This window comes from Cricetulus griseus, chromosome 2 (genome assembly GCF_003668045.3).
Source record: "Cricetulus griseus strain 17A/GY chromosome 2, alternate assembly CriGri-PICRH-1.0, whole genome shotgun sequence".
Lineage (NCBI taxonomy): Eukaryota > Metazoa > Chordata > Mammalia > Rodentia > Cricetidae > Cricetulus > Cricetulus griseus.
Window position 1 is genome coordinate 191,277,148 of NC_048595.1, and position 144,179 is coordinate 191,421,326.

General features: G+C 40.1%; 3 protein-coding genes across 6 annotated transcripts; 2 read left to right on the forward strand and 1 right to left on the reverse strand.

Annotated features, from left to right (window-relative positions):
* Positions 1–383: 383 nt before the first annotated feature.
* Positions 384–46,558, reverse strand: Ap3s1 (adaptor related protein complex 3 subunit sigma 1). 2 transcript variants are annotated; one of them, XM_027400865.2, is made up of 6 exons: positions 46,373–46,555; positions 34,090–34,181; positions 30,562–30,673; positions 12,262–12,333; positions 10,074–10,181; positions 480–1,091 (listed from the first exon to the last, which is right to left on the reverse strand). In XM_027400865.2, exons 1-6 carry the CDS (start codon positions 46,439–46,441, stop codon positions 963–965), a joined length of 582 nt encoding a protein of 193 aa, XP_027256666.1. In that variant the 5' UTR covers positions 46,442–46,555; the 3' UTR covers positions 480–962. The 2 variants fall into 2 exon arrangements, with proteins under 2 accessions (XP_035296042.1, XP_027256666.1); XM_035440151.1 differs by lacking the exon at positions 12,262–12,333 and having other exon boundaries at positions 384–1,091; positions 46,373–46,558.
* Positions 46,559–46,881: 323 nt separating this feature from the next.
* On the forward strand, positions 46,882–57,410 carry Atg12 (autophagy related 12). Of its 3 annotated transcripts, XR_004768345.1 has the most exons (5): positions 46,888–47,083; positions 50,788–50,924; positions 52,890–52,952; positions 53,546–53,728; positions 56,867–57,410. XR_004768345.1 is itself a non-coding variant. In XM_027400868.2 (4 exons), the coding sequence occupies exons 1-4, from the start codon at positions 46,918–46,920 to the stop codon at positions 53,603–53,605; spliced, it is 426 nt and encodes a 141-aa protein (XP_027256669.1). In that variant the 5' UTR covers positions 46,882–46,917; the 3' UTR covers positions 53,606–53,811. The 3 variants fall into 3 exon arrangements, 2 of the variants coding, with proteins under 2 accessions (XP_027256669.1, XP_027256668.1); XM_027400868.2 differs by lacking the exon at positions 56,867–57,410 and having other exon boundaries at positions 46,882–47,083; positions 53,546–53,811; XM_027400867.2 differs by lacking the exons at positions 50,788–50,924; positions 56,867–57,410 and having other exon boundaries at positions 53,546–53,811.
* Positions 57,411–60,072: 2,662 nt separating this feature from the next.
* Cdo1 (cysteine dioxygenase type 1) lies at positions 60,073–75,090 on the forward strand. The gene is made up of 5 exons (XM_027400864.2): positions 60,073–61,825; positions 65,661–65,738; positions 67,730–67,884; positions 72,551–72,720; positions 74,394–75,090. The coding sequence occupies exons 1-5, from the start codon at positions 61,656–61,658 to the stop codon at positions 74,421–74,423; spliced, it is 603 nt and encodes a 200-aa protein (XP_027256665.1). The 5' UTR covers positions 60,073–61,655; the 3' UTR covers positions 74,424–75,090.
* The last annotated feature ends 69,089 nt before the right edge of the window (positions 75,091–144,179 follow it).

Genomic DNA, 144,179 nt, shown 5'->3' on the forward strand with positions numbered 1-144,179 from the left:
TAAGACCACCGAAGAAAATATGAACCAATGACAAGAAATTAGAACACATGCCAGAACTTAAAAGGCAAATCCAACCAATCAAGATTAGCTGTGATTTTTATAATAGTAACTGGAATCCTCACAAACAGCCATCAGCTGACCTCACTGTTCATCATCTGGGCAAGAGTGTGAGGCAATGAGCTTAAGGCAAGGCTATTCGTAGACAAACAAAATAGTTCCTTAACATTTTTGAAAAAAGGTACGCCACCTGGCACTGCAAGTTTCATCATATAGAATAAACACGATGAGATACACCAGTCTGTGACACAGCAGCTTCCGAATGACTCAGTGAGCTTCTGAGGAATAAAAACGTATGAATTGAAAAAGTCAACACTGACAGTTGCTTAACAGTGATAAAATATACTTTTATTTACTTTGTTGAGTCAGAAGGTTGTAAAAAAAAATTATTGCTAAAGTAGATATCAAGCAAAACAGAAAGGTACTTTAGAAGTCCAGTTACCTTGGAGTTTATTTAAACTAAGGAAAAGGTCATGTTTTCATGCAATACATACTTGGTTCTTTAAATAACAATTGTGACAAACAGCAGAAAGAACTAGAGAATGCTGCACTTGTGATCCATACAAAACATCAACATTTTGGGTTGTACATAATTAAAGAAACATCTCACTTTTAGAAATACTGTAATAGCCAATATATAGAGGCATGCCTTTATGTGGGCATAGGAATGCAATTTAGAAAAGGGGGGAAAAAAACCACTGAAACCACTCAATTTCTTTAAAATCACTGAGCAAGAAAAGCAACATTGAACTTCCATACTGATTTTATGCAGCTTCTATACAGTACCTTGACTTAAATCCAAGAGCAAAGTTAAGACTCTCCTCCTCTATTTTTGGTAAACAACTGCATGGTAAACTTAGATGACTTTCCCTCTGGATTTACCTGGGAGTGGCCTTTTTACTATTTTATTTAAAAGAGGGCAGGTTTGGCACTTTTATACTGATGTCACCAATGTTAATATTTCTTGGGATCTCAGGAAGATTCATATTCTTTACAGCTGATACAGCACGGGCTGGAGCTCCTGCTAAGCCAGCCTGTATACAGAAGCAAATAAAAGAAAAAGAAAATGTACAACTCAGGTGTAGCTCATTACAAACAAACTTAGCAATGGAAGACAATGATAAAAGGTTTTCACATAACAAGCTTAGAGACCAGATGGTAATTTGAATCAGTATGAGATGGTTACTTTGAAATACTAATCTATAAAGAGAAAACAGTTGACACATTAGAAAATACAGTGAATACATGCAGTAACAATGTAAAGAAAGATTTAAGTACGAGTTATATGTGCTACCCAGATACCACACACAAGGTTCAAATAAAAGCTAAAAATTAGCTACAATTTAACAGACATAAGTTTTGAGGAGTGATTTATATTAGTTTCCTTATTAAACATATTTTGAAACAATCATGAGAGGTTTGCTTTTATTTTAAAATGGAGTTATCATCAATATATGTTTGTGAAATAAAAGTAATTATTTAGCATCTTCATTCAGGGCTAAACCCTTACATTTCAAACAATGAAATTGGTCTTAATACTGTTGGGGCTCTTCCATACTTTCTAAGAAAGGTCTAAAATATTAAAAGAAAAAATCACACCTTTAGGGAAAATTACAAAAAGAGTAATTATGCCCAAAAACTGAAACTTCATGGAGACTCTCCTGAGCAAGCCATTAGTGGAAATCTAATAATTAAACATGCGTTGTCATCTGAATTAGACTCAACAACAATTGCTGAGTTTCAACCACACAAAATTGGAGAAAGAATAGTATATATAAAGAAAATGAATTTTAAATTTCCAGTTATCACCATTAGTGCATATACTTGGCTTCCTCTAGTAGGAACATTTATAATTTGTCAAATAATTTGTTAGAAACTACACTTTAAAATGAAAGAAAAATGCATACATATATGTAATTTTTGAGTTATATTAATAGGCTTCAATATCAAGATTTAACATACACCAATACGATTCCATCATCTTTAAAAATTCAGACTATATAAAAAGCAAAGCCAACCAATACATCTAAATTCAGTGGCATTGTTTTATGCCAAACATACAAAAAACTTCCCCTTTGCTCAATTACATATATGAAAAGGCAATATCCATGAAATTAGAAGCAATAGTTTTAAAGTCCCTTTTCATAATTTATTTTTTCTTCTGTAATCCTACCTCTTTTAATTAAAATAATAATAATAATAAAGCTGTTGTTACCTGAGAAAAATCTTGACTGATACAAAATAGGCCAGTGTAAACTATTTGCTGAATAAAGGATACAAACATTGTTAAGCAATAAAATAAAAGCCATGGATTATCAATTTAGGATTGGAAATAGAAAAATTAGTAAAACTGTATTAATAATAGATATGGTCTACACAGGCAATGATATGGTGATAATGGATGAAAGCTCCATACCCAAGTCCAAACAGGGTGGGAGAATTCAATTTCCATAATTTAATGGAGGTTGTTTTTGATGCAAAACTAAAAATTTGACTGACTTCTTCATTTGTACCTACCTGAAGCAATGAAGTTTATAGTGTACCCTATTTCTTTCCCACCCGCCAAAGGTGTTAAAGATGCAACTGAATATCTTATCTTCAGAATAATATAGCTGAATATATATCATATTCAAAAGTATCTTTAATTTGGTAATTTCAAGTAAAAGTCCTAACTATCAAATTTTAGAATGACTCAGGATCAAAGAAGAATCCAGTTCAAAGAGATTTGCCACCCTGTAAATTGTCTTTTCCCAAAATTATGTTGGCTGCAAGGGAACAGAAATTATTTTGAAGCTGTAGATATCTGAACTATCATAATTTCTCCAGGTAAAAGACTTGGTAAATTTTCAAATTCCAAGATCAATTTGCTACTATTACAGCTGTGGAATTTCCACAAAGTATTACATATGAAAAGTTAACTACAGAAAAGTATTTTAATGTAAATATTTTAAAGGCTATAAGTTATTAAAAGATTTTATTACTGTGAAAAAATATGTGTCTTATTTTACTGGTTTTATATTTTACCTTTATAAACAGGAAAACTATTTTTTCAGTATTAACTACCATGAAGCCTTGTTTTCTATAATAATATGTGTATAGCTAACTAAGCTCAGACAAAGAAAAACACCCTGTTGTATTTCATTAAACCGTTTCTGTGACCAAAGACGGTGTCAACTCTTAGCTGCTAATGAAAATATATAAAGTCACCACAGAAACTGATTTCAATGGCATTTATGTGCCACATCCTTACTGTGCAGAACCAGCAGTTTCTAAGAACAACCATCTACATCTCTTCTAAACATACGCAGCAAGCTGTAGACATGCAGAGGATGGGGTTATTTAGAATACGCAGATGAATTAGAGAATCAAATTATTTCTCAAGCATGTTCAATGCTTCTGTGTAGTATGTATAGCAGGAAAGTAAGTGATAGTAAACAATGAAATATGTATTTTAATTTTAATTAATCCAATATTTAAAGAGAGCAGATTCTGCAGATATATGAAGAAAAATAAGACCTACTGATCACTACACAAAGCTGACATGAGCTATAGATGTCTGAATATAAACTATGACTTAAAAAAAACTGTGTTGCTCACATAACATCAAAACATAAAATAAATTTCATTTTCAGATGTCCATGACTGTAAAGTCTGAAACATTTTTACTAAATCATAACATGTGGAAAAGGTAATTTCCCATTAGGAAATTAGTTTTCTGACAAAAGTCAAAGTAATTTTTATCTTGGTTAAGATTTTTTTTTTCTTTTGGAAGATGTACTCAAAGCATATGGATAACTTTTACTAACAACTTTTTCAACAGCAACATTTACAGAAATTAAGTTTATCTCACATTTTAGAGATGTCTATGTGTGTGTGTGTGTGTATATATAGGTGTATACATGTATTTTTATAATTTTAAAATATAAACATAAGCTATTCTTGACAGTACAGTATAGCTCATAAAGATTTAAGATTGCATAGTGGACACAAAGCAAAAATAAGAAGAATGAAGTTCTACTGGAGAAATAACTTGTTTCCATCTGTTACACTAGCACACTACCATGGCAGCTAGGCAGTGCCACTCCACTAACAAAAACAAATATATGAATCCAAAGCAGCTAAGAGTATGAACTGGATGACAGAATGAAGTACCATAGAGAAAAGAATGGTCATGTTTTCTCTCCCATGAGATTAAATAAATTAACAGAATTAAGAGAAAGAAAACAAAATGAAGTCTGCAGTTATACCAAAATGAGGCCAAACAGATAGAAGACTTGTACAGACATACTCTTGGAAATTTCAAGCACCTGAATCACAAAGATAGTAATGGATGAATATGATTTGTTTTTGGTTTTGTTTTTAAATTGCCAGACCCAAAAATAAACAAAATATGTGCAAGCAAAACTGAAAAAGCAGCATTGCTAAAATATATTTGAAAGAACCTGAAAACTTCCTCTTCCTCATGCAGTTATCAATATTCTTGGGAAACAGAAATCAGTATTTTATGTACTTATTATATTATAAGATATAAATTACCATACTGCCATCTTAAAATATTTTCTTCAAACTTGAAATATAGAATTATAAGATGGTAGCTGGAATATTCTATACAAACTAAAGTCTTTCTTCACCCTTCCTTCTGGAAACTGCTATATGAAAATTTATAATTTTGACCTAGCAGCCAAATCAAATAAGACCAAAATTAATAAACATGGTACTAAATGGTTTCAGATTCAAAATCATTAACAAAATAATGACATGTTTTAAGTTAATGTTTTTTCGGTGAAACAGAAAATCCCAAATCTTTTAATTTCTTAATGGAGACAGATTAACTTTTAATTTTGGAATTTATATAGCCTTGTCCTTGCAGGGCACAGTGGCACACACCTGTAATCCCAGGACTCCATTAAAAGCCAGCCTGAGCTACATAGCCAAACTGTGTCTCAAAAAAAAGAAAAAAAAAAAAACAAAACAAAAAACAAACAAGCAAGACAAAACAGGCTTGTTTCTTGCTTTGAAGGCAGTGCTTAACATCACAATTACAAACACATTAGAAATGTTGATGACAATCTAGTTAGCCAGGCATATAATATTTTACAAGTAATTTTAGCAAAATTTTAATTTCAAAAATTTTTAAACCCTAAAAAAATGAACTTACATATTATCTTCGGTTTCAGTTTTAATTTCTCTCTTTCTTTATGTTTCTTTCTTATTCTCTTAGTGACACAAGATCTCACTAAGAAGCCCTGGCTGGCCGGTGACTCTCTATGAAGAGCAGGCTTGCCCTGAACTACACTTGCCTCTGCCCCCCAAGTGCTGGGAATAAAGATGTGTGCCACCATATCTAGCCCCATAGTTTTAATACCTGACACAGAATTTGCCTGGGTGAAATAAATACAGCAGACTAGTAACATTCATGAGTTGATTATACGTAGTTTTGACCATAGCAAATGGTCCTCATAGTAATTTTGTAAAAATACAAAATAAATGTCCCTATCAAGTTAAGGAGAAAGTATCAACTCATGTGCTGACCTTCCTACATCTGTATTTTAGGGTCACTTTTTTCTATTCTCTACTCTTTTGAAACAGGTATCTAATTTTCGTTAAACTCAATCACTAGTTTTAGGGACAGAAGTTAAAAGACCTAAGAGGTTACTTACTGGCACTTTTACTAGAAAATAGTTTAACACAAGTAATTACTGGAACATAGAAATTGCTGGTGATCTCAATCAATGAAGTGAATGAGGTCATATATTTTCCATACCAGAAAATAATACTTAGATACAAGAACCAAAAGTTGTATCTGAGCTTCATAATAGCACATAATTACAGAATAAGACATAAATTATAATTATTATAAATCTATTACTATGCATCACTACTTCTCAAACCCATCCAGTGTAATAATGTTATGGCTAAAAGTCAATGCCTGACTCTCAGGAAGGCATTTCTAGTTATTCAGGGCAGATAATGACTCTTAGCTTGGAGAGCATTTTACCTAACATAGGACTCGGGAAATTATTTTGATTTGGAAATTTTCAATAGGAAGTTACAATCATCTCTGTTTTTTTCTGACATGATTTTGTTCAAAAAACCATTATCATCATAAAGCTTTTAAAACTAATCCACTGTTAATTTATGGTATGAAATAAGAACAATAGGAGGTAGGTGTGTGTGTGTGTGTGTGTGTGTGTGTGTGTGTGTGTGTGTGTGTGTGTGTGTGTGTGCGCGTGCTTTCAGGTAGGTGGGTTAGTGTGGGAGGTTGTAGATGTGTGGTTTTGTTTGGAATAAACAAGAAAGTTAGTTCTGTAAACCTAGAAATTTTTTAAAAAGAACTTTTCCAATAAGCTTTATAACACAATGTATTTCAATGTCTGGAATTTTGGTATATATACTTTTTAAGCACTTTGTTCATCTTTTAAAAGTTTGGTCTCTTTGTTAGCCACCTGTAGGTCAAAACTGTAAAAGGAATTCTGTTAAGATTTTGGAACTGAAAACCATTTGAGGAGGAAAGGATACTATTTAACAGTCATTACTCTAAAACTTCACTGCTTCTCACTTCATATGGAAAACTCAAAAAGGTTTGGCTTTTGATTTTCAAATTCATAGCTTCCAAAACCCAGCAGGTAATTTTATATTAGAACCTTAATGTAGAGATATTTTTAAAATAATACAGGAATATTTATATATACTGTCAGAGATAAACTGAGATTAGTTCTGCTAATGAGATGCTAAAAATTAACTTTATATATAAATTGTCATTTCTATAAATGCAATTTTCAATTAAATAACCATGTTTTTATTAAAAAAAGAATTTAAAATTTCCTTTTACAATGCAGGCAGACAAAACAGAACAAACATGACGCCAATGATATACTAGTAAAATACACTACGTCCAATAAAAGATGGAGAAACTACAAGGATAAACTAGAATGGAAAATAGGCTACAGGGACTATATGGGTTCATTAACACAAAGAATTTTTGAGTCTGGCCTAAAAAATAATTGCCTTCGACATCATTTTGCTTTCCCTTTGTTAAGTACGTTTTCTCAAAGTCAGCAATACCTTGTCTACCTGTCCTGTCTGGGAGACTGAAAGATAAAGGTCTGTAAGAGAGAAGAATGGAAAGAGCTAGAAAGATCAGGATGTTCAGGGAAAAAAGGAGGACTGACTTAAAAAGTAGTAACTAAATTCAGACCCATTTATCCACCTTAAGAATAACATGAATACATAATTCCAACAAGCCTCCCACACCCTCTACCACCCCCAGAATTCCTTTTATTCCCAGGCAGACTGCTGGGTGCCTTTCAAGCTTCCCAAGCCCCACCCCAACAACATCCCAGCTTAAACTCCTCTCTCCCCATATCCCAAAGAGACAATAACCATTGTTTCCTCTCAAAGCACAATAGATGAAATGCATTGTCATGCATTTGTCTCTCTCCTCCTTCAGGGTCCGGCAGACCTGTCCTACTTGTCTAGGTGGTGGGAATTAAATGGTCACTTTCTTCTATCACTGGAAATGCACTACCTTAAAGTCCCTGTGTTTGATTTTTGACAGGTAACCTAAATAAATTTACATTTTAAAGGCCATATCTTAATTATATTCAATATGCTTTCCAAAAGCTAGATTATAATCCTAAAATATTCACATGGATTTTTAAAATATCACCAGTTCCTTTTACCAATCTGAATTTTAGTTAAGTCTTCCTTGTTATTTCTGCTTTATAACAATTTAACTGAAATGTACTAAGAAATTAATACTTTCCTGTCTAAATAATTTTGGATTCATCTGTACAGCCACCTGTCTGGTTAGGCCTAAATACCTAATGTTAAATAAAAAAAAATTAAAGCATATGAAGACTTGAATTTTAGTGTGTGGTCTTCCAAACATTGAAAAATACAGTTAATGACAACTTGCATCAAGTCAATATAATTTCAACACAATTTCAAGAAATAGGATGTCAAGTGTAAAGAAACACATGATAATGTAATATGGTAGTTTAATCTTTATCTGATTAAAATATACCTTCTTGCAAAGAATACACACACAGAAAAAAATTAATTTGGCAGAAGAGCTAAATATACATATTAAAGAATAGCTAGTGGATGACCATTAGAAACAGTCACCAATATCCTAAACTGTTTAAACAGGATTATATCTGTGAAAAAATCTAACCCTGCATACTAATTTTATAAAACCATAGCATTCTCATCAAAACTGTAAATTCTGCATCTTGATACTTTCCATAGTGAAGAAAAACTGTCTTATTGATATAGTCTACGGGAAAATCAAAAACCAAATACCCAAAATGTACTTCTTATTCATGATTTTTGCAAATACTATATAAAAACACTATGTAGAACAGAAGAAGTAAGCAGAAAACATAAAAAGATGAGGGAAGAAAAGGAGGGACCACCACTAACAGGAGATGAGTCCCTAAAAATGTGAGGGGGAAAAGTCACGTGACCAGTGTGTGTTTACAGATTATTGCAGAGTTTACAAATTAAGCCTCCATTTTAGATCCACTACTGATGCATTATGTTACTGTGGCCTTGGCATTTAAACCCTAGTTAAAAACTACTTGTACAATTTTGTGAGGCAATTTTGAACAATTTGTATACATTTCAAGTCAACATTTTAAAACTTTAAATAACCCATTCAAGTTAATAGTTTTTCTTTTACTATATTAAATAATGTTACAAATAAATATACTGAATAACAGTTTTATTCCTTCACCTAAAAATAGCCTGTCTCCAATATCTACTGCATGTTTTCTGCTTTCAGAACTCAGTGATGTAAAAACATGTTGTAGAACATACACGATCCAGTTACTTTACGAGTCCTGACTTATGCTCTGCATCACCACCACAAGACTCTCTCGGGATGGCAAATTGAGATAAGGAGAAATGGAAGACTACCATTACTTTAAAACACAGGAAAGTATCTTTATAAGGAGCTTCATCTGTTTCTCATTCACATCCTTTGTTTCCTTCAATTAATATGAGTATTGTATCAAACTAAACTTCAAATATCAATAAGATATTTTCAGAACTCACCTGGTATAAACTTATTAATAGTAACCCTACTCCTTTTATGGCCATATTGACTTGAATCTGACCAAGTGTCTGAACTTCCACTAATAATTCTTTTTGTTTTGTTTTCTCCAATCTGAATCATAAAATTTAAGAGCATCCTTAGAGGCTGGACACAGTAAACATGCCTTGAAATCCCAATCCCAAGAGACAGAGATGGGTGAATCTCTGTGAGGACCAAGCCATCCAGGGAACCACAGTGAGACTCTGTCTCAAAAAATAAAAGGTGTCTTTAAATAAGTAAAATGCTGAATAAGTTATCAAGACTACTCATCTTTCTAAATCTGTGTGGTAAGCATCAGCCATCAAGAAAATATGAACTTGAATGGTTCAGCCACAGCACCTGTGGCTGATCTGAAGCACAGTTCTTAAGAAGAGTGACTAATTCTAATGTAGGGTTTCATAGAGCATTGAAGTGTAAATGTCCTTACTCAACCTATTCTAACAGTACAGAGTTAGCCACAAATAACATGTTTCCCTTACAGAATACAGTAAAATGTATTTGTTAATGAATAAAATATGTAACTAACTTGTAATTTAGCTTTGGGAAGGATCTAGAAAAGAGTAAGGTACTGAATCTCTTTTTCTCAGTGTGCAAATTGGCTAAATACCTATTATAAAACACAACTTCCTCAGAAGAATTCTACTTTCTCTCCTTTTCCCTCTCCAGAAATAGTTTAAAACTGTATTTGAAGGCAACCTACCACTGTGATTAAAAGAATACATAAAGCTATTTGGAGACTGGCAGTGTTGGGATATTTTGGCATAAAATGTGCATACTCATTTATTGAAACTGAATGGGCACTCCAACCGTGCCTAAATGTTGATGCTGAAGGACAAACAGTGAAGGCTACAAAGTCTTGTGTAAATAGCTCATGGTCATGCTCAGAACCTTCACTAACCAAAGCATTGTCCAGCCTTACCTCGGATTTCTCCAGTTTATTTTGTGCATCAATTTGTGTAACAATCTCATTCATGTTTGTCTCCAATACCATTCCCCCCATCACCATTTCTGCAAGAATATTATGAACCTAAAAGAAAAAAAATAATATACAGACAAGTCACTAGAAAAAGTTTCACTATTCAGTAATTTTTGTTTTGAAATCTGCTGTAATAATTTGTAATCATACTCCATTTTCATCAGTACTATGAAACTTCAGGTAAACTATGTAGCTATTAAGTTTAATTTGTTGAAAATGGAGATAATATTAGTTCTCCAGAAGATTACTGAAAGGATTGAATTGGACAATCTATATAGAAGTAACTGAACGAAGTAAGTGATAAATATTAACTACAGAATTCTCTCTCATCTGCATTTTTACTTTTTGGAGGTTTCATTTACCTGTAGTCAATTTTGATCCAAAAAGTATTAGACGGAGAACTCACAGAAATAATCAATTCATAAGCCTTAAATGCATGCTTTACTCCATTCTATTCAGAATGTGAATCACTGTGAGCTCCTCATCCCAGACTCCTCTAACAGGGCATAACTAACATAACCACTCCTGGAGGGAGAATGGCCAGGCCCTGTCCTACAGAAAAAAGTATCCCAAAATCAGGCCACAAAATCTTACCAATCCCAGGCCACCCTGAAAAGCTCCACCACCAAAGAAACCCTATATAAAACCTGCCTCCTGCTCAGTTCTTTGTTGCTTCTCACTACAGCAGAGGCAGCCACCCTTTATTGTATTTCCCAATAAATCTTCTGTGTAAGGTTTGTCATGCAGTGTGACTTTGTGGTATCACTTGGCTCACAGATGCCAGGATACCTTCCTCTTCAGAGCTGCAACACTTCCACTAGTGAACCCTTCCCTTCAGAGCTGTAACACTTACAATCATCCCTTTCTCAAAAACATCAACAGGGTTTATAGAGAGATGGCTCAGAGAGTAAGAGTGCCAGCTGTTCTTTTGGAGGACCCAGGTTCAACTCACAGCTCCCACATCTTAGCTCACAACTGTCAATAACTCCAGCTCCAGGAGATCTAATCAGACACCTGCTTCTGACTTCTGTAGGTACCACACATGCACACAGTGATAGACATACATGCAGACAAAACATCCATACACATAAAATAATAAATTGAAAAACTGAAAAAGTAACCAAACCCCACAAACATACAAACCAGAAGAAAAAAAACACAGCAAAAACAATTAGGCCTCTCAATTGATATAGAAAAAGCATTTGCATTCGCTGCTTCCTCTTATGTACCATTATCTCCAAACATGCAGCAACCTTAGCTAGAAATCAAAATTTCCTCCTCACCTTCAGCTTTTAATAGCCATCAACTCTAACCAAGCCTTTCTTTAGTCTCCCTTGGTGGAAATTTCCTTCTGGCCATTCCAACAAGCTCTTAATTCACTTGTTTTAAATCTCAATGTGCACAAAACTAATTTCCATGCTGCAGGAAAAAAAAAGTCTTCCTCCAAACACACAATACCACAACAATGCCAAGAGAAACTTACTTAAAACATCAACCTGCTTCTGAATAAAGTACAAAATCCAAGGCAGTAATAGCTCTTCAAAAATCAGTCCTAGTGATTACTGCCAATCCCTCTTTACAAAATAGCTTGTGTTTTATTTTTGCCATTATGGTTCTCTCCTTTTCTAACCTCCTTTTCTGTCCATAAAACATCTATTCATTCTTATAACCCAGTTGAAATGTAATTTCCTCCGATCACAAACTCCCATGCAGAAGCAACCATGTTTTCACCAATACCCTGCCTATACCATTTCCTCTTCTAGGTAGGAACTCTTCTAGCACATAGTCTCACTATTTCCTTCCAAGCACAGTGGCCCAATTCATGGTAAAAATAATTTACCTGAATAAAAATCAACTGGGTAGTGGTGGCACATGCCTTTAATCCCAGCACTCAGGAGGCAAAGGTAGGCGGATCTCTCTGAGTTTGAGAACAGCCTGGTCTACAAGGGCTAGTTCCAGGACAGGCTCCAAAACTATACAGAGAAACCTGTCTCAACAAACCAAAACCAAAACAAACAAAAAATCAGAAGAAAAATCATTGTACATTAAATGGTATTTTACTCTGACAAGTGCAAATTAATAATTTTCCTAAATAAAAGGCTTAAAATATTTGACAATATACAAATAATACCTTGTCTACATGGAATATTAAATCCAGTTCACAGACATTTTCAAAACATTTATCTAATGTTTCCACAAATACCTATTGAAAAAGAAAAGAAAAAAGATAATTTAGAAAAGGGTGTACATTCATTCAAACTTCTTATCTATAAGGCAGACAATCCTTAATGTATAAAACCTTTTCTATTATCAAAACCTCCTTTTGAAAATTCAAAACTATAATAAAAAGCAAATGGTACTGTCAGACATACTAAAACTACATTTTAGTGTGTAAAACAAACTTCTGAAAATTACTAAACTTAAAATAGATCAACACCATTACTTGTAATTTAAAAAACCAAATATTCAAATAAGGTTTCTTTAGGAAAGTGTCTGCATAAAAGCTCATCAGAGTTATAATGAACAGAGTCTAAGCTTCTTTCACATCTAATGTGGCCAGTCATTTTTAATCACAAAATTACTATAACTAACCCTAGACATTACTTAGAGAAAGAACAAGATCTCATTATCAGATTGAACTGAGTCTCAATAATTTGTATGACTTTTGAAGAGTTACCTTAGTAGTCATAGGTTCAAACCCTAAACACACATACCCATTGACCTGTTTCAGGACCTGCCTTTGCTCAGTTCTTAAGAACTAAGCTCTGACTTTCTAGAATATTCTGTCGTATAGTAAGTGCTTTTGAACACATATGGTAATTGGACCTTACCTTATTGACCTGATCCATCTGAACAGATTATCAGTCTATGTTAGTAATATGCTTTATGGTCAACACCTGCTTTCTTTTTGGGGGTCTTTAACTTACACAACCAAGGTCAGTCACACAGGCACTATATATTCATATGACTGACCCCTAATAAAAGTCAATACCCAAGCTAGGATAAACTTCCCTGAATTAAAATATGCCATCACATATTTCTAGGGAATTGAATGTCCTGTGACTTCCATGGGAAAAGACCTGACAGCTTTCTATTTGTTCTTCCATATAAAATTTCTCACCATGTGTCATTGCTTATTTTTCTCCATATCATTTCACTAAATAAATCCTAACCATGAGTATATGAGAGATGTGAGTCCTGTTAAAATGAGTAAGTCATCTTAAATTTCATCTTTCAGTTTCACAAATACTGAACTATCATTTATACCCCTTCTCAGAAGTAGCCTTCACACAACAGCAACCATACCACTTATCCTGCATACTAAAACAATGTAGAGAATAAAAGGCAACAGTTATAAATACTACCACTAAAATAGTATGCAATATTATAATACAGTAGCACCCTGGAACTGCAAACACGTATGAGAAACCCTCAGGAAAACTGAAGCATATTGTAGCACTATTCACTAGTGATTCTGTGGAGCAAAGAGCTCTCGATGGCAGTCCCCTTGCTGTAACCATTGCAAACTCAGAACAACTCATACAGATCCACAGTGTGATGCATTTTACAGAGCAGCCTGTATGTCATTTCTGCCAGTAAGTTTACCTTTTCCTTTTCTATTTTCCTTTCTATGCATAGAACATTTGTTCATTCTTTAAAACCCAATTTAAATACAATGTTCTCCAATCACATGAGGAAGTGTACTTGTGTGATGACTTGCCATTCACCCTCCTAAATAGTATCCTCAAAAGTTTTAAAGTTCAATTTTTCTGCTTTTTTCTTTTACAGTTTGCTGCTGCGGGCAGGTCTCAATTTAAGAAATCATCACCTACAACATGATCAGGAAAACTATTGTCCCAGAAGAAAACAAAATCTTTTTTCTTTTACTTTCCATGTTTTTAATCAACTCTATCTGGATCTGGTTTCTGTGTGTCTCCTCTAATCCTAAATCATTAGTAGAACTATGAATCAGAACAATGTTTTCAGTGGTCTGGGATGTTTATGCCTACCTTAGCTAGTTCTATGGCTTTAACTTACCTGCTGTAGTTATACTGTTTTTAGTACCAAAAAGAGTAACCAGTCTGGTGAGAGTGCTATGCAAATAGCTTTCCTTCACTTGCATGTTCTTACCAAAGACTGGAAGAACCTACTTATTGTGCACATTATGTTGGGTAAAAAACACAAAGTAGCTGAGATAGATCACCATGTGTGCCTCTTGAAAACTTCACTACATAGACATAAAAACAGCCTGCCTGCACAGGCAGTATGATGTAGTGAAGACTAAGCTTTGAAATCATTAAGATCTGGCTTCAAATTTTTACTCTGCTGCTACCCAGACTTATGGCCTTCTGCATCATTTAACCTCTTTCTAGTCTCAGAACTATAAAATGATAATGGGATGACTCACTTTCTGGATTACTGCCAAGTTTTAGTTAAACCACTTGACTGGAATATTCAGAGCACAGTTCCCACACCCAGATAACAAATAATAGTGAATATTGTGCACCTGGGATTGATGTACAAACACAGGATCATGATAAAATTAAAAGAGTAACAGAAAAGTCTAATTCTACTGTTAAATACTGATAAAGGAACAAGACAAAATAACTATATGCTCCAGTTGCCAAATTGTCAGAATTTTCTTGTTAGATTAACCATATGCTAACTGGTCTGGCAGAAATGAAATGTTCTAGAGACCTATTTCTTCAGTCTATCAGACTATTGAAACAATGGACCCCAAAGAAATGGGATTTTCCCTTGCAATCTCACGTTCAGAGAAGGAAAGGGCACCAGCCAGAGTGGGAACTTGTCTCCCAAAAAGAGATTTCACCCAGTCTAACAGTGTATGAAACCATCTTACAGGATGAGATTGAAGTCCAGACAAGAATGGGTCAACAGTGGGCAGGACCACATCTTGACTAGAACTGCTTAGATGTGTATATCCTTTGCCTTCTATTTAAACCCTGTTCTATTTCAGGACTCTGAATTGGAGAGGCTCACGTATTTCTGTCCTTCTTCCCAATGTAGCCATACATTCTTCTCTACTTTGCACCTTTAATTGACTTTCTGAGGACAGGTGGCCAGAACTGATTTGGGGCACAGATTGTGACTCTCATGTTCGATAAAAGTATTAGTTCCGAAAATCTCAGAAAGTAGATAAACAACAACAACAAAGTCATTTTAACTATATAGTCTTAGTTTATAAAATTAAGATTTACATATAAGCCATTCAAACATTAACTGTGGCTGAAAAAATTCAAACCCTCTTCAAAAAAACAATTCACCAATTTTCTTTTCATTCAGCAAAAATTTTTTAATTAGAAAATCCAGAGCACACAAGTTATATTCTTAGCATAAATCTATCTACAAAAGCATACAAATTTGTTTTTATTAATTTAAAAGACCTTGGAGGTTCTGGATCACAAATAATAATAAAAGTACCATCCTATTATAATTTTCTCTTATGATTTTTAAAAGTCAAGACCTAAAAGTGATTAGGTAAATAGCACCCCCTTGTGTCTCAGTTAAAAAAAAAAAAGATACAAAGTTTAGAGTAAGTATCATACATGGCAAGAATATAAAAAACAAAGACTTAACCTCACCCTTAAGGAATTCAAAGGCTAGTAGGAGATAAATTGCTTTTACTTTACTGAGGGATAGTTTAACTTCTTTCACTTCAAAAAAAATACCAAATTAGTATTATGGGGATAGACATAATCAGGATAGTGGCACATCCATATATAAATAGGGTCCCATTTCCCTTGTTACAAGAACAGCTTAAATAAAAAATCTGAAAGTCCATCATGCACAGGCTAACAAGAATCTATTACAAGACAGCTTAACCTTCAGAGACTTAGAGTCTCCCAACATCTACCTACCAACAAAGTGTTATATCCTAAGAAATAATAATGATTTGTCATTATGCAAACATCACAAAATGTACTTAAACAAATATGGCTTAGCCCACGACACTTAGGCCACATTATACACAGAGATAATATAGAATACTATTCCTAGCTTTCTGATGAGTAAACAATTTAAGATTAGGGGCTGAGAATATAGCTCAGTTGGTAGAGTGCTTGCTTCTCATGCACAAAGCCCTGGGTTCTACTTACAGCACTGGATACACTGGTTGTGGTGGTAAACCTCCACAATTCCAGCACTCAGGAGAGAGAAGCAGAAAATCCTAAATCCAGGGTCATCCTTGGCTATACAATGAGTGCAAGGATAGCCTGGGATATATGAGACCCAGTTAAAACATAAAACCCAGTCAGAACAAACCACCTAAGATTAAATTAAGCAGAAAAGAAAATGAGGCAATTATGAGACATAGTAAGTACTAAGCATATAATGCCGGTGCTGATAGGACACAGTATACCCTTTTGGGGTAAACTCATGAAAGAAGTAGATAAGGGTGCACTGTAAAATAATAAAGTATCATATGATATGCTCAATCTAATAAGTGAATAAACCAGTCATACAGTTGTTAATTAGTGTCCTAGTTGACACAGTCTAGAGTAATCTGAGAATCGACTCTCAATTGAGGATTTGCTTAGATCAGATTGGCCTGTGGATGATTTTCGATTGTTAATTGACGTAGGAAGGCCCAGTCTAATGTGATCATTAGATCATTCCCAGGGAAGGTGGAAAAAGAAACTATGCATGAATATGTGAGCCAGATAGCAAGCCCTTGTCCTCCATGGTTTCTGATTTAAGGTCCTGCTTGAGTTCCCTCTATGATGGACTGTGACTCCTAAGCTAATACAAACCATAAACTCCCCTAGTCGTTTTTGTTTTTTGTCAGAGTGCTTCAGCAACAGAGAGAAAAACAGTAACACTTACTATCTGTACACACACACACACACACACACACACACACACACACACGAGAGAGAGAGAGAGAGAGAGAGAGAGAGAGAGAGAGAGAGAGAAAGAGAGAGAGAAAGAGAAAGAGAGAGAAAAAGAGAGAGTTAGTTTTCCTGTGTGGCCTTGGCTGTCCTAAAACTCCACACTGTAGACCAGCTGGTCTCAAACTCAGAGATCCACCTTGCCTCTGCTTCCTGAGTGCTAGAATTAAAGGTGTTCACCATCACTGCCGGCACTATCAAATATATTTATAGCTGTGTTCTATACACAGGTAACACAGGTAGCCCAATTACAGCAGCACCATCACAAACATGTTAAGGCTTATAATTTCATTAGGTGATAGGGACTTTTTAAAATCCATTATGTGACAATTGCAATGCATTCAGTTGAAAAGATGTTGTGTGACTCATGACCACACTTAGAAACACAAGCATTAGCCTGTCTATACTCACAACCCAGCCTTCCCTCTAACTCAGAAATTTGAAGCAGTCTACTTGCCATCAAGCCTTGGCTTCTTCATCTAGGCACAATAATGATTCCTATATTATAAGGTTGTCATAAATAAAATGAGTAGCTATCAAGTGCTTAGAACAAATGTCTCATGAAAAAGAGCACTGCACACCTTGGCTACTGTTAAAATATATGCACAAATAGGTGAATAAAAAATGTGTTCAAGGAAATACAACAAAAAAAAAAAGTTTTGAAAACATCCCCAAGCAACAGCACTTATGTGGTAGACCTCTTAGGGTTTCTAGGTTAAGAAAGGATTTTCTGTCTGCATTTAGGAACATTTCTTCTGCTAAAATTCATGAGAAATGGATCCAATCAGTTTAGATCTATAAATAACGAGGCAAAGAAAGTTAAATTGACATGTTATACAGTGAAAAGGGCTAGGTGGTAGCACATGCCTGTAGCCATAGCACTCAGGAGGCAGAGGGAGAAATGTGAAAAGAGTTCAAGTCCAGCATGAAATAGACAGTGAATTCTGGGCTAGTTGGGGATACTGTGTGAGACCCTGTTTTAAAACAACACAAAAGAAAAGATCACGCCTAGAGGCATACAGCTATAATCACAGCATTTTTGAGAGCCAAGGGAGAAGAACAATAAATTTAAGGTCAGCCTGGGCTATCCGGCTACATGGAGAGCTTCACAGAAAGTCCTGTCCCAAACCCAAATATTCTGTCTCTGTTAATCTGTCTCTATTAATCTCTCTCAATCTCTCTCTCTCTCTCTCTCTCTCTCTCTCTCTCTCTCTCTCTCTCTCTCTCTCTCTCTCTCTCTCTCTCTCTCTCTCTCCCCCCCCTCAGCGGAAGAACAGAAGATAAAAAAAATCTAAGAATTCTGATAATATTCCAAGAGACATAAATATTCTGGCAGTTTTTTTGTTTTGTTTTTGTTTTTCAAGACAGGGTTTCTCTGTGTAGTTCTGGCTGTCCTGGAACTCACTCTGTAAACCAAGCTAGCTTTGAGTGCACGGAGATCCACCTGCCTCTGCCTCCCAAATGCTCGGATTAAAGGCCTTGACCACTACTTCCCAGCTCAGATGTCCTTAAGAAATATATTTTGGTTTAGGTTTAGCCTAAGTCAAGAATTACCCCTAAATACTCAATGTATAAGAAAGCCCAAGGAAGACAGACTGAAATAAAAACCAGATCAAGAAGAAGAGCTATGAATAAAGCATCTATATACTCTCCAACAGAGAATTACTATTGCATATACTATTCACAATCTTCTAAACATGAGGTTTAAGGTATACAGGGAGCACTTAACTCAGTGGATGGTGGATTCTGCACTGGATAGCCAATGAACCTGACCCAGGCATCCACATGCTAATGACGATAATGTCAGAAACACTGGAGATGTTGAATGGGCACTTAACACAACTCAATGAAAAAGGAAAGCTTGACTATACTCATAAATATTTTATTAGAATATTTAATATAAATTAAGTCAATTTATTAGCTTTTAATTTTATTAAGATAAAATTAATAATTTGAAAAAGTCTATTTAAGTGCTTAAATATAAATATATTAAACATCACCCCTTTTTCTCCATAGTACTGTGTTAATGGATCTCAGTTACTACCCACCTGTGCAATGTGCTGCCCCAGCTCCCATTAACCTGAGTTTCTGTAATGCTGTGTCTGTATACAACAATGGCTGGTTGTACTACAGGAGCTCAGTTATGTTACAGCCTTTGCACTTACATGACTTTATATGATTTTATACACTGACTCCAGAAGTTTAAGGAAGAGCTAGTTTTAATTTATAAGTAATAAATCAAATATTAATTTAAAAATTAATGAGGCCTCTGAATAGTTGAGTATAAAAGTTACTCATGAGAACATTTATTTCAAAGTTTGTATTGCCCAGCACCACAAAAATAAAACTTATATTGACACAAACTATTAAAACTATTTTTTAACCTTCTAAATAGCTAATTTTTAAAATGAAACTTGGCCTTGAAAGATACTCTTCCACCTGTAACTAAATACAGTACAACTGATGTCTTGAGTAGTGATTTAAACAAAAGAAAAAAGAAAACAAGTATTTACAATCTTTTCCTTACAACAGGATTCAAGGTAAAAAAAAAATACAGAAAGAATGATGGAAAAAAAAATCACCAAAAATAAACGCTTTAAGTAAAAATTGTCAATAGACACTAAAACTAATGAACAAATACAATACAGAGAAAAAGCTTATATAACTGTATAAACTTAAATATTTTCTGTAAGGTATTTATGAGCAGAAAGCAAAACAATTTATGGCAAGCAAACCTGGTAGGTCCATTTCAACCAAGGGACTGGAGTAAATAAATCCCCTAAATAAAATGAATCAGTTAGCAGACTTTTCCTCCTGAGAGGAAGCACTGAAAAGTATATAACATCAAGCAGATCAGATTTGGTAGTCATCTACAACCTAAATGGTCAGCACTCTTCAAAAGACTAGGTATGAAAAGCAGGAAGTGAAGAACAAAGACAGGAACCTTTAAAGACGACTAAAGGCACACTTGAGTCCATCTCTGAGGGGGAAAAAACAAACAAACAAATACTGCATTAAAAATACAGCTGGCAATTTTTAGGCAAGGAGTACAAACTTCACAAATAATGTATCTATGTTCATTTCCTTATTCTGTGGTAGTGTCTTTTTACTTTTTGAGACACTATCTGCTCTACAGCCAAGCTGCTGTCCTAGAACTCAGATATTCCTGCTTGGTCTCCAGAGAATCAGGATTTCAGGAACAGGCTACGGCTCCCGAATCTTAACAATTATAGTGTATTTAAGGACAATGTTAAATGGGGGGAGGTGGATTTGTTACTGAGTGAACATATATGGTATGTAAGAATTCTTTGTACTATGTAGTCTACCTTTTTGCAAGTATAAAATAATTTCAACTTAAAAAAAAATCTTTAAAAGGTCAACATGATGGCTCAGGTGTACAGATGCTTATCATAAACCAAGTCTGATGGCCTGAGCTCAACCCTGGGAACCACATGATAGGAGAGAACCCTGCAAGTTGTCCTCTGACCTTCACACACATACCATAGCATGCACACATCAGATACTATATCCACGTACATGCGGTCCATTAATGTAAAAATATTTTTTGGAATTTTTACAAACCTTTTTCTTTTTTAAATTAAGCTTAAAGGGCATTTTCTATGTCCAATTCTTACCTTAAAACCAACCATTCTATACCAGGAAGCCATAAGTTTACTTTAAGTCCCAAATCAACAACAAAAAGTAACAAAAGCTCGGATTTGTCTGAAATTTTTATTGAGTAAGAGAAAATAAACTTTTATGGTTTCCAGCCCAAATGTCTTGCCTGACTGCTTCACTTACTGGAAATGGCATTGATGAATGTTTCATAGTCTACACTACATGCAGGTTGCTTATATTTGTAAAATACATCCAGGAAGATATGTGCTTAGGCAGTTACAGAAAAGAAATCTGTTAAAAAAAAAAAATTTGAAGCTAAGTAATTTACCCAAAGTTATACAACTGTTACATTAGCTATGCCCTAAGCTCATACTACTGTGTCTCCGACTAATTATCAACCTTGCATGATGATGTCTTTCAAGGAACTGAGGCAGCAGCACAGTATGTAAATTAGGGAAGTAGGCAGCACCAAATTTGAACAGGTAAAATGTAAAATCTAAGTGATCATTACATTTCTAATTATTGAAAAGTAGACATTTCAACCTTGAAAACAAGGTAGGAAAGAGAGTTAAGAAATCTGAGCAAGCTGGGCGGTGGTGGTGCACGCCTTTAATCCCAGCACTCAGGAGGCAGAGGCAGATGGATCTCTTTGAGTTCAAGACCAGCCTGGTCTACAAGTGCTAGTTCAAGGACAGCCTCCAAAGCCACAGGAAAAGAAATCTGAGCAATTCTAATTTAAAGTGTTTATAAAAACATTTTCTGGTTTAGACACATACATATTCACTCATATTCCTACAAACATATGCATGCATGCATACAGAATGTACATAGTACATATATACATATTTTTTCACCAAAAATGGAAAGCTTAAAATATTTTGACTAACAATGAAGCAAAATTTTCCTGAAATGATTCCTGAAACATGCCCTCTAGGCTGCTCAGAATGGCTTGCATGCCAGCGTTCCCTTTCTTCACAAGGAAATGTAGGAGAATCTCAACCGAGAACTCCAACTATCCACAGTCCTTTGATACTGGGTAGCTGGTTCTCCCAAACAATCTTTCAAAAACAAGAGGATTCTAAATCTAGATAGCCCCAGCTTTAAACACCATATCTGTCACCCACTAACAAGAATGCTGTCAAGGCACCCTCACTATAAAAGAGGGAAATGACAGGCAGGGGTGGCTCCATTAGCACATGGCACCAGGCAATTCCAAAGGTTAGTAACATCCACTTCAGCATAATTTACTATAGGATAAAGGGAAGACTGGGAGATCTGCTTATCAATTGTCCCAATTAAGTATACTATTTTTTAAAAGACTTTCATTTTTAATTGTGTGAGTGTGCATATGAGTACAGTGCCTGCAGAGGCTAGAAGAGCGTGTCCAATCCCCTGGAGCTGAAGTCTCAGGCCGTTTTAAGCCACCTGGTGTGTGTTATGGAATATCAGTTTAAGATGTGTTACATTCGTTTATACTGTGGAATATTTGTTTAAATATGCAAAGATGTGTTGCATTCTTTTATGTTGCATTTGTTTAATTCTGTAAAGCTGTGTTACTTTGTCTAAAACACCTGATTGGTCTAATAAAGAGCTGAATGGCCAATAGCTAGGCAGGATAGAGAAACAGGTGGGGCCGGAGGAGAAATCGAGGAGATCAAGGAGTGAAAAAAGGAGAAAGAGAAGGGGACACCAGGGGCCAGCCACCTAATCACACAGTCAGTCACAGTGTAAGAAGGAAAGAAAGATATATATAATAAAAAAAGGTAAAAAGCCCAGAGGTAAAACATAATTAAAGATAAACGGGATAATTTAAGTTAGAATAGCTGGCTATAAACAAGCCAAGCTAAGGCCGGGCATTCATAAGTAACTCTCTGTGCATTTATTTGGAAGCTGGGTGGCAGGCTCCCAAAGAGAAAAACAAAAAACAAAAAACTACAGATGGGTGCACTGAGAACTGAGCTTGGGTCCTCTGTAAGACTAGTACGTGTTTTTAATGGTTGACCTATTTCTTCAGCTACCTTCTCAGGACATAAATGTGTCACCTTGTAAAACTCATCCCAAAACATTATACAGCATAAAGGAGAAAATCCATAAATATTTCTAAAAATAAGACAGAAAAAAAATTATCAATTCAGTTTGTGTACTAATTAAGTCAGCCTTTATATTCCCTTCTTATAAATATATGATTTGATGAAAAGTGTTAACTGAAACATCACAGGCATTATACAGAATGTCTTTTCAATGTTCACACCTATTTGGTATTATTATTTACCCTATTAGAAGAAAATTAGGGTCAAAGTTATACACCTAGTAGGCAGAGCCTGAACACTTTTAATACAAGATCACACACTGCTTGAATTCACTGACCTTTCTAGCCACCCTATCAGCTCTATGAGCAGCATCTTCAGAACAAGTACATTTTATAGACGAAGAAATGAATACTATACTAATTTAGCACAGCACCCTCAAGTGAAACAATAGCACAAAACTTAGTCTAGCAGTGCTGTAATTGCTGTCAACATTACACATGGAGCTTTAAATCAAACACATATCCCAATACCACGGTTCTTCCTAACTAAACTCAATTTTCTTTTCACTACAAATAACCCAGGTCAACAGTGTGGTGACTGCTAAATGTAATACAGAAAACCACATCAGAAATTTGGAATTATCCACTATTGTGTTTCCATTATCTGTGTGGCATAAGACACAAATTGAGGATAATATGACTGCTTATAAATAACCCAAAGGAACCAACATTAATATTTAATGAACTTCTGTTCTTACTATGTAAATATTTTAACATTTCCAATGTACACATGCAGCAACAGAAAAGACTCTTAGGCAAGCTATAACATATGCTCAGTCATCACAATAAAATAGTACATATCAAGAATAGAAAAGACTCCTAGTGTGGGGGGTACATTGCTTCAATCCTAGCACCCAGAAGGCAGAGGAAGGAGGGTCTCTGTGAGTTTGACACTTATGAGCAATTAAAATAAACAGACAGAAGCTATTGTTCAAGTGAGTGACATAATGGCATAAATTCTATACAGAGTGTATTAAATGCTTCTTCCAGACTTTATACAACACAAAAAGTCAAACCAGGGAACTCAAGCATACTTCAAGAACCCCAAGCTGGGTGTTGGTGGTACATGCCTTTAATCCCAGCACTAGGGAGGCAGAGGCAGGCGGAGCTCTGTGAGTTCAAGGCCAGCCTAGTCTCCAAAGAGAGAGTATCAGGATAGGTTCCAAAGCTACATAGAGAAACCCTGTCTCAAAAAACCAAAAAAAAAAAAAAAAGAACACCAAATTTTTACACAAAATACGTATTTTTCAATGATTATTTGAATAGTACTTTTTTTAAACATTGAAAACATCAAAATTACAAGTATATGTTTAGTAAGAGAATGCTGATGTTTTCTTTATTCTCTATGGAATAAGCAAGAACAAATGGGTCTCTCTCAGCTCTTCTAGGTTTCTCATTTTCCAGGTTTAATTTTTTTTACATTAGAGTTGTAGCCTCACAGCCAGAGGGTGAAAATAATCAAGAAAATCAGTTCTGGATAAGCTCTGAATAGCTGTTTGATGAAACAAAACAAAAAATGATGAGCTTCTCAATTCATCTTTGTTCATGCAACCATGTTATCATGACAACTGGCTCACATATGTTCAGTGCTCCCACTTAAGCAATAAAACAACTGGTAAGCAAGAGAAAGACACCAACATGGTCAAGGTAATGACAGACTCACTACCTGTTAAATAAATTAAAGAATTTTTCTTTCTTTAGTAACACAGTAAGTTGATGTGTAATAAGCCAAACGTCTTACAAAAATAGCTCTAGCTTTTTTTTTAAAGAATTTTATTTTCATCCTTGTGTATTCATGGGTATCTCTCTCTCTCTCTGTGTCTCCTGTGTGGGTGCCTAAGAAAGCAAGAAGAGGGTGTTGGACCCCTTTGAGGTAGAGCTACAAGTAGGTGTGTGGCACTGAAGGACTGAAGGTGCATGTTAGGAACTGAATGGAGTCCTCTGCAAGAGCACCTTTTTACCCACTTTTTACTCCAGCTCCTCTAAGTCTGCTTTTAAAATAAGCAAAATGATATAACTCTCCTGAAATACTCTTTTCTGCATTTTATGTAATATCAAAACAAGTCATCAGGGTGGAACATGATAGCACAAGTAAGGTGGTTCTGTGTTTAATAACACACACACACACACACACACACACACACACACACACACACACACACACACACATCAAATTCCATCACCACTAAAGTTACTAATGTTTGAGAAATAAAGCCAAAAACATTAGCAACAGGCAACATTTTCCTATTCCAAAACTACATTACAGAATTACTTCAGTTCTGATGTACAATTCTTGTCCTTTGACAGTTCCTTCTCTAAAACTCCCTTCCGAGATGCAACAGCTGTCCTATAGATGGACCACAACATCAAAACCAAACGTGTACAAGCACAGAGTACTTCTGCATTACCTCTAAGCAAATTCATATCCATTTTGGTCTTTCTCAATAAAGCAAACTGGTTTTTAAAGGAGTTCCTTCTCTTGTTTTAACTCTAGAGAATTTAATGAATGGCTAGCTTAGGTAAATAAAAACCAGTACTTTAAATGTAGCATGTGTCATCTACCATTCTCTTCAGTCGTAAACAGCCAACAGAGAAACAGAAAGAATAGAAAATTATTTTCTACAGAAATACAAAGTTTTATAATAAAACTATAATTATATACCAAATAAATTAGTAGTGTAATATGAACTCAGAAGGCAATGCAATGTATAGTTCTGATCATTCCTTGTTTGTTACCAAGTCATATAAAACCAAAACTGTCTTCTCTTTCCTCACTAGGAAGATATACAGGGAAACAAAATGGTGATTCTTAAATGGCCATCAGAGCTAAAAGGACAATGGACAAGCATGTTAAGTCATAGTTACTGCAGACTCAAACTTAATTTGAAGTCTCTGCTTAGAGCTTTAAATATTATTTTAAAATTATATTTAACTTTATCCTATATGTTTATCTTAAATTATCATTTTTTTTACCACCACCACCAAATAAGGAAGAAAGGAATGAGGGAAGAAGGGGGAACAGACACACAGCAAATGCTTACCATGATTACTTTGGTTTCATGTGACTGACACCTGCCATGATACTCAAAAACCACTGTAAGAAATAGATTTGGGAGCTGGAGAGACCGATCAGTGGTTAAGAACACTAAGGGTTTTTCAGAAGACCTCAGTCAGTCTAAAAATCCACACTGGGCAGCTCACAGCTGCCCGACTCCAGTTCCAGGTGAGCCAATACTCTTTTGGCTTCCTTGGGTACTCATATGCACATGCATAGAGATATACATAAAAATAATATACATCTTAAAAGAACAAAAAAGAATTACAGATTTGTCAATTATGGTAGCAGCACACGCCTTTAATTTCAACACTCAAGAGGCAGAGACAGGTGGATTTCTGTGAGTTTGAGGGCAGCCTGACCTACCTAGTAAGTATGATGCCAGCCAGGTCTACATAATGAAATCCTGTCTTAAAAATCAAAACCAGAATTATAGGATTAAGAATAAAGTTGTACACTTTACTTACTAATAATTACAATACCCAAAGCTTTTAGTCTTGCCACTTCTATGTCTAAGCTTGGTTACTCAGAATTTATTAAGTTTTCTGTTTAGTAATTTCTCATTAAGATCAAGATGCTTCCTTCCTATAGATTTACAAACCATAACTCAATTGACAAATAAATGTTTTTACATGTAGCTTTTCTCAGCTTACAACTTATTGATACCACATCTCTGTGTACTATTCAGATAGAAAGCAAACAAAAAATTGTGTATATTTCCTCTCTTGATAATCTTGATCAAATACAATTACTTTTAACAATAACATTTAAAAATTTAAAAATTATTTACTAGTGTGTCCACATGGGTATGTGTGATTAGAAGACAACTTAATGGAGGTGGTTCTTTCTACTGTGTGGGTTCTATCCAGCAGGCTTGCTCAGCAAGTGCTTTTACCTGGTCTCTCGCCCACAACTACATTTTTAAAGGTAGTTTGCCTTTCTTCTTCTTTCTTTAGCTTTTGGATATAAACTGAAAATATAAAAGTCCTCAGAATATATTTAGGGCTTAATCATCCTCACAAATTAGCACATCAAACAGAACTCAGATAAGAAAATGTCAATAGCATGTAGTGATAGCTATATTTTATTTTCTGTATAACTATTCTAATTAACCTTTAGGCTTTACTGTCAGTTATTTTATACTGAGTACTGTATATGGGCATTAAATTCATTTATTTATTTACTCATCAAACAATTATTTCTTGAAGACCTACTACTGCTTGTATGAGATAAATCAATAATAATGCAATATATAGTTCTGGTAAATAAGTCAGTAAATAACATAACCTCTAGGCCATCATAGAGCTTTTTTTATTCTATTAGCAGTAAATGATAATAAAACATGTCAACCATATGGCATATAAAATGATAACAGGTGCTAAGGAAAAGAAAACTACAGCAGATAAATGTTAGAAATGTAGAAGGGATTTTTAGAAAGCGTGGCCAGAGATTTCCATATTGAAAAGATAGTATCTGGGTCAAAATCTGGAAGAATGATAGGGAACCAGCCAAGTAGGTACCATTCCAGGTACAGAAGCCAGCAAGTACAGAGATTGAAGTAGCAGTATGCCTGTTACATCAGCAAGAGGCTAAGCACATGAGAAGGAGACAGAAGGAAGATAAGCAATGGGGGTGGGGGATGTGTTAGAACACATAGGCTCCTGGGTAGCCTATTGCCCATGTGCAAATATGGCTTTTACCCCAGGAAAAGCAGAGGTTATGAAGAGTCTAGAATAAAGGTGTGTGACACTGCATACTGCAATGGCTTCTGACTGAAGCACCAAGTAAAGACCCACAACAGTAGAAACAGGGGACCAGCCAGGAAACTGCCAGAATACAGTTAAATGGGTGGCTTGGACCAAGGCGTGAAGAAGATAGTACATGGTCAGACAAGGATTTGCTTAAGATGGAGGCAGAGTGCTGAGAAGCTACTTAAGTTCCAAATACTGTGCTGTTCCTAACGATAAGGTAAATACTACAGGAGATACAGAGTTCAGATCTACCTCAGAGTGGGGCACAGGAAACTTGAGATCTTTATAACAACCAAGTAGGGACATCCAGGAGAAAATTGGGCTTCAAAGTCAATTATTCAAAGGAAAGGTCTGGGCTAAAGATTAAATTCGGTACCATCAACAAATTGCTAGTATTTGGGAAAAAAAAAAAAAAACCTTAGCAAAGAAATAACAAAAAGAGAAGATACTCAAGACAGAACACCCTAGGACTTCATCAACAACTAGAGGTAGGTGAGATGAGGAGATCACAATAAAGTAACTAAAGATATAGGACAAAAACCAGGGAAGAAAACTATCCAAAATCAAGTAGAGAAAGTACTCATCAAGCAGAGGAAGACTGCTAAGTACCCTGCAATTCAGCAGCAAGAGAGCAAAAGGAGTTTCAGATATACTTTCTGTGATAAAAGTATTTTGCTGTCAAAGGAGAGAAAGGAATTAAGTCAGTGACAGAAGGGAGTGAAGATGGGAGAGCATAGTGGTGGCTGAGGTAATGAATTATACCAGAGGACAAAATGATACAGGGGAGTAAGGATGCTGGAGCAAGAGGAAGTGGAAACTACTATAAAAACCCTGGTTCCCCAGCTAGGAGCACAGTGAATGCAGGACTTACAGAACACACAACAGACAGGTAGGTAGATAGCAAGAGCTTGCCAATATTTTCTTCTAACTGCTTCAGTTTTGTTAGTGCTCTAGGAAGTGAGGTCTACCTAGAGTTTTGAGGAAGTGATGTTAGGGTGGAAAAAAAAAAAAAAAAAAAAAAGAACCAGACCACAGAGATAAACTATGTTCAGTGGCCAGCACTAAGGACTTCCTGAGATCAGTGATCTAAAGGGAGCAGCAAATATGACTGTTTTCTACACACTTTCAAACGTATGAGCACAGGCCAGGAATTAGGTGCATAGAAGGCTATGCACTCTTGGACTACACATAGAATCTAAACTGAATAAAGACAAGTGAGACCCAGGTAGGATCAGGGAGAATGAAAACCATGCCAGATGTTAAAACCTGAGGGACCCAGAGTAAGAGAAACAAACATGGAAAAATGTGAAGGTGGCTGAAAGAAGAAACTGAGACTGAACTGACAGGCTGATTTGAGCTTGTATGAAAACACAGTCTACACATGAACAGATAGCTGGAGCAGAAGGCAAACTCTGAAGGATTGTAGTTCCAGTTTTGAAGACATAAGGCTACTGAATGTTGTACATGGGAACACCGAAGTCCCCAAGAACTTTCACACATTCACTCTTGTTCTGAATGCCAGTGAGTAGAAAACAACTCTGAAAAATCTACAGATTTTAGGTTTCTACAATCTTGTGAATAGAGATAATTGCTATCTGTCTTGGACTATCTTTTCAAATCTGTCACACTGACAAACAGCCTGGGAAAAAATAGTGTTTTCCTCCAAAGAAAATGACAAGTTCACCTTTTCCCTTAAAGATAATCTCATCCTTCCCAGAGCAGTCATGATTTACCCATTATATAGAATTTCAGCTCCTTAAGCTTGGGATCCCCCACCTGTGTGATGAGCTACTAGGGTGCAGGCATCACCTGGCTCCTTCACAGCACCCTTCTGAGACTGAGAACTAGTGCAGACAAATGTTAGCATGGTTTGGTGTGTTTTGTGGATAATGCTTTTGTTGTTAGTAATGCAAGAAGTCTTCTGCCCCATCTTCTACAGCCATCCTTTATACTGTAGGTCAGCTTGCAAATGGAGGAAAATCTCAAACCCTTGACAGATGCTGACAAAATCCTGATGACTACAACTAAATATGTAGGAGGAAGACAAGTCTGATAACATGAAATCTAGAGATGTTTTAAAAGAAAATATTCTGGAAGAAACAAATACATCTCTAGATTCAATAATATGAAAAAGCAAACACACATACACACACACACACACACACAATCTGTTACTTGTGAAGGTTGAAGTCAATGACAAAGCAAGACTTAAAGAACTGAAGTAGTATTAACATGTGAGGTTCAAAATATCCATTTTTTGGCCAGGCCGTGGTGTTGCACACCTTTTATCCAAGTACTCAGGAGGCAGAGACAGGCAGATCTTTGTGAGTTTGAGCCCAGCCTGGTCTACAAAGTTAGTTCCAGGACAGTTAGGGCTGCTACACAGAGAAACCATGCCTTGAAAAGCCAAAAAATAAAAACAAAATGTCCATTTTCTTATAACTAACCTTGAGTTCTATGGACATTACAAAAGCTTTTCAGGAGACTAGGAGAGTTAAGTCTTTAGGGTCAGATGAAATTAGTTCTAATTAGTTCTAGTCAGACTAGTTTCTACATCCTTGATATGGATCATGAAGGTACTGTCTTTCTAGGTGAATTAATCCACTTACAAGTTCATAGCTAAACAAGTTATCAGGAGGTGGAACCTAGTTGGAGGAAGGGGGCCACTGGAGGTGATTCTGAAATATTTATCTTGTCCCTGGCCCTTCTGCTTCCCAGGACAGCAGTATTCCTCTGCCATGCTTTTCTACTAGGGTACTGCTTTGCTGTGGACTTAGATGCAATGGGATCAACTGGCAGGATGAAACTTCCAGAACTGTGAACCAAAATAAACCTTTCTTCTAACATGACTTATGTCAGGCAATAGGTCACAGCATACCCACCTCCTATCAACTATGGAACACTTCTTATCAAACAAAACACGTTTTTTTTATAAAGTTTTAAACTTAAGTTTATAAAAATATAATAAAAAAAAAAACTAAAGGTAGCTTAGATGCAACTGTTAACTTACCTGAATTAGATCTAAAATGCCAAGTTCACTTTCTGAGGAATCCACACAGAAGACAAAATATAGTGTTGCATAATGTCTATAAATCAGTTTGTTGTCAGATCCTCCAATTAATCTAAATGACAAAACAATTAAAATGGTGTAGGGACCAAATGCAGACCATTTCATTAGCTCAAGCAAAATTACATTTGTTAAAACCTTTTAGAAAACAAAATGTAACAATGGCATAGCATTCAAGTAAATTTTAGAAGCTAAGTAAATTAAAACAGCAATTTTCTTCAGAAATTACAAGTAAAAAAGCCAGTACTAAATTTTAGTTAGTTATTCACTAAAGTATTTACTGAGTAAGTATGGTGTGTCACTGATAGCAAGTAAAGAGACAAGAAAGTTAACAGGTAGGGGAAGGTGTCACACAGAGAACCAAGACAGGTCTGGCATATCCATGGATTTTGCACTTCAGAATGAACACTGAGAGAGAGAGAAAGAGAGAGAGGGAGAGAGAGAAACATTTAGATTGACATCTAATCATTACGGGTGGGCCACAGAAAAATGAAGAGAGGAGTATCGTGGGGTAAAGTAGCAATGGCTGAAAAGGGCCATTATCAAAACAATATGCACTTTCAAGGAGACAAGAGGCCAGTAGACAAGTATAGATTAGTAAACAATAATGCTGAAGGAACAGGCAAAAAAAACAGATCACAGAGCATGTGCAAGTGCTTACAAGATGTAACTTCATAGGTCACAGTAAAATACACAGCTAGACTGATTATCAGCTAGAAAAAAAAATAAGAGTATTTCTTAAGTTTCAGACAGACTTAGCATTAAGATGCTCTCCAAAAACATTGTTCTTAAATCTAAATGTAAGAACACTGGGCCAATGAATACTCAATTCTTTCATCAAATACTTTTATTCATATTGATTAGAATTCAGCATTTTTAAAAGAATAATTTAGGAATCATCTGAGGCATCTTATATTTCTCCAAATACACTTTAGCTGTATAATAGTCGTTTATAATACCAAATTCACCTTCTCAAGACCACTTCAACATTAACATAATTTAAAACCAGCCTAAATACAATCAAACTAAGGGAGCATTCACAACAATATAGGGTGTGGCATTTTTCTTATTCCATAAATATAACAATAAAATTACAAGCTCTATAGAAACTGCTTCTCTTAAGTACATACTACTTCCTTGTCCCATAAGAGCAAAAACAAATGATCTTGGTGGGGAAAAATGAAGGACTCTTACTATGCTAGGTTACTTGTCTGGAGAGGATTTAATTTAAAAGTCTGTATGTACACTTTAAACATTCTGAGACTGGTTATAACAAAAGTTAAAACTGTTCCCTGAAGGGGCGAAATAAGCAGCAGTTTCACTGTAGGTTGTCTTTTGTTTTGCTTTAAAATATCATGCTTCTGAAAAATGGGTTACAAAGTAGATTAACGCTCAAAGACCTCTGAAAGGCAAGGACATAGTTGGCCTTGAAAACATAAATTCACTTTAAACTAGTCTAATTCTGATACAAATTCTTGTAGGAAATTGTCTTAAGTTAGAGTTTCTATTGCTATGATGAAAAACCAAGCCAGGGAGGAAAGGGTTAACTTGGCTTACATTTCCACATAGAAGTCCTTCACTAAAGGGAGTCATGACAGGAACTCAGGACAGGGCAGGATCCTGGAGGCAGGAACTGATACAGAGGCCATGGAGGAATGCTGCTTACTGGCTTACTTGCTACCCATGACTTGCTCAGCCTGCTTTCTTATAGAAATCAGGACCACAGCCCAGGAACAGCACCACCCAGAGTGTGCTGGGCCTCCCACACTGATCACTAAGAAAAAGCCTTACAGCTAGATCTTATGGAGGCATTTTCTCAATTAAGGCTCTCTCCTCTTTGATGACTCTAGTTTGTGTCAAGTTCACAAAAAAAAAAAACACTAGACAGTATAGAAGTGAAAAACAGCATGTAAAATTTTATAAACAGAAATTTATAATTTTTGATATGTTCTTAGACCTAATATTTCAAGGAGAAATGAACTTCCAAGAGTTTGAACAATCTGGCCAAGGGAACTGGCTAGCCAGGTTCAAAACTACAATGAAGATAGATGGGTAGCATCATCTCTGGCACAGCAGTTGTTTCTCATTTTTTATATGGTTAGGAAAAAATCTCAATTTCAAAGCATAATTTCCATCCAAACAGGGCCCTCTTTATATCACTCTGGTCCTCACCATTCTACCACATGCAACACACTATACGAGGTGAGAAGCTGTGGCAAAGATGACCAGATTCCTACAGAGGTTTAACAGAAGCAGAACAAGTGGCTGCCTTTGTCATTTAGAGTCTGGAGGGGGTTAACACCAAAATCTACAAATCATAAATATGCATTACATATTTTAAGTGCAGCATGATATAACATGTTGAAAATGCAAATAAAGACAAATTCTCTGCTAAAATGCAAATAAACTTTCCACATGATTAAAAAAAAAAAACCATTTGGTCAGACAAAAATGGGTTCTGTTGCCCTGACATTTTTTTTTTTTATAATATGCACCTTACCATTCATGAGGCTTTACTGGTATTTAGTTTTAATTCTCAATGAGACAATATTAAGTATATTAATTATGTAACTGGGGAGGAAGCATTTATGGAAATATTTGGAGGTAAACTGCTTTCAATAGAACCCATTCATTTAAAGTATTTATTTAGAGTTTGGGATGCACCTCAGTAGGAAAGCACCTGCCTCCTATGCACAAAGCCTTGGGTTTAATTCCCAACACAGCAAACAATGAAAAGGAAAAAAGAAAGATTTACAGTATTTGTTTAGTTTGCAAACTAATTTTTTCATTTTAAAAATAGAAACATCCACTGGCTGAATCTATACTAGGGATATATTAGGTAAATAGATAAATTTGAAAAATGGACTATTGACTTTGTTTATAACAAAATAAAGGATACAATCTGAATTTTTACCTTAGGGTGCATTCACCCTAAGAATTTCATCATTAGAAAGAATGATGTTTCAAGTTTTTAAAAAATGTGTTACATTTATTTATTTGTGTATGTGAATATACATATGTCACATGACAATTTTCGGGAATAAGTTCTCTCCTTATACTGTGTAGGTCCTAGAGATCACATTCAGGTCATCAGGGTTAGCAGCCAGCACCTTTACTAGTTAAGTTCCATTTCTCCAGATGTACTTACAGGCAAAATTTTACAAAATATTAAGCAAAAAAGCAACATGAAAAAGAACATTGTGATCTAATAGTAAAATATTTTAAGGTTACATTTTTATATGTCAGGAAATACAAAGTGCAGTTTCTAGAAGAATACACAAGAAATTGGGGAAAAGGACTAAGACTGGGAGAGGGAAATTTTTACAAAGACTATTCAGTTATACCTAACAATGACAGCAATTAATTTACCTAATTTAGTTATAATGAGAGATTTCCATCATAAATTGGTTAGTAGTATATACTTTCATCACACATTGGAAATTAGAAATACCCATGAAATGCTTTACTTACAATCCTCCTTCTAGGAAATTACAAACATTCTCATCTCGCTTAGACACCAAATGGAAAGTCTCCCTGATGATTTGCTGTTGTGTATCTTCACTCTGAAAAAAGATAGTTCATATGTATTAGGATTAAGTTTACAGGTTTAACAGCATTTTAAGACATTCTGAAAATAAGTCATTTTAATGTGAAAAAAAGGGGGGGGGAAGTGTCCTTGGAAATCAGATTCAAATTACAGAAGTGAAACCCAACATTTTTTGATGAAAAGGGGGAACAATTCACTATAGTTTACTACTGCAATGAAAGTAACTTATTTCTACCTTCAAAACCAAATGAGAAACAGAACATTCAAACACACTGGTGAAAAGGGAAAGTAGACAGTGACTAGTTGGTGATCTCTGCTTTATAGATAGCTAAAGTATGCAGGGAAGTAATGTTAGATTAACTCATGGAGTTAGAGTAAATATATTTGAGTGCAGGGCAATAGAGAAGTTTACAGGTAAACTGAACCTTGATAAAATACAGATTGAGGTTATGTGTCCATCTTATTCATCTTTATTGTAAACAAGACCCCAAACTGTAGTGACATCTTGCTTTGTCAGTGAGCTTGTGGTGGTGGCCACACCCTCTGGGCATGGCTTCAGGTGTTCAGAGGTGACCCCTTAAAAGGTAGAGGACAGGCTGCCTCTTGCTCTTGGGTTGTGGTGAGAGAGCATAGGAAAGGCAGAGACTGCATCTTCTGGAGCAGGAAGACCGTGGCGGTTATTTACTATTAGTTGTATAAGTCGTTCACTAATAAATACCTACTTATCATGTATTTTGGGCCTGGTGAACTCATTTAAACCCCACCTTCACCAAACCAAGAACTGATTCAGTAGATATTTTCAAAACTCAATCAATTCCTATCCCAGTTTAAAAAAAAAAAAAGAACTAGATTCCCAAGTTATTAAAAAAAATGTGAGCAAAATCATGAACAGAAACTTCACAAGGAAGGAAATATGCTGTCCCATAAGCAAATATAAAGATGCTAAACCTCAAAGTAACTCAGTGACATTCGGTTAAAGTAACAATGGCAACACTCTGAGGAGCCACACTAGCACAAGTATATCAACAAAAATCTGAAGCAGAGAAACTCTCAGCCCATCAGTGCAAGAGTAAATGACACTAACATTTCACACGTTTCATTCAACAACATTTTTACTTCTCATACTCTTCTAACCCCTATGAAACCAGTTTTTTGAGGTCAAAAACAAGTTTCAGCAATGTCATTTATATAACAAACTCTTAATATGTCCAATAGGAAAGCACTTCAAAAATGACCTTTTAAAAAGCTGAAATAATCCAAATATCCTCCATTCATAGAACAGATAAATTGTGGGATTTTTTATATCCTTAAACATTTAAATTTCCAAATCATAGTATAAAAAATAAAAGTGCTTTGACTCAATCTGTCACAACAGCAAGGGGCAGACTGGATGGCCTACATAGCATTGTTTATTTTGTGGCAGGTCTGGGGGCTGCAAGTCCAAAATCAAGATACCAGAAGTCATTTCTGGTGCATGGATCTCCTCGTAGCTTGTGGATGAGCTCATTTTCACTGGGTCCTCATGTGGCAAAGAAAGCAGGCAGAAACAAGCTTCCAGCACCTCTTAGGAAGGCACTAATCCCACAGGGGGGCCCCACTCTCATTCCCTCATCTAAATTCAATACTTTCCCAATCTCTTGATTCAATTCCATTTGGGTTTACAACTCCAACATGGGAATCTGGGAGAGACACACTTCAGTCCACAATTGAAAGAGAAAGGGCAAGTAGCACAATGATACATAATGATTCCATTATCATAAAATTCAAAACTAAGCAAAACTAAACATTGCTTAATTACACATATATTACAGAAACAAAACTATTGCCAGCAATAGTGGCACATGCCTGTAATCCAAGTATGTAGGAAGCTGAAGGAAGAGGGTTCAAATTTCAAGGTAACCCTGGACTACATGGAAAATCAGATGATAGCCTGGCTACACAATAGGACTTTGTGTCAAAGAAAAACATAATTAAACTATAAAAAAATCAAAAGGATGAGTAACAAATACTAAAGGATTAGTTTTACAAAAATTGTATTCTCTAATATTACAACTAGGTATGAAAAAATCAACAATTAAATGCAAGTTATTTTAGTTTCCAATCAATCTTTTAATAAAAAGATCTTAAACCAGCTTCTCATCTCTGTCCATAAAGACCGCAAGCTTCTGAATGGAGAGGTCAGTCCTAGGTAAATGATTTCTCTATGACGCTGGAAGGCTACACAGCTGCAGCTCCAGCCTGAATGTATTCAAACTAATAAAGCAAGTTCAATGTGCCTGCATCCCTCCCCTGCTCTGGGAAGAGTAGAAAAGTAGGACATGAACCTCTTCCAACTCCAATTAAATGAAATAGATATGCTCCTTGAGGTACTTGCAGATGAAAGGAAACCCAACCTGGGGCCCCTGTAGAAAGAGTGACAGGTAGAGTGGAGGGAGGCTCCCCTCAGCACCTGGCCCCATGGGGCTGCAGAAAATGGAGGTGGGGGAGCTCTAGGATCTCTCTTTGACCTAAAAGAATTTTATGCAACATTTTATCAATAAATTACAGCAATAAATAGCAAGGTGGGTAAAGGGATTTCCTGGTAGAATTTTTAAGTGGGATGACATCTCTACTTCCTAGAGAGCATCCTAGGAAGGGGGTTTGAGGCATCCTTAGTTTCCACAGCTCCCAAACACCTTCAGTTTATGATGTCAGACTGAGACTTTGGTCAAATCCTTCTCCATCCCTCATTCCTGACATCCATTTCACAGGTTCAGTAACACTAACCCCATCACGGCTGGGTAAGTCCTTGGAGCACAAAAGGGCTTGAGAGTCCATGTGATATAAAAATAAGTTCTTTTTAAAAAATTAAAAACCACCTATATGAATCCAAACTGGAGAGAAAGACCTAAAACAACTATCTCTTTTCAGCAATGGTTCATGTGTGTGTGTGTGTGTGTGTGTGTGTGTGTGTGTGTGCGTGTGTGTGTGTGTGTGCGCGTGCGTGCGTGCGTTTGTGTGTGTGTGTGTGTGTGTGTATGTATGTCAGAGAGAGAGAGAGAGAGAGAGAGAGAAAAGGAGCGAGAGAGAGAACACATGTGTACACACACACACACCAAATTTAGCAAAGTGGAAAAATATACAAGTAACACAAAAATCCCTTCCACACCATAAACATCTTCCAAATTTACTTTAGACCCTTCTGTGGAGTTTTCCACCTGCTGCTTCTCCCGCCCACACAGATGAGCCACATGATTCTCCCTGCTTGCTTCAGCTCCCTGCTTCTGTCTTCAAACTCTTTGTCCATCCCATTTGCTAGCAGTACCTCTCTCTCTCAGTCTCAGCTGAACACTATCACTCAGTGGATCTTCTTTTGACTCCCTGGGAAAAAGCTTTCCTTTCTGCCTCCATGTTTCCTTGGTACCATGTCTACTCCTGTTACACACTGAAAATAAAATACTTGAACTTCTTTTGTAGACTCCAACTTCTAACAACAGGATCTGAGTATCTCACTCAGGAGAGATGTATACTATGAAACAAGTAAAATTCAGAAATTAAGAAGGTTATCGTGGAAACTGTAAACGTGAGATATTTTCAAATTCAGGATATAAACTAGGAAAAAAAAACTTCAGGAAAATGCCTACAAAAGAGATTCAAGGCACAGAAGAAAAGAGAACAGTTTAATAATTTACAACAGCCAAAGGAATGAAGATTTACAGACTCAGAATAGAGAGAAGGACTGGAGATACAGATAACTCAGTGATAACCTTGCCTAGCACACTCAAGGGCCCTGGCTTTAATCTTTGCAACAAAACAGCATACAAAGAAACCAAGAAGTCAGACTGTGGTGGTGCATGCCTTTAATCCCATCACTCCGAAGGCAGAGGCAGGAGGAATTCTGTGAATTCCAGGCTAGCGTGGTCTACAGAGAAAGTTCCAGGATAGCCTTCAAAGCTACAGAAAATCCCTGTCTCAGGGAAAGAGAGAGAGAGAGAGAGAGAGAGAGAGAGAGAGAGAGAGAGAGAGAGAGAGAGAGAGAGAGAGAGAGAGACAGAGAGAGAGACAGAGACACAGAGACACAGAGAGAGACAGAGAGAGAGACCAAGAAGTGACTCCAGTAGACAACGACTTTCAAAAAATGAAAGGTCTGATGGAGTATCCCACACTATGGATGTGATCAGTCTCACAGCAAGGAGCTCTAAGACTTTTCAGAAACAGGAGTCTATACATTCCTAGTAAGTTGGTAAAACACCATACACACAAAGGGAGTACTCAGAATTGCTACAGACTGTTTGAAAGCCAACTGAAAACAGAAAGGGGGCACAGAATGCAATAACAGAAGAAATGCTTCTGACCTGGAATTCTGAAACTCCATCAATGTACTTATTAATAAGACTTTCAGAACAGCAAGGTCTCATAAAATTTACTTCTTGTTACTATTTACTCAAGAAGTCACTGGCTCTACCATGATAAAACAACAGACAAAGAACCAAGCAATTGAAGATCTAACACAGAAAACAGGCCAGAGGAAACTCTCAGATAGTAAAATCCACACGACTGTCAGGCAATTGGAGCAGACTAGTCCTAGTCAAAAAGGTTCCAAAAAAGATTTCTTGATGAACACGAAACTGACAGACACAAGCTGGCAGAGACATAAATTAGAGATAAGTAAATAAAAAAAAAAAAACTAGCTTCAAGGAAGATAAAATGTCAGAAGGAAAAAACTAAACAAAATTTACAACAGCTCAGCTGAAGATGGTTTACAAAGAAACTAATGTGGGCACTGAGGAGTGATGTAATCCGAAGTAGGAAATAGCTTTAAGGGACTGAGACTTGATTGTTGTTAAGTCAGAACTTAAATAATTATTTCCAATAACAAAACCAAATAGATCATTTCTACAAATGAAAACTTAGCCAAAAGCATATCATTTACACAATGCTTTGATAACCAGATAAAAGTAGTCACCTTGGGAAAGGGGACATAAGGAAAGGCTTTTTATTTTCATTTTTGAGATTATAATTTGATTACATTTTTCCTTCCTTTCTTTCCTCCAAACCTTCCCATACACCTCTTCCAGCTCTCCTCCAAATTTTCTCTTTTTTTACTGTGTTATTGCATGCATATAGGTATATGTATATACACATATATTTCTAAATATAGCCTTTCAGTTGGTATAATGCTACCTATATGTATATTTTCAGGGCTGATCATTTGTTACTGGACAACAAATTTCTGTTCTCTTCCTTGTGGACGGCCACCTTTCCTGTTATCAGTTTTCCTCCATTGCTTATACTTCTGTCTATATGGTTGAGACCTCATGGGCTTTTATATGTGCAATTTGGCAATTCATTGTGTCAGCCTTCTTCAGCTCACATCTGCACAATCATGCTGGGGAGACTTTATGGGTGTAAGCTTCTGATATTATTAGAAAACAAATCTCACAGCAAACTCCCTGATCTCCTGGCTCTTACAATCTTTCTGAAATGTTCCCTGAACCTTAAGAGTGGGAATGTTTTGTAGATGTATCTATTGGAACTGGGCTCCACAACTCTGCAGTTGTGGTTTTGGTCTGCTACAAAGAGAACTTTCCTTGATGAAGACTACACTACAAAAGGCTAAAGATTGTTGCCAGGGATTATGCTGGTTTAGTAAATTAGTGGTTACAGGTTCTCTTCCAATAACCATGACTTCAGCAGAAATAAGCAGTTGGTTAGAGTTCCAGTATCAGGCATGGTCTCCCTCCTGTTGAGTAGGACTTAAGTTTAATTAGAGAGCTGTTGGTTACCACTAAGGTATGTGTACCACTATTGTACCCTTTGACACAAGGTTTTTCACTGAACATCAACTAGATCCTAGAGATCTTCTTATTCTTACTTCCCTGGAGCTGGGATTAGAAGCACATGCTACTGAATTGGTTTTTTACATATTTAGCATCTGAATCTAGGTCCGAATGTTGCGTGACAATCACTATAACTACTGAGCTATCTCCTCAGCCTTAATGTGTTCTTAATGCCTAGACATTAACATATGTGGTGGTTATTTTTAAACTTTTAACGATTTATTTAGCTTTATGTGTATTATTGTTTTGCCTATACACATCACATTTAAGGAGAGTCTGGGGAGGCCAGGAGAAGGTGCTGGATCCCCTGGAAACGGAGTTACTGAAGGTTTTGAGTCACCAAGTAATGCTGGGAACCAAACTCAGGTCCTCTGGACGAGTAGTACAAGCTCTTAGATGCTGAACCAGATCTTCAGCCCCAACAATCAGATTCCTTTTAAACAGACAATAATAGACCCTTAGTTTGCTAATCAACACATACTCCTGTTTTCCAACTTTCTGACAATACCACTTTATCTGTTTCCAAGCTTGGATCCTCATGAAAGAAAGCTATTATTGGTTTTGTTTGGCTATGTCTAGCCAGATTGTTGGTGTTTTTTTCTGTTCGCTTTTGTTTTGTTTTGTTTTTTGAGGGGACAGGGCAGGGGGCAAATTACAGGAACTAAACACTTGGACTGAACTGTAAGGGAAAAAAAAAAACAGCCTTTGGATAACTAATTTTTGTGCCACAAAAAGCAAATGAAGAATCACTCTGTAAGAAAGTGACTGACTTGGCTGAATCTATGTTGCAATCCATCTACTACTCTATACTAATTCCCTGTAGGAATTGTTCAGAAGCATTTGCATCAATCACATAAGACCCAGTTTAGGTACCCCAAAGTATTCTAACCAATACTGAAGTAAAACAAATCAGATGAAGGGGTGGGAGAGATGAGATGACTCAGTGGTTAAAAGCACTTGTTGCTCTTGTAGAGGTCCAGGCTCAGTTCCCAGAATCCACATGGTGGTTTATAACCATCTCTAACACCAATCTCAAGGGATTTGATGCTATCTTCTGACCTCCTTAGGTACTAGCGTGCACATGGTGCACATACACAGATGTAGACAAAACAGACCTACACATAAAATGAATCTTTTTTTTTTTTTTTTTTTGGTTTTTCGAGACAGGGTTTCTCTGTGTAGCTTTGGAGCCTATCCTGGCATTTGCTCTGGAGACCACACTGGCCTCGAACTCACAGAGATCTGCCTGCCTCTGCCTCCCGAGTGCTGGGATTAAAGGCATGCGCCACCAACGCCCGGCTCTATAAAATGAATCTTTAAAAAATAACTTTTAAAAAGAAATCATATGGAATTTTTTCTTTAAAAAGCTGAAATATGTAATAACATGTACTGATATCTCATGACTCAGAACTGTTGATAATTATACCTTTTTAAATCTCACTTTGTTTCAAATTTTGAAAAAGGGTCTCACTATGTTGTCTAGGCTAGTCTCCAATCCATGGGCTCAAGAGATCTACCTGCCTCACCTCCCCTAGTAGTTGTGAGTACTGGGAATACAACTGACTGGAGGTTTAACTAAGTGGTACAGCATACCCTAGCATACATAAAAATCTGGGTTTCATCCCCAGGACTGGGAAAAGTAAAAGAGATGAAAACCAAGATACATTTAACTATCCTGCCTGCCATATTGTCTTAAGTCACTAAAAAGGAAACCAATAAGCATAGATACAATTTCTTAAAGATGTTTTAAAGAAAAACTACACATTCAAAACTTCATATTTTAAGGATTTAAAGAACAGAGTACCTTCTAGTGCCTGAAGTTATTAAATGGCCTAATACTTAAACACAACTTAAAACTATATTGAGGTAACTCAAGCATTAGAAATGTTTCTGCTTTACAGTATGGTAAGGAGAGAGACATGATGAAATAGGAAGTACCACTAATATATTTTATTCATGTCATCACTATCAAATGTTATGTGTATTTTGTCTTATCCATCAAAAGTTGTAAATAAGTTCTCAGCAGGAAAAAAGAAAAAGCACAGTAAACAGAATCACAGAGGTAGTTTTTTGTATTTTGTTTTCGGGTTTTGTTCATTTGTTTGTTTGCAATACTTTCCTTTATGAACCAGTGCTTTGGTTCTCTGTTGTAAAACAACTTTATACTGATCCTCATTCTGTTTGTACTTTGTAAAATGTATTCACTGAGGAAAAAAACCCAAAATATATAAGTGGTTTGTAAGTGAATGTTTTATTTCTTTTTGTATTAAACTTCTACTTTTTGCTTAAAAAAAAAAAAAAGAAATGTTTCTGCTTGTACTTTAAATGTGTGGTAATCTTTAGTATCTGTGGAAACAAGCACAACCCATATTTCTTTCTGCATGACTCACTAAATATTATAGTTTACCAATAACATAGAAATGATACAACCCAAAGAGATTTTGTTGTTGCTTTCATGTTTAAAAGCTATGTAAAAATGCATCTGGTTTAAATGTTAGTAATATACAAATAATTTCTAGGTAACTGTTAAGACTAAAAGTTATGATTGCCAGATTGCTGTGGCTAAGCATTACTTGAAAGAGAATATGTGCACACACACAAATTCTGAACTTCTGCATCGACAATCTCAAGGATATAGCAAGCAAAAAAAGGGGGAAGTACTCAGCCCACCCATTGTTAGTATCTGGCTCTAGTAGAATGAGCCAAAACCTTAATTCAGTAAAGACTAGCAAAAACACATGTGTTACTTCATGTCTCACAAATGACACCAAACGAGAGGCATGACCAAGGCTACTGTAGCACAAAATCTACAGTACAAAGGGGTAGAAATGACCACATACATATATGTTATGTTTTGAGGAAGCCTAAATGAAGAGTGAAACCCCATTGTAGTAGGGAAACATGTCAAAGTAAAGCAATTTTCAAACTGTTAATATTACCCATAAATGTTGAACTTAAACCTCAGCATCCTGTCAGGGCACAGAACTGTTGGCCTAGAAATATCCCTAAATATTGCTTAATTTATTTAGTTCAAAACTGGTCTTACTTACTGGATACGTACATCCTTTAAAATGAAGTACATTTTTATTAATTTATTTGTGTGAGGGAGACACCAAAGGGCCAGAGGACAACATGAAAGAGGATTCTTTCCTTCTACTACAAGGGTTCTGGGGATGGAACTCAGGTCATCAGGCTTGAAGTACAGCCTTCTTCCCAGCTGAGCCACCTGGACAGACCTGATGAATACTTAAGAGACTCCTTTCAACTTTACACCAGAATGGATGAAGTAACAGCTATTCTACCATTACTTTTGTGCTAAAGACAGATTCTGAAAATCTCTACTTATTGAAGAACTAAATAGGACTAAATTTCAACAGTTGGAAGAAAATTTAACAACCAACTTTAATCCAAATTTTATCCCAAAGCTAGATTCCAAAGCAATGTATTTAACACCAATTCATTAGGAGTTTACTACAGGAGCTAGAGAGAGAGTTTGGTTGAGTGCTTACTGCTCTTGCAAAGGGGTAAAGTTTGTTCCCAGCACCTACTTCAGGCAGCTCACAACCAACTGAAATTCCAGTTCCAGGGGATCCCACTCCTGGCCTCTGCAGGCACCTGTATACATGTGGTACACATAGACAGACAGGCACACATACACACAATAAAAACTAATTTTTTAAAAAGTTTAGGCCATTTTAAAGACTCAATGCTGAATGCCGGAGGTGACACAAATATGCTTTAATCATAACTCCCAACAAAAATTGTATAGGATGTCCCAAAAATTTATGGGCTATGAAACAGAATACCATAACATAGAATAAAATAAAATAGACAAGAGCAGCAACAGGGTAAATTCCTTCAGAAAATATGTACATGGTGTCTGGGCTAAGCAAACAACAAGAATTTGATTTGGGACATGTCTCAAAGAAAGGAATTTCAAGCAATGCAAAATGGTTACAGTTGAATGACTTACACAACACAGTTATTTCTAACAATGTTTCCCTGATAGTCTCCACTTGCAATGCTTGTATTCTTGATGTTGATTCTCCAAACATTCAACTTTTGCATCTGTGTACTTGTTTATCTCTGCCTGGAATGGCCTTTCTCTCTAGGTATCTCTCTGCAAGGCTGCTTTTCTTACCATATTGAATACTTTCTTAAACATTACTTCTTGGTGACAATGTAACTGGCTGCAGTATTTTAAATTATCAACCTCACACTCCCTACTTTGCCTGGCTTTATTTTTTCCACATACCGGCAATATCATATAGACTATTTATTAGCCATGTCTACACCCCCTGCAAGACAGAAAGTAGATGTGTTTGTTCATTTACAGTGCCTACATGCGGCAGACATGAAGTAAACATTTGATGATAAACTGACAGTGGAATAAACCAACAAAACATAGTATCTGCCCTCTTAAGAGTTATAGTCTAGTGCAAGAAGCAATGAAACACATTACTTTCAATTCTTTCTGAAAGACAATTTAGCACAAGGTTGGGAAAATCCAATTTCTAACTACTGACACGGAAAAACATCTTCTGGTGTACCACCTCTAGTAAGCCAGCGTCCTTTTAAATACCTTCCAGCTTGAGGTCTCCAGCAGCACTGTCACTCAGACAATGACCAAAACATGGCACCACAAATGCTTCAATGCACAACTTTTCCCAAATTAGCCTTCACTGCTACCTAATAATTAAAAGACAGTTCTACTCCCACTATTGGACAAGAAGAAGTTGTATTTCTAGATTTCCAAGTTAAATTCACATTTCATATGCCCAAGTCTACCTATAATAGTGATTACCATGAAAGTATGGATCAGCCAAGGAACCTATAAAGTTTAATAATTAATTTTATAGTACTAGGGACTGAAGCCAGGACCTTGTGGGCATGAGACACACTATCACTAGTCTACCTTTTACTTTTTATGTTGAGACAGGGTCTCACTAAAGCCTTGACCTTCCAATGCTTCTGTCCTGTCTCAACTTCCTGAGTAGCTGGAATTACAGGCCTTCGTTATTAGGCCAGACCAATTATTAAATTTAATTGTAGAAAAAAAAACCCTCTTCAATGTGATTTCACTATTGGAACATACCTTTTCTACACAGCAAATGGACTCAACAAGGGCTAGTTAATGCTTTAGGCAATCAGGTAATGCCAAGTTAATGGCATTGTTTTCCTCAGAAGGAACAACTAGAATTTTATTTTGGATTCAAGAATAATCTACTTTTTAAACAGACTATTAGCGTTTAAGTTACACTACACTAAAAACCACACGAAAAGTAGAGCAAAGTGTTCTTTATCATCAGGAAAAGCAAAGCTACTTAAGGAAATGAAGCAGCTCCATTTCTCACTTCAACCAACACCTCCACAGACTGCATTATCACTTCAGGCAAACTGACATTTTCACGTTTCATTTTTAATGGCAGGAATAATTTCCATCTGGGGCCATCCGCATAAAGGGTTGGTGTTGGCACATTTTCAAAACTAAATTCAAAGTCCATGTCTGGCTATAAGCAAAACGCCCCAAGACAGCACAACAGCTACAGAGCTCACATTCACCCTACAAATGACAGCTCGGCACATGACCTAGTATGAGTTTTGCCCTCAGGTAAGGCATAGGAACCTATTACCTCTCCTCGATCATTTATCAATTATCTTCGCGACTTTAAAGTCATCTGCTCCTAGCAATATTAAACAATGTTCACAGTTCTAGAAGAGAACTTTCACACATGCTATTTCGTTTAAACTAAAACTCAGAGCAAATGCCCTTATGTTTTGGTTTAAACAGGAAAAGCCTCACCAAAATGAAATAGTTGACTCTGATGGGTCAACGGCTCACGCTGCCAGTTATTTCAAGAGTAAATTCAGAGTAGGTTAAAAGCCCACAGCAACGTCAGGTCCCCACTTAATCTCTTCCACACGGGGCTTCAGATGCTTCCATATGGAAACACCCTGAACACACTAGCCAGGGCGTGCGGCGAGCCAAAGTTGCTGAGCTCGCAGGGGATTAGGGCGGACACTGTGGCCCATCTGTCCCCGACCGACAGAAAGCAATCCACCTGGCCAGGCTGGGCGACGGGGAGTGGGACCAGGAGCCGGGGCTGGGGCGCCCGACAGGAAACAGTGGCTCGGCCGCCGTGTGGGGATGAGGTGCCGGGCAGGTGGGCAGCGCCCCTCGCGGCGGACAAACCGCCTCGCCCACAGACGGCGAGCTGCCGGCGGGGAGTGGCAAGCGGCTCCCACCGCCCGAGCTGACAGGCGGCGGGGCGAAGAGTCGGACGCGGGGAGGGCCGCGGCGTCGCGAGGGTCGTTCTGTGGAAGCCGCTGGGCGCTGTCCTGCGCCGGCGCTCGCCCTCTCCCGGGTCCGCGGCAGGGCCATACTCACATAGGGCTGGTAGAACTTGGAGAGCCGTGGCTTCCCGTGGTTGTTGAAGATGAGGATGGCCTTGATCATGGCTGGGCCGGGCCGACCGGGTGGGCGCTGGGGCCAGGGCGGGGGCGGGCGCGCGAGCCTCGCCTCCGGGAGCTTGCTGCCACGGCTTCCCCACCCGCCCCCTCCCGCACGCGCGCGCGCGCTCCCGCGCTGTGGGGCGGGGCCTGGAGGCGGGACCTGGGCGGGGCAGGCCAGAAGGAAACGGAAGCGTCTCCGGGTCCGAGCCAACTTGTGGAAGGCGGGGGTACTTGCTCATCTGGTGGTGCACGGAGGCTCGTCACGGAAGCACTCCGAAGCTCCCCGCGACTAGGTGACACTCGGTACTATATGAAATGCTGTGTTTCCAACAGATCATGTATGTGTACTGCTCTCCAGACGTCCTCAGTTCACTGTTGACCAGAGCTCCCTCCCGGTGCCTGCTTTGAGACCCTCCGTGGAGCCGGGCCCACCCTCTGCTCCGGGTACGTCACTTCCGCCATCGACTCCCTGCGAGCAAGATGGCGGAAGATCCTGAGGCCGTGCTGCAGCTCCCTTCTTCAGCGGCCGCGGCCGGCGGCGAGAGCCTTTCGGAGCTCTCCCCGGAAACAGCCACCCCAGAGCCCCCGTCTTCGGCCGCAGTCTCGCCGGGGACGGAGGAACCTCCCGGTGACACCAAGAAAAAAAGTAATGTCAACATCCGTTTGTGGGCGGAGGCAGGAGACTTAAAAGCGTTTCTGACAGTGGCGGCCCATAAATAAGGAAGCGAAAGCTAGAGAGAGGCGCATCCCCGGGGTGTGCGCCTCTTAAAATGGAGCAGAAGTGCTTACCGGTGTTGACGCCTTTTGGGTGCTTAGGTGATCCGGGTGGTACCCGGGTTCGCCATCCTTCGCACATTTTACGGCGTCTGGTCTTTGACGTAGTCAGTCTTGCACTTTGAAGGTGGGAGCCAAGTGAGATCTCGGTAGCTCCGGGTACTTAACACAAGACTAGCTGCTAAAATAAAAATTTAAGGTGACAGGAGCAACAAGTGGGTTACAATCCACGAATTCTGACGAGTTCGCTCTTGGCTTCCTCCTCCAACTGAATATAAATTCATTCCTTAAAACAAAAAAAAACTGTAATTTTAGATGCTGTGAAGAATGCTAAGGGAAAACTAAAGGCTTAGGTGTTGCCTTTTTGGTAACTTTTTATTTGGGATGGGGGCCATGCCTTTGTGCATCAATGAATTTCCTTAACTAGCTGTCCTCAGCTTCTGTATTGTGTTAGGAATGCGTTTGCCACGGGAAAGTAACGAAATTTGGTTTAACTTTCCCTGAACACTGTAAAGTTAGAGTTGGCTATAAGAAAAATCAGCAAACATATATCAGTGGGAAAGGTAGGCCCTGTCCTTAATTGTTCTCCTTTCAGAGACATTAAATGTAGATCCGGTTGTGTTTTCTGCTCCTTATCTCAGCTTGTTTATGCTGCATAGGAGGAGAATTTTCTCCCTTCGCTGCTCCCAGGGGATGTAGATCAGTAGTAGAATTCTATAAAAGGTCCAGGGGTTCAATTCCCAGCTCATCAAGAAAGAAAGAACAGACTGACTCTGTGTTTGGAGGGAATCTGCCATGTATATGTGCTGTACTGAGTTATTTGGACAGATAACCACTATCAGCTTGGGGGGGGGGGGGCGGGGGTCCTTTTTTTTTTTTCCCAGTTACCTGTATTAGAGCTGACTTTCAAAGGTTTCCTTTAAGATGGAAGCATCAGGCTGAAAGTGGTGACATACACTTTGGTTTTTCAAGACAGGGTTTCTGTGTGTAGCTTTGGAGCCTATCCTGGCACTCGCTCTGGAGAGGGGGCTAGCCTCGAACTCACAGAGATCCACCTGCCTCTACCTCCCGAGTGCTGGGATTAAAGGCGCGCTCCACCAACGCTATTTATTTATTGTGTATACAATGTTCTGTCTGCATGAATGCCTGCAGGATGGAAGAGGGCACCAGATCTCATTATAGATGGTTGTGAGCCACCGTGTAGTGGCTGGGAATTGAACTCAGGACCTCTGGAAGAGCAGCCAGGCCTCTTAACCACTGAACCATCTCTCCAGCCCGTGAACATACACTTTTAATCCAGCACTCAGAAGCCTGAGGCAAGCAGATCTCTGAGTTCAAGGCCAGCCCAGGCCAAAATCAACTGACTAAATCAAAGTTTTAGTCCTTCACACTGATGATTGCTGTATTTAAAAAAAACAAAAACAAAAACTAGAAAATGTATTTATTGCCTGAGTTGAGTGTGTTTTTTGAGGTCTCCATATTTTCTTTCTTTTTCTTCTCTTTCTCGATAAATTGAAGTCTTATTTTTATCCATTTGTAGACAATTTGATGATCAGATATTTCACATTTCCACTGTGATTTGCAGAAGAAGGATTGCTGAAGCAAACAGGTTCTTGACCCTTGTTGCACAGTATTACAGGCTTCCCTGGCCAAGCTTTTGAATACCGGTGCTAAGGTCCTACTTTGCAAAAGATTTCAATTTAATTGCTGTGTAAATTAACTGTTCTCCGGTTGATTCTAATGTGTAGTCAGGGTTCTGAGCTACAAGCAAGTCATTTTGGGAACTAAGACTATAGCTGTAATTACTATATAATTACTATAAATTACTGTGTCTCTAGCTTCTTGCCCTCTGGCTCCTCTTTCTTCAATAGTACAACTCAGTGCCTAATTGCTGCCCAGTTATTGATTGCTCCCGGGGGTTGAGGGCACTGGGAAGGAAGATATGAAAGATAGGCTAACCAAAATCGCCTTTCTGCCTTCCTAACTCATCCTTATTTCCCAAATGACTGAAAGGACACTTACATAGCTCTTTTCCAGGATATGAGCCACATCATATGTTCGAGGCACCTGTATTTCATTTCAAGAGGAAACTTGAGCTCTTGGAACTCGCTCTATAGACCAGGCTGGCTTCAGACTCCCAGAGATCCACCTGCCTCCTAAGTGCTAGGATGAAAGGCCTGTATCACCACACCTGGCTTCAGGAGGAAACTTGAATAAATTGATCCCAACTTTAAACACCAAACAAATGGGGCAAGAGAATGATAGCAGTTTTACATTCTGCTTTCAGGGGGCCTTTGGTCACAGGTGTCTCTTAAAGGGAAATGACCTTCATTAAGATCGGTCTTGGTTCGCAGATCTGTGTTTTGAATCACTGAAACATTACTGCTGCTGTCTTTGCAACTTCTTTTGGGGCCCTGATTGTATTTTTTAATAGTAATAGTTTTCTTCTTTTCATTAAAAAGTTAAGTATAGAAAATTTAGTATTTACAAAAACCCATGTCACTACTATGAAGTAACGTTTTGATATATACTCTATATTAATGTGAATAAGTGTTCGATACTTAATGAAGTTATGGAGTTATACATAGTTTTTCTATTTTGCACATTTTGTCAACTTCTTAAACTTTAAACTGCTTTTATAATGAGATTTTGAACAGTTATTTAATAACATATTAACTGACTCAACCCTCGTATCAACTCTGTGAGGTAGGTGCCATTATAGGGACCTGAGATTGAAAGATAACAATGCTTGCAGCTCTACAAGAGAGAGCCACTGTTTGGACCCAATTTGGAATATGTGTCCTTTATAAATTCTACCATAAAATATCTCATATTTTAATGGTATCTACATATATGTGTTGAATATGTAAATTTACTGCTTTTTTTCCTGTAAAAATAAATGCTTTGATGAAGGTGACATCCTTCAAAGTGAATCTTTATACATTTCAAGCTTTTTAAGATTTTAGTAGCATATTATTGAGTCAGGTGTATCTTCAAGTGTGGGATATGTGTTACCGTATTGCTTTCCAGAAAGGTATGCCATGTTACTGAGGCAACAGCAGCACCGCCTGCACTTCCACCCTGTTTTTACCACCAGTTTGGTAGGGGAAAAAAATGCATGAGTATCTTGGCAGTTTGGGTATTGTTTTATATCATGGGCCAAATCAATTTCTTACCTTTAGAATTCTGTTGTGCCAAAATGTGTCTTAAAGATTAATCCCATAGGAAGAACTTCCATAGGCTCAAAGGAGATAGTGGAGAATAGTCTAATATTTTTATATCTATGACATAACTCCAAAATAATAATTACATAAAATATGTCGATTAAAAAGTTTGTTTTCAGCCAGGCATTGGTGGCGCACACCTTTAATCCCAGCACTCGGGAGGCAGAGGCAGGCAGATCTCTATGAGTTCGAGGCCAGCCTGGTCTCCAGAGCAAGTTCCAGGATAGGCTCCAAAGCTACACAGAGAAACCTTGTCTTGAAAAACAAAAAAACAAACAAAAAAAAATTGTTTTCTGAACTGTTTCACATCACATTCTCATCAGATGTTTCAATACAATTTTTTTTTTTTAAGTTGACATCCTGCTAAAGGCTGTAGGAGATACCCCTATAATGAAAACAAAGAAATGGGCTGTAGAGCGAACCCGAACCATCCAAGGACTCATTGACTTCATCAAGAAGTTCCTTAAACTTGTGGCCTCGGAACAGTTGGTATGAAAACAATGATTGTTTGCCTATAAAAATTCACAATAGTTCCTAGGCAAACATGAGTTACACATGTACATACAAAGCTACATGTTGCTTTTGTTTTATGTACTTTATCTTTAGGAGCTCTGAAATAAAATGAATTTAGATTCAGTTTGCTCTCTAATACAGTTGTGTTTTTATTATGTTTATCTCTAGTGGGGCTTGGAACGTGCATGTAGAGGTCAGAGAACAATGCTTGGGAATGGATTCTTGGTCCGCCATGTTTCTGGAAATTATCTCAGGTCATTAGTTTGGCAGGAAGTGTGTTTAACCCCAAGCCTTTAACATCGTTTTTATTATTACTGTTACTGCTTTCCAGTTTGTTTGTTTTTGTATTTTTTTAAGGCTGGCATTTTAGTTATTTTCCTCAAATGTCACTGAATATCCATGCAGTGAATATTTTTCATAGAAATATAGCTCACCAAGTAGGCTAGACTGGCTAGCCAGTAGGTCCCAGGTTCCCCTGTCTCCCCATTGCTGTTCTACCATTGCCTAGCTTTTTGTGGAGTATATGAGGGATAGAACTCGGGTCTTCACGCTTGCATATCAAGCATATTACCAACTGTCCACATTTAACAATGGAGACATCCTGAGAAATGCATTATTAGACATTTTATTCTTATGTGAACATCTTAAGAGTATGGTTACATGAATTAAAATAGCACATCACAGGAAGACAGAATGTTACAGCACCATGATCGTGTATGCAGTCCCTCCCTAACTAAATAATCACTAAAGCACATAGCTGTGCTTGGCATTATATGTTATTTGGTGTGTTTTATCTTTTAAGTAGCCACATGAGATACAGATACTATTTTCAGTATCATTCATATACATAGGATAGGCCATAAGATGTTATTTACATTTAGGGCCAGGACTCTTAACTACCTCACTCAGTACTGAAAGGAAAAAAACTTAACCAATATTTGTTATTATATAAATAATACCTGTTGCCTGACTGACTGTTCTCACACTGTTTCTTTGTGGGGTGGAGCAGGGAGGAGAGGGAAGATTGTTAAGCCTAAAGTATTTTACCTTAGATTTTGAGATGGATGTTGGATGTTACCTGCCAATTTTCTTCTATTTTCTAAAAAGAAGTTGATCAAAGGCCTCTGGCACTATGACCTTTTGCTTTAATATCTTTAGGAATTTTTTTAAGCACTAGAAATATTTTAATTTAAAACAGATTAAACTGAAGTCTGGAACAATGAATTCTTTTGTTTCTGTAAGTAACTTAACTAATAGTGTCCAGTTTGAAGATCAGTACCCCTGAAATTTTTCAAAAGTAGTAAAGGTCAAAAGAAAGGAGAAAACTGTGTAACATAACCAAGAAAAATGCCCAGTATTAAATGTATTGGTTTTTACCTGCATATGTGAAAGTATTAGAGGAAATTTTATCTTGTAGCTCAGTGGGATGCTTTTCTTCTTTTAGAGTAGTCTTTACTGTGTAGCCCAGGCTTGCTTTGAACTCATGGGCAATCTTAAACTCACTTGCTACACTCACCTGCTGGAATTACAGTTAGGAGCTACCATGCCAAGTAGGCATTTTGTTAATGTAGTGTTTGAATATCCTTCCAAAATCTATTTGTGAAAAACTGCTTAAGTGCATTTATCTAGGAACTGGCTCAGTCTGGGCGTTCCACCTATAAAGATGAAGACCCAGGCACCTCCATAACCTCGGCCTTGTGCTGGTCTATGTAACCCCAGTGCCTGGTTGGGGAGATGGGCAGACTCTGTATCTCACTGACCAGCCGGACTAGCCTTTAGATGAGCTCCAGACTCAGACTCAGGCAAATAAGGCAAGAGAGCCATCAAGGACACCAAGTGTCGACCTCTGGCACAGACACACATGGACATACCACAGTATTTAAAAGTGCCTTAGTTACAGAAAGGATACCATTCTGAATCCATTTTTTTTCTTCCCTATAGTTTATTTATGTGAATCAATCCTTTGCCCCTTCCCCAGACCAAGAAGTTGGAACTCTATATGAGGTAAGTAGCCTTCCCCCATGGGTATCACATCTATTGTGTAGTGTGGATTATTTATTGATTCACACTTTAAGAGGTAGCATGCTATCTTAATTATCAATGGGAAAAGAAAACCTTGTTCTTTTATGTCATGAACTCCTTTAACATGGTAGGATCTTAATAAGTTAAGCTTAAACAGTCAAGGGATAAGTTTTATTTAGAAGTCATCTTTTGCTTTCCCTAGAAATTTTGTCTAATCTGTATCGCTTCTGCATTGTTCATTACTGTCCTGTCTATAACTGAGATCTGACTCCAAAAAAAATTGATAAAACTGCATTAGAGTGGCCTTATTCAACAGTGCTGCTTCATGACAATAATCATTAATAAAACACTAGCACTGCTGAGAAAGAGTTGAAAATACCTTTTGATCAGAGATGTCCTGAGGGCAGTGAAAGTATTTAAGGCCATTCCCAGGGTACCCTGGTTTTGTTGAAAATGTATAATTACTGATACATGTGATAGAAAGAGTAATCTTTTTAAAAAGGTAGTATGTTATAGAACTCTTTCATAATCTAAAAAAAAATTAGTGTTTAATATGTTGTCTTTTCTTTTTGTAGTGTTTTGGCAGTGATGGTAAACTGGTCCTACATTACTGCAAATCACAGGCGTGGGGATGAGCCACAGATGAACAACTTGATATTTTAACAGAAGAAAAGACTCAGAGAAGTTTTGATACTGTGGGGAGAGACTGAATGGCTACCAAATACTCAGCATGAATCTGCTATGAGCTGTGCTTATGTGTAAGAAAGCATCATAGAGTAAATGGACTAAAAAATGAGATTTGTATCACCATAAAATCATCATACATGATTAGTTTGCCCAAGCCAGGTGGTGGTGGCGCACTCCTTTAATCCCAGCACTCGGGAGGCTGAGGCAGGCCATGGATCTCTTAATTCAAGACCAGGCTGGTCTACAAGAGTTAGTTCCGGGACAGCCTCCAAAGCCACAGAGAAACCCTGTCTCTAAAAACAACAACAAAAGATTTTTTCCCCCACATATTCCTGTTTCAGATCTGCCTCCAAGGTTAGAAAGGAAACTAGAGCTCTCTCTATTGTGGGTTCTCAGGATGACTGAAGTTATTTACTTATGGAGATGGCACTGTGCCGTTTCCATGGTAGACATTAATTTGCAGCAGGGTTAGTATTTTGAGGTAGTTTTCTTTTTTTAACTTCTTCAGGGAACCTCTGTTTGGATATGAACTGTCTACATGTATCTGTGCTGCTCTGTGAAACCAAGTGCACTGACTTGTCTCGGTGTCTTAAGTTATCCAGTAGAGGGCAGCCCAGTTGGCAAAAAGGTTTGACAGTTTTGACATCTTTGCTAGGTGATTGGAGGAAGGACTGTTGAAGCTAATCTCTAGTTAATGTGTAATCAGAAGAGCAACTATGTTGACAGACTGGAAGAGTTGGAGGATGTGCATAATTTAAAATTAATCATGCCGGGAAACAGTTTCACAGATCGTGAACCAGTGAGTCCTCCACGCTTTTCAGTCCTGTCATCTATGATTCTTGAGCCTCAGCCTGGGCATCGTGACCCACACTTGTAATTCCAGAGCTCAGGAAGCCTGGGCAGGAGGAGGATCAGGAGTTCAAAACCAGACTGGGCTGCAGAAGAACTAACCCCACACAGATTCTTGACCCCCACCCAGTGTATTTCCCCTGTCAGTTATGGGTCAAAGCAATTGACATAGTAAACCTAGCAACATCATCAGCTTTTCATTCATCCCAACCCTCATTTATAATCTCTGTATTTTTAGGTTTTTTTTTTTTTTTTTTTTTTTTTTTTTTTTTTTTTTTTTTTTTTTTTGCTGCCCTGGAGGTCAGTGCCTTGTACACTCTAGGCTCTGCGTAGCTGCATCTCCAGCACTCATTGAGTGTTTTCACAAGGTAGCTTTGCCTAGCCTGGAACTCACAGAGATCTGTATGCCTATCTCTGCCTCCTGAATGCTGAATGTAAAGGTATGGACCGCCTCGCCTAGCTCCATACATGTATTAAAGTATTCCATCCAGAACCAGACATGGTAGTACACACTTATCTAGCATTTAGGAGGCTGAGGCAAGAATATTGATAGTTTAAGACCAGTGTGGGCTACAGGGTGAGATTGTCTAAACAAAACATGAAATTAACCCTTCTTCCTCTCCCCTGAATAAAGCATTCCAATACATTAAATATCTAAACACATTACAGGATTTGAAGTATGTGAGAATTCCGAGGATTTATTTTCAAAAGTGATGATAGAAATGTACTTTTTTTATTATTATTAAAACAGATCTTGGTTTTGGGGCTGGAGAGATGGCTCAGAGGTTAAGAGCACTGGCTGCTCTTTCGGAGGTCCTGAGTTCAATTCCCAGCAACCACATGGTGGCTCACAACCATCTGTAAAGAGATCTGGTGCCCACTTCTGGCCTGCAGGGATACATGCAGGTAGAACACTGTATACATAATAAATAAATCTTTGAAAAAAAAAATCTTGAAGACTTGAACTACACTTTTTTTTGTTCTGTTTTTGAGACAGGCTGACCTGCTTCAGGCTTCTGGGTGCCAGGCTTACCTTTGTGCACCACTGCACCTGGCTCATTCAGAGTGTGCTTCACAGTAGTGCTCAGCCATGTGAGCCATGGAAGTTGCTGTGAACAACACAGCACAGTGCTGTTCACTTCTTGTTTCTGCCTAAGAGTGTGAGTTCTGGCTGTGCACTTTCTTAGCATCACCTTGGAGTGAGTTAACACAGGTAATACTTCACAGAAGAGTGATATGAACAGCCACATAGATACAGTGTAGGCTCAGGAAAACACGTGACATTTTGGAAGCCTGGAAGCACTGATTTATGTGCAACGTCAGTCAGATAGGGAAAGATCTGTTCAACCTTTACTCACTATGAGGTTATTAAAAAACACAACAGATATTTAATAGGAAAAATATGTAGAACTTATTGTTGGCCGATGTTCTAGGTGACAGGGTGTTTATTACCTCTATGAAATAAAAAATACTAAATTTGAATATGTATTTATCAAAATAACTTGTTACCATATTAAATCAAAAGGTAACAAAATATATCTTACTTAATTTCTTCTCCCAGTAGTTTTAAGGATTATGTAGGGAATTATACTTAATCAAACTGTTTTACATTGTCTGTTGGTCTTTACCCTAATTAATTTTGGCACTGACTTCATAACACTTGTAAGCTGGGAGCCTGTGACTGATGGGGTGACTAGACAGCTTAAAGTATCTCAAGTGCAATTGAAATTTAGGAACAGGGACATACATATTTTCAGTTTTCCATGTGTATGATGAGTGTAGTGATATCACACTAAATCTCCCTGTGCAGAGAGGTACAACAGCACATGAAATATATATGACATAGTGGACATAATTCCACTCCTGTCCTTAAATTATTTATGCCAAGGATTTCATAATGACTTTTTAAGTACTTAGAACATAAAGTAAGTTCAAGAGTGATTTGTTGCTAATCAAAATAAGATTGGATCTTCCTGAAGGTTGATTTCTAGAAGTTTTAACCTCAAAGGTTTTCTAACTGTCGTATTCTCTAATCATATAAAAAACCTGAAAATTGTAAGCTCTGCCTATATAACTGTAGTCAACCAGTTTGCTTATGTGTAACTTACAGTGGGGGTAGCATTACATATTATAGGAGTATGGAAATGAAAATGGCTTGTTATGAAGCTCCCACTTCATTTTCCAAGTATTGTAATACACTGGCTAAGCTTTGGGCTGAAGAAAGCCAGCTGCAGGCCACTGAATAACATAGAAAGCCGTGAGAAAACTTGGTGGGGGGGGGGGGTCTTACTAATACTCCCCTACAGCATTTTGCAGCCTGGATTAGTTACTACCTGGTTTGCCTGTTCTTTGTTTCCTAGGGCTCCTCCAGGGATTCACTAATACTTTCACTCTTCAAGCCCGCCTCCTTCAGGGTCTAATTGGAATTTTCAACTCTTCCTTCAAGTCTGTGTGAGTGACTCAGGAGGTCCTCTCCTTCTCATAAGAAAGCCACAAGTATGACAGCACATGGCATACATGCGCCTGTCACTCCATGATTATGGGACTTGGAAATGGAATGGGGAGGGGGTGTTGTTTCTGTGTCTTTTCAGTGACCGAATTAAAAGTGATTTAACCTCAAAAGCAGCAAAGAAGGAAATCTGTAGTTTTCATACCACAAAAAGTAACAGAAAATACTTGCAACGAATGGAGAGGTTAATGCTCTTAATACATGGATTCCTTCTGGGTAAGGTAAACTCAAATCGGCAAAAAGAAAATGCAGGGCCTGGGGTACAGATCTCTGATAGAGTCCTGGATTAATCTCTAGCACCCCAAATAATTAAAAAGTGAAAATTTGCTAATAAGTATGGAAAGACCTTGATGATTAAAAAAATATCTAAATAAAATTTCAGATGCTAATCATTACCTTTCATGGTAGTTAGAAGTAAGTCTTACTGTTTTTTGGTGGGTGGAATATGGGTTCATGCTTCCATTTTTTAGGGAATTATGGTGGCAGTGTCCAAGAAAACCTGAAATAAAGTGTTAACTTTGATCCATGACACCTGCAATGAACTAAACAGGTTTTCCTATTTTAAGTCTTAAGGATTTAGGGGTGTTGGAGTTTTTTTGTTTTTGTTTTTGGGGTTTTTTGTTTTGTTTTGTTTTTTAAGAAATGATGGAAAGTAAGAAAACAAAAACATTGGGTATCACTGGTTTTAACTTGGGTTTTTTAGCTTTAGAATATGGAAGATCAAACATGAAAGGCCTTAAGAAGAATCTTAGAATTTAACTCCCATAGTTCCTCTTACGTCATAGGAAATGAGTATGAACCCTCATATTGGTTACTTGGAGCCGACAGTTTGAAATGGGTCTTTTTACAGAACTATCCTGTAACAAGCCAGTCTGCATTCCTGGCTTTCCCACATAGTTCCCGGTGCTGCATCTACATTCACAGAGCATGTCATCCCTCCTTTCTCCAAGACCAGCCTTTTAGTCTCTTCCCATCTTACTAATCTTCTAAACCAGATCATCTGTATGCAGATCCTGACTGCTTTCCCTTGAGAACGAGTTAGAGCCCAACCACTGCCTCTTCTAGCTCCTCTACCCGGCCAAGCCCATTGGATCTGCAGCCCTCCTCCCCTCTCTGCAGTCTGCCAATCACATCCAGTCTATGCTATAAATTCAGACATTAAGATTGTAAATATCCCAAGGATTTTTGCATTTAGTGTTTCCTCCACTTGGAAGTGTCTCCAAGACAAGTGCACTTGACCTCTCTGGACCTGTTTAAACATCACTGTTAAGGACATCTACCCCTGAACACCCTCTAAACTGGCAACAACTCGCTATGAGCTTCCCCTGCTTTGTATTTCTCTGTTGTGTAAGTATACTGCCAGTCTCTGTCCATCTCTTCATGTGCATGCTGTTTCTCAACCCTCCCCTTAGAGTAAACCATATGAGGACAGTGACTTAAAACATGGGGAATTTGGACTGTGTGAACAAGCTTGGCTCAGATTACATGCTTTTTTAAATGTTTGGCATTCATGGGTAGACAAATTATTTCCAGAACTCTAATACTTCTAGTTCCTTTTTCTCAAGTGCTGTCCCAGTGGCAGTATCTTACAAAGCTACAATTATTGCCCTTAGCAAATCAGTGTAGTAGAACTACCTGGATCTTGACATTTTGCTTATGTAAATAAAAATTATGCCAGTAACTATCACAAGGTGAGTTATAGTGTATATAACTCTTTGGAAGAATTATATTGAGCTTTACTAAATTTGAGCTCGGAAGTCCAGGTTCCCAAAGAAAAACCAATAATTGAATTGTTCTAACCACTTACCCAGGTTTCTTAGCACCTTTGTGTAGGCTTCCTGAAAATGCACAAAGCACAGGGTGCTAGGTATGGACAAAGATGGGGATGTTGTCTTTCATGGTGGCTAGTGTCTGTCCAGTCACATCTAGTGAGAAGCTGATGATTTAAACCTACTGAGGTCCTAGCCAGCCTGGGCAGGGTAGACTTAATCTCAAAAGTGATATCCTAGTTCCTACTCTCTGTTTGATTCTCATAAGTAGTTGCTGAGAAGTGCCAAATCTATGAGGAAGGTGATACTTACTGTTCCAGTTCAGAGTCAAGAGAGTTCTCTTAGAGAAAAACAAAAGGGAAGATAAGTGTTGAAATGGTCTACAACCTTCCTAATGCTGCAGCCCCTTAATACAGTTGCTTATATTGTGGTGCCCCCAACCATAAAATAATCTTGTTGCTACTTCATAACTGAAATCTTGCTAGTTTTGAGTCATGTAAATATCTGGTATGTGTCATGACCCACAGGTTGAGAACTGCTGGTCTAGAGTTTAGACAGAAGGAATAGTTAATGGAGACATGGTAAGAATAAGAAAATGACTAAAATTTTATTTAGTATGTGATTGCCAAAGCATATATGTGAAAGTCAGAAAACTGAGGAGACAATTCTCTTAATTCCATCTCTCTGGGTTCCAAGGATCAAACTCAGGTCTCCAGGCTTGCCAGATAAGCACCTGTATTAGCTAAGGCATCTCACCTGCCATGCAAGATACTTGTAACAAAAAATATTAAGTGAAAGATTTTCCCCCTAATCCTTATTCCTACTGGGATTGGTTTGTAAGGGGCTCTGAATCCTGATGTGGAGACACACACCTTTAATTCCAGCACTTGGAAGGCGGAAATGGATTCTAGGAGTTCAAGGCTGGACTTCACTACATAGTGAGACCCACTCTCAGAAGAAAGGGTTCTGAAGAATGACTCAAGGAAGTAGGCACTGCTGAGTTGGGTGTTTGAGCCTACCTGTCTCCATGCAGAAACAACCTCTAGGCGTTGAACGGATGATCAAGAGGATCTTGAGAAACACTGCATTTGAGGTGCCAGCGGGTTTTAAGAGGGTGTGCTGGTCATATATCAGGGAGATGCAATAAAATAATGAATGGACTTAAAGGAGAATGTGTGACCATTTGGAAAGACCTTTGAAAATGAGAGGAAACTAAGAAAATGGAGAATAAAATGCAGAGATCAATTTAGACTTATATTCCAAATATTAAGTAAAACAGAAGGCCTAAAGACCTACTGGCAAGAATAAGTAGGTTTTGAGGTGAGCTATAACTTGATTCCAGATGCCTTAGTAACCACCTTCCAGAAAACCCCACAAAGCTGTTTGGTGTATGTTTTGTTTGCTTTTTTTTTTTTTTCTCCTGCTTTTTGTTTCTTATTTGTTTGATTGTTTGGGCTGTGGGACACATGTCCACAAATAGAAGCTGGCCTCAGCCAGCCAAGTGCTAGGATTACAGATGGGAGCCATAATATCTAGTCTGTCTCCCAAAGCCATGGTTTTCCATAATGGCTATGTGTGGTGTGATAACATTAAACAGGGGTGTTCCAAAATAAAACAATGCAGCCCAAGTAAATGTGTGTACAGTAGTAGGGGTGGGGATACAGAAGTCTATATCTTTAATAATTCAAATCATTCATAATGGAAAGAAGGAATGTATACTTTGTGGTGTGTCTGTTCCTTTTTCAACCCCTGCTGTGTGTGACCCCTGCTGTTCCCAGAGCATGCTAGGTGCCAGAAGGTAGAACTCTTCAGTGTTTGTGCCTAGAATTGAAGGATTCTAGTTAACCCATTACAATCTTTTAAATGACTGCACGGTGACAAACACCACCACACACACACACACACACACACACACACACACACACACATAGACACACATACACAGTCCAGCCCCAACAAAAGACTTATTGTTCTCACCATCTCTTAGCATTTTAGGCTCTTTGCACTGGATATCTTTTACCAGACCATATTTAAGATCCAAGCACCTGGTCTTAATAAAGACTCAAGAATTCTTTGTCATGATTTACCCACAGTACTGTGCATTTAGATTTTAAAAGAAGAAGAAAAATCCCAGCACTCTGGAAGCAGAAGCAGGCAGTTCAAGGCCAGCCTGGTCTACAATCAGCCTGTGCTATGGTGTGACTCTAAAGAAAGGATTATCACCTAGCCAGGGACAAGTATGCGGACCGTTAAGATTCACAGAACAGTCGTTCTGGCCTGGGCATGGATCGCATCGTTTATCTTTCAAGCACCTGCATTTGGAAGATGGGTTCCCTTTCCTTAGTATCCGCCCCTCCCCACCCCCAATCTAAAACGCACCAGCAAGCATGCATTGTAAACCAAGCCCGGGAGGTGGGTCGGAAAAGGGATGGGATGGGTGTCTAAAACCCGGGGAGAAATTGCCCAAAGCTCCCTGCAACTATAGAGCGAGGACAACAGTGGATTTCTGAGATGACTGGCGCACACAGGCGGCTGGAGTCCTGTGCCAGGGCCTTCCCTCTGGCGCTCTCCATCTCTGGCCCCTTTCTCGGTCTCTCCGCCTCACTCCACCCCCTGACTGTGGTTGGTACATTCTGAATGACTCCAAGAGCTTAAAAAGGGCCCGGGAGGGCGGATTCCGCAGCTTTGGTATTGACCGGTGCGGTGTACTAGGCTGGTCTCTGGTGACTTCCAGACTTGAGACTCGATACCCTTGCGAAAGTTTTTACTGCTGTGGGTCCGGGCGTCCCGGGCTCTGGGTGTGTCGGGTGTCCAGCCTGCAGCCGGGGTCCTTGCAGCCGGCCTGGAGGGGCGCACCGCAGCCCTGCCGGGATGGAACGGACCGAACTGCTGAAGCCGCGGACCCTGGCCGACCTCATCCGCATCTTGCATGAGCTCTTCGCGGGCGACGAGGTCAACGTAGAGGAGGTGCAGGCTGTACTGGAAGCCTACGAGAGCAATCCAGCCGAGTGGGCTTTGTACGCCAAATTCGACCAGTACAGGTGAGCGTGCCTGGGCTTCTGCAAAGCTAGGTCCCTGCAGTCAGAAGGGAGGCCGCCCGCACTACTCTCACGTTTTCTGCTATCTCCCGCAAAACCCCGCCACCCCCACCCTTAGCCTCCAACACAGCGACACCACACCCCACCTCCGTAACCGTCTCTGGCACAGCACTTCGGGACCCCTCCGCCACCTGGCACGCTCAAGTTTCCGCCGGGCAGCTGCCTGGGACTGACCACAGATGGTCGGAGGGCGCTCCAGATTTACCCTCCCAACCATCAATAAAAGGGTGGTGGTGGGAGACACAATCCCAAATCAGCCCTCAACCCTCAGCCCCCAGCCCTGGAACACTTTCATGTAAAACAGCACGCGGATTTTTTCGAACTGTTACTATACAGTTCTTCCAAATCTCTCACCCCAACTGAGGGTGGGATCACCCACTGACAGCTTTTGTAAATTGGGTACACCGCGGCTTTTGCAGCCCCCAAGTCCTTGGCCTTCTCTGGGCCTTGTTTCCCAGAATCTGGAAAGGAAAACTAAATAAAGACCGCTACTTTCGGGACCTGCTTGAGTGAGTTGTCTGGTAGGCTGAGACCTTTGGAAGCCTTGATTTAGGGATTAAGTCTGAGCGATCATTGTTGGCCCTCAGGGGCCAGAGTAAACCTTTGAGGTTTCTGTGCAGAAGAAAGCAAGCTTCTTCGGTGCCTGATAGACTGGCTAGTGAGAGGAAAGGATGGCAGAGAAAGGGACTTTTCCTCGGAAGTCGTCTCCCCTTAAAGTGTAACATGTACAATAAAGTTCTGTCAGCAAGGACCGTTTCAACTGTACTTTGGAACTTAAAGTAGTAAAAGCAAGGACAAGTAGGGTGGCATTTTGCGTTTGTTTGTGTTTGTGTTAAGCAGTCTCCTTTGACTCTGATCACTCAGTTCTGAACTGGGTCCTGCACGGGAACACCTGATATGTCTACTTAAATGTTAGCAGATAATTGCCAATTTGTGGGCCAAGTGTACCTCCAGTCACTTCACACAGTGAGAGACAAAGCTGTTCTTATCTCAATTTGACAAACAAAGACCAGCAGGAAAGGAGTTGGATATCCTATACAAGGTCTGTTTCCCCAATATTGTTTAGGAGCCTACAATGAAGAAGGCCGGCCACCTGCAGCCCCTTTGGCCTGAAAACCTTTTACATAGCTCCATATATGTAAGTGTATAAAATAAAAATCAAATATTTACCGAAAATCAACCATATTTTTTAAATTGGCATAATATAATTTTATCATTTATTAAAGATGAAAGCAAATATGCATACTAATGGGGTAGATTGCCTGTTTATTTTTACAACCAAGAAATCTTGGTTGAATATTTGTTATTCTGATTTTACATTTGAATGCAAGATTATTAAACATGAAAACCAACTGAGGTAGGACATGATGCTTGCCTGTGGGAGATGGAGGTAAGCAAACCTCAGCTGCACTGTGAGTTCACAGCCTAGTATACATGAAATCTCCAGAAAGATGCCTCCTCACATTTACACTGGCACCATGGCACACGCATGCCCACACACACACATGATACAATAATAATAAATTTTTAAAAGCTAATTGCTATACAGTCATGTGATGACTCAGGCAAATGCTGCTAGGTACCAGTTTATTACACATTACAATTTATTTGGAGTTAATTTTTGGCTGTACATTCAGAAATCATGTGCTGTTCCAATTTTCTATGGCCCCACGTTCCACTGTGCAATGCACAATTTAAAAAGCTGGGCTGTAAACCACCATGCAACTTTCTCAAAGACTTGTGACAAATTCTTCTGTTACAGTAGCATATCTGGAGATATAGCAATGTCCAAGTCAAATTAACCAGGTGTATTGCAACAGGTCTGCTCTCTAGACAATGGCATTGCCAGGGATTTCTCCCTCAATCCAAGGCACAGCGAATTAAGATAAAGGTAAAGTCCTGGGTGGGATAAGGGTGGTCTATAGGGAGAATAAGAAGAGAGGATGATAGACATGAATTCTGTAGTATTGTCCTTGGTGCCCAGAAAGGTTCCAATCTGTGATCTGGGGTTGGGAACAAGGCTATGTGTTCCAGTATATGCAGACAGTGAGTTCTCTGAAGAAGTGTGGTGTTAGTACAGGAACCCTGTTTACTGTGATTCAAAGACGGTGTGTACAACCCCTTCCTAGGTCACAAGGAACCCAAGTATAAGGGAGTCTAACAGCTAAAAAGAAAATAATAGCACTTGATAACTCCCCAGAGACCCAAGTCCTGCAAGTTCTGGCCCTGAGCCTGGAACATGGTAGGAAGTACAGGACAAGAGTAAAGCTGCAAGGAGAGCATGAGTTGACAGATGACTGAGTGGACAAACAGTACCAAAACCAATGCACACAAGTCTTCCTTACCCGTAGAGACAGCCGTCTAAAAATGAATGCCACAACCCTCAGCCATTGCTGGCTAGATGCTGGCAACAGGTCCGTTTGGACCAAATTACAACTTAGGAGTTCAAGTGTCCTTAGGAGAGTTGTTTTGGTTTGGATTTTTTTTTCTTGCCAATTATAATAGTAAAAAGGTTTAGTAGTATTCTGACCTAATGTAGCCTTTGTTCTGGTATTTACTTCAACCCTCGGTTTTTTGTGCAGAACTTTTCCTTATGAGTGCTTTTGAATGTGTTTGTATCAGGACTTTAGTAGTAAAACTGGGCAGAATTCTAGAATAGTCCTCTAATGAAACTTCAGTCCTCAAAGCCTACTAGAAGGGGGAAAGGCCCAAAACAATAGCAACATTCTTTTCTGGAGTAGTAATGAACTTTCTGAATACCTTCCGTGAGAATGCTACTTTTTATTAGTTTGAGACTGATAAGCATGGAGAAACATGAAATTTGGATCATTTTCCCCCTGTTATCTTTTCATGCCGGTAGTCAAGACTGAACAACTACCGAAGGAAAGTTGGCAAATCAAAATACAGAAAGATCTTGTCATTCTTCCTGGACAAAAAAATAAAAATATAGGTTCACAATGCAGAAAAGTCAAAGGTCATCTGTGAAAAACAGTTTTCATTTGTTCTGGGTTCTGTTTTATTGAGGTAGAACTTGGGGGCTGGGATTCATGCTTCTATGCACAGTAGGTTAAGTGGTCCACTTTGAAAGCCTGTGACCACCTATACCTTTGAGTGGCACCTGCCATTTCTGAGAAATGTGCCTGGAGGCTAAGTACTGCTTTCTTTAAATAATGCCTTCCTTGTTTTAAGAAACAAAAACAAAAAATGCACATTGAAGTGTCTTACACTTTGTTTGGGCTAAAGGAAGCTGTGCCCATTGTTTTTAGATGGCTGTATGAACAAAACTGAACTATAGATTTAATTACATTAAATGGGTGTGAACAATTGGTACTGAGAGAGAGGGGCTTTCCTAAAATGAGCTTGTATAGCTCCATGCTCTATCCTTTCCTTAACAGTTTTTGAAAAGCTGAAAATTTGGTTTGGTTTGGTTTTGGGTTTTCTTGCTGCTGTTTTTGTTTTTATAGTTCCTTCATTCTTGTTTTGTTTTTAAAAGAACAAACCCCAAGCCCTACAAATGGCTCCTACTGAACTTTTACATTTGAATGAAAGATTATTAAACGACAACAACAACAAAAAAGGCTGGGCATCAGTGATGCTTGGATTCCCAGCACTTGGAAGGTAGAGATGGGGGACCAGGAGTTCACAGCTTGGATTAAGTGAGACCCTTGTTTAAAATGATAATAATAGCAAATAAAAGTAAACGGCCTTTCGTTATACTTCCTTTTTCTTGTACTCTCTGAGCAGTCAGATTCAGACTGGCATTTATCTGTCTTTTTAGGTATACTCGAAATCTTGTGGATCAAGGAAATGGGAAGTTTAATCTGATGATTCTGTGCTGGGGTGAAGGACATGGCAGGTAATACAGCACCTCCCTCACTGCACATGTCTCCTTTGGGTACTCCTGCCTTGGGCCTCCTCCCACCCTCAGTGGTTCTTGCTTACCTTCCTTTGATAAATCCGTGGTTTGCCTGGGCATGGTGGCACACACCTTTAATCTCACCATAAGAGCCAGAGGCAGGAACTCTGTGAGTTCCAGGTAGTTACAAAAAGCCATATATCAGTACTCTGAAGTAACATTTTGGGGTGTGCTCTACACTAATGTGAATATGTGTTTGTAATACTTCATTGATGAAGTTGAGGTTAGATGCACATTGTTTTCTATTTTGCACATTTTGTCAACTTCTTGGGTTGTTAACTGCTTTTATAATGTGTTTTTAAAGAGGCATTCAATAATTTCAAGGTCAAGGTTCAGTTGGTATTAAGCTATGGTGTACACAGTGAGTTTTAGGACAGCCACGGCTACATAGTGAGACTCTGTCTCAAAATAAATATTTAAAAATATTCTGTTTTGCAATGCTAGAAATCAAATACAAGTCTCATGTATACTATAAGCACTCTACCCTCTAACAATGAACTACATCCCAGCCCCATTCAACATATGTCTTGCAGTGTCTGGCCCAGCATGTGAACAGTAAGTAGTGCCAGGCTAGTCACCAACTTCACAAAGACTAGCAATTCACATTTTAGAATTATTTATTTACATTACCCACTAATCTCCACATGGAGTTAGCATAGGGGGTAGGAGTCTCAGACAATCACTATGTACATTAAGATCAATCACCCCCAATCTCTCCCGGACCCAGGCAGCAAGATGGTTAAGTGGGTAAATGTGCTTGCCACCAAGCTAGATGATTCTCTCCAATTACTGGAATCCACAGAGAAAACCAACTCATACAAGTTGTGGACAGACGGACACACACACACACACATAAGAAAATGTAAAATAATGAAATTAAAAACAAGGGCTCCACCCCAAATGAGTAGTAATTTAGAGGAGGCAAATAATCACCTTAATTCAAAGTCTCTGTCTCCTATGGAGTTAAACTAGTTTTGGAACTGTGCTTAACCCTGACCTTTGACCTTTGTGGTATGTGTGATGTGTCAACAACTGTGGGACCAAAGACCAAACTGGTAAGATTTGGAGCTAGAAAAACATGTCACAAATTCAGAAAAATTCTACCTACCTCTAGTTAATTGTTCAACTTCTTTACCAGGAAGGTAATTTAAACTAACACCAATACTTTAAAATTTGCTTCCTTTTCTTTAGTTTGTACATTTGTCAGCTTTGTTACAATCTCTATTAACTGATTCCAATGTGGTACAATTATTATAAATGAGTATCTTTGTTCTTTTAAATTTTCTTTAATGAACCCCTCCTCCTGTTTTCCTTTGCATGTGTGTGTGTGTGTGTGTGTGTGTGTGTGTGTGTGTGATGCCAGAGATAAAATCCAAGACCTCACATATCATGCAAGCACTCTTCCATTTCTAATATTCTTTCATTATCAATTCTAACACAGTTTAAAAGAGTTATTAAATACTACATTTTCCGGACATTATGTGACACCTGTAATCCCAGCAAACCTGTAATCCTTTCTGAAGCAGGAAGATCATGAATTCTAGCCCAGTCCTAACTGCATAATGAGGCCTGTCTCAAAGACAACCATAAGCAAAACAAAAAGACAAAAACAAACAAACAAAAAACCGTATTGGGGGAAAAATAAAAGGAAAGGTTTCTGGGTTTGTGTTTTGTAACCAGGTAATAGTTATAACATTAAAAAAAAAAAAAAACAGTAAACCACTCTTTAGTGGGAATTTACAAGCCTTGATGTGGATGTTGGGTTGTTACTGTGCCCAGAACAATGATGCTGAGTTGTAAATTGATAAGTGTAAAACACATCAACTGAATGAATTAGGTCCTGTGAGCTTCTTAACAGTGTATCAGTTTCAGCTCAATCAGTGGGGTCCTGGACCAACTACTGAGTTGTTTGTCATTTTGTGCATATATAGCAGTATTCACGATCACACGGACTCCCACTGCTTTTTGAAGATGCTGCAAGGAAACCTAAAGGAGACATTGTTTGCCTGGCCTGACAAAAAATCAAATGAGATGATCAAGAAGTCAGAAAGGACCTTAAGGGAAAACCAGTGTGCCTACATTAATGGTAACAGCCTATTCTTTGTTTATGAGCACGTAGGAAAAGCTGAACTCTTATCTATGCATGTTGATGGAAAATAGTTGCAATATGGCCTAAACACAATGGTTTCTACAACTTTAAAGCAAGATTGGAATCATTCATTCAAAACATATGAATGAAGATTGTCATTCATTGGAAAGTCGTTTACTGTTAAAACTTAGAGAGATGGGATATGAATTTATACAAAATAGTTGTGTCTACTTGGGAAATGTATGGTGTGTTTGTATTAGAAAATGCAAGGACATGTTCTGGAAGTGATTAAAAACGTTAGCTAGTGCCTATTTCTCTAAACTCCATACAGCATATCTAAAAGACTTTTCTCAGGAGAAATTTTGCAATGTATATTGTTGGGCAATGACTTACAGATATCTTACCAAGAATTTGTTCTTTCCCTGATGTCTTCTGGAATAGCCAAATGCTCCCCAGGAGAGGCAGTGAATTTACTTCTATTTCTAAAAAGGATCATAACATTCCAGAAGTTCATTAAAACATATGAGAGTCATAATTTTATTCTCACTTGTAGATGAGATGGCCAGTAATAATGTAGAATAATTTTTATTCTCATTTTTAGATGAGATTGCCAGTATATATGAAGATTAAATAATGTGTCTGGAGTCACTTAGGTTGTAAATATTTAGCTAGCATTTGAATCCACGTAGTTTGAGTCCAAACATATGCTTTTAATCAGGATGCTGTCCTGCTTATATAAAATAAACCATTACAATTTTTCCCTGGCAAACGCAGTACTTCCTTCATATATCTTAGAGTCTAGCATTGGCCTTGCTACTTGGCTTAAATTTATTAGATTATTAGTTTAGGAATGAAAATCACTTACAAAGGTCAGACTGTATGGGAAATGTTTTCTCTTGTATTCCCATCCCACCAGTCTGAATTTCCTCTGCAGACATTTTACTTTGTTTTCTCAAACATTTGAGGGTTGCTATATAGAAGGCACACCAGCTTTATAAGAACAGACTTGTCACTGATACCACAGCACAGGAAAGCTAAAAGCCTCTTAGGGTAATTACTTTCAGCTGGAATCAGAGAATGTCCATTGCATCTGGAAAAGAGCTTTGCCAGGGGTCTCCAGTGCAGAAGCTTGGAGCAGCCTAACTGATGATGAAGGAGGGAGATGCAGACTAGGTAGAAATGGTTTTGATAAGGACTTGATGATCACCAACAGGACAGCAGTGGTCACCAACCCCAGTGAGGGAGTCCTGACTCTTTTTCCACAGAATTGTTAAATTCTAGCTTTTAATGTTAATTTTTGCCAATTAGTAAAACATGGGGTGAGCTAAACTGAGTAATTTTGTATACTAATTGCTGAAATATGTTAAAAGCTTTCCAGCCCCTGATTTTTACAGATCAGGGTGGACATGGTAAGATCAGGGGAAAGTTCCCAATCCAGGGAAGGGTACAGTCCTTGCACAGAAAGGAAACTTGAGGAATGGGGGCAAATGGAAAGGAGGAAAGGGTTGGACAAGGAAGTGTTAGGATACTATAAAGAAGATCAAGACACCAGCCTCCAGGAGCAGTAGAAAGATGAGCTTTCACCCATCAGCAGAGCTGTAATTGGGAATGTCTTTACCCATTTGGTAGCAACATACAGCATAGGGTGGAAGTAAGAGGGGAGCTGGAACAGAGACTCAGCAGCCTCTTTCACCTGAGGAAAGGTCAACAGGACCTTGATTGAAGCAACCAAGAAAGTTCCAGTATGACTGTAACAGAGGGTATACCAGACACAAAGGGGAGAAAGAGACAAAGATTAAAATGCAGAGACTATGAGCAGTGAGGCTCATGAATGGACCTTGCCACCAAGAAAGTTCCAGTGTGACTGTAACAGAGGGTATACCAGACACAAAGGGGAGAAAGAGACAAAGATTAAAATGCAGAGACTATGAGCAGTGAGGCTCATGAGTGGACCTTGGGCCCTTCTAAAGGATGGGTACCTTGATCTGAGGGCCTTTGACTGCAGGATTGTCCACTGTGAGCCTGTTGGTGTGGGCATCCACAATTAGAAAAGCAAAACATTATTTGTGTACAGAGCATTCAGTTAACACTGAACACTCATTTGAAATTGTGCATAAGCGGAGGATCTCTGTGAGTTTGAGGCCAGCCCTGGTCTCCAGAGTGAGTGCCAGGATAGGCTCCAAAACTACACAGAGAAACCCTGTCCCCCCCCCCACCAAAAAAGAAAGAAATTGTGCATAAGCAGGTGCTAGGTGGCTTTGGTTTCATTAATATAGTGTTAGCGTATCATGTAGCTTCAACACTCAAGAGTCTGAGGCAGGGGGATTTTGTTTTGCAAGTTTGAAGCAAACCTGGGCTATGTAGTAAGTTCAGTGTCAGCCTTGGAGACACAGAGAAATTCTAAAGAGAATATTGGGCCAGGAATAGTGGCACACGCCTCTAATCCCAACACTAAGGAGGCAGAAGCAGGTGGATCTCTCTTACTTCGAGGCCAAAATGGTCTACATAGTGAGTTCCAAAACATCCAGAGTTACATAGTGAGACCCTATCCTGAAAAAAAACAATGAGAGGGAGAGAGGGGAAAGGAGAGAGAGAGAGAGAGAGAGAGAGAGAGAGAGAGAGAGAGAGAGAGAGAGACATTGGTTTTTGTTTTGTTTTGTTTTGTTTTTTAATCTTCCTGGACATAGTTGTCCCTGTCTAGATTGGTTATCTCTAAGCCAGGGCTCACTGTCAACCTACATGTCCCCTTGATGTCATGCAAACCTTCCCTTGCTTTTTCCTGCGTTGGAGCTTATTTCCTGAGCTCATGTTGTGTTGGTTCTTGGTTCACATCCTTGTTTGTGTAAGCATACCTTCCCGTGTCTCTTTATGAGAGCAGTCATGAACAGTCAATTTTTGAGTCTTCCTAATATCTAAAATCAAAACCCTGTATTCAAATCTTCTAACTTGATAGATGAATTATCTGGATTTGAATTGTTCCTCAGAAAGCTATATCTTTGTCTTTTAGTATATCCTGTTCCTGTTCCTGTTCCTGTTCCTATTGAAAGTCCATGGTCATTCTCATGCTTAACTCTTTCTCTGAAAGATCTTCCAGAAATGTTTGGAATCTTCTCATGTGGTGCCTACATTCAGCACCATGTTGTTTCACTGTAATAAAGTTACCTAAGGACTCATCATTCTGCTGGGTGCTTAGTTGCTTTCAGTTTGAACACTTGTGTCCATCAATCCAAGAAATTTTCTCACGTTGTTCCTGTGAGTTGTGTTTCTAAAGGCCTCTTGTTTGGATATTAAGCTCCCTGAACTTGTCCTTTGATCTTTTTCTCTTTCCTATTATTTTAATCTTTGTCCTTTGAGTCTCTGAATCCTCCTCAACTCTTTCTGCCAGCCCTTCTGGTCAGGTTTTGTTTAATTTGGCGATCCTCCTGCCTCTGCCTCTTCAGCATTTCCTACTGGCGTGTACCACCACATCTAGCTGTCTTTTTATTTTGAGAAGCCTTGTTGAGGCTTGGGGTGTAGCTGAGCTGGTAGAGTGTTTGCCCGGCATGCATGCACAGTCCAGGTTCAATCCCTAGTCCCACATAAAGCAGCCCTGAACTTGGGAGGTGAGAAAGGTGGATCAGAAGTTCAAGGTAACCATGGGCTACATGAGAGCATCTCTCAAAGAATAAAGAAATAAAAACAAAAAGTCTTTTGATTCCTGCTCCCCTTTGGGTGTTTTGTCCCAGGGAGAATGCTAATAATAGACTTTTCCAGGTCTTCTCGGTGTCCGGTTTCAACTTGCTTTTCCAGGCTGCTCAGGCCACCCTCTGTCTTCTGCACTAGAGGTTAATTCAGGTGTGTGCTCATGTGTAAAATCCAGGGACAAAAAAGTTCCCTGGTGGCTCTGAACACAGGACAGGGCTTGTTGACAGAATCTCTCTCTGAGAGTCAGGCAGAGCCCTTTTGTGGAAGAGGTGCCTGTGGCAGGATGAGAAGGGCTTTTCTGTGGAGCTGGTGAGACTCCTTACCAATTCCACCCAGACGCTTGCATCTCTGCCTAGAGAAAGAAGTCCTAGGTGATGGCTGATTGGTGAGAAAAGAGAGACTCTTGCCATTCATATAGGACCTGTTGCTTCATTCACTTGCTTATAACCTGAGTTCAACCATGGTACTCTGTCTAGACAGAAAATCTCTGTCTTCTACTGGGGTTGAGAACATGGAGGGGAAGGAAATGGTGAAGAGATTTAAGACCTTACTTCCTAAACAGCCTTTCAAGCAGTCAGTGTGTTTAGCCCAGTCTTCACTTGTTTCCAGAAAGTTCCTGGTACTGCCAATTCCTGGGCTATTTGAGGGTTTCAAAATACAGTTTCTTTCTTGTTTTTTTTCCCCTGAGTAGTTTAGGATTTTGTTTTCTTTTTTTAATGAAGCTACCTTCTAAGCATTCTTATGGATGTTTTCTTTCTTGCATATGTATCTAGTTTTAGCCTTTCACTGGAATGTGAGGCAGTTTGCAGTAAGGATGCCTGCATGGCTCTTACTAACCATAGAAAGCAAATTAATTCAAATGTATATTCACCCCATACTCATTAATATCAATGGAGGGTTGTGAGTGATTAGGAAACTTTTTGCCTTCACCTGCCATCTTGCTTCCTTGGTAGTTTTCTGTCTTCTTTTGTCTGTTCAGATTCCATTGGGTTACATCGAGTAGAGAATGTCAGCCACACGGAGCCTGCTGTGAGCCTTCACTTGTACAGTCCACCTTTCGATACATGCCATGCCTTTGATCAAAGAACGGGACACAAAAACAAAGTCACCATGACATTCCACAGCAAATTTGGAATCAGGACTCCATTTGTAAGTACAGTTTCCTGGGCTGAAATGACTTAGAAGGGACTGGAGAGGTGGTTCGGATGTTAAGAGCACTTGTTGCTCTTGCAGAGGACCCAGACAGATTCAGTTCCCAGGTCACACATGGGTTCCACATCATTCTTAACTTCATCGCTATAAGGGATCTGATGCAATAGTGTGTTACATGTAGGCTTTTATTGTTCTAAGTTTATTCAGTGTGCTGGAAAGATGGCTCAAGAATTCATGGTTCTTGCAGACAACTTGCATTTGGGTCCCAGGACAGATGTCCAGCAGCTTACAACAACTGCCTTTAACTCCAGCTCCAGGGAGATCCAATGCCTCTGGCCAGCTTAGGCACCTGGACTCACATGCATATATCTACACATAAATACACATTATTTTAAAATTAATAAGCATTATTTAAACATCACAAATCCAGATATTCTTGAATGAGATCTCAGGGTAAAAGTCCAATCTATCCTTATTATTTCTTTTTTTCAGTTTTAGGTTTTTGTTTTGTTTTGTTTTGGTTTGGTTTTGGTTTTTTGAGACCTGGTTTCTCTGTGGCTTTGGAGGCTGTCCTAGAACTAGTTTTTGTAGACCAGGCTGGTCTCGAACTCACAGAGATCCACCTGCCTCTGCCTCCCGAGTGCTGGGATTAAAGGCATGAGCCACCAATGCCCAGCTCAGTTTTAGTTTTTTAATTTTAATTTTTATATAAATTTTTATTTAAATTAGAAACAATCTTATTTTACATGTCAATCCCAGTTCCCTCTCCCTCCCATCCTCCCATTCCTTATTATTTCTTAAACATTGGAGATAATTTATTTTTTAATTCAATAAAATGTAAAGATGTGTTCCTTGGGGAGCTTCAATATGTATATTCATTCCTAAAGGAAATGTTTTCTCCCGTTGGGAAATAAGACTGAAGTCTTTATTTGGCCTGTTTCCCACTATATGACCTAGTGTTTACAGGTCTATTTTACTGGGATATCAATAAACTGCATTTGCAGAGACTGTTCTAAAGCTATGTTTTGACTATCACGTGTGCTAGCTCGTTCATTGAGATGTAATTCTCTTTAGACCACAAATATATTGAGATATGCTATATGCTAAGATATCCTTCATGAAGGATAAGCATGCCCCTGCCCAAAATGCAACCAATATTACTATGGTAGGACAGTTTTCTGCCATTAGTGAAATTAATTGGGATGGTCTTAATTTAGTCATGAATGAAGTACATAGAAACTCATCAAGAACTATTGCATGGAAACAGGTTGTCACAATCCTTAAATCGCTTACTACCCTGTTTTGCCTTTGTCTTCCACTCTAAAAGATATTCTTATCACAAAAAGAAAGCTGTAATGCTCCATTGTCATGGCCAGGCTTTTAAACTCTGCTTGAGAAACAAGACCACTTAGAAGTGGTTCTCAACCTTCCTAGTGCTGCAACTCTTTAATACAGTTCCTCATGTGGTAGTGACCTCCAACCATAAAATTATTTTCATTGCTACTTCATAACTGTAACTTTGCTAGTTATGAATCATAATGTAAATATCTGTGTTTTCTGATGGTCTTTGGGGGATCGCAACCCACATGTTGAGAATCACTTTCTATAGCACAAGCCCTCATGCCTTGTGCGAAAATTCTTCCACTACTTTCTCTTTTCCTTCCTTACAGCCAACTTCAGGATCGCTGGAGAACAACTAAGGCATACCAAGTCCTGTGAAGTTTTGCTTTCAGGTTTTCTGAATGTTTACCTTGGGCAGAGAGGCCACCCACCATTTGCTGTCCAGTAACCCAGATAAATAAAGCCCATGCTCGGTTCTACTGCCAAGAGGCGCTAAGGAAGCAAACGGTGTCCTGAGATGTGCAAGAGAAAATCCCACTAAAGAAAAAGTCTAGTGAATTTTAACGGTCTAATCACATTGCTCTGGGTTCTTCTGTCCGCTAATCCATGGAAATTCTACTGGGGAGTTTCAGTGGGGGCATTTCAGCCTTTGGTAACTCTCTGGTCTCTGAACTGTAGTAATCAAAAGTAAAAATCAGAAACTACAAACTGTCAAATGTCCGTTTTGCTCTACCTGGGAGACTAAATATAGAAACCTTTAATATACTTCATATGTTCGTAATATTTGACGAGAATTTTTTAAATCTGGATTTTATTTTTTCAAGCCTATTTGTCAAATTCCTATGCCGTGGAGAGTAGGGAAGCATGTAGCAGTTTGTTACTTGGCAGTGAACAGCAGTGGGTTTAGAAATGTGCCTGTACCCAGACCTCCTGCAAACAAAAAACTGAAACTGTGTTTAATGTGTTCCCCTTTGTACTGCCACCAAAATTGCCAAACAACTTTAATAAAACTGGATTTGAGAAGTAGTAGATGTTGCCTTTTGATGCATATAATAAAAATCATCATATAAGGGATAATTTCTTAGATTTAGATAAATTACCAAAGCAATGTGAAAAAATACTTTGGTTTGGGAGAGGGTTAGTGGTGTGTGTGTGTGTGTGTGTGTGTGTGTGTGTGTGTGTGTGTGTTTTGCTAGCAATCAAACTCAATGCTTCTTACATATTTATTACACATGTACTTCACCACTGAAGTATACCTCCATCCCCAAAGATGTTTCTATGATATAGAATTGTGAAGGCTAAGTAGCTACATTCAACAGCGACTTGTGGGTCTCATTTTCACTAGTTCACAAAAATACCAACACAGGGGCAGTCTTGCCTGAAATTTGCACATGTGTCCTTATTTACATGTGTTCAAATGTGGCTTTGTATCCAACATTTAAACAGTGAAGCCTTATAGAAGAAGATAGATTCCTAACATCTTAAACCTTGAAGTTACCTGGAAACATTAGGCTAGGCTGTATTTTCAGCTAGGGTCTCCTTCTGAAGAGGCCATCATCACTCCAGCCTGCTGCAGCCCCAACTCACCTGTTTAGACAATTCTCTTATAAATATCTCTTGTCATCTTGGAGTAGGTATCTTGGGACTCAGTTGGGAAGTGAAGTCGTTTCTGAAAATGGTTTCTAGACCTATCACCTCAGACATGCTTACACTAAGCTTCTCATCTTTGAGGTGGATACTAATATTTATTGAACGCTTACTCCATAGTAAAGATTATTCAGTTACTTGGATGTAACACAATTCATTCTGGAAAGCAAGCCTAATAAATTAGATGCTAAATTTTTCTGCTGTGACTGCAATATACCACAAACTTAGTAGCCTAAAGCAATGCAGATTTGCAGTTTGCTGTCAGCTGTATCATAGAGTCTAACATTTTTTGCATTTTTATTGGGACTTTGCCCTACCTTTCTGAGTAGGGTCTGTTGTTGGATTTCCCCGCCTCTTGATTCTGCCCCTATCTATCTCCAAAGCCAGAAAAATGGCAGGTTCACCTCTGCATGCCATCAGTTCAATTACCTTCTACTTCCGTTTTCTACTTTGAGGAACTCATGGTTGGATAATGTCTCCATGTCAAGGGGTGTACCCTTAATCATATCTCTTGCCAAAGACATTAATAGGTAACATTAGTAGATCATTAGGATGTTGCTATCTTTGGCAGGGAGACCTTCTGGCTATCCCAATCTGTACTCTGGACCTCAGTGAGCATAGCCTACCTCACATGCCAGACATGGTCACCATCACCAGGTGTTCAAAGTCTCTCATCCTGTTATAATTTCAAAGTTAAAGACCTTCTCCAAATCTCATTCAAATTAAGAATGAGGAAGACAGTCATGTGGCACTTTCCCTGGAGAAACATGAACAAACATCTACTCACTCCAGATGGAGAACTGACCATAGACCAAAGCAAAGATACCTCCAAAGTCCAGCTTCCTGAACTAATGAGTTCTATTAGGATTTTTGCAGGAATGTGGGTGAGAGGTTCTGGGCATGGCTCAAAGACAGTTGCATCACCAAAGCCCACCCCAGCATGGGTGACAGCTCAGAAAGCTGAAAACCTGGAGCTCACTGCACAGCCTGCAGGCAGCTCAGCAAGTTAGACAGTGACATCCAGGTAGGTCAATGGGTCTGAGCCTCTTCCAGGCAGCTTGACTGGTGTGAGTCCTCTCCACTGCTCCACTGAGCTTGGCCTCTTCAAGGTGCCTCAACTAGTCTGAAAGTATCTCTCAGCAGATCAGCAGATATATATATATACATATATATATATGTATATATATATGTATATATGAGGCAGGGACTTCCTGAAGTCTTTGAAACTTTGAAGTGTTTAACTCCTAAGGCTAAAGAGCATTGCTGCAGGATGAAATGTCTCCTGCACCCCTTTAGGACATACCCCTTTAACAAGCTTTCTTCCAAAATGAAAATTTTTCCATTACACTAAATTGCTAGGCAACACTGTTATAATCCACCCTGCAACACAATTCCTCTGTATATGTGAACCCACTGAGTTAAGACATACAGTAGAGGTCCCCAACCAAGATTTTAGAAGTGTAGGGTTTATATCTGGGATTGGCTCCCGGCAACCTCACACCCACTTTCCTTGCATTTAGATTGTTCACAGGAAAAGCAGCCAGAGCCACCTTCATTTTTTTTGTCCCATATATTAAGACAAAAATGAATGTAGTTGTACATTTTGTACTCATACTATATGCAAATATTTTAATGTATACTAATCTTGTGGTTTATTATACTTTAGTTTTTATTAATTTAGGGTGTGTGTGTGTGTGTGTGTGTGTGTGTGTGTGTGTGTGTCCATGGAGCACAATGTGCATATGGAGGTTAGAGGACAACCTGTAAGAGTCAGTTCTCTCCTTTCACTCTATGGATTCTAGGGACTGAACTCAGGTTGTCTGCCTTGGGAACAAGGGCCTTTACCTGCTGAGCCATCTTGCCAGTCTGGTATATTTAAATCTTTAATAGATAGCACCCATAACACACAAACACAGTCATGTCCTATGTGTGACATGCATGACAACATGTGAACTCAAGGACACTTTGAATCCAAAGCCCGGCCCAAGTATCCCTGCTGGCAGAACTGCCCTCCCTGTCCCCAGTCTCTATGACTAGCTCTGGTCTCTCTCAATTCATCATATGGTCCCTACAGGAACTGCTCCTTGCAGGGCTCAACATTCTCTTTGTGCACTGAGTGTCAGCACATGGCCTCAGATGATTTTTGGAGTAAGAAATCATTGAGGGCTGCAGTCATGCATGGCCGCTAAAAAGAGTTATAAGGATGCAAAGCTTTGTGAGCCAATGAGATGGCTCAATAGATAACAGGGCTTGCTGTGTGTGGTGGTTCAAATGAGAGTGACCCCTATAGGTTCACATATTTGAATGTTTGTTTCAAATGTTGGTGGAACTGTTTGGGAAGGATCTGGGGGTGTGGCCTTGTTGGAGGAAGCCTATCACTGGGAAGCATTAATTATCCTACTTAGTGTCTTTGGATGAGTTTGAGAATCTTGAATGCAAAAGAAAAAGAACAACAGAAAGAAACTACCCGAAATTTGCACACAACTCCAGAAAGGGATTGTGGACCCTCTAAAGATCCTTGGAGGTCCTAGATAAAGATTTGGTTTCAGATGAGTATGGCGGCATATGGCTATATCATCACAAGTACTTGGGAGGTGGAGACAGGGGAATCAGTTCAACATCTTCATCTGTTACATAGTGAGTTGGAGGCTAGCCTGAGCTAAATGAGACTCTGTTAAAATATTCTAGAATAAAGATGGGCATGGTAGTACACATCCTTAAACCTAGCACTCAGGAAGAAAAGAGACAGGTGGATCTCTGTGAGCTCAAAGTCAATCTGATCTACAAAGTGATTTCCAGCCAGGGCTATGCAGTGAGATCCTATCTCAAAAAACAAAACAAAACAAAAACAAAATACCCAAACGCCACAGATGAAGTAAAGCTCTATATGAGCCATATACAAGCCATGACTCATGGGAAATAATGCCTATTGGGCTTCGTTTTATGAAATTAAGATGGCATTAACATTAGCAAGAAAGGCCAACAGTTAGCGTTCTTTGTATGCTCACATGGCTTTACTGTCTATTGCTAGCTAGCCTGGAATTAGTAGACGTGCCTGGCTTTTAACTCATAGAAATCTATCTGCTTTTTCCTCCCAAGTACTGAGATTAAAGGTAGGCACCCTCATCCCCATAGAAAAAACAGTATTTTCATCAGTAGCCTACACTGGCCTTGAACTTACCACACACTAGTTTCTAACTCCCCAAAGCTGGGACTGCAGAAACACACCTCCAGCATGGCTCCTAAACTTTCTTTCCAGTGCTGAGGATCCAACCTAGGGCCTTGCACATGCTAAGCGGGTACTCTACCACTGAGCTGCATCCCTGGCCCTCTGCATAGCCTTTTACAGATTACCCTGGGATTTCTAGGAAACATCCGATGCACGTGCTACCTTGTCTGAGACCTGTCCACATATTATAGAGAGATACATTCTCTCTGTCTCTAAGGAAACCACAGACTTTCATAACTTTATTTATCTAACTAGCAGGTGTTTAGAGGGAAAAAAATACACGTGGAAGAATGACGGAAGCGAGCAACAGGAAGACAAATATTGTAGAGTCTGTGTATTTGAAGTACCTGGAATATGCACATTCATGGAGACAAAGTAGGAGAGAGGTTCCTGGAGACCAGAGTAAGGAGGACTAAATATTTATTGTTCAATAATAATAGAGGTTGTGGTGGCATTGATGAAACGTTTGGATGTAGATGGTGGTGACAGGTACACAGCACTGGGAATGTGTTTATTGCAACAGAATTGAACATTTGCAAATGTATAGAAGAAAAATACTTTATCACCACAGTTGTTACAAAAATTATATTTGAGAAAAAAATGTATGCCTGAGTGTGTCAGAATAGACACTACAGCTACAAATAATGAAAAGATGTAGAAGGGGCATGGTGGGGTTTCTTGCATTCCAGTCACCAGGTATCAGTTTCCCACTTTAGAGGCAACCAGTGTACCACTCCATGTGTCTGTTTATTTCTTTTCTCCATTTTTATAAACAGGGACATATTCATGCAAGTTAGTCCATGAGTCTTGTAATGATGGACTTCGTCTCTTGGATATTTCCAAACCTTTTACCACTGCAAACAATCCTGCAATGAATATAGGAAAGGCAATGCCATTTTGCAAATATTATTTGGTGTTTGTCTATATGGAGAGTTGAGGGAGATAAGAGGGACTAGAAAGTGGGGTGGTGGCAGAAAGTTACAGCAAAGCTGCCCTTGGTACAAGTCCCTGCTGCAGTGCAGAACCTGCATCTGGAATTCATGGAGCCATTTTCACTCTGCTCACTGGTTAACTGAGGTCACACAAAGCTGCAGTGCTCTCACAAGCCTGTCACTCGAGTGGAGACTACCTATCACAATCAGGAAAACCTTGGGGAAGCCCGGTGTTGGTCATGGTCAACTTAGAATGCTGCTCTGTTCTCCTTGGGAACGTGGAAGCATCCTCTGTGTTTGCTTTTTTATTGTTGAACCTTTTTATGTGGCTGAACGTGTGACAGGTCTACATGAAAACATGTCCCATGTGTTGTTTATGGAGAGACTTTTGGCTTGTTTATTGTTTTTTTGTTGTTGTTTGTTTTTTGGTTTTCAAGACAGAGTTTCTCTGTGTAGCTTTGGAGCCTGTCCTGGAACTAGCTCTGTAGACCAGAGCTGGCCTTGAACTCACAGATATCTGCCTGCCTCTGCCTCCTGAATGCTGGAATTAAAGGTGTGTGCCGCCACCGCCCAGCTTTGGCTTGTTTATTTACTAGATTTCTATTTTGAGACAGTATCTTAGTGAGCCTGAAAACTGGCCTTAAGCTTGAAGAGATCATCATGCCCTTTCCTCTCAAGTGCTGGGATGTAAAGTGTGCACCATCGTGGCTGGCTAGTTCATATTTTATGCCACATTTTACGGTACTGGGGGGTCAGGCACAAGACCTCACACATGCCAGCAAGTGCTGTTTTCAGATAATCCATCCCTGGTTTGTTTATTTCCTTATTTTGGCCTTCTCAGCAATCCTCCTGCCCAAGTCTCACTAGTGCTGGGGTTACAGCTATGACCCACCATACTCAGTATATTTTTAAATAATTCACAAGGGCATAAAGAAACTACATAGGACTGGCTCTCCCTCTGTAGTCTGAGGGGCCTCCTTGCACAAGTGCAGGAAGTGCTGTTCAACTGTCAAGCAACTGGGGCTCAATAACCACATACCAAAGTGACAGGTTTCATGCTTACAAAGAAGTACAGCCAGAACAACTCCTTGAGAATAAAATTCTTCAGAGTTGGGAGGCAGTCCAAAGCAATGGAGGGAGAGAGCCTTCCATACCCAGAGCCCCGAAGGCATGATTAAAAGTGTCTTAAATCCCAGAAAGAAATTGACATAACGCATTCATACATAATTCTCCTAACCAAATGCCCAAAAGCACAAATATTAGTACTTAGGAAATTGTGACGGTGAAATGTACTTGGATGAGGATTTCGTCAAACAGGCATTGGGACATGAAGAAGCTGAGGGTGTTGGTGTTAACCTAAGTGTCTAAGCAGTATCATCCAGTCATAGGCCCATACAGTTCCTAGTGATTTATATTCAGAAAATTTTCGAGCAAATCAGTGGATTAAATACTGACTATAACAGGTGCTGGGCATGGTGGCACATGCCTTTAATCCCAGCACTAGGGAGACAGAGGCAGGCATATATCTGTGAGTTCAAGGCCAGCCTGATCCATGCATATCGAGTTCCAGGACATCCAGGACTACAAGTGAAGTCCTGTCTTGAAAACAAAGCAGAACAAGTAAATGAATAAAATTAAAATGGGCTATAACGGGGTGGGGGGGTAGGGAGAGGGAGAGGGAGAGGGAGAAGGGATTGACATGTGAAACAAGCTTGTTCCTAATTTGAACTAATAAAAAACTTACAAAAAAAGGGCATATTAGGAGCATTCGTACCCTGGAAGTTTGTCAGCACTGTAAATTGAAGTATTTTTCTTCCCCTAAAGAGGTTATTGTTAGCATTCATCATCAGACCATCGTGTCCAAGTGTATGTGTAGTGTGTGTGAGAGTGTGGTGAGTGTGTGGTGTGCATAGTGTATAGTGTATGTAGTGTGTGTGTGTATGTGTGTGGTATATGTTGGCATATGGGAGACAGAGACCTATGATCCATCCTATTAAGCATTTCAGAAAGGGTAGAAGGAAGGTTGGTCTCTGGGATCAGTTTGTTCTATCCTCATCACAAAGCAGGATCCCTCAAGGATCAGACAGATTTAGGCAATAACCAAACTGGTAATTACCAAGATGAATCAAAACCAAAGGTATTTTCTAAATTTTCTCAACATTATACTTATACGCTTCCTCAACTGTTGCATAATCTGAAGGAGGGAAGAAGCTTCCTCAAATAAAATTGAAAATGGGGTTTCCCAATAGCCTGCCAGATGTTGAACTAGAGTTGAAATTAATTAGACTCACAAAATGAAATTATTCAGCTCCTAGTAGTGGCAAACACCCTGGCCACTGCAGGCTGCATTCAGATTCATAAACTAGCACTTCATCTGACTCCAAAAGAGGAGTCTACAGAGGACACTTGAGTTCTAACTCAGAAAAGGTCCAAACCATGAGTAGACTCATACAGAAAGGTGATGTAAGACACAGGCAGTTATCTGAGATCAGATGAGCCCTGAGAGCTTCTGATGCTGGAAAGTACACCCTCTCTACCTTCTTCTGAGACATGCCTGCCTGAGTTACAGCAAGTTATGCAAAATGGCCATCCTGGGTCTTCAGAGGCAACAGGCACTCACAGAGATAGGAGATGTACATAATCAAAAACACCATAGTTAAAAACTTTATATAAATAGGATCTAAACATAGACATCTTCAAGTCAGGAAATGAATAAGTATAGTGAAATACCCTGGTATTTTAGTAACTTAGATTACAATTTTAAAAAAAACTTGGAGAAAATATGAATTACAAGTTGTTAGTACCTCTACTTTTGGGGGAAAACTAATTTCAGGCAACATTTTCTGATTTACAAAAATATTTATTTTTACTTTTTTATGTGTATGAATGTTTTGTCTGCATGTTTGTATGTGTTATGTGTGTGTGCAGTACCCACAGAGGCCATAAGAGGGTGTCAGATCTCCTGGGCCTGGAGGTACTGGTGGTCATGAACTGCCATGTCGATGCTGGGAACTGAATTCAGGTTCTGTGCAAGAGCAGCAAGCACTCTTCACTGCTGAGCCTTCTCTCCAGCTCTGTCAGATATATATTCAAAACGTAATCATAAATCTAGAGAGCAGGAAGGCCCTGAACAGATGTTGACATAAGCCAACTAAATGCTCTGGATGATCATATGAATTGGATTTATATGTCTATAGATCTCTCTCTGTGTGTCTCTGTCTCTCTGCCTCTGTCTCTGTCTCTCTCTCTCTCTCTCTCTCTCTCTCTCTCTCTCTCTCTCTCTCTCTCTCTCTCTCTCTCTCTGGTTTTTCAAGACAAGGTTTCTCTGTGTAACAATCCTGGCTGTCCTGGAACTCACTCTGTAGACCAGGCAGGCCTTGAACTCACAGAGATCTGTCTGCCTCTACCTCTGCCTCCTGAGTGCTGGAAAGGTGTATTCCACTATGCCCGATGATTTCTCATTGCTTTAGTATAGATTATGTCTCTGCAGATTTCTTATTAACATCATATAGTATAGATTACTTTCCTCTTTACAGACTGTGTGTGTCCCATCTAAGTCTAAGGAGACTAGTTGTAGCATCTTACAGTAGAGACAAGATCCCCAATAGTCACCTCATTCTCTGGAAGAGACTACAGAGAGGAATGTGGTTAACTGAGAACATTCCTTTCTTGGTATTTTCAAGGTTGGATAAGGCAAACTTCAGGAAAGCATTGATGTTGGGTTGTTTTCTTAATGAATATCCTGCCAAGATCAAAGGACTAGACCATATGAGGTTGGGCAGGAGGAAGAATGGGGTCAGCAGATTTCTCATTAACACCCATTTCCTATCAGTCGTTCTGGAAGGAGGCAGATTCCGGCTGAGTAGAGGGTGAAGAAGCGGCTGTAGATGGGAAAAAGAAGAAAATTCATTACTCTTTACAACCAGTGCAAAATGTTGTCCCAGTGTGCTTCTCTGTTGCCATAAGAAGCGCTAACCAAAGCCAAGGTGGGGAGAAAAGGGTCTATTTGTGCTTACATTTTATAGTCCATCACTGAGGGGAAGCCAGGCAGGAACTGAAGCAGAGACCTAGTAAAACACAGTTAACTGGCTTTCTCTCCATGGCTTGCTCAGCTTGCATTTTTTTAAACCAAGAACAACCTCCCCAGGGGTGGCAATAGTGAGCTGCCCCCCCCACACACACATCAGTCATGAGCCAAGAAAATGCTCCATAGATTTGTGTACAGGCCAATCTGAAGGAGGCGTTTCCTCAATTGAGGTTTCCTCTTTGAAGATAAGTCTAAATTTGTGTCAAGTTGACCAAAACTAACAATACAGATGTGGAGTAGGAACCTTACATAAAGTATCAGAGCTGTTATCTGTCCCACAGAGGTGACAAATGGCCCTTTCATAGACTCTAGAGCAGTTCTGAGCCTAAGGTCTCAGAGAAGCCACATCTAAACCTACTATGAGTGTGTTCTGTCTATAGTTCATCTCATTGTGTCCTATAACATATAATTCATTTCAACTTAGAACTTGATAGACTGTGGAGACTCAATGGAAGGGGCCATGATGTCCTTTCCCTGGAGATACTGTGATAGAACAATGACCAGCCATGTTGTGAAGCATTGGCAGCTGGGTTAGGCTAAGTGGCAGCAATGTTAGGCTAAGTGGCAACAGTGTTGGGCTAGGCAACAAAGTGGAACAGAGGAGGCTAGTTGTACATACATGAGACAGTCTCAAAACCGTCTGGGAATTTCTTTGTGAGCCTGTGGAGTTCAGGCTATGCCATGCTCTAAGTTCACACATGTTGTGTAAGCCGTTGTCAAGCTGTGTCTTGCCTGAGGCAATTCATTTTACCAGCAGCATCTGACTCCAGTTTGGCTTCAGGTGCAGAGGCGGGTTGACTCCACATCCCGCTGTATACATAGATACCACCATCAGCCTGTTCAGTACCACGCATGAATCAGAGGACTGATAAGTGACATGTTCCTAAAGACAAAGGGCACCATTTATAAACTCATCTAAGCAGTCTAGATGGCATATGCTGTCCATATGAGCACAAGTATGTTAAAACTAAAGATTTGAGTATTTATCTGGGCACAACTGGCTGATGAAAGGTTGGACATCCTCATCTGTGCCCCAGGGGAAAGAAGATACCTAATACTGCAAGGGTCACAATCCCAGCAGCTTGTCATTTGCCCAGTGTAAGCATCAAGAGACCAGTAGGAAGGGAATGCCTAACTAACCCCAAGCCACCTCAGCTTGAATTTTAATGCCATTGTGTTTAGGGCCATAGTAGCTGACCATAGAACAACCAAGTCCATGTCCACTGGTTTTGCAGAATTTGCTTTCCCAAACTTCTGAGGTTCTGAGTTAGGAGCAAACTGGAGATAATGATAGAAGCCAGATAGAATTGAAAATATCACCCTGGGTGAGATGGAGGACTCCTGTAATCCCAGTGTCTTAGTTAGAGTTACCATTGCTGTGATGAAACAGAATGGCCATAAGCAACTTGTGGAGGACAGGGTTTGTTTGGCTTACAGATCCTGAATCAGTCAAATGAGGAAAGCAAAGGCAGGAACTCAACCCAATGGGAACCTGGAGACAGGAGCTGATGCAGAGGCCATGGAAGAGTGCTGCTTACAGGCTTGCCCCTCCTAGTCTGCTTTCTAATAGAACCCAAAACTACCAGTCAAGGGATGGCACCATCCGTAATGGCTGGACCCTCCCCCACCAGTTACTAGTTAAGAAAATGCCCTGCAGGCTTGCCTATACCCCAATCTTATGGACACATTTTCTCAGTTGAAGTTCCTTCCTCTCAGATGATCCAGCTTTGTCAAGCTGACATAAAACTAGCCATCACACCCAGCTATTGGGATGACAGAAGTGCAAGGATTGCATGTGTGTTTGGGAGTTTAGATAAGCCTGGACAGGATAGGGAGACGCGCATCTAAAAATGAAACAACAAACAAACTTTATTTTTTTAATGGTCACCTTGGTTGCCATTGGTAAATGTGGCTTCAGAATTTCAGCCAAGTGGTTTACTAATCTGTTACTTTTCAGTTAGACATAGTCACTTAGACACTGGTGGCTTCCTGCCTCATCTTCACATCACACAACTGTCCCTAGGCGCAAGGCCCTTGCTGAAAGATAGAGAGCATCTCCACTCTAACTCTAGGAAAGTTTTTTCTCCAAAATCACTAACCAAACCACACCTTCCTCCACATGCATGAGCAATATGGAAAGATATCAGCCACATGAGTGCAGCTTGTCAGTTATGGAAAACAAATCTCTCACCTCTTTCCATACTATTATTAAGTATTGTCTTTTGCCTTAGTCTAAGCAAAACTTCTTATGAAACTCCATAATTATATATTTTCTAATATATGTGAGAAATTATTCATCAGTGGACTGCTTAAAATAACTTCAAGATACATACTCACACATACAAGATACATACTCATACTTGGAGGTCTGATGCTGAGAGGATCTGACAACGCAAAATGAGTAAACTCCATCTGAGCTGCAGCCAACCAGGAACTAGCAATTTTATTGTTATAATGGAGTTTCCTGTTTCTTCCAATAGTTGCAGCATTCTGTGCAGGATTCATGAATCCAGTGTGCCCATTTGTTATTTTTGCCTTGCAGTGTTGGAATGCCAAACATAAACAACTCCAGTGAGAAATGATTTGTTTGGACTCATATTTTCAGAGCATTCAGTCCAAGATCCCTTAGCCTCAGGCATTTGACAGGATGTCCTGGCCATGGGAACAAATGGAATAGTATGTGGAAGAGGCTGACCTCCAGTCTTGGTGAACAGGGAACAGAGAAAAGGAGGCATTGGGAAAGAGCAGGAATGGACAAAGGCCCAAGGACACATGCGGGTGGCCTACTTTCTCATCTAGATGCCATGTTCCACCTTTCACCACTCCCAATAAATATCATATTATAAACACATTAAGCATGAGTTCACTCATTAAGTCAGCTCCCTCACAATCTAATGGTCTGGAAACATCCTCCCAGCCAGAGGTAAGATGTACTAATCTCATAAGCATTTCTTAATCTCATCACATTAGCAATCAAGAGCAATTTGGACAATTCTGGGATTTGAAGCTTAAGCGTATTTCCTGAGCTGTTCCCTATGGTGGGATGCCTCACTCAGCCTTGATGCAGTGGGGAGGAGCTCGGTCCTGCCTCAACTTGATATGCCATGCTTTGTTGACTCCCATATGAGTCCTTACCCTTTCTGAGAAGTGGATGGGGGCAGGGTAGAAAGGAGGTGGAGAGAGGGACTGTGGTTGGTATGTAAAATAAATTAAAAAAAAATTAATACTACAAAAAAGAGTATTTCCTGTTATTCTATGCATGGAGGCCTCATTGTTCACTCTCCTCAACTCTGGTGACAGCATTGACTCTTGGGTTCCTTTGTCTCTTTCCTTCCTTATCTTGTAAGATATGTCTGTAGAGAAGTCAAAGCTTGGGACAGTCATGGTGTAATCTCAGAAACACAGCAAGATGAGGATTCCAGGGTTTGGATTCACTCATTGTGCCTTTCACAACACACTGACTCCGTCAGCAGAGCCGGAGACCCTTGTTTTTTTGGGTTTTTGTTGTTGTTGTTTGTTTGTTTGTTTTGTTTTTTTTTTTTGGTAGGTTGGTTGGTTTGGTTTGGTTCTTTTGAGACAGTGTTTCTCTGTAGTTCTGGCTGTCCTAGAACTCCCTCTGTAGACTAGGCTGGCCTGGAACTCAGAGATTCTCTTGCCTCTGACTCCCAAGTGCTGGAATTAAAGGTGTGTGCCACCACTATCCAGTGAGACCCTTACTTTTTGAGACAGGGTTTCAATGTATCCCAAGCTGGCCTCAAACTCACTTAGTATCAGAGGATAACATGACATGGCACTTTTGATCCTACCCGGAGTGCTGAAATGAGGGACATCATCTACTGAACCAGGTAGCTTATGCAGCTCTGGGGATCAAATTCAGGTGACTGACTGGGGATCAAATCCAGGTGACTGGGTGACTTTGTAATAATTTTGTGCATGCTAAGCACTACACTAACTGAGTTATATCCCTGGCCAGCCATCAGACTCTCTTTTCAGTGCAATGCTTTACATTAATACATGTTAAGTTTTTAAACAATGGGGGTTTCATTGTAATATTTTCATACTTGTATACAATGTTATTTTTATCATATTCATCCTTCTATCACCATCTCTTGTCCCTTGCCCTCTTCTTAGATCTTCCTCCTCTTTCCAAATAGTTCCCCTTTTACTTTTATGTCTTTTTGTGTGCACATGTATAGTGTGTGTGTGTGTGTGTGTGTGAATGCACAGCACGTGTGTTCAGGAGCATGCATGTGTATCATGCATGTGTATATGTACATACATGTGAAAGCTAGAGGTAACTACAAGGTGTTTTCTCCATCCCTCTGCACACCATAATTTTTTGGGGGAAAGGCAGAATTGGAAATTGAACTCTTGGCTATGAGCATGATGGGGAGGTGCTCTTATCTTTTGATAGACAGGGTCTCTAGTGCAACACAGCACTCACTTACGAATTGACTGGACTGGCTGGCTGGTGAGTTCCTTGACTCACCTGTCTTCCTACCTCCTGTGCTGGAGATCCAAACTCAGGTCCCCATGCTTACACTGAAAGCCCTTGACTAACTGAGCCATCTCTCTGTCTGTGTCTTTTTTTGTTTGTCATTGGTGACCCAATGACTTTTATTAGCATTTTGTTGACAAGAACGTGGGTGAAAGGTTATTTATAGGAGCATAAACCCCTTGCCAGAGGCTACACCACTGAAGAAAATGTCTCTCCCTCCCCACATCAACCATTAACCACATATAAATCCCCAGATAAGGGTAGAGTCTTGGGAACCCCTTCCCTGAACATGAGACATGGGGGTGTCTTAGAACCATTTCCTTCTGTGCATTAAGCACACATTAGGAAAAGGAAAACACAAATCTCTCCCTAAAATCCCACACTGGAGTATTATTCACCCTTATATTCCTTCTCTGCCTCTCTGACTCCTTGCAATTGCTTCTCCAGAAGAAAGGGAGAGTGGGCTGTGGCAGCCTGCTTGCTCACTGAAGTGAAGCTGATGTGGCAGCAACAAACAATTGTCATATCTACCACTGGCCTTTCTCCACCATAACGCAAGTTGTCTCAAAGGGCACTGACGGACGCAAGGGCAGAGCTGTGCTACTGCAACAGCTAGAGCCACACAAAACACTTTGTAATTTGGGTACTGTGTGGTCTTCATTGTTACTTAAAAAGTAAGTGTGTGTGTGTGTGTGTGTGTGTGTGTGTGTGTGTGTGTGTGTGTGTGTGTTTGGGGATGGGATCTCAATGAGTATCCCAGGCTGACCTTGAACTCACAGTTTTCTGTCTCAGTCTCTCAGATGTTGCAGATGTTGGAATTACAGGCTTGTGTCGCTATACTCAACTCCAGCTTAAAATTCTAATGTGACCAGTGAGGTTGGATGTTGGGCTTGTTGCTGTTTTGGTTTTGGGTGGTGCTGGGGAATTGAATTCAGTCCTCATCTCCTGCCACTGAGTTAAATCCCCAGCCTCTACAGTGTTTTTAGAAGTGAAAAAGCCGAGGTTCACTGGGTGCAAGCATTGGTTGGTTGCACAAGCTTGACACCACATGCACGGCCATCCTCCACCTCCCCACATCTCACACACACACAACAGTAGTAAAACAAAATTAAAATAATGCATCAGAAGCCAAGTGGCAGCAGTTCCAGAGATGACATGTTGCTGACACGCCCTGAAGCAAGTTGTGCTTTGGAGCCTTGTCATAAAGGCTGCTGTGGGAGGGTGGAGTCCACACTGTCAAGTGTAAGAATGAAACCAAGGAAGCTATTGTACAAAACAGTTTCCTAGACCCACCCCCATGCCAGAGGCCTCGGTGCTATAGGAGGCTGGAGTACAGATAACATTCCCTAGATACCTGGAACATTCAGCTGCTACAGGTCTATAGATCAGACTTAACTAAATGTCACTCTCATCACCATGCTGGGGAGCCGCTTTTGCTATGGTGTACATTTGTCACTAACTCCTGTTAGTGTTTCTCCTTCCATGTTGTCTCCTAGCTTCTGGCCATCACAGTGCTATGTTGGTAAGAGCAACAAGAACACTCAATCAAGGACCCGGGCTCTCGCTTCACTCAGCCACTGACTTTGTACTGGAATACTATTATACCTCTATGGAATTGTGACCTCTCCTCACTCACTATTCAGTTAAAGAATTAAAAATCAACTGCTCTCCACAGAATCCCAAGATTCCCAAACCTGCCACAGACCAGATGATCCAATGAGCAGAGCAGGGTGGAATAAAAAGCATTGGGACTTAACCCACTGCCTTCTCCAATGCAGCTGGACTCCAAATATTTACTTTATAATTTCGATTTCAAATGTGAGTTCTGTTGGACAGATTGACCCCACTGATTGTTTTGCTGGGGGTGGGGAAATGGCCCAGTGAGTACAAGCACTTGTGAAAACAAGAGGACCTGAGTTAAAATCCCTAGGACCTTCATTAAAAACTAGGTGTGGCCTGTGAACACCTGCAACCCCAGTGTAGGGAGAGGAGACAAATGTATCCCAGAACTTGCTGGCCTCCCAGCCTAACCTAAATGGTGAGCGTCAGAGTCAGTGAGCCTTGTGATGGATGATATAGGGAGGGCCTGAAATGCTCCTCTGGCACACGCCCACCCCATGAGCTCTTCCAAGCGTCCTTTGGATTCTCGCTCCAGAAATCCTAGGTGGAATGCCCGGCGCCATCCTTCTTTGTGGGGTTCTCCTACATCACCCTAGTCCCTGGTGATCACTATATTAGCATGGGGGGGAGCTCACTTCTAGAAAGCATACTGTATGAGGATCCAGGGATGTGAATATCTGCCATAGGCTTTGTGACAATTGCTGATCTAATTCAGATCTGTCTAGGTTTCCGCCCATTGCTTCCATGGTCCTGACCTATGAAAAGAATAATGATAAAAATCCTGAAAGACATTTAAACTAAGGACTATGGGAGGAGATGATGGAGTTCTGCCCGTGGAATGGATGCACAGGCATGGCAGGCTCATGCCTATGATCTCAGCCCTTGGAAAGCAGGACAAGAAGCCGAGGAGTATAGTTTCACTAAATAAGGGCTTACACGATAATATTGCTCTAACCTCCCAATTATTTTTATTACTACATTTGTTTATTTATTTGTGTTTATGTGTGTGTTTTCTATTATTGTTTCAAGAGAGAAGGGATTACTGTGTTGCCCAGGCTAGCCCCAACTGATGAGCTCAAGCTGTTTTCCCGTCTTACCTTCTGAAGTAACTGGGACTACAGATTTGTGTATCCTTGTATACAATTTCTAAAGGGGCTTCAGAAAAATCTTTCATGTGTCACTCAATAAAAAGCAAGTATAGCAATACTGACATGAGTGTGCTTCATATATGCTATTTGTATATTCTCCAGAATGGTGGTTGGAATGGTATTTCAAACAAAAGATTTTTTTAAAAAAGTGTGTGTGTGTCTGTCACTGAAATGAAAACTGTCACTGGGTGGTAGGTTACCCGTTGTCTCCAAGCCAACACAATTCTTACACTTTAACTCAAACAAAATTACTCCATTGGATGTTGTTTGTTTTGTTGCCTGTCTGTTTTGAGACAAGGTCTCATGTTTCCCAGGCTAGCCTCAAAATTGTTATGTAGTTGAAGATGACCTTCATCTCCTGATCCTCCTGCCTCAACCTCCAAAGTGCTGGGACGACAGGCATGTGTGACCATGGCTGACCCCATTGTGTCTGTCATCTCAATATTCAAATGCAATTAAAGCACAACTTTTGTGTAAAAAAAAAAAGTGTGTGTGTGTGTGTGTGTGTGTGTGTGTGTGTGTGTGTGTGTGTGAATGAGCATGCATGCACTCTCGGACATTGGTTTATGTACATGAATGCAGTGTCAAGTGAGGACAGAAAAGGGTGTCAGATCACACAAAACTAGAGTTAAGGTGGTTATAAGCTGCCCAATATAGGTGCTGAGAACCAAGCTTGAGTCTTCTGGAAAAGCAACAATTGCTCTTAACCACTGAGCCCATGAATAATGTTAAAACTCCTATGGTTTCTACTACAGAAAATAACTGGTTCCACAAACCTGTGTTCAATAGCTGCAGTGAAGCAGAGGACACAGCTATTTGTTAACTGGAAAATCCTGTCCAGGGAAGCTGGACAGAGCTTTTGGGCAGATCAGCTGGGTAGAACAGCTGGGGAGAGCAGCTGGGCAGAGCAGGTGGGCAGAGCAGCTAGGCAGAGTATCTGGGCAGAGCAGCTGGGTAGAACTGCTGGGGAGAGCAGCTGGGCAGAGCAGGTGGGCAGAGCAGATGGGCAGAACAGCTGGGCAGAGTATCTGGTCAGAGCAGGTGTGTTGAACTGCTGGGGAGAGCAGCTGAGCAGAGCAGCTGGGCAGAGCAGCTGGGCAGAACAGCTGGGCAGAGTATCTGGGCAGAGCAGCTGGGCAGAACAACTGGGAAGAGCTTCTGGGCAGAATAGGTGGGCAGAACTTCTGTGAAGCTCGTTTAGCTCTGGGTATAAACTATAGCTACTGGCTTACAAAGAAGAGAGAAGGAATATTACATAGAAGACTGCTGTTGGAACACCTTCCTCTGACCACAGCACCTACACTACTCCAAAGCCCCTAGAGGCAAGCTATCACCAGCAGCTGCCAAACCCACAGGCATGTACACACAATGCCAGGATACAAAGATAAGCACACAATCATGGACTATCAGTCATCTGAGGAGAGGAACACCGGAAGATACATGGAGCTTAGTGGATGATAAACAAGAAACAAAGCCAGCAATTGAAAAACAGTCAAGACAAGCAAAGAAGACTCCAGATGATAAATATTTTCAGTGTGATAGTTTAGTTGTTATCTTTTTTATTTTCTTTATTGTAGGAACTTTGAAAGCTCAACATAAGAAAATATAAGAACGGACAAATTAGAAGAGTAAATACTAACTTTAAAACCTAGATAAAGAAATTTCTAATAGTCTGCCATAATCCAGAAGCTCTGCTATTTAGGTCAGAAAAGGAATAAAGGAAAGGTGAAATGGACACAGAGAGAAGAAAATGAAAAGGGAGAAAGAAAGGGGAAAAGGAGAAGGGGAAAGGAGGTAACACCAGGTGTGTATACACACACACACACACACACACACACACACACACACACACACACACACACAGGATAATGAAAGGAAGAAGGAGAATGAATGAAAAAGAAAAGGAGTGAGAGTAAAGAAAGAAAGGAAGGAAGGAAATAGCAGTCAGGTAAATCAAAGGAAAGACAGATTTGCCATTCCTGGAAAAAGACAAGAGTCTGCAGATGAGGGAGCTGAACTGGGCAGGGTTGTATGTGCCTATAATTGCAGCAATTGGAGGTAGAAGCAAGAACATCAGGAATTCAAGATCATCCTCAGATACAGAGACAGCTTGACGACAGCCAGATGTCTAAGACCTGCCTCAATCATATAAACCATTTGTGTTGGGTATTTTGTCACAACAATGCAAAAGTAACATACCATACTATCTTTTTTCTTTATAAGTTACTCAGCATGGCTATGTCACTATAGCAATGAGGAATTATCCTGATTCATGAGCCTATGCCTCTTGTCACTGCTGTATATCATTTTGTCTTCAGAGGCAAACCAGCTTTGAACTGAAATGCATTCATAGGAATGGCAGGCAGGGCAGGGAAATGGGAAGGTATCATGGGGCTGACGGGCCAACCAACTGAAAGCCTGCTATGCCTTTGGAATTCCAGCCATGTTCTAAAACTTTCCTTAATGTTTTATAGTACTTTGAAGTGGAGTTTTGATCTCTTTCAGCCCAAATGCATACTAACTGGTGCCATATCAACTGCAGCGCTGTTAGTAATAGAGAAAAGTAGCCAAGGAACATAAACATTTGTAAACAGGAAGTGTTTGAAGAAATCGTTTCTGAGGTAGGCAAACAAGGGAGGTAGTTGAGCCCGGGACCCTATTTGATTTGGGTTGTGCATGTGCTCCCCCACCCCCCTTGGCAGCCTTGCTTCTTTAACTCTACATTACTATGAACACACATCCCTCTCCAAACAATGCACCTCACAACCTCAGAACCCTCTCAGCATCCCACCTACACTGGACTCCACGTACTCCTATCTCTGAACAATGGTACAGCTTTCTCTGTCCTTGGTAATAATCAAGTGTAGGTAGTGTAGTCTCAATGTATCCTGGGGCAAAGTACAGCGAGGCCCATCTGGCCTGAACTTGCTTGGGGTGCGTAGCAGTAAGGCAAACAGTGTCCTTCAAGTGAACTTTTAGGGAAAATGCTCTATTTACCATCTTATGCCTATTCATAGTTGGGTGTGTATATGATTAAAATCAGATGCATCATGAGAAGGGACATGAACAGTAAAAAAAAAAAGTGAATATGATGTAATTCATCAATCAAAACAGATAACCACCCAAGCTATGCCCTTTAGTAACTATTCTCTCCTTCTTTTAGATCCCATAAAAAGACACCCAAGCTATATGTAGCCTAAGACCCTCGCTTACTTTCCCTCATGTGGCCTGCTGTCAATCTTGATAAGCCCTCTATCCCTTCACTCTGAACAATGTCATTGAAAATCTGTATGAGTCCTTATTTTCAATTCTTTTGATAAGACACAAAGAACCTGGAATCATCTGGCTGGGATCCCAAACACCCATAAACATATTCATACTGTAGAATATTATACAGACAGTGGAATAAATGAAGTGAATCTCTGTACATGGATTTCTAAGAAATTGATAAGTGAGTATAACATTAGAAATATATGTTGGTTTTCTGCCATAGTTTCTGATTTTTAACTTCTTCCCTCAATGCAGGTCATAGAAACTCTCATGCTCCCTTCCCCAAGGGTAGCTGATCACAAAGTTCTCAGACCTATCCTGGCTGATAAGTATTATAAGGTCTTCCTCATTCTAGAAGGGTTCCACCCCATTCCTTGGAGGAAGGAATACTACACAGAGAGGCCAGGAAAAATGCTGGACAGGCCTTGCTTGGTTTCCACACCCGGCTCATAACTATCATGCCTATGTGATGAGATCTCCATAAAAACCCAGAAGAGAAGCTAACTTCCAGATAGGTGAATACGTGGAACTTCATGGGAAGGACATGCAAACTTGGTGGCCCTCTCTCCACACTGCCCTCTCCCCATCTGTATCCTCTGTAACACCCTGTACACCTAACCAGTATGTGTAAGCGTTCTCTGAGCTCTGTGACCCACTTGAGCAATTATTTCAGGAACTCCAGTTGTCAGGGGTGGGGTTGGTGGACAACTGGCATGGAAAGTGGACAGGAGACAGCTTTGAGGAAAGGATCTTTGGCTCATTGGACCTGGTGTCATCTCTAAGAGGCAAGTGTTAGAAGTGAATTGGATTCTAGGAAACGTGGTATCTGCTACTGGGGAAAAAAATGTTTGCTTGGTGTGTGGGGGAAAACTGTATTTCTGGTGTCTGAAGGGATCTGTGCTATGAGAATGGAGTGTGAGAAAATAAAGCTGGGGTTGGGTTTCCCTTTACATCTTCAGAGTGAATAAAACGAGATAACACATACTGAAGCTCCAACACTTTCCTGTTAAGTATCAGTATTCAACTGCAGAAACCAGAACTGGAAAAACACACAGCTCCAGGAAAGAAAGTAGGAGTGTGGGATAGGAAGAGAAGGAATATGTGTTTCTGTTTTATTTTTCATATTATATATATTAATTTTGGCTATTGTATGAAGCCTTGTGCATACAAAGGTGAAGTTAACAGTTCATTAACTGGGCAGAGCTGTGTGATTGAACTTACAATTTTATTATTTTCATTATTGTTACCTACAATCCCACAAGTCTGTAGGAAGAAATTATCTTCAAATTTATATTGACAATTGGTGGCCCAGCATGTCAAAGATCTTTAAGGGAGCTGAAATTCACTAATGTTTGTACAAAGAAGAAAAATTCTACAACCTGGATACTTGGGTTTTAGGTCTGTTTTCACTGGCTATGATTTTTTTTTTTTGGAATAGGGTCTCATGTAGCCCAGGCTGGCCTCCACCTTGCTCTGTAGCTGAGGATGAGCTTGAAATTATTCTTATTCGCCTGCCTCCACCTCCCTTGTGCGCCATCACACCAGCTTTATGGCTCTACTACTAGGGAGAAAACCCAGGCTTCACGCATGCTAAGCAAGCATTTTCCCAACAGGGTATCTCAACCCTTTAATATTTTTTAAACTTTTGTTTTAAAAAATGTTTTATCAATTCTACTTTTGTAGAAAACATAAGGAAGACACCTGGCCAATCAATATATGGAAAGGGGCTTATCAAACTTTGAGTCTAAGAACATACTAGTGTTCATTTATCATGTTGATAATAATTGTGTATGATTCAAGGAGTCAGGTAGATTTTGCTGGCTGAGAACCTGTTATGGAGCTGAGACTGACCTTGAACTCATAATCTTTCTGTCTCCAACTCCAGGTGCTGGGATTACAGATGTATACCATCAGGTCTAGTTTTGATTCCGGTTTTTGAGCTCATGTCTCAGCTTCCTGGGTGTTGTGGAATATTAATTTAAGATGTGTTACATTTGTTTATGCTGTGGAATGTTTGTTTAATGATGCAAAGCTGTGTTGCATTCTTTTACGTTGTATTCGTTTAACTCTGTGAAGCTGTGTTACTTTGCCTGCCTAAAACACCTGACTGGTCTAATAAAGAGCTGAATGTCCAATACAGAGTCAGGAAAAAGGTTAGGCGGGGCTTGCATGCAGAGAGAATAAGTAGGAGAAGTCTCGGAAGAAAATATCAAGGATCGAGAGGAAGAGGACATCATGGGCCAGCCACCCAGTTACATAGCCAGCCATGAAGTAAGAAATAAGAAAGGTTTACAGAATAGAGAAATGTAAAAGACAAAGGGCAAAAGATAGGGTCATTTAATTTAAGAAAAGCTAGCTAGAAACAAGCCAAGCTAAGGCCAGGCATTCGTAAGTTATAGTAAGACTCCATGTATGATTTATTCAGGAGCTGGGTGGTGGGTCCCCAAAGAGCCAAAAGAGGAAAAGAGCCAAAAGAGTAAAAAAAAAAAAAATACTACAATAACAATCAACAACACCGGAGTGCTAGTGTTCTAGGTATGCACCGCCACCTTAGTGTGTAACACCTCAAATAAACATGGATATGTCTTCTGCGCTTACCACATCTTTTACCAGTTGGATGTGAATAAAACCAGGAAGCACCATATGCTGGCAAATGTTATTGGAACAAGCTGAAAGTCTCTAGCTGACTCCAGGAAGAAGTCCAGATCCCTGTGACCCTGGTGTGTCTCTTTGCTAAATCTTACTGCCATTTAAATAAGATCCAGCATTGCAATATATGTGACTTTTTCATCCTTTTGGAATGCCTAAGGTACTGAGTACCTCCCTAAAGACACCACAAGGCATAAGGGCACATGCCTAAAATCCCAGCAAGTCAGGAGGTAGAAGAAAGAGTTTCAGGATTTGAGGTCACACTAAGCTACAATAGTGGGTTTGAAACCATCCTGGACGACATGAGATGCTAACTTAAAAAATAAAGAAACAACAAAAACAAAAAGAAAGAAAGAAACAAAAGTGCCATGGCATAAGACATCTGTTTACATGCCCATTGATTCTGCTAGGATGTTTACCTACCACCATCAAAAAACCAAAAATTCTCACTCATGCATCTATCCATCTATCCTTTTATCTACTTATTCATACAGTGAAGGTTTATCTTTTGTTAGGATGGCTCATTTCATGTATCTACCCGTTTAGACTATGATACCAAATACTTCAACAAAAACTCAACTGTGACTACAGTATATTAGTGTTTGAGCATTTACACAGCATGCCACAAGCCTGCCTGGGTTCAATGTTCAATACTGAAAACAGCATCTTATCTTCCAGCTGACATGAAGGTACTTTGTAGAAGTGATTGACATTTACAAATGGATGACTTTAAGCCAAGAAGATTATCCTCAATAACTGGCATGACTCTCATCCAAGGACTGAAAGGCCTTCTAAGCTAAACTGACTTACCAAGGAAGAAGCAGTGGTGTTGGGGACTCCAGCTTTGGGTCCAACTGGGAGTGTTCAGTCTGCTGGCAGGTCCCATGTGTCTCAGACTTGCCAAACCTGCCAGCACAAGTGTGCAAGCCAATCTCCATCACAGTCTGATCAACTAGATGAACTCTGCGGCCAATAAGACATTGAGCACCCTATGTATTGATAATTGCAGGGCTTGGCGTGAAAAACTTTATGACTTTGGATAAGTATGTGAGTGGAATGGGGGATTTTCAGATGCCCCTGGCACACTCTTCTAAATTTTAATATCACTTCTCTGAGAAGAAAATATTACTCTTTCAATTTCACAGCACAAAACAAATATCACCTTCTTAAGTGAGAGAACCATGTTTGGGTGACTTTAAGAGAACTTTAGCTAGAATGAAAATGAGAATTCAGGAAACCCCATGCTTCCAGGAACACACATCCTTGGCACAAACCATAGCTTGGGTGCACACATGCTGCAAAAACAAAATGGGAGCGTCTCTCGGTCCTTGGTTTCTAATTCTGCTTCAAGTCAGTTATTCAACTTTACTTCAGACTTTGAAATTTCACATCACTTCAACATTTCAGCTTTGTAAAATACCCAGGCTTCGGCCCCACTCCCAGAATTCACCCAAATAATTCACCATGGATTATTGTCACTCGGGAATAGAGGTCCTGTGGTAATGACTTGTTAAAAGGTACACATTTCTAGTTCTCAGCACAAATTTACTGGAGCAGAAACTTTCTAAGAGAACCCAAATCAGTGTTTTAAATATGCCATCTAGTAATTCTGTTCTAAAAAAGATTTATCGTATTATTTATTTATTTGTGTGTGTGTGTGTGTGTGTGTGTGTGTGTGTGTGTGTGTGTGTGTGTGTCACTTGATGGAGGTGCTGGGAAATAAACTCTTAACATGTAACCCTTTCTCCAGACCTCTCCTAATGAATCTTAAAGTTGAAGAACACTGCTGTGATCTAGAAAATTAATACATTAAAGTTTTGTATTCCATTTACTTATTTGTTTATCAGTGTGTTTGCATATAAACATGTATGTAAGTGTATGTCGGAATGTGTGTGTGTATAGTTAGTTGTACACTTGCCACAGCACTTGTTTGGAGGTTGGAGGACAGCTCACAGGAGTTGGTTCTCTCCTTCCATCCTGGGATCCAAACATCACACTTAGGTCACACTCAGGTCCAAACATCACAATACAAGCTTGGCAGCAAGTGCCTGTATCTGGTGAGCCTCCTGCCAGTCCTATACATTCTTATAATAAAAACCCAAAACACCATTTCAGTTTTCTTTTTGATTGCTTTTAAATATACATCTACCTCTCCCACAAAATGCAACTTTTAGCCTGACATAGATGGTGCACACCGTTAATCCCAGCATTCAGAGGCAGAGGTAAGCAGATCTCTGTGAGTTCAAGGCCATTCTGGTCTATATATTGAGCTTCAGGATAACCAGAGCTACATGGAGAGAACCTGTCTCAAAAACAAAACAAACAAACAAACAAAAAACCCAAACCAAACCAAAAAAAAAAAACAAAAAACAAAAAACAAAAAACAAACACATGCAGCATTTGCTGCGTGTGATTGGGCATACATGTAATTCCAGCACTCGGGTGGCTGAGGCAGGTTTATGAGTCTTAGTCCAGCCTGAACTATAAGTGAAAAATTAAAAATGATAATAAATTATATCATGATTGATTATTAATAAACAGTACTATTACATTAATTTTAAACACCTAGCATTTCTTTAACAGACGGGCACAAGAATCCCTCAGATTCTCCAAGTCTTTTTCATTGAATCCATGAGATCAAAACTATCTTCACAATACCACTGAGACATCACTTGAGTTTTTAAACCTCATTCCTCCATGAGTATTGGTGGAATTTTTCCAAGGCTAAATGAAAAGGCGATTACAGCAAATCAAACGCAGAAGCAACTGGGGCCTGACTTCTCTGAGGCATGAGAGGGCTCTGCAGTTGTGAAACAACGTCTCCTCCTCATTGCCTACTCTTTGCTTTTAGGAGACAGAGTTTTTCATTAGAAGATGTTACGTTAACATGCAATGAACTTATTGTTTAAAGGTAAATTAGTAAGTGAATTTTTTTAGATTATAGTCCTAATTTCTAAATAGTGGATAATAGTAGATATAACCCACCTACAAATGAGCTGTGTAGGGTATTCAGTAATTCTCAGTAGGGGTATTGTCATGAGCCTAAAGTTTGGTAAGTGTTCCAAATTTATTTTCCCTTCTTAAAAGAATGCTACATGATCTCAGTGGAACTCTTTTCTGGCCATTTTGTTAATACATTCTGAACCATTTCATTTGTGATGGAATAATTGATTTACTAGGCAAGCAAATGTATCACTGTTAGATGGACCTTGGTGGAGTGTTTTGACTATTCAAGAGTAAGCTGTGATGTTTTCCATGAAGACCAAGTAAAAAACTAGAAAAACAAGCTCTCAGAATTCCATTCAAGTAGCAAGTCTAGTCACCACCGAAAGAGGTACAGATGGGGTATTATTAAAACAAAGATATTTCAGGCACATACGTGACAGTGAAGACCACATGTGTTTGAAGCAAGCATTCCTGGAATATAGATGTCCTCTCTCAATTTCTGTTTTATGTTGGGGAGATCAAACCTCTCCAAACATCTGTCTTCACATCTGGGTTTATATTGGAATTCAACATTCATTCATTATTCATCCTTTCTTTTGTTCACCAAATATTTATTAAACATTTCCTTTGTTCCTGACACACTGGGAATACAGAAGGCAATAACCCAGTGTCTGGCTTGAGGCAAAAACAATTTTTGAGGGTACGAACATATGAAAATATATTTATTGTTGAAGTTACTTTGAACAAAATAACTGTCCACTTTCACAACCTTTGTTCTTTCCCCAGATTATTATTATTTCTTCATGTGCTGTACCATCCCATTTATCTGGGGAGGAGAATTCTGTTATCTTACTTAACCATGTCTCGAAGGGATAATATCTTTTTTTCATGCCATATGAACACTCAACGGCATTTGTTGAGTGAATGTAACCTTCTTTATTGTCGTTGGCATAAATTCATAAGTAGAAAGAAAGACAAGACAAATACATAAAAACACCTTCTGTGAGTCTAAGGGAAGAGCCACTTAGTACGGCCCTGTGTCACTTCATGACCCAAGCAATATGACCTTCTCTACGAGCACACACTTGTAGTGTGAGGAGCTTCTAGGCTATCACCCAACAATGTCAATGGGAGAACTGGGATTGTGGTTAATGCATGCTAAGTCCTTCCTAAGTGAAAACACTTGAAGTAGTGTCTCATCTACAAGTCACTTCACCATGTAGATGATACTGTTAGTTATCATGTCACAAATGAAGACATTGGTACTCAAAGGGGTTATGGGACTTGCTCAAAGTTGTAGAGCCAGTCATGGCAACAGAAAATGAACTATTTATTAGTATTTCCAGAAGATTAACATGCACATTAAGGCTTCCGATGCACTGCTTTATATCAGTGACTTGTCATCACTATTAGCTGTTTTCCAGAACACAGATCTCCATAAATGTTGCATGGGATCCCTCTGTAGGTGGGACTCTGGTGGACACTGAACGCTGCTCCCCCAGTAGCTGCTGATTTTCCTTTCTTGCAAGTACTTCCAACTGCTCCTTCCTTTTCAACTACCTTCTCCATAAAGCCTTTACTCTCTGGCTCATTTAGCCCCAACCAGCCTCCTGCTGTTCCCGCTGGCCCTTCTTACTAAGCACAGGCCTTGTGGTCCAGTGCCTGTGGGTGGTTTTCTAGCTTTCAGACTAGTTGTCTGACTTTCAACCCTCTATAAAGCCTGTGGGAAAGAAGGACGCTTTTTCTTATCGTAGTGATTTGTACTCCCACTCAAGAACTATATTTATCCTTAAAACAATATTAGTGCTTCCCATTCATCTGTATCTTTCTACTCAAGGAACATAGTGTAGTGCAGTCATTCCAGGAGTCCAGGCGGGGGAGTGGGGTGGGATGGGGTGTCTGGGAGCAACTGAAATAACCTCCAAATATAGTTGCACCCTTATAGTTCTTGATTTAAAGAGAAATAAAACACACCAGTGTTTCTCAAGTTTAAGAACTGTGAACTTTTCAAGGGAATTTTTTTCATATTGTCCCAAGATTTTGTCTAGGTTCTTCAGTGAGAAACACACTTTTTCATGAAACAAAACATTTACATCTCCGAACAACAATTTTCTAGTGTCAATTAGCACCACAAATGTTATTTTAATGACAAGTAAGATTATTTCCATGGTGTCTTTAGAATGAAAACTCAACATTGAAAATTACAGAGCCCAAAAGAATGCAGTCAAGCCTGCCCCACCTAATTTGGAAAAAATAAAAATAAAAACCCTATACCAGTCAGAAGATTATCTCTGTTAAAGCATCCTAAATTGCATAAGGGGGCTTTGGCAGCCCTGAGAGCACAGGGGCTGTTTCCTTCCTTGTTGATTTAAATTGGGGGAATTGCAGCACAATGTTCTAAGTTTGGTCATGTCAGAGGCAGTTAATCTACATTCCAGTTGTCTGTCTGGCAGAATGGCTGATGTCACAGGTCCAGGCAGGGACTTCAGCCTTCTTTTGCACACGGTTTAAACCCTGCTTGAATTGCCTGTAGTAGGCACCTTCTAGGGTGGGCTCATTTCCATTCTTCCCACCCTGGGGCATCTGTTCCATCGAGTTACCCACAGCTGAAAGAACTCCAAGGCCTTAGAAGAATTTCCATCTTCTTAGGCCATTGGCTGGCCAGAAATTAAAATCAGGCTTTTGTCTACCTACTGCTTGCCATATAGTGTCTCAAAGGGATTGGAATAATTTCCAGCAAGAATTCAGAGGGATTGTGTTACAAGGCCAAATAGCTAGGACTTGGCACCAAGTCAAGAAACAGACTGCTTATGGCATAGCTTTAAGCCTTATATGGAAATTCAGGGAGTCTGGGAGACCTGGGTTAACCCCTTTAGAGCCAAGAGTGGATTCTAGGAACTCCAACAAATGCCCTGAGAGTGCCTTAGTAGGACTGCCCTAGAATGCTGAACAGAAAGTTCAGAGAAATAATTATTAATAGCTTTATTTGGACTACAAAGACTACTTACTGATCATTATAAACTTTACTATGATTTCTGAGATGATACAGTGTTGATTTTTTTTAAATCAGAGGCACACCATGTAGCCCAGGCTGTCCTGGAGCTTGTGGTCTTCCTGATTCAGCCAGTGCGGTCACTAGGATCTTGAGCATGCACTACCATGCCCAGCTTCCTTGGCAAATGTAAGTCCTTTGGTGACGGGATGGCATGCGATTTTCCCCCTGCCATTCTCTGTATTTCTGTACTTTTCCAAGGAGCCACAATGAGGTAAGAGGGGATATATTTAGACTCAGACTGGAGGCTCCATTATCTAATCCATTCCCCCCGAGGCCTTGGCAAGTTATTAATCTTAGTCTACTTCCACCTCTTTTTGTAAAGTGGGGGAAATATTAACAATCCTGCCTTCTGGGGCTCTCTATGTCCCATGCCCCACCAGTCTGTGTCTACCAAAAAGAGTCCATTTGTTTTCTGGTTCTGACCCTCATGCACTATTGTGGAAGTTCTGGTGCTTTCTAAATCCCGTTGCTCAGTGCATTCAGCTACATCTAATGTAAATGTTACAGATCAGGTATGCACATAGCTACCTGTATGTAGATGAGCCCGAGAGAAGAAGGAAATAGACCAGAGGCAGTAAAAGCCCTAACTCCACAGAAGTGTCCCCTGCTGCCCAAACACTGCTGTCTTCACCCCTGCTCCTTTAGCTGCTCTGTCCTCAGGCAGGTAGCTTCCCAAGAGGCCACCAGACTTGCTATGGTTACAGAGCTAGGAATCTGATACCAGGCCCAACTTGATTTTATGCTAAGACCCCCTATTATACTTTTTGGATAAGCAAGTTTCAAATACTTAAATATTCGTCCTTCAGAAAACGAAACAAATTAAAACCAGTCTTTGGGGATAGAAACACTATAATTTGAGTATGAGTCAAACTTTCCTTAAGGACCCAAGGCCAGCAGCATGAACATGATGACTGCTGGTACTCCTTGTTTCTTGCCATTAAGCTATGTAGTATTGCAAGCACCCCATAGTTGTCACACTAGGTGCTCCCCTCACCGTTGCACTGCTTGGGGCTGGGACCATTGTTGAATCACTGTAAATACCCATTGTTTTGTTTTGTTTTCTATGATCACCCTGGTATTCCAAGGAATAGATCAACACTGTCCTCTTTCACTGTTAACCTAAAGTTTCACCTGACAGTGTTCTAGGTAGGGAATAGATTAATTAGTGGTGGCCTTATAGGAGGGCAATAACATTTGCACAGTTGAATACTGTACTGAAAACCATCCTGTGCTGGAGTCATTTTCAAGTGATCTGTGTGTTGGAATATGTTTGGGTTCTCACAAATGAAAAAGAAAACATGAAAATATGCAGCCTAGAGATCTCTAGATTAGTGTGTTTAACAGAAACTGAAGTGGAAGTAGGAAAGGTCAACACAGTCACTCCCTGCTATTCACGGGGACTTTCTAGGACCACCCCCAATAATATAAATAAAGTGCTTTGCTGATTCTATATAACTACATACATCCTCCTGGAAACCTTAAAACATCTCCATATTACTTATATCAATTGCAGTGGTTCTAAATAAATATTGAACTATAATGTTTAGGAATTAAGGACAGGAAATCTGTATGTTCAATACAGACAAACTTTTAAAAAGATCAGTCTAAGATGGTTGAATTTATGGATATGGAACACAAAGAGATAGACAGCCAACAGCATTAAGCACCAACTTTAATCTTCATCTGTGATAGACACATTTACATTTACTAAATGCATTTCTGAAGAGCCAGTCTGCCTCTACCTTAAGCTTAAAAGCCAGCTTATAGGAATGACAAACTGGGTTCATTCCTGTTTAGGATTAAACCTCTGTTTCTCAAGGATTGGGCTATGACCCACCTGTAACCTTAAGTACAAATGGTTCTGTACTGCCTGTTCCAGAAATGGCAATCACGTCTTTGTTTCAAAAAGTTTATAATCATCTTGCAACCTACGTTTGTTTCGAGAGGTTATATGAACCCCCAATGATTACCTTGTTATGACCACCTTTTATATTCTGGTCCTGTAATCCTGTCTATTTCCCCCACTATTTCCCCCTCAATTGAGATCTCCCTAGCCCTGAGCTAATAAAAGCCTTGTCTGCTTCACATCCAATGCTGACCTCTGGAACCCTGCCTTAGGGGGAGGTAGCCCATATACGAGAATAAAAAGACTTGCTTTAAGTAATTTGGCCATGATGATTTGGGTCATAGTCCTTCTCTCATCTTTGGAATTAACATTTGCTACACAAGGTAAGGATCTCCTCTGTAGACAGAAGTCAGATCTCAAAAATCAGCTCATGAGCATAGGGATGACAGGAGCAGAGAGATGGCTTGACACTACAAAGGGACTTACTTAGATTATCTCATCCTCCTAACCACAGAGAACACAGGCATCATACAGGCAGCTGGGGACCTCTTCCTGGTGATGTTATAATAGTATCCTCACCCTTGGCATTGAGGCAGAAGGAGAGCAGGGAGAGGGGAAAAGCTCAGTATAATTCTGAACCATGTGGAAATGCTTGGCTTAGAAAAAGTGCTGAATGTTATAGCCTAGCTTTAGCTAAGTAGAAAGTGTACCTTACCGACTGCCACCTTAGATTCTAAGGTGTGTGGCTTTGGGAACACTTTCAGGCACGCAATGAATCCAGAGAATGGAAAATCGTGGTAGGAAAGGCTGCTTTGACCATTCTGGGCATGTCTGAGAATACAAGCTTTCATTGTAGGAAATAGAGGTTTAGAATTCAAAATAATAGGATTGTGGAGTGTGTGGGACATCATCCCACCCATCCATAATCGCTAAAAGGTACTAATTTGTTTGGTTTAACTCAGTCATTTTAGCATCTGTTTCTCCTTAGCTTTTGTTGTATTCTGTTGAGACAGAGTATCCCTTAGCCCAAGCTGATTTGTCTCAAACTCAAGTCATAACCAAGAATAACCATGAGTCCCAGATCCTGCCACATTCACCTTCCAAGTGCTGGGATCATAGGCCTGAGCCTCAACACCTGTGTCTTTTTTTTTTTTCATCTCTGTGCGTGCTGCATGAAAAATTTTTTAAAAGTTTCATTTTGGTTTTCTGTCTTTCTTTTTTGTTTTGTTGTTTTCTGTTTCTTTTCTTCCTTAAAAAACTTTTGGAAGTAGAACAGATGGCATTTTATTAAGAAAATATAAGAAGGAACTCCTGAGATTGGGAGGACCTCCAAGGAGGACTACCCTATTTGACATTCTTAAGAGTATTTCTACATAGATTTGGTGTGTGTGTGTGTGTGTGTGTGTGTGTGTGTGTGTGTGTGTGTGTGTGTGTGTGTTAGTTACTTTTGTATTGCCATGGAAAAACACCATGACCAAGGCAACTTATAAAAGAAAGCATTTCATTTTAGGCTCACAGTTCCAGAGGAGTAGAGTCCATGACCATCATGATGGGGAGCCTGGCTTCAGGCAGGCAGGCATGGAGCTGGAGCATTAGTTGAGAGCATATATCTGATCCACAAGCATGAGGCAGAGAGAAAAGAAAATGGGAAATTTGTGGGCTTTTAAAACCTCCAATCCCACCCCCAGGGACTTACCTCCTCCAACAAGGTTACACTTCCTAATTTTTTCCAAACAGTTCCACCAACTGGATACCGAGCTTTTGAACACATGAGCCTATGGGGGACATTCTCACTCAAACCATCATGGTGTGTATGTGTGCTCATCCATGTGTGGGCATGTAGATGCCAGAGATTGATGTGTGGTGTCTTTATCTATCCCTCTCCACTTTGTTTTTTGAGACATGGTCTCAAAAAACCTGGAGCTCACTGTCTCCACTAGATTGGTTGACCAGCAAGCTCCCAGGATCTTCTTATCTGTGCCCTCCTGCCCTGGGGTTACAGGTATGTACTGCTGCACTCTGCTTTAAGTGGGAATGCAGTAAGTCTGTCACTCACATAACCATCTCCCCAGGTCTGCTACATAGATTTTTTTTTTTGGCAACTTGTCTAGCCAGTATTCCTACATAGGATGTCATAGGTTACTGGTAACATGTTGCTAGTTCAAGATACATTAGTCCTTTGTCCCTCTCCTGTTCAGTTGTGTTAAATACTCCTTCTGTATGCATTGATATTTTTGCTTCAACTACCAAGTGTAATTTAGAGGCCTCAAGAACAGTAAAAGTCTGTTGTGTTTACCCAAAATTTTGCTTTCTCAGTTGATCTTCCTTTTTAAAGTTCTAAAATTTCTTTTCTTCTGTTTTCTTCAAGTGTAAAACCCATTTAAAGCATTTTTTAAAATCACCTATAGTACTGGAAATTGAACCAGGGGCCTCACAAATGCCAGGCAAAGCCATTTTTCTAAGGAAAGATCTATTTGTGACAAATTCAGACACTTTTTCCTTGTCTGGAGGATATCTTTGCTGAGTCGAGGATTCTGAGTTGACAGTTCTAGCACTTGGAAAACATAGCTATCTCTTTCTAGTTTCCATGGTTTAGGATGGAAAATCTAATGCCAGTGAAAGAACTGGTGAAAATTAGGTTTCCATGCCTCTCTTTCTGGCTGTCCCTCTCTCTCTCTCTCTCTCTCTCTCTCTTTCTCTTCCTCTCTGTCTGTCTGTTGTCATTTGTTTCCTTCTTGTCTGATTCTTGCAAGTTTGATTGTACTGCCGTGGTGAGAATCTATTTATATCAACTAGAGTTTATGTACCTTCTTGAATCTGTTTATACTTCTTGCCAAATGTGGGCTACTTTCTTGTTATTATTGCTTTGAAGGCCTTTTTAATCCCAGTCTTTCTCCTCTTTCCTTTGGGGACTCTAGTGGCCTAAATGCTATATCTTTTGTTGTGGGTCCTTTGGTGACTTAGCACTTCTGAATTGATCAAGAGTGGGTTCATCATAAAAAAAAAAAAAAAAAAATGGAGTTGGCCTCCTCCACAACACATGCATTTTCTCTCTCTGTCTTCTCCCCAGAGTCTGCCATTCTGTCATGAGATGAAGCAGTCGGAATGCCTTCTCCATATCCAGGCCACTTTCCAGCCACCAGAACCCCAAACCAGTGACTTTCTATTTTCTGTAGATTATCCAGCGTGTTAGGGCAACACAGCATAGGCAGGGACAGCATCAGGTTATTTCTCATCCAAGTTCAGATTTCTTCTGGGGTAAGTGCCTTTGGTTTTCTTTATGTTCTGGAAATCTTGTTTTCAGCAGACCTCCTCCTGTGAAGTCTTTCCCGCAGGGGAGAACACTGCTCTTTGACTGTCAGCTAGCTGGGTTAAATGTGTAGGCTCCAGCCCAGCTTCTGTTGAACCCTGGGGAGGAGGGAAAGGTACCGTGGGGAGTGGCGCTGGGCTCCCTGCTTAGCCCAGGCAGGCAGACACAGTTTTCCACACGGAGTATAGCTATAGCTAGGTTGTTCTTATCAAAAAGTTCCCATCTTAAGTCTGGAGAGTCGGCTCAGCAATTAAAAGCACTGGCTGCTCTTTCAGAGGACTAGAGTTCAGTCCCCCCCCCCCCCCACACACACACACACAGCAGCCCACAAACTTCAGTAACTCCAATCCAGTGAGCACTGTACACACATGGTGCACAGACATACATGCTGGCAAAACAATCAAGCGAGCACTGTACACATGTGGTGCACAGACATACATGCTGGCTAAACACCCATATACACAAAATTTTAAAAGTAAAACAAAAAATAGATACTGACTGCAGTGGCATTAACCCTCTGCCAACCTCATGGAGTAGCAAGCAAAGGGAGAGAATGTTTTAAGAATGAAGACACTATCAAGGGAGAAAGTACATAGGCTAAGTAGAGAATTAAGGTTTTTATATTGTATTCCACAGGCTTTGTGGGTCATTTGCATAATGGTTTGAGGTGGTAGGGGGTGGGGAAGGTTTCCAATCTTCTCTGCCAGATTTCCTTTCTCTTTCTTCTTTCTTTCTTTCCTTCCTTCCTTCCTTCCTTCTTTATTTATTTTTTTGTATACTAACTTTGTAGCCCGTGTGTAAGGGCCCCTGGCCCTCCCAACCCTACTTCTTGCTTCAACACAAAGTCAAGTAGCTATTTGTGACTGGGGCTATTAATTTAGAAACAGGTTTGTGTTAATTGGCTTATATTAATTGGAACTTTTGTTGAAGCTGCATTGTGCAAGATTGCTCTGAGCCAAATTCATTTTTTTTCCAAGTCAAACTCAGGTTAAATGCCCAGAACTTGACTTCCTGAGCAAACACAGGCTGTTTTTCTAGCTGCTGAGATTCTTTCAGAAAAGTTAGCTTTGGGTTTAGAAGTGAAACTGCTTCCTCTAATCTCAAAGCTCATTTCATGCTTGTGACCCACTTACAAATTTACCTCTTGGGTGTGGCTGCTGAGAAAATCTCAGGGACACCGGTTCTTTGTATGGTATTGTACATTTTGTTCTCAATGGTGTGGCTTCAGTCAGGGCACCTGGGAGGTGTTCCTGTAAGGGACCTTTAGAGTGGTGAGAGTGGTCTCATATGATAGGGCTACTGGTTGCCAAGGATTGGATGGAAGGGTATGTCATGATTGGTGAGGTTCATTGTACCAAAGGCTAGAGGAAGAATACCACCAGATTGGCCTGAGAGTTAACTAACATGACTGCATTTTTCTGTCAGGGTGGAAACACAGGTGACCAGGTGACTTGTGCGATCCCAAGATTCAAGTGAACTAACAGGAAACACAAGCTTGGATGTCTATGTAGGTGGGGTGATGATGCCATTACACAAATACTTTCCTCTTTCTTTTTAGCTCTAGTGTAAGACAGACAGTTACTCCAGCATTGTTTTAGTTGACAAAATTGTCAGAGGCTTCTTACCTAGTAAACAACAGATTCTGTTCAGCAGCCGTAGGACCCTAAAGCATCCCCACTCTGGAAACACTGTTTATGGTGCTTCTTATTCCTCCCCAGACCTGCTGAGCCAAGACTCCCTTGGTTGGAACCTTCCTTGCTCTTGTCTCTGGCTTGCATGCCCTTCCATGGGATATAGAGTATAGCTCATCCCCACCTGTATCTCAAAAATCACTTTTCTGTGAGAATGTTCTTAGCTCCAGGGCACCTCTCTCTCTCTCTCTCTCTCTCTCTCTCTCTATATATATATATATATATATATATATATATATATATATATATCAGATTCTCAATAACTAGTGTTAAATGGGTGACATTGTATGGGCTGGGTAAGGAGTAGGATGTGTGGTGGCTCAGACACACATTCTCTTGCCTCAGCCTCCCAAGTGCTACTTCGATAACAGGCATATGCCACCATGACAAGCCAGTGTGCTCCTTCTAAAGGGTGTGACTGTTTAAGTCAGGGGTCTTGAATGGGTTTATTTTTCTCCACCAATTAAATTGAAAGGCAGGAAGAACATTTTAGAAACAGTAGGCAGCAATGGGTAACAAGTTTTATTAAGGGGAGGAAGCACATGTACACAGAGAGGAGGGAGAGAGAGAGAGAGAGAGAGACAGAGACAGAGACAGAGAGACAGAGAGAGAGAGAGTGAGTCTGGAGGTCTAAAACTTTAAGTGTTGTGGTGGCCCAGATGGGTCTCCTTCTCCTAACTTTGGGTTAGTGAGCTTAAACAAAGAATAAGAGCTGATAGGCCCACAACTTCAAGCAAACATATTATTCAGGACCAGCCTGGATCTGTCTGGCAGCCAGAAGGAAAACCCTGCTGCCAGGAGTCAAAGACCACCAGGCCTCTCTCTGTCTCAGATCAGGAGGTTAAGAGAGATGCTAGAAGTCTTACCGTTTGTATTATTACCTGCCTGCCTGTCAGGGACTGGTCTAGCCCATAACACCTCTGCTACATATTCTCCATTAATTATGGAATATAAAAATGTAGACCAAATGACATGTTTTTGATTTTAGGGAAATCTAGGGTTTTTGGTTTGGTTTGGTTCCCCCCCTCCAGACAGGGTCTCATATATTCAAGCTAGCCTTAAACTTGGTCAAATAAAGGGTGACCTTGAACTTCTGATCTTTCTGCCTCTGTTTCCTAAGTGCTGGGATCAAGACACAAGCCACCACTAGTTTATGTTTCCACAAATAGAACCCAAAGATTCAGGCATGCTTGCCAAGCACTCTACCCCAGTCTGAGCTGCATATATATTTAAATGTTTAATTTGATGTGTGGGGCCATGTGTTAGTCCATATAACTGTTCCCACAATTAAGACACAGAGTATTTCTGCTGTTCCCAAAATTTTGCTGTTGGTGTTGTTTTAATGACCAATGGTGTTTTTTCTGCCTAAGGAAGCATGGGAAGGCTCGATTGCTGAAAGGGATAAATTCTTCCCTAACAAAGTCGGAAGTTAAGAGTAATGAGAAGGCATGTCCCTGACCATCTCTGATGGACTTGAATTGGCAGGGCAACTGCCATAAGGTTCTTGACATATTTCTGCCTGACACACACCCCCCCCTGCCCAAGTCACCATGTTGATGCCAGTGTGTGTGTGTGTGTGTGTGTGTGTGTGTGTGTGTGTGTGTGTGATCTAGCAGTGAAATTTCCAAGAAGGCAAGTAAATATACAATAGTTCTTTGTTTCTTACCTGAGGAGGAGGGCTGGTTTGTGACACTAATCCCTGTTTATCTTTTCTTTCTATCAAAGGCAGAGAAGAAAAGGCTCTGGAAGGTAGCTCTGTCCTTCAGGGCAGCTACACAAAGGAAACTCAACAAAGGAGGCCAGTGCCAGTCAAGACAGAGGCTATTAACCCATGAAACCTCCAATCCTTTGTCTCAGTTACTGGAGGGCATCCACCAGTAACTGTGGGTCAGACCTTGGGCATGTGACGAAAGTATTTCTTGGTGAACTTGTAGGGATACCATAGGAAACGAAAGCCTACAAGGCAGTCAGAGCCCTGGTGTCAGAGTGACATGACACACACCTAAAGAGTCTTCAATTTAGGGTGAATTCCAAGGGTTCGGTTTATGGACAGAGAGAAACATTGCTTGTTTTATCAGTACTGTGTCACTCTCAACTCTTAAAATTGGAATAGCTTAATTATTTCTCTTAAACTTGTCATGCATGCTAATAGAAATTCTAAAAATTCAGAAACAAGGAAAGAATATTAAAGTCACTTGGTCTTTCTACACAGAGAAATAGCCACTGTGAGCTTTCTGTTGTTTATTTGTTAGTTTTTGTGACAGTCTTGCTGTGTAACCCAGGCTGGCCTCAAACTCAAGATCCTCCTCCCTCAAGCCTCCTGAGTGTCAAGATTACAGTTGTATATTGCCATACCCAACTTCTGCCAGCTGCTGAACAACAGCTTCCTTCCCGATACCTAGGTAAAATTACATACATACACACACTTTTGTGCCTACACATACACACACACACACACACATACACACACACACACACACACACACAGAGAGAGAGAGAGAGAGAGAGAGAGAGAGAGAGAGAGAGAGAGAAAGCCTTTAGCATATGGGTCAGTGTGGACATCTAAGATTCAAATTGTAACACTCTATGTGCATAATTTTTAAAAGGATTATACAAAGCATCAAATAGTGTACTGTAAAAAGAATTTATGTAACTATATAAATGTCCCCCCCACCCCCGGGAGGAGCTTGCTATTGTATCAATTACTTTTCTATTGCCATGATAAAACATTATTATGTAGACAACTATAGAAGGGCTTATTTGGGCTTATGATTCCAGAAGGATGAGTCTATGATGGTGGCATGAAGGCATCAAGGCAGGAACAGGCCTCACATCTAGAACTGCAAGCACAAAACAGACAGAGTGAACTGAACATTTCACCTCTGTAACTTATTATGTATCGCCTTCTACTTACTTGAGATTGGGTTTATTCTTGCTGTTTTCCCATCAGTATTTCTTGTGGGACTGATCAGTGTGATGAATTGTTTCAGTTTCTTATTACTAGAGAGAGAATTTATTTTCCATCATTTTAAAGCATAAACTTGCAGACTATAGTACTCTTGATTGAAAGGGTTCCCCCAGCTCTCTGTGTCTTTAAGGCACATTCTTTGAGATGTTTATCCTCATGCATCCACTTTGAGTACTATTTCTGCTGTGCTGTTCTATTACACATTTGGATAGTGTTTTCATTTTCTATAATTATTTTATTTCTTCTTTTAAATCATCCATTTGTCATTTAGGATCACATGATTCAATTTCCATGTATTGGCACATTTTTTTTTTCATCCTTCTTGTTGATTGGTACTTTTATTCTGTTGTGGTTTGAGAGTTAAGCTTCTTAAATTTATTTCAGCTTCCTTTGAGATCAACCTTGGTTCCATGCTGATCAAAAAATTGTGTCTTCTGATACTGTGCTGGATGGGTTTTAGGTGCCCAAAGTCTTTGGATATTGGAAAGATTCAGGGCGTCCTATCATGAAGGCTAGAAAATACATCCCTTAAAAAGAAATTATTTTAATTTTTTAGAAAATAATATCAAGCATGTGAATGTGTGTGAGAGAACATATGTGGAGGTTGGGGGACAACTTGCAAGAATTGCTTTCTCTCATTCCATCAGTTGGGTCCCACAAATCGAACTCAGGTCATCAGGTTTGGCTGCAAGTACCTTTCCCTACTGAGTAATCTCACCTACCTGTTTTTGTTTTAAATCTTTGTCACATGTGACTTGATTACAATGAAAGTTCATACTAAATTATGTTTTTCTGTAAATATGCACTTGGTACTCAAGTGTTTTCAATTTGGCATGTAGTGCTGTTTACAGGCTGAGTTTCACTTAAATGGCACTCCCAGCATGGAGTCAGTTGTGCTAAAATCTCAGGGCCTACTGAGGTCTGAGGACCTGTTACAGTTGTTGTTTGTTTGTTTGATTGATTGATTGATTGGTTAGTTGATTTTTATGTCTTCTATGTCTTTCTCTTGGTATTTTGATACTCCTGCCTCCATCTCCTAAGAGCTGAGATTATAGGTGTATACCACCATACCCAGTTTATGTAGTGCTGGCTATCAAACATATGGATTACTACATGATAGACAAGTACTTTTCAACTTGGCTAATACATCCCCACCCACTGTTTTGCAGTCAACAAAAGGGGTGAAAGTGGGTACCAGGTTAAAAAAAAAAAAGAACCTTAAAGCTTATTTTTCCAAAAAAATAGAAATAAGATTTACTTTGATTTACCTTTTGATGAATCTAGGTCTACTACATAATTGAAGCATGATTGTGTGTAGGAGCTTTCTCTCTTGTTCATACTCTCTCTCTCCCTCTCCCTCTCCCTCTCCCTCTCCCCCTCCCCTCCTCCCTCCCTCCCTCCTCCCTCCTCCCTCCTCCCTCCCTCCCTCCCTCCTCCCTCCCTCCCTCCCTCCCTCCCTCCCTCCCTCCCTCCCTCCCTCCTCCCTCCCTCTCTCTGCAGTGGATACAAAGTATTAAAGTTAAAAGAACCAAGAACTGCATCTGCCAGATGCTAGTCGTGAATGCTTCCTTTCCAAACCAAAACTGTGTAAACTGTTCCTTAGAAAAGTGGCTGGCATCCTTTGAAAACTCCCTGTGAGAAATATGTCTTAAGAACCATGTGAGCAGTCATTCTTCTCTTTACCTTTTTCTTTCAGTCTTGACGTCAGAGTCAATCTCAGAACCCAATTCTTAAAAATTTTTTTTTTTCTTGAGCCTCTGCATTGGTCCATATCTAGAGGTGTAAAAGAGAATGCAGCCACTGGGAACGAACTCTGTGTTCTGTGGTAGAGAGTAGAAAATGCTCACTCGAGGAGGAAAGAACAGAAGAGAGGGGGCTTGAACACAAGAAACATTTCTGTTTCACAATCTGTAGGATGCCCTCAATAAGTTTTTCTTCCACTTGCATGAATTTAGCAGTCGACTGATATGAATGGTTCAGTAGTCATTTACTCGCTTCTTTTAAAATTGCCTTTAACTTTTCACCTATGGCTTTCCGTTTTACTAGCATGAAAGTTCAGTTTTCTGATACCCACTCAGAGATAGGGTTGAAAATTCCTTCTCCTCCCCCTTGTTTTTTCTTTAACTGATTGTGAAATGCAATGAGGACTGCCTGTGCCCTGTAGACTCCCCCCTCCACCCACCCCCAACCCCCCCCCCCCCGCAACCTCACCCCACCCCAACTTAAGGTTTTCTAATCTGGTGCAAATGCAATGGATTGAAACCTACTCGGAGCCTGGAGCCTTATAGTTTGTCCCAGAAACACGCATGCCATGTCTGCTTCAAAGTCACCATGCTCTCACCTATTTTATTTTATAACAAACTAGTTATATGCCATCGCAGTTGAGTTGAGAAATCTTAACTCCTCATCTATTTGGCTTCAGTTTACAAGATTCTTAAGGCTTAGACAAATAGTTATAGAAACAAAAAAATCTACCCGGTGTAGAAAGCATGAGGTTGTTGCTATGCCGACCCTCATTTGACACTCCTGGTGTTGGGAATAGTGTCTACACCTGATAGAAGGCTCTTTGCTGGTGTTTGCTACCATACACAGATCTTCCTCAGGGGAGTTTCTGTGACTGCTGAGACTTGTCACTCAAGTGGAAAATTCCAGTCCTTTCTGTGTGCCAGCAGGTAGGTGGGGTTCAACTGCTTGTTGCATTGAGATTCTGCTGAGACAGAAATTCTAACTTGTTGAGCCCAGAATCTATTTATTAATTAGCATATCTTTGTTGGTATGTTTGAAAGTTATTCGTCTAGACTAGGATGGCAAGTTCTTAAATCAGCACTGATAACATCAATCATTATGCAAGAGACTACCTGTTGGTGTCTGCCATTCCAGGTTTCCTGCAGCTAAGTGAACACCATTCATCTGGAGTCCAGGATTCAGGCTAGGGCTCACAGGGCCAGCAATTCCACTGTGGTGTGGGTGAGCAGATATTACACTGCAAGGACCTCACGCCTAGACACTGCATGAAAGAGGTGGCAGCATTTGAGATCTGTCTTTTCTTCAGGTTTTAGTTGTTAATCCCATCCATTGAGAGTAAGACCACTACCACAGTTTAAAGCCAAATTTGAAGCAAGCTTTAATTAAATGCTGGCTAAGTGAATGGGCTTTGGCTGGGTTCATACCCAGGTTCCTGGGAAACAGACCTGAGTCACAGTTTGTACCATGTTCAGAGGGAAACCCCATAATTCATTGCATTTCCCATCAGCTCCAATCAGAGACGAGCATACATCCTGACCTACCTACAGCCTGTGAACCTCTTATGTGAGCAAGCACATCCAGTGACGATGGGTCAAAGAAACTTGTTTAGAGGTATGAAAAACATGTGGTTTGTTATCTCCCATAAACAATAGCCTCCAGCATTTCAGGAACTATCTGTCCTTGGGCAAGTAACTTGCAGATCAGAAGCATTTTTGTTTCTTGGATCTCTAAAACTGAAAATGTAACTTTGGCTCTCACATAGTCATGGTTTCAAACTCCAGTCTACATGGGATAGACAGGTGATGTAATTGAGTGAGACAGGTATTGAAGACTTGGAAAACTGGAGCCTCGTTACTTAATATTAAGGCTCTGACTTGATTTAAAGTAACCGGTCCCCCTCTGCTCCATCCAATTGCTGTCACATAAAATACGGCTTTGTTTTGCCAGATCTTTGGATTTGTTGTGTGAAGTCTGAAATGTATATGAAGAAGTTTCTTTATCATAAAGAAATGACAAACAAGCAGTCCTTTATCAAGTCTTCACAACTATTCTACTTCCTTCACTTCTTTGTCCAAATGTCACTTTGTCAGTTAGGATTTCCCAGAATTCTCTTTTAATTTGCAACATACTCTTCTCTGGCACTTCCTTATCCTCCTCCGCTTTCTCTTTCTCTACAATATCGATGGATACCCAATGTCAGGGCCAGCACCTTTTATCTGACTACTCCTTGTCTGGATGTCTAGCACCAAGGACAATATTTGACCCACATTAAGTGTTCAAGAAATTATAGATTGAGCAAATGAATGATGGGATGCAGGCCCACACACAGAAACAAGTCTGGGGTAAGATGAATGAGGTACCCAGGGTGAAAAGCTTGTATGGGGCCGGGTGTGATGGTATACACCTCTAATTCCAGATCCAGAGGCAGAGGCATTCCTAGTCTACACAGTAAGCCAGCCTAGTCTACACAGTGAATTCCAGGGCAACCAGAGCTACATGGTGAAATCCTGTCTCAAAAACAAAAACAAAACAAGACAAAAAAAACTAAGCAAACAAAAGTGCTTTTATGGCATCTGAAATGAGCATCTTGCCTGTCTTCCTTGTCCAAGCCATGGTAATAGCGATGCAGTTGTCATGGCAATCTCTGTTATGAACTGAAGGTGGGATAAAAGAGCCAGGGAAAGGGATTAGGAAGTTTAAATGTTAATATTACTATTATTTTAAAAAGTACGACTCCAACGGTTCACCGATGTGTTCATCAAATGCATGAATGATATTGACCAGAAATGACGCCATATTACTTTGTTTGAATTTAAGTCTTCTACGAATTAGAAAGTTATGTTTATGCTTTCTTCTCCATTTTTATATAGAAAAATGCAAACCAAGGCAAACTCATATGAAAAACTTCTATCACTGGGGAAACAAAATTGATTTCAATTTTACAGATGGGAACAAGCAGAATTGAAACTACGCATTAATTGGAAAATCACTAAAATATGGAATAAATAGAAAAAAGAGTGAATGCCTATGGAATAGGACTATAATTAATTTTCAAATTGAAATAAAAATAAAACTTTAAATGAGCAGTAATAACTACTCATAACATCTACAATATCATAACATCTACAATAACAACAATGTTTTCAGCACCATGCCAAAATCCAGGCAACATTTATCATATATAATTGACCATCTATATCTCTAGGTATCTTGTCATATGTGTACTTTTAACAAACCAGATGGAAAATACTTGAGAAATATATTTACATCTCTGTGGAATATGAACAGATTTTTGCCTCACAATTATTCCTGAAGCAATACAGTACCAGCAACTATTAATAGCATTGTTATTGTATTCTTTGTAATCTCAAGGGGCCTTGAAGCTTAAAATCTGCAGAAGTTATTTGCAAATGCTATAGCATTTTCTAGAAAGAACTTGAGCATCTGTGGACCTTGGTATCCAGTCCTGAGATAATTATTGCTTAATTTGATGGAAGAAAGTACCATTCTGTACTCACGTCCACTAAAGTAAGAGCATGGATACGCAGGATGGTTGCAGGAGCAAATGTTTTAGGCTATGTCATGGGAACTCTGGCTGAGTCCTCTCTGAGGCATGATAGTTACCAGATACCGAAGGAGGAAATGAGGCAGATCAAAATGCAGCATGCAAAGGAATTGTTGGAGAACTGGTTTCTCTAGCAGAGTTGCAGTGGGGACAACATCCAGGGAACCTTTGAAGAACTCAGCAGTGCCATGGGAGAATCAGCTTTCACCAACTGCCTTGCTGGGGAGTGCAAAGCCCCTCAGAGTGACAGCAGCAAAGGAAGAACTTTCTGTACTCCTTCCCCCTAACTCCCTCTAATCCCAGGAGCCCGGGAGTCTAGCTGAGCGGAATGAGAGAGGTGCAGATGAAGCAAAGGGCATACCTGCTCGGTTTGAAGCTTGCCCTTGGTAGGGGAAGGAAAATGATTTGACTCAAAGGGGAATCTTGTGTGGCAGATGGGACTGGATGTTGTAATTATTAGAGGAAGCCTTGTGATAGGAAATGATCTGGGCTCCTCCTGCCTCCACCTTCCAAATGCTGGGATTGCAGGGATGTGCCACCATGCTGGTTTCGGCAGTACTAGGAATGGATTCCAGAGCTTTGTGCATGCTGGAAAAACATTCTACCAACTGAACTACATGCCCAAACCACACAAATGTTTTTATCAGCATGTAGTAATTATAGGAAGCAGAGGACTTCATTATAACACTTCCATTCACGAACACAATATACTTGGATCACTTCCGCCTCTGCTATTACCAGTTCTACTCACTCCTTTCCCCTTCCCACACCCCTAATAGTCTCCCTTTTAGGATAGGGAACATGTTTTAAAGAGACAGTGGGCCATATTCAAGTTTACTTTCTCCCTTCCTTTTTGTTTTGTTTTTTTGAGACAGGATATTGTTTTTGGTTTTTTTTTTTTTTTTTCTTTTTAAATGTAGGCTGTCCTGGAACTCACTATGTAGATCAGGCTAGCCTTGAACGCACAGAAATACATTGCCTCTGCCTCCCAAGTGCTGGGATTAAAGGCATGAGCCACCTTGCCCAGATTCAATTTTCTTTTTTAGCTATTTCCCACAAGCGTGCTTGCTGTGTGCATTGATTGTTCAGTGCTAACGCTGACCTGCAGTTATGCTACAGCCAGTCCCTGTAATTATTATTACATTTTCCAGAAACTTTCTCTGGTGGAGAATAGCAATTTTTTAATAAGATCAAAAATAAAAGATGATCACCCATGCATTTGAGAAACTAGAGTCCATTCCTTTTAACCCAGGTGCTGTGAAATGAGATGCTGAAGCACAATTAAACTGTATTAAGTACAGTAATAAGTAATAACTACATCATGGAATAATTGAGGACGTGGAGGAAGTCGGATCTGTGTATCTCAAAGAATGCAGCCATGGGACCAGCAATATGACTCAGTGGGTGAAGTGCATGCCATGTTAATCTGGCGATCTGAATCCAAGCCTCAAAACTCACCATGGAAGGAAAGCTGATTGAAGTCTGCTCCGACCACATGCACACCAGCACACATGCACACACACACATATACACACACATGTGTGCACGTATGTGCACACACTCACCACTAATAATAAATAAAATTTTAAAGTATAATGGCATTAATACAACTTTTAGGACTGCTTGGATAATTAAAAGAGACTATAATATAACTGAGACTAAAGACAACATCCAACAAACCAAAGATAGTATTATTAAAATAGATGAACATAGAAGTGAGAAGTCTCACTATGTTGGAAAAATCACTTATATCATTATAACTCTTGTGTCTGTTATCATTATTATGTGTTGACAGGCTTTTGAATATTCTTTTTTTTAATTTATTTATTTTATTTCATGTGAATTGGTGTTTTGCGTACATGCGTGTCTGTGTGAGGCTATCAGATCCCCTGGCACTATAGTTACAGACAGTTGAGAGCTTCTGTGTGGATGCTGGGAATTAAACCAGGGTCCTCTGGAGGCACAGCCAGTACTCTTAACCACTTAGCCATCTCTCCTGTCCAAAACATACTCTTAGAGAGGCGGCAAGGCAGGGTTTCACTATGTAGCCCTGATTGTCCTGGAGCTTACTCTGTAGACTAGGCTGGCCTTGAATTCAGCAATCTACCTGCTTCTGCCTCCTGAGCACTGAGATTAAAGGTGTCCACTCAGCTACTTTTGAACATCCTTATGCAAGTATATATTCTAAGAAATACATTTTTGTGGAAATAAATTAAAAGTATGTTCATAATTTTCAGGAATTTCAGTAACACATGGCTTAGTTTGTGTCTTAGTCGGTGTTCTATTTCTGTGAATGGACACCATGATCATGGCAACTCTTGCAGAAGAAAGCATTTAATTGGGCTGGCTTTTACAGTCTCAGAAGATTAGTCCATTATCATCAAGATGGGAAGCATGGCAGCACACACGCAGAGATAGTGCTGGAGAAGCAGCTTAGAATACTACACCCAGATCCACAGGCAGCAAGAATAGAGAGCCACTGGGCCTGGCTTGGGCTTTTGAAACCTCAAAGCCCACCCCTAGTGACACACTCCCTCCAACAAGACCACATCTCCTAATCCTTCTTTGGTAGTTCCACTCCCTGATGACAAAGTATTCAAATGTATGAGCCTATGGGGTGGGGGCATTCTTTTTTTTTTTTTTTTTTGGTTTTTCGAGACAGGGTTTCTCTGTGTAGCTTTGGAGCCTATCCTGGCACTTGCTCTGGAGACCAGGCTGGCCTCGAACTCACAGAGATCCGCCTGCCTCTGCCTCCCGAGTGCTGGGATTAAAGGCGTGTGCTACCAACGCCCGGCAAGGGTGGGGGCATTCTTATTCAAACCACCACAAGTTGTAAAATACTTATCAAAACACATGTGATGTTGTTAGCCCTGTTCCTTGTCATCTGACAGTAAGAATGGGTCATCAGATCCCACCCCCTTTCAGCTAGTAAAAAGTTACAATTGATGGTGGTACTTCCTTTAGTAAATAACTAGGTACCTGAAGACTGATTGTATATCTTGTTTGTACAGCGTCTTTCAGCATGCCATCCCTTTGTAGAGATGAATTGTCTGAAAAATTGTTCTCTCCCGATGGAAACCAGGGTCTGGGTGTACCCATGAGCTGTGAGCAGAATCCTTTGAGAATAGGATAGTAGGATGTAAGGATATACAGTTTCCACAATTTACTTTCTGAGGCCAATTCCATTCATCCTACCTTCTCTCTCTCTCTCTTCTCTTTCGGTGTCATTGCAAAACCCAGGTTGGTGAGATTATAGGTGTGTGCTTCCAGGCTTGGTTCCAGGATGTATGTAGTTATTTGTGTTGATGGTTGTATGTGGTTGGTTGCGGTGATGGTTGTATGTGGTTGGTTGTGTTGATGGCTGTATGTGGTTGGTTGTGTTGATGGCTACATTTGTGAAAGCTCATTTAGCTTTCACTTCAAGTGGTTGGGTACTTCAGTGCGTAATTTTACCTTGATAACAAGAGAAGTTAGTGGTTCCCATTTGCTTATAGAATTAATTTTACAACATTAAGCTGGAAAAATGATATTTAAAGCTCTATCCCTTGTAGTCTCAAGCTATGTTCAACAGTGTTTTTAACATATTTTGTGACATGGTCCCTTTTATGATCCCATTAAATCAAAGGGGACAGAATTTTTTTTAAAAAAAGCTCAATTTAATTATTATTTGTGTGTGTATTTGTGTGTGTGTCTCTCTGTGTGTGTATGTGTGTGTGTGTGTAGTAGCATGAGTTTGTGTGGACAACATACAAGCAGCAGCCTATGGAAGAGAGCATTGAATCTCCTAGAACAAGAATTACAGTTGTTAGTGAGCTACCTGATGGGGGTCCGGGGAACTGAATCTGGGTTCTCCACAAGAGCAGTAAGCGCTCTTATCCATCAAGCCATATTTCTAGCCCCCAGATTCTATGGTTTTCAGTGATGGACAAAGTCACAAATACTGCTTTTTATGCTGCTGTGGATTTTCTTCTATATCTAGATGAAAGAAGATGCTAAATTTCAGTCAGAGATGAGTGAAAATAGTAGTGTAGTGTTTTATCTGACGGCAGCCCTCCTCCACACTACCTCTCCCTTCCCCATCTCTAATGTTTGGTTCCCCCACCTCCAGTTTAGGCCCAGGTTAGCCTCAGGACACTCTCTGCTTTAAGGTAGTGTCACTCATCCTCAAACCCCCAGAAAATAGCAAGTAGTCTGAATGTGTGGAGGGCAGATGAATCAGACAGTAGAGAACGTGGGTAATGCAAAACCTCCTTCCGGGCATTAGAACATAACATTCGCTTCTCAAAAACTTACAGTAATGTTCTAACCAAATAAAGATTAGCCTAGAGCTGGTCGGAGTGTAGCTAGTGTTTAATCAACTAGAACAAACTGTCAGTTCTCCCCTGTGCCCTACCCCACGTCTCTGTGGAGTCTCCTATGTGGGGAATGTCCTTGCTAATCTCTGAATCAAAACACAGCCAGTTCTGAGGTTGGCACTTTCTGCTTCCTCCAGCTGGAAGCTATCTGGATTCTGTCTCTGTTCCCTGAGAGCTTGGTTCAAGTCTGTCTGTTTAGAATTTTAGCGCAGGCTACATTTGACATGGGTACTGCTGAGGTGCAGACTTCCCTTTTCCTTATAATCAAGCTCCCTAGGGCAGGGCATTTACCATGTTTCTCCATAGCACCCTTGCTTGGTGGTCCCCAAAGGTAGGGCTTCACAGACTCAGGCTGTCTCTTTTGGGCTGACCTCTATCTCCCACAAATGTCTGCCTTATACTATTCTTCTATTGATAACTCTAATCTATCTGTCACTGGAAATAAAGCTCCAGTATAATTTTTCCCTTCACTGGGGGCCTCATACTATAAACATAAACCTTCTAGTCAAAAAGATAATTGGTGCTATGTAAAGTTTTCAGGGAATGACATTTATACACTCACTTGCTCAATTATACAGTCATTCAAAGATTAGGTGAGAGTTTGCTGTACAAAACAGATCTAATTAGAAGTGGGTATACACAAACTATAATATGTGTTTGTGACATGGTTTGTTGGTTGCTTAGGAATAAGGGAAGCAATGTCTCTGTGAAAATTTCAGTCCATCTTGTGTAAAATGGAGCTCTTCAAGTAGGATTCTACTAATGTGGCCAGTTATCAGTACCCACAGATTCCTTGTTGACTACGAAGTTACATTTAACAGCATATAAAACAATAGGATCTTGCTTTTTCTGCTGCAATGTGACCTTGAACAAATTCCTGAAGATCTCTGAGTCTGCTTTGCCATCTATAAAACATGTATGAGGTTGTCATCTACCTCCTAGTTGTTTGATAATTAATTGAGTTAATACATGCCATGGTTTGAAAATGGCCCATATGTAAAGGTGTGCTCTCGGTGATAGGCTTGAGAAATGCCTTGAAGTCAGAAGAGGTGGAACATACTGAAAGAACCAGTCTCTGTTTTACTGACTTGAGATGTGAATGCTTCAATAAGCACTCTATGCTGAGCTACCAGTACCAGGGTCCCAAACCCTTCAATACACTTTCTATGATGAGCTACCAATACCAGGACCCCAAACCCATGGTAGCATCAAGTCTTACCTCCAAAAGCATGAGTCAAAATAAGCCTTCCTTTACTTTAAAATAACCTGTCTGGTGTCTCATTGGAGTGAAGTGAAGCTGTCGACACAAAGCCTGCATAGTACTTAGCACAGAGTCTTATATGTGATAAATGTTCCATGAATATTAAAGCTCGGCTAAAACAAAGCATCTCTCAAAGAGCTACTTCTTGGGAAACACTTGCTTCATTCCAGGAGCTAGATTAGGCCTTGAGTACATAAAGATGAATAAAACATAGTCTTTTCTGCAAGGTGCTCATAATATAATTTTGTGTTTTGATCTGTGGAATGGAGGTTCCGGGCAGACTTTTTCAAAAGATCTATTTGCTAGTTAAATTAAAGAAATAGAGTGTCTTAGGCAGGCACACTTTATTTTTAAGGTATATAAAGATACTTTAAGATTTATAAATGTTAAAATCAGCTAATATTATTTCATATATTTTCATTACCTGTCATCTCAAACCATATTAAAGAACCATGTATGAACATGTGGTAGTACCCAACATTGTCTGCAGGGTGTTAAAATTGTGGTGACATTGGGGGATATAGTGGTTGAGTAGACAATAGCTTCTCAAAGAAACTCAATCATTTCTGCTTAGGTGTGGGGGAACCCTTGCTCCCAAAGACATTAGGGTATCAAGATACGGCAGAGTAGAGAATTACACTCAAGGGAATATTGATCTAAGAACTTATAGGTAATTTCCAAAAGGCTACACATTGTCAGTATTTATTTTTCTCCTTGCTATGATAAAATAGGTGATAAAATGAACTTGGGGGGAGGGCAGGAAGGGCTATTTTTGACTCATGGTTTGAGGGTAGAGATTGTCCCAGCAAGACATCATGACAAGAGTGGCTCTAGTTATGTTGGCAGGGACGTGAAGCAGCTGGTTACAATTAATTTGTAGCCAGGAAGTAGAAAGAGATGAAATGCTGGAGATAGCCAGCTTCAGTCTCCTCTCCTTTTTATTTGGTCTAAGACCCGGAACTCATAGGATGCTGCACACAGTCAGTTCAATGCCTCTGGAAATACCCCCACAGATGTACCCAGAGGTATGTCTCCAAGTCCAGCCAAGTCGACAATGAAGATTATCAAAAGTCCATCATTCTCACCATCTGAGCGTATCACTTTTTTAAAAAAAAAGACTTATTTTTATTTGTGGAGGTGTGTTGGTGCTATGTGTGTGTTTGGGGTGAGGGTGGGAGCTCGTGGTATACTATAGAAGCCAGAGGAGTATGACAAGTGCCTTGTAACTGGAGTTACAAGTGATTGTGAGACAGCCAACATTGGTGCTGGAACCAAACTCAGATCCTCTAGAAGAGCGCCAAGTATTCAAAACTGTTGAGTCATCTCTCCAGCTCCCATGCAATCACTTTTAGACCAGAACATTTTACCACAGCCATCAAAGCCCATCTCATAATGCAAAATGAATTTAGTCTCTCTCTAAAAGTCTCCAAAGGCCTACCATTCCAGCTTTGTTAAAAAAGTGTCAGTGAAGAGCAATGTCAGCGTTGAGAACTTGGAGATTTAAATGCAGCCCCAGAGAAACTTCATCATGAACCTGAGATTCCAGATCCCTGATAGCACTGTCCTCACTGCTCAGTCACATTCTCTCAGTTTCACCAATGAAAACAAAAACAAATTGATAAAATGTTAAATGCAGTTTCTGAACTGTGAGCTCCCCTAAGTTAAAAAAAAAAAATAGTTACATACTTTCGATATATGACAGAAATGTTCATTCCCCTTTCCCAAAAGGAGGAACAGAGGTGCAATGGGGAAAGATCGTGTCACATTAAGACTAAAGTTCAACAGGGCAAACACTAAATCCTGCAGCTCCATTGCTGGTATCGGTGGCAGCAGCAGCTGGGTGTAAACAACCCCACTCCTTCAGTTCTACCATGGCTGGCACATGTGATCTCTTTCACAGACAAGCTCCACTCTGCTTGCATATTTCCTTGGCTATCCCACAGTCCTAGCTTCTCCAGCATCCTGGGGTCAGCACTGTAACCTAGGCATTGACCTTCATGGCTTCATGTAGTGGCTTTGGGGGGCTTGCTCAGAAAGAATCTGACCCTTCCACCTAGTGGCTGATCTCAGGCCCCTCACTCTTGCAGTTTGCATGCCTGCCAAACCAGCACAATGCAGCCAATGATGTTGAGTTCTACCAGCTCTAGCTACCCTTTACCATAGCTGTAGTGGCCTCGGTGCATCCTAGCAGCTGAACCTGGGAAAACACTCCCCCTAGGTTGTTGTTTTGAAATGGGAACCCCTTCAGTAGTGTTGCCAGGAAGGTTCTCTCCACCCAGATTATTTACATTTTCATAAGTTGGAGCCTTCAGTGGGTGGGTCAGGGAATCTTTCCTACTGTCATATCGAGGACCATTTTGTTTCTCTTCAATAGTACTAATCTCTTCAACCATTATAGCTGCTCTCTGTTCACTTTGTTGGAGCCTTTAAGCTCACTCCCACTCCTTTTTAAACCAGTCTGCACACTTTCCATGTCTTTGTGCTTTGAATTGTCATGATAAATCTCAATAAGTACAGTGATCAGTAACCATGCCATAGCCCAAATGTTATGCTGTCTTAAAATTTCTTCTGCTGAACACTTAGTTCATTTCTTTTGAATTCAATCTCACTCAATGATAAGGACATGGGGAGAAAACAATCCCATTTGGGGGCCCCAGAATATACCATACAAGGCTTCTGGTTCAACTCCCAATAGTCTCTGTTTCCCTCGTTTAGTGTGTCTCTTTCTTTCTTTCTTTCTTTCTTTCTTTCTTTCTTCCTTCCTTCCTTCCTTCCTTCCTTCCTTCCTTCCTTCCTTGCTTTCTTTCTTTTTTATCGGTTATTCGATACAGGGTTGCTCTGTGTAGCTTTGGAGCCTGTCCTGCACAGACTTATGTTGTAACATGTTAGGTGGAAATGAAGCAGTGAGCAGTATAGGACCCTGTACACACTGTGTACCTTTCCTAGATGTACATATGAGTGTTTGTGTCCTGTGGCTGTAGCTTTGGTGGTTTGAAACGTGACAACAAAAGTCATTCTTGTGGTAGATCTTGGCCCCAACATAGGGTTTTTCTTCCCTCATTAGTGGACAGTTCACATTTTCACTTACAGTAAATGTTTTATGATTCTCTTCACCACATCCAAGCTGTGGGCATCACTCCCCTCACACTTCAGAACCATTAAGTAAACTAAAGGTTGCCTAAGCATGAGTGCTATGAAGGGCAGCCCCAGTGATCTGAAATCCAGTTTGTCTGCCCAGTGGATAAAGGCTGAGCCATACATATCACATGGACACAGTGGACACAATTGAGATCCTGGACAGAAGTGAAGAGGGCAGTGCAAGACTCTATCCCACAACTCAGAGCAAAATACAGTTTAAAATATATGATCTGCTCCTTCTAGAACTTTTGATTTAATATTTTCAGGCTACTATAGACTAGTGAGTAAATAAAACCATGGAAAGTAAAACCAGAATTGAGAAGAAACTACTGTGTTCACACACCAGTCAATTCTCAGCCTGTTCTCTCCCCTTTTCCCATAGCCCAAGTATTTTCTTTCTTTCTTTTTTTAAATTTAAATTTGTATTTGCATGAAGAGAGCATCAGATTCCCCTGGAACTGAACTTACAGACTGTTGTCAGGCATCATGTGGGTGCTGGAAACAGAACCCAGGTCCTCTGCAAGAGCAGCAAGTGCTTGAAACCACTGATGCATCTCTCTAGCCTCTCCTAAGAGCTCCCTTCATTAACTCACAAAGCTGCTGTGGTCTAATGAACAGTGATGCTTCCTAGTTGTTAAAGATACTTTGTTGTCAAATGTCCAGGCAGGTGAATCCTGGCTTTGAAAGTAACTAGATGGGAGAGTGCCAATAACAGAGAGAAATTAAAATGTCTTCATTACAATGCATCCCTGTAGGTCTGCTTGAAGAATTAAATGAAATGAGATCAAAGTTCCCTTTAGTCATTTGAAGCTTGCCAGTGCAGTATTTGTCACATACCACCTTGCTAGTAGTATTCATTTAATGCTTTCTTTGATCCCATTAAAAATTTAATTTAAAAAAGCAAATAGAATATCATTCTACCGGGTGATACAATTTGAGAGGTGACTGGAATGAGACAAGCCATAGTCAGACACAGCTATTCTGAGGCGACTAGGACAGACTGTCACAGAATGACAAGTGAGGCATGGAGAAGACAGCCATTCACAAGCCACAGTGGGGAGGCCAACGAGACTTCTAGCTTCCAAACTGTAAGAGAAGAAAACCTTTCTGTTGTTAAGCCACCCAGTCTGTGGTACTATGTTACAGCACTCCTGGAGAGTTAATGTAGAGTCAACATTCCCTAAATGAATAAATAACAACGAAGGGCATAGTATGTACTCTCCATCCACAATGCCACTCAAAGTCACTCACAGCTTAGTGTGTTTAAGAAAGCCAGGGTTGCCTAATTTTATACAGCTAGTACCTACTCTCACAAATTCTTCATCTTCTTGCCCCTTTACCTCCTTGTTATAATCCTGCAGGGACTAAAGGCCCCCACCTAATATTTACCCTGAAGAAGGAGAAGGAGAAGGAGAAGGAGAAGGAGAAGGAGAAGGAGAAGGAGAAGGAGAAGGAGAAGGAAAGAGAATGAGGAGGAGGAGGAGGAGGAGGAGGAGGAGGAGGAGGAGGAGGAGGAGGAGAAAAGAAGAAGAAGAAGAAGAAGAAGAAGAAGAAGAAGAAGAAGAAGAAGAAGAAGAAGAAGAAGGCGGCGGCTTCTGAACCACCCTCCCACCACTCCACATATCTCTGAGTACCAATCACAGGCCTGGTCTCCTTCTCACATCCACAGACATGCATGTCTATTAAGTCCATAGTGTAGCCTTTCTGCTGGTGATACAGCCACAAAAGTCAGCACAGCTGGAATCTCAACTACTTCCCAGATGGGGAAGAGGGGAAAGCTTGTGTCTTCTCCACAGTTACAGGAATTCTGTCAGTGACTTAGTCTGTAATACTCGTGTGTGTGTGTGTGTGTGTGTGTGTGTGTGTGTGTGTGTGTGTGTGTGCATGCACACGTGCGCACAATCCTGTGCATGAATTCATATATGTGTATATATTCAAATATGTATTTAAAATATTTGTAATCAGATAAGGCAGTGTTAGAGATCCTAAGTCTTTCAGCTTCCCTCTTAGGACCAAACAATTTATGGGAACAGAACAAATGTTTAGGGAACTTCTATTTAACTACTTCTCCCAAGAAGCAATAGGTAGGAGCTGGAAACAGTAGCATGGCCCACAGCTAGCTAGGAGACAGACACAGAGCAAAGGAATAAGACAAGGCCTCCAGGTGCCCAATCAGTCAGGCTACAGAGCTGCCAGTGAGCTGGGAGCACAGTGATGCAAGTAGAATGTACTGGAAGCCTCTAGAAACCCCTAGAGCAAACAGCAGCTCAGCTGTGGACAGAAAGGGCACGGTGACCATTCGCTGAGATTTGGGGTTTGGGTGTCTGTGGTCATTGTTTCTTTTTAGAGTAAATTGCTTCATCTTAGGAAATGTCCTGGCTGTAACCTCTTAGTGGCATATTATGTTCTGATGCATAAAATCTGGTGAAACCTCAGCCTATAAATAGGTCCTTTCTTTTGCCTTGAAGTTTCTATACACTAGGAGTTTGGAAAGTCTCCTGAAAAGAAGGCCAGACTCCACCCTGAAGTTCTGCTTTCTACCGTCCTCGTGCATCTTGGAGTGTGTAACAGGAAAGCACTGTATTCTCTTTCCCGTTACAGACGAAGTTTACAGGAAGTGAAGCCAGGCAAGCCTCCCTGTGCTTCACACAAGTTTGCACGTGTGTGTACCAACAGTCAGTATTTTAAATGCCAGACTTACCTGTCATGTAGCTATTTACTGTCCTCTTTCTATTTGTTTTAAATCAATGGCAAACTCTTGTTCTCAGAGTCTGCTGTGCTCAAGTCCTTATGTCCTTGCTCCTACCTGGTTCTGTCCCATGGCCTCAAGGCCTGGATCCATAGGAGAAACCATCAGGGGCTCCATGCAACACCTACCTGTGGTGTTTACTGGGCTCTTCATTTGTTTTGTTTTGTTTTGTTTCTCCGTTTTTAAATTTAAATTAGAAACAAGATTGTTTTATATGTCAATCCCAGTTCCCTCTCCTTCCCCTCCTCCCCTGCCCCCCACTGACACCCTTCCTATCCCAGACCCTTTCTTCTCCCCAGGGAGAGTGAGGCCTTCCACGGGGGGGGGGGGGAGGGATGTCTTCAGAGTCTGTCATTTCTTTTGGGATAGGACCTAAGCCCTCCCCCATGTGTCTAGGCTGAGGGAGTATCCCTCTATGTGGAATGGGCTCCCAAAGTCCATTCCTATACTGGGAAAAGTACTGATCTACTACAAGAGGTCCCATAGATTTCTGAGGTCTCCTCATTGACGCCCACATTCATGGGGTCTGGATCTGTTCCATGTTGGTTTCTTAGCTATCAGTCTGGGAACCAAGAGCTCCCCCTTGTTCAGGTCAACTGTTTCTGTGGGTTTCACCAGCCTGGTCTTGATCCCTTTGCTCATCACTCCTTCTCTGCAACTGGATTCTGGTTCAGTCAGTGTTTAGCTGTGGGTATCTGCTTCTACTTCCACCAGCTGATGGATGAAGGCTCTAGGATGACATATAAGTTAGTCGTCAATCTCATTATCAGGGGAGGGTATTTAAGGTAGCCTCTCCACTGTTGCTTGGATTGTTAGTTGATGTCATCCTTGTAGACCTCTGGAAATTTCCCTAGTGCCTGATTTCTCTTTAAACCTATAATGGATCCCTCTTGATGTTTATAAGCATTTTGACTCCATGTGTATTTGTGTGGCACTTTTGTGCCTGGAGTCTGCAGAGGTCAGAAGAAGGTGTCACATCCCTTGGCACTGGAGTTACAGACAGTTGTTACCCACTGTGTAGGTTCTGGGAATTGAACCTGGGTCCTCTGGAAGGAAGCAAGTGCTCTTGACAGCTGAGTCATCTCTCCACCCCCTGTGCTTGGATCTTAGAAGAAACTTTAACAATGACATTTCCTTTCTCCTTGCAATCTATCTTCTCATCTGCTTTCTGTGTCCAATGCCTCCTAGAGACTTAGACTCTAAGAAAATTTTAACTAAGGGAGGCGTGTAAATTATAAAGTAATATAGGAAAGAAAGGCACACTCACTCTTGTAAACATCCTCACTACTCTTCTAGTGTGTCCCTCTGAAGAGCACACGCTAGTGGAAACTGCTCTTAGCTGGGTGCCACCCTCTTCCAGGAATGGATTGGATTTCTATCTGCTAGCAAAGGAGCTCCAGAGACCATCCTTTTCCTTCTTTCTTCCCCTTTTCTCTGTCATTGCTGCTGTTGTTTTAAAGACAGGTTCAGTACATAGCTCTAGAACTTACTATGTAGACCATGCTGGCCTCAAACTCACAGATTTCCTGCCCCTGTCTCTTCTCCCCCACCCCTTCAGTGCTAGAATTAGAAGCATGCACCACCATGCCTGCTCTCCTAAACAGATTTCCAAAACAGCTTATTTGCTGATGACCTTCTGTCATAGAAAATCCAGTCACTCAGGGATAAATAGAAGCAAAGAACCAAATTTCATATAAAAAGTAGTGGGGAGACAATTTTTTTTTAGCCTTGTCCCTACCCATTGTATTACTTTCTATATTTACAGCCAATATGACATGAGTTGTTTGCTCATTCCTGGGCAGACATTTCTGGAAGAGGAAGCATTCTTCTGGGAAGGAAATACCTCTACAAAGAACCAATGTCTACATTCAGTGCACATAAGAGTTCTGCCTAATCTGCTGGAGCTCCCTTTGGAGGAGTCCCGAGAACCTGGCTGACAGCCTCTAATATGGCCTCTGACAATGCCACCTACTGGCACACATTTCTCCTACATAAGGGGAGGTAGGACTGGTGGCTTAGTCCTAGCATGAAATGCAGTCAAGGTTGTGGATTGCTACCTCTGTGGTCATATTGCTGTATATGACCATCTTGATGTCTGAGCCACTGTAGATCTATGGCTGATTGTGAAGTAGCAAGCAGCCATATAAGGTGCCCATGTGGCAAGCACCTGAGGGCAGGGGCTCTCAGTCCAACATCTAAAGAACTGAAGTCCACCAACAATCTCTGTGAGCCTGGAGGAGAATGCTTCCCCAGTCTAACCTCTAGGTGTGAGTGCAGTTTGGCTGGCATTTGAAGCAGAGTGATATATAGATAAAGAACTTTTAGATGCTTGAAACATGGAAGTTGTGAGGGGACATGTGGCTACTGCTTTAAGCTGTTGGCTTTGTGCTTATTCTGTGTCTGGAGAATGAATGCAGAGACTTCTGGGCAAGAGCCATTGTGAAGCAGTATTCTGTAGGCTCTCCCAGCTGGTTAGGATGGCTGCCACTACCCAGCCCCAACACACCCCTTAGGAGACTCTGTCTACTGCTCTAAGTTCTTCAGAGAACTCTCCTCACCTGGGCAAGTGCATTTAACCTCTGTAGCTCATGGCACTCCTTAAGATCAGAATGACTATAGAGAATTATCTAAAACTAGAGTTCAGACAAGGAGAGATCCCTGAAGTACCTCGGAAGTCCAGCATGTCTACAAAGATTTGGCCTCTCCTACACACTTCTGAGGATCTTTCTCTTAGACAGTCTACAAATCACAAGTTCTGCTGTGGGACTTACTCTTCGGAGGTGAGGGACAGGCTCCCAGCAGCCCATTTAAATCACATTATCTCATTCATTAACCCAACAGATTCCCCTATCTATGAAACAAATATAATAACAGTGCCTATTTTATAGTTTTCGTGAAATGAGTTAATGCATGTAGACTGTGTAAGTAGCATTTGCATATTAGTGTCTTCGAAGATCATTGATGTGATCATTGTTGTTATATATTAGTAGGGCATAGACAATGAACTGGTCTTTGGAAATACTGAGATGTGTAAGATAAAGACCTTGCAGCTGGGTCCTCATCTAGTTACCTGCACATTGAGTTCTGAATGGAGAAATCAGGCCAGGAAGTTTGATCAAGGATTAGAAAGCAGACATTGGAGAACCACATGGAGGGTGAAAAAGCACATTCTAGACAGGTGAAGGCTAAAGCTGGGCATCACAAAAGGACTGGACCCAATAACAGCCTCTGTCTGCTTGGAGTCTCAGTGGTTTGACAGAGAACAGATAACTAACTCTACCCATTGCATGACATTTACAGGGTTGTGCCAGTAGGTGTACATGAAGGTAAACTGTGTGTGTGGTCACCATAGGCAGAAAATAATATTTATGTATGGCTTCAGAAGGCTGTAACTCACTGAGAAGTTAGATTTGACTGTGCTTTCGGGAGGCTGGTGGAAACTCTACTGGGGCAAATGGTCCCAGTTCCCCTGGAACACTGTTCCTTTTTACGAATGGAACAGGATACAGCAAAGATTTCTGGGAGCAGGAAAGAAGTGGGGCAGTTGTTTAAAATTAATTTCTTGGACATCAGCCTAGGCTTCCAAACAAAGATGCCATTCAGAACTAAAGCCGGGGAGTTTCTTCACGAAGACCTTGTTCAGGATAAAGGTAATATGAGCTTGGGGCTTGGCTTCTGTCGTGGTATGGTGGATGCCAGTGGTGAACTCAGAATTCCTTCTTTTCACCTCTGCACTTAGAATGACACCAGCCGATAACCAAATGTTCACTGTGCATGTGCTAGTAATAAATCTCTGAGCTCTAGTTAATAAAACTATGTAAGGAATGACTAACTGTTCAAAGGGACAGCAGAACTCATAACGAAGGGACTCATGTGGGTTCTCATATGGCAGGGACCTTTGGATCACTTCTAAAATAATGTGGTATCAACACAATTTCAATTAAGAAATAAACTGCTCAGACACTATAGCAATGACTAATTTCTCCCTCAAGCCCTCTTTCTGGCTAATGAATACATCTTAGTTTTTGTTTCCCTGGCTTGAAAGGATACAAAAGAATTCTCCCTCATGCTTCTGCTGAGCTTTCTCAGTAAATGTTTCCCACACGATTGCAGCGCTGTCAAGTTCCTGTCCAGGCCTACCCCAGAGTGCCTTGATTTCCACCATCGGTACGTCCTTTAAGCTTGAGACCTTTATACAGCAGCTAGTGATGCATAAGCTTGCATCAAGCTTGCAGTTCATTTATTGGGATGGAGGGAGCCGAGGCCTCACTATGACGCAGGCCAGCTTTGTGGAAGCTAAGCCTTGGTATTTACTACCCTGGATACATTCTTTGTGTGCCCCTGAGTTTAAAGACCTTAAGAGAACAATATCTCTTCCCTCTAAGATAACAAAAATACTTAATTGAGATGATGTCATTGTTTTGTATTGGTTTGTGTGAAGATATTCAGTCAGAGTTTGATTGGAAGAGTAGAAGAGGACTAGCTGTTTAGAAGTGTATGGACAGAGTTTTACAAGAGGAGATAGCAGAGGGATAGGGACTGATTTCTTTGGATCATCATCTCTCAAAGAGTTGATATTGGCTGTTGACAATTTGTGCTAATGAGTTCTACAATATCATCATATCTGTTTCCCATTCAATTTCTAGCATTCAGTGTTTGTAGGATGCTTTATAGAAGGCAGAATAGTGACTCCCCAATGATACGAATGTCCAGGTCTGCATGTGTGACTGTCTATCTTATATGGAAAAAGGGACTTCACAAATGTGACCAAGATTCTGAACCTTGATATGATGTATTTCCCCTGGATTAGCCGGGAAATCCTTATTTAACCAAATGAGCTTTTAACAGTGGCAGAAAAGAAAGTCAGACAAGTACAGCAAGATAAGAAAAGAGAGATTCAGCACTCTAGAGGAACGCTGGGCACGAAGATAGAGGAAAGTGGCCATGAGCTGAAAAACACTGGCAGCCTCTGTAAGGCCCTCAGCTCACAACAGACAGGGAAATGGGAGTCTCGGCCCGCCAACTACATGGAGCTGGAACAACCTGTAAGAGCAAGGAAATGCATTGTCCCCAGAATAATACAATACACAGAAGTAAGATAAAACCTTGATTTTACTCATTTACCTTTCAAATATTCATGAGGCAATTATAATAAGGATGGTCCTGAGCCAAGGGCATGAATAAGACCCAGTTTGAGCTCTCAAAATATTTATAAGAAGATAACTGGAGAAGCGGGAATAGGGTTCAGACTTCCAAAACACCGTGTTCTGCCTTAATTCTCTGAACTACTCAGCCTCTCCTTTTACCTACTATTTCAGGACAGTTAGTCACTGTGGAGGTGTGTAATGTTTTGCCAGCTCATTGGCATGGGTCTAGTGCAAGCAAACTAGAGAAAGATACTGTTTTCCCATCCTTGGTCTGACTCCCTTCCTGTGAGACTTCAACCATTTCATAAACACCCTCATCAGACTGCTACTCCCCAGGGACACGGTGACATCATTTCTGCTCAGAGGTGTGCCTCGGAATCATCTGGAAGGCTTATGAAAACACAGGTTCCTGGACCGATCTCAGAGGGTCTGACTTGGTCGGTGTGGTTTGGGGTCTGAGAAAGCATTTCTTCCAAGAGCCCAGATAATGCCTTCAGCCCATAGGCTGTGCTGTGAATGTGTTTGGGAGATTCTTCCTGGGTTATCAATAAATAAGGCTGATGGATCCATGATAGTTAGAAAGAGACAGATCTCAGAAAACATGTCACATGCTTCATCATTGGTGATGACTATTGGATGTCTGAGCCCCAGTAGTTCTCTTCTCAAGTCCTTTCTATACTTAAAAAATTACTTTATTGTTTAATCTTTTAAATGTATGTGTTTGTGTATCTCTTCATGAAGTATGTGTACCAAGTGTGTGCAGGAGCCAGTGAAAGCCTGAAGAGGTCATAAGATCCCCTGGAATTAGATAGTTACAACTGTCATATGGGTTCTGAAACTCTTAACCATCTCTCTGGCTACCACCACCCAAGTTCTTCCCCCACTGCCATTCATAATTTCCTCTAACAACCTGGAATGCTCTGAAACTTGCTACAGATTCAGACCACTAAGAAAGATAAAATATTTGGGGACTGGAGATATGGGTCAGTAACTAAGAGCCTTGGTTGCTCTTCCAGAGGACCTGAGTTTGATTTCTAGCACCCACATGATGGCTCACAACCATCTGTAACTCAAGTTTCGGGGGAAGCAATATCCTCTTTTGGACTCCCAAGCACTAGGCAGGGACATGGTGTACAGGCACACATACAGGCAAGGCAACCATACCCATAAAAAAGAAGTTTAAGAAAGAAAGAAGGGATGAAGGAAAGGAGGGGAGAAAAAAGTACAGACAAATTATGAGGGTAAAAATGGTGTTTCCTTGGGCCCTAAGTCTAGACAGAGTGGCCTGATCTCTTTGCCACAGTAAACAGCGTCCTCATGGTAAAAGCACATTTTCATAGCCCTGAAATCTCTCCTTATGCAACTTGGCAAGAACACAGAGCATGTGTCCAGCTGAGGGACAAGCAAGGGGATTACACAATGTGCTCTGGGGATACCAGGAACCTCACATGATACTGCAGCCTCTCCCCGCCCCCAGCCTCTGTGCGTGTCCCTTCACCAAATTCTGTTGTCCTTTGTTTCCCAATTGAGGTTCTCTTCATTAAGATATCTATAGCTCGTGTCAAGTTGACATAAGACTAGCTAGCACAAATGGTATCTTAGTTACTGTACTATTGTTGTGAAATGCCATGACCAAGGCAACCTATAAAAGGAAGTATTTAACTGGGGGCTTGCTTACAGTTTCAGAGTGTTAGTCCCATGATCATCATGGTGAAGAGCATGGTGGCAGGCAGGCCAGCATGGCCCTGCCTGTGCCTCCCAAGTGCTGGTATTAAAGGCATCCACCACCACACCTGGCTTATCAGGTTATTTTACCATAGCAACAGAAAACAAAACAAAGATACCACATCTTCAAAATATCTTCCCAGCAGCATTTGGATTGCTGCCTGGTTAAAGAACTGTGCATTGTAGCCAAGCCTACATGGCACATATCGGTATACCTTTGCTATAATAAAACTGGACAGAGTATATAGAGAAATGATGAAATGATTGGTCACTTCTTCAGAAAAGTGTGTACTCCCTTCTTAGTTTTTCCCACTGTGATGAAACAGTTGAATCCAACAGCTTAGGAGGAGGGGGCTTTATTCAGCCTCATTTTCCAGAGGTTTCAGTCCAGTCGTTAGTCTGCTGTCTCTGGGTCTGTGGAGGCAGAACCTCACGATGAGGGGCATGTGGTGCAACCAAGCTGCTCACTACATGGCAGTGGGAACTAGAGAGAAACACAAAGGAGGATATACTCCAGAGACCTAACTTCCTGTTAGGCCCCACCCACTCCTTCTCAAGAGTACCCTTGTCTGACCACCAAACCTTTAACAAACAGGATTCTGGGTAACATGCAGGGTCTCAATCACAGCCACATCTAAAACAGTGGTTGATATTTTTAAAAAGCAATTTAGGAATGAAACTGGTTGTTAATCTCATCAACAGCAACATACCATTAATGTAGAGTGAAAGCTATTGGAGGCATAAAACACACTGCTGGCAATATAATTGCATACCAGTTAGCAAAGTGCCACATACAAAGAGGCACTAAGCAAATGTCACCGACTGAGTTGACTATCATATTAATTTTTGAAAGGATCTCAGCAGTCATTAGTTCAGCAGGATCTAAAGGAAATGCCTGCTGAGGATATTAATAGTGTTATTAAGAAGAAAATAAGCTAGTGTTCATGTGCCCATTATAAATGGAACAGAACCATAATCAATTCAGTTCCTTTGCCCTCAGTAGTTAACTCCTGTTCTGTCCATCTTTTTGTTTATTTATTTACTTTGTATATCAAGAAGTTCATACACCCATAGAATGTGTTTTGATCAGATTTACTCATTTCCTTCCCTCCACTAATGCACCATTACACTTTTCTCTCCTAACTTAGGTCCGTGATCTCTCTTTCTCCCAACTTCCTGAATGAGTCCTCTCCTCTTCCTCCTCTATCTCCCTCCTCCCCCACCAATACAGATTGGATCCACTTATTGCTTCCTGTCTGTGCTTGTGTGTAGGACCATGTACTGGAGCATGGGTAGCCTTGCAAGGGCCACATTCCTGAAGAAAACTCCCTCTCCCTTCCTGCTCCATGCTGGAGTTTTGTTAGGCTTGATCTTGCTCAGTTCTTGTGCACATAGAGGCAGCTACTGTGAGTCCTGCCATGTCCAGCAAACATTGTTTCACTGCTCTGAGTCTCAGTCTTCCCACCCCATGTTCTGTAATGATCCGGAACCTGGGGATGATAAAGGCATTCTATTAATCTGTGTGCAAGAAACTTCATCTGTGAGCTTGGCCACTTCCAAACTCAGACTTGTAGAAACTCTGAGGCTTGGTGAAGGCTGGTAGGCTTCAGACCTTGGAAATAACAATATGACTCCACTTTTGGTAAAATCAGGGTGTTTGAGCCTGTTATCCTGTGAACTCGAATAGGCATCATCTGTTCTTTTCCAAAGAATGTATGACCATTTCCCCAGAATTTCTGATCTGTGATTTGTAGCAGGAATCTTAGCCAAGTGATAGGGCAAAATAAAAGCCATCTACCCAAACAAAACCTAATGGCCCCAGCCTTCATATCAGCCAGAACCTTCAACATGAAGAAAAAAAGGGAAATCCTTATTACTGTGATTAATAAGTATCTGAAAATAAGATCAGAAATGTATTAATAACATTTAATCTAAATGTAATTAAGCTGAAAAGTAAATGTGAAGCTTTTTGGTTTGAGATGTCACCCCTCCCGTCAAGCAGCAAAATTCATGGTAGGATAAGTTGGGTGCCTAATTAAAATACGTACATATGCATCTATATACTTTGTTTTGACACATTGTTCTGGCATCATTCATTTTATGAAGTCAGTAACAAATTTTTACCATGTTGCAGAAGCTTCCTGTAAATCCTCCCCCAAAGCAACATCTTAATGATTTCACTATGTAATCGTTGAAGACTAGAGTGGAGAAAAGAAGTGTCAAAAACAATTAACAAAGATAAATTTAATATATTTAAATATAATACATTTATGCATAGAGATACAAAGGCAACTCAAACCTTAACTATATAAATAAGTGACAAGAATTATTATTTAAGTTCAGTAGAAAAATTTACAAAGTTTTAATTTTTCATAAATAAAATATTTTGCTGAAGACAGAATGAAGAAATCAAGACAGAATCATTGCAGGGAGTCACTGCCCTCTTTACAGCCAGCAGAGTGATGAGCTGCAGGTGGCAATTAGGCAGTTTAGCTCAATGCAACTCAGTAGCCGATGTTGGTTCAAACTTTGGGAGTCTGACTCCAAAGAGGTTTATTTTAGTCATACTTAAGCACAGCACAATTTGATGAAAACTATTCTGGTGATAAGTAACTCAATCTCATGTGCACAACAAAGCATACATACATCTCCTTGAGGAACAAGGTAAGCTAAATACATATCAGACATGACTACACTGGAATTCTTTGCAAATACCATAAAGATAGGTTCTATAGATTGATTGAAAAAAAATTGTGATAAGAGTCTGGGGGAGGGTCTAGTGCTGTAAAAGTCTCTAGCCACACAGATGGAGCAAAGGTCCCCAGGCTAGGAAGCACACCCACTCCAGCCTTCTGGGTGGAAAACAGGTATTGCATTCCTTCCCTTGAAGAAACAACTCTATGTGTTAACATTCCAGGTTCCCCTAAAGCTTATCTATGAGCACAAAGACCTCCGTGCCTCCTATAAGCCACAAAGACTTGGAAGCCTCTCAGGAAACTTATCTCTTGGAGGCAGGTATGGTGGATTACATAGATTACATGCTTGCAATCCTAATACTTGAGAACACAGGAGGATTGCAGCAACTTTGAAGCCAGCCCTGAGCTATTTAATAAGGACCAGGCCAGCCATAGTTATTCCGAAAGACCCTGTCTCGAAGACCAAAAAGGAAAAGAAAAACTGTGTTCTGGAAAAGTCTCCAGAGATATTTTGCTTTTATTGTTGCTTTAAAAAGGAGATAGAGGCCAGGTGGTGGTGGCGCACACCTTTGATCTCAGCACTCCAGAGGCAGAGACAGGTGAATCTCTTTGAGTTCAAGGCCAGCCTGCTCTACAAAGACACACAGAGAAAAACCCTGTCTCGGAAAAAAAAAAAAAAAAAAAAAAAGAAAAGGAGATAGAATTCAAGTGTTATGCCACTCTACCCAACTTGAACATAACTATAAGACCCTTAGAGCTTGCACTAATCCTAAATCAATTTATATTTAAACGTCAGTTATCCGAAGTGTTTGGTTACCTACACACTTTCTAACAGACGAAAACTTTCAATGCTAAAAGCTTTCTCTGTCTGCAGGCTGTGAGCATCACTTACACTATGGATGGTGTGGGATGGTCACTGGCCATGTTTGACCTGGAAATCTACAAATCCCTACCTAAAGAACACAATGAGTACACAGCCCCTCTCCACCTGCGTTTATGAAGACATCACAAACTATGCTAGTATAACACAAATGTCCTAAAACAAGCATGAGATAGTAAAGAGTCATTTAGATGGTACCATCATCATGAGGGACACATCTTTGCTGTCATCCTTTAAATCCTTGGTTCAGTATACTGTGATATAGTTGTGATCTGAAATGTCTCCAGTGGCCATGTGCCGAAGGCTTAGATGCTAGCTGATTGCAACACTGGGAGATTAGGAGGTAGGGCTGGTTGGAGAAAGTTGATGTCTGGATAGTTTAGTTGTGTCCTGACAGGTATGTCTTGTATCTGCCCCTCCCTTGATCTGCTTTCTGGCTATTGTAAGATAAGCAGCCTTAAATTGCATTTACTTTGCTTTATCATAGGTCCAGAGTCAACAGAATAGATTCACACAATGGACAGAAGCCTCTGAAACTGTGAAACAAAATAGCCTTTCTTCCTTTAAGTTGATTTCTTGGGTATTTTGTTATAGTAATGGAGAGCTAACAAAATAGTGTTAGGTTCACTTGGTTTTGAGACTTTTTTTAATGGGAGTTCCATCAGACAAAAAAAGGGGGGGACTGCCTTGGTCCATATAACATATAAATTTTCAAGAAAATATATACCTTTAGTCCCTAGAAGTTGATCCCCACCCCTTATGCAAAATATAATAATTCTATCCCAGTAACCTCAGTTCATTACTGAGTCAATTCTAAGAACTGCAGTCCCAAGCTGCATGTAAGTATCACTTAAGTAAGACTGGGTGAGGCTCAAGGTAAGATTTTAGGTGAAACAAAATAGCTCTTCAACTTAATGTGTGACTAAGTGAAACCAAGCAAGTTACACACCGTAAGACAATGACAGGGGTATCAGCATCGATTTCACAGATTTTCAGAATGGCCCTGTGGCAGCTTCCAGCTGAGACATTGCAGCTCTACACTGTACCTGAAGTTCTCCCCAGTGCCCCACAGCTTCAAGTGGCCACACCCTTGGTGAAGACACCAGTGCACCTCAAGGCAGGGAAGGGTATGTATTACCTAGGATTTTCTGAAGGAACAGACTGAATGAATGAATGAATGAATGAATGAATGAATGAATACTTAGACTGCCTTCAGAGATGGACCATAATATGTAAGCATAAGCCAAATATACCTGTTCCTCCCCAGGTCATTTTTGGCCATGGTGTTTCATCTCAGAAATAGTAACCCTAACTAAGACAATATTAAAAGGAGATTAGGCTGGCTTACAGGATGTGGTCTGGGTAGTTCAACAATGGCTGCCTTATGATGAAAAACCAAGAATTCAGTGGTTTTTCAGTTCACAATGCTAGGTAGCTCACCAGTGCCAGTCTGGTAGTGCAGTCCTGGGGGAGTCCTGCTGGTCTTCAGTCTACATTGGAGTCCTGAAGAATTGACTACAGCAGGATAGGCGAACCTGCCATTGAGAGTGAGGGCAGGCAGGTGAAAAGCAAAGTTTCTATCTTCCAAGTCCTTTTCTGTGGGCTGCTACCAGAAGGCGTAGCATAAGCCAAATATACCTGTTCCTCCCCAGGATTTAGGGTTGGTCTTCCTGCTTCAAATAGTCTTAACCAGGAAGTCCCTCACAGGAGGGCCCAGCAGCTTGGGTTTTAGGTGATTCCAGATGTAGTCGAGTTGACAATAGCGACCAGCCATCTCAGATGGGTTTCTGCGCGCTGCTTCTGATCTGTAAAGACATCAGTGGCCCTAAACATAATGAATTTCTTTCATCTTTCCATTGCCTTCACTTGATCTTAGCCAAAGGCTGAAAAGAAGTCTCCTACTGTCTTCTGAGAGGGAGGGTCTGCACCAACCTTCAACTGGGACATACATAAATGTGTTTGCAACATGGGGAGGGGGAGAATCTGCTTTACATCCCCATCTTTGCATCACGTCCCCCTTTCTGGATTTTATGATAAGTATTTGAGAGGAGCCAACCCACATTTTCAATATCTTGCAGTCTCTTTAGCTAAGTATTTGCTCATAAGTTCTACTTTCAATGAGACCCTAGAACATGAGGCAAAGTGTGATGGCTAATCTTGGTTGTCAACTTAAAGGCACGCTGTTGAGCATGCCTTTGACGGATTTTCTTCATTAGGTCATTTGAAGTAGGAAGACCTGCCCTAAAAGAAGGGAGCATCTTCCAGTGGCAGCCCAGAGAAAAGGAGGTTGGAGAAAAAAGATTTGCATTTTGCCTGCTTGCCTTGTGTCTCACCATCAAGTTCATCTGCCCTGCTGCCACTGCTGCTGCTGCACCATAACTTCACTGGCATTAGAACCTAGCTTCTTGAGGCTCCCGACATGGAACACCAGTTGTTCTCCAGGTATCCTCCAGGCTTACAGCATCAGGTTGCAACGACCCAGGCACCCAACCTCAAAGGCCAAACAGCTACCCAGTTCTCAGCTTCTCCAGTGTAAAGATAGCCATTGTTGGCCTACCAAGAACACATCACATAAAAGAATCTAATAAATCCTCTTTTAATATATATTAATCCTGCTGATGTTCTTTCTCTAGAGAAGCCTAATACACCACATCAGACAAATTAGTTGCTCTTTGCAGGGAAAGGAAAGAGAGTGCTGAAGAGCCAGGATTCAGCCCATAACCTTGTGCATATTAAATAATCACTATAGTATTGAATGACCTACCCAGCCAGATTTGACAGTTTAAGGATTAATTTTGCTTCATCTTGGACTGAGACCTTACCCAAATGCCTCTTACCCTCCAGATTTCTACCTTTCTTCTCACAATGGAATGCTGCCCTCTCTATCTGTCTCCTCTGCTTCATGCTCCCCCAGATGTTATGCTACTCTCATCAGAGGCCTAAAGTGGTGGGGGTGACTCAATCCTGCTCTTGAATCTATTGAACTGTTGTCCTGGGTAAACCTTTTCTATTTATAAGTTAATTCTCACGAGGAGCCCATCTAACCATCACTTCTTTTTGGAGATAGTCTCAAGAAGCAGGCAACTCTTGAACTCCCTGGGCACTTGCTTTGTCTCACCTTCCAAGCGCTAGGATTATAGACACACATCTGCAGCTACACCACCTTGTCCTACTGGTGCTGAGGAACAAACTCAGGATCTTGTGCATGTGAGGCAAGCACAATATCATCTGAGCTACAACTCCATCCCATGGGGTTAATCTTGTCGTCAACTTGATGACATTTGGAATCAACAAAGAGACATACTTCTATGTATCTGTGAAGTCATTTCTATAAAGGATTAACTGCGGGATAGGACACCCTCCCTCAGAGTGGTTAGCTCCTTCTAGTGTTCAGCTGGGGTAAAATGAAATCTATGGTAAAGGCAGTGCTGCCTGGCTGCCTTAGGCTCTCGCAGCTGAGTATTGCCATGGTCTGGTGCCATCAGACACAAGCTTCTTTGGCCTTCCAATCTAGACTGAAGACTCTCCAGGAATCTTCCAGGCCTTCAGCACAAATTGGAGCTACTGAAGAATCCACTCCATGGGCTGAGCAGCTTCCATGTTCTTCCTCTCCACAACTGGGGTAAATCCCTCTGTCTGTAAACTGGGGGAGTGGAACCAGAATATTCACTCAGCAGTAAGTGTATAGACAGATGGAAATAGTGTTTCTAGATCATGAAATTCAAATGACTGACTGCCTGTTCTATTGCCGAGAAGAGACACCATGACCAAAGAAGCTTATAAAAGAAATTATAAGAAATTAATTGGGGACTTTTTGCAGTTTCAGAGGGTTAGTCCATGACCATCATAGTGGGCAGCATGATAGCAGGCAGGCATTGCACTGGAACAGTAGCTGAGGATTTACATACTAATCCATTGGCAAGAGACAGAGAGAGGGGAGGGGAGGAAACTGGGCCT

Excerpts from the sequence above, each read along its gene's own strand:
- Atg12 (XM_027400868.2), top strand. The coding sequence starts at position 46,918 with ATGGCGGAAGATCCTGAGGCCGTGCTGCAGCTCCCTTCTTCAGCGGCC. Across the intron at positions 47,084-50,787 it reads CGGTGACACCAAGAAAAAAA|TTGACATCCTGCTAAAGGCT; the intron begins GTAATGTCAACA and ends TTTTTTTTTAAG. Across the intron at positions 52,953-53,545 it reads AAGTTGGAACTCTATATGAG|TGTTTTGGCAGTGATGGTAA; the intron begins GTAAGTAGCCTT and ends TTCTTTTTGTAG.
- Ap3s1 (XM_027400865.2), bottom strand. The coding sequence starts at position 46,441 with ATGATCAAGGCCATCCTCATCTTCAACAACCACGGGAAGCCACGGCTC. Across the intron at positions 30,674-34,089 it reads AATTTCCTAGAAGGAGGATT|ATTAATTGGAGGATCTGACA; the intron begins GTAAGTAAAGCA and ends TTTGTCATTTAG. Across the intron at positions 10,182-12,261 it reads TAATATTCCATGTAGACAAG|GTTCATAATATTCTTGCAGA; the intron begins GTATTATTTGTA and ends TTTTTCTTTTAG.
- Cdo1 (XM_027400864.2), top strand. The coding sequence starts at position 61,656 with ATGGAACGGACCGAACTGCTGAAGCCGCGGACCCTGGCCGACCTCATC. Across the intron at positions 65,739-67,729 it reads TGGGGTGAAGGACATGGCAG|CAGTATTCACGATCACACGG; the intron begins GTAATACAGCAC and ends GTGCATATATAG. Across the intron at positions 67,885-72,550 it reads CCAGTGTGCCTACATTAATG|ATTCCATTGGGTTACATCGA; the intron begins GTAACAGCCTAT and ends TTGTCTGTTCAG.